This window comes from Sciurus vulgaris, assembly GCF_902686455.1.
Source record: "Sciurus vulgaris genome assembly, chromosome: 1".
In the NCBI taxonomy this organism is placed as follows: domain Eukaryota; kingdom Metazoa; phylum Chordata; class Mammalia; order Rodentia; family Sciuridae; genus Sciurus; species Sciurus vulgaris.
The window spans coordinates 195,468,257-195,591,443 of record NC_136461.1 but is presented as its reverse complement, the minus strand read 5'-3'; the positions used below and the strand labels follow the sequence as shown (position 1 = coordinate 195,591,443).

Genomic DNA, 123,187 nt, shown 5'->3' with positions numbered 1-123,187 from the left:
GCTTGTTCTCTAGACACTGAGGTTCTGATGGTAACAAGCAACTCTTTCCCCTCCCCTTAGACTAAGAAGTACATTTAATGCACCCATCCCATCTCCTCTCCTCTAGTACCAGCTGCAAGTTACATGGAGTTTCCAGCCCAGGGGGGAAGTTCACTGTCTGTTAATCCTCCTCTTCACTAAGCAAGTGGTCTATTCCATGAGGCAGCAAGGAAGGAGCAAGGGACCATGATATTTGTGACTTTGTATGCGAGGCCTTTTTCAAAGTGTCCTTGAACTCAGCAAACAAAGCTTCCTGGAAAAACCTCTCAAAACTTGAGTCCTGCTCCATTTGGCCAACAATGGATGACTGCTCCAAAACTAAGAACTCCTTGAAACTCTATCAGCTACATTACTTCTGGAGTTTGAACATGACTTTTCTATCTTTGAATATAGATACAGTTTGTTTAATTTATGATGCACATATCTGTTAAACAGAAGGCTCCAAACCCTGCTCTACGCTTGGGAAACTTTGGCGCCATCTTTAACCTACCGTGTGCCAATCACCCTGGCTGAAGGGGGTGTATATGATAGTCCATGTCCTAAGCCTAGAAGCTTTAATGTACTTTTTTTTTCAGTGAAAAATAGTTAAGTGGGTTGAATTTAAAGTGTAAGTTAGACCAAGTACATGCAAAGATGTTTATTTAAAATTGTGTGAGCTGAGTCCTTCTGTGTAAATTATTTGCACTTCTCTTGCATGATGAACTGATTTTTTTTATAGTTGTTTGTACCAGACAGTGGCATATTTTTGTAAAAATTTTTGACACTCTAATGCAATAAATGTTTTCCAACAACACACAATGGTGTGTTTTTGGTGTGTGTCAATTCCAGTTGGCTTTTTATCATAACAGATGGGTTTATCTTTTGCCTATTGAGACTTCTATTCCTTCTCCCAGAATCTTGGTACCATTGTTGTAAAGTTTCTGGGAATACATTGAAAAATAATCCTGTTGCTGAATACCAATCAGAGCCCATAATACAGCCTTGTGCTTGAATGGTATATTTCCATGCACTGTTTGTATAGTGGGATGACTTGGGAATAGTGAATTTTGAAATCAGTGTCACCAATGGACATTCATGAAACAGCTACTGTATGCTTGACCTGTCTGAAGCAGCAGGAGTAGGGTGATGAACAAGACAGAAACATCCCTGTCTTCATGGAATTTAGACTCTAGTCTGAACAACAACAACAAAAAAAAGGCAAGTAAGTAAAAATAATTTGTAATAAGTGTTATTAAGAGAGTAAACTAGGGGCTGGGGATATAGCTCAGTTGGTAGGGTGCTTGCCTCACAAGCACAAGTCCCTGGGTTCAATCCCCAGTACTGGAAAAAAAAAAAAAAAAAAAAAAGAGAGAGAGAGAGTAAACTAGGGCTCAGGTGCAAAAAAACAAGGGCAACCTGCTTAAGGCAGGCTGAGCAGGGGGATCTATCTGAGAAAATGATGCTGAAGCTGTGACCCAAGAGGTAAGGAGGCAGCCACAGAAGAATGAGAACGAGAACATTCCAGAAAAAGGGGACAGTTTGCACAAGGCTTAAACTATGGTCCTGCCACTTGTAGTGACCTCTGTCACCTTACTTAACCCCTCTGTCTCAGTCTCCTCAACTCTACAATAGTGACAGTAAGAGTCACTGTCTCGGGCTGGGGTTGTGACTCAGTGGTAGAGCGCTTGCCTAGTACATGCGAGGCTCTGGGTTCGCTCCTCAGCACCACATTAAAAAAATAAATAATACAAAGGTATTGTGTCATCTACAAAAAAAATGTTTTTTTAAAAAGAGTCACTATCTCTATGATTGGGAGATTAAGCAAACTAATATGTGTAGAGAGCCTGGAGCCAAGCACGTAATGTGAGTTCAACAAACATGAACCATCCTTTTTATTCCCCAAGCAAGAAGAGTCAAAGCATAGGGTTAGGAATGCACTCTTTTCAGCTGGCCATGATTTACTCAGGTCCCTTGCCTGTGGATGACTAACTGGAACACGCCCTAATCTTGCCACTAATTCACCATCAGAAAATGACATAAAATATACATGAGAGCAATTAGAGATAATTTTTTAAACTCCACCAGGATCACAAAAAATCTCACTATTTCATAAATATGCTGTCTTCCTTGCTCAGGCTGTCCATCTAAAATGTTCTTCCTTCAACAATTGTCTGGTTAGCACTTGTTGCTCCTTAGGGACCCTTCTTCACGGAAGTCTCCCCAGAGTAAATCTCGTCTCCCATGGCACTATCTGCTCCTGGGCGTTGTCACTGTAGTCTTATCTGTGGAGATGGCATAGTATCTAGCATAGTGTTAGAGTTGAATGAGTTAATAAACCCAAACATTCATTCATAAAACCTATGTAAGTCTTAGGACCACATACTTATCCTGAACCAGAATAAGAATCGGCATAAGGATGTACATAGACAGAATTATTTATAGCTTCTTGGTTTAAAATTCTTGTTCATTGATAAAGTAATGAATATAGAGACATAGTTTCATTAGTTTCCTTTAAATTCAACTAATAAATCTTGATATTCAATTTACAAATCTAGAACACTTTAATTCAAAATGAGAGGGACTTTTTATTACTGTTAATAAACTCAAATGGAACAAAGTCCCTCTTAAAAAATGTCTCTTTTACACACTTGATAAAAATTATTTTAAACATTTTAAAGCTGCAATTATAAATCTACTATATTTGAATTTTAAGCACTTCAATTATAAATCTAGTACATTTGCTTTTAAAATCACTTTAAATACCTGCTCAGACAAGCTTACAAATTATTGTCTTTCAGTTTAAAGTCATATGTTATACTAATTACTTATCTGAAATGGAAATCATAAGGCTACTGTGGTAGGTATGGTATTCAATGGCTCCTGAAGGATATCCATATCCCAATCCCTGAAACCTATGTTGTTACATGGCTAAGGAAAATTTTCAGATGTGATTAAGCTAAGCACCTTAAAATGGAAAGACGATTCTGGACTATCAATGTGAGTTCAACGTAATGATAAGGTCCTTAAAAGTGAAGAGGGAGGTCAAGCATGGTGGCACACACCTGTAATCCTGTAATCCTAGCAACTGGGGAGGCTGAGGCAAGAAGATCGCACGTTCAGAACCAGCCTCAGCAGCTTAGTGAGGCCCTAAGCAACTCAGGGAGACCCTGTCTCAAAACAGAAAATAAAAAGGACTGGGAATGTGGCTCAGTGGCTAAGGGCCCCTGGTTTCAATCCCTGGTACAGAAAAAAAAAAAAAAAAAAAAAAAAGAAGAAGAAGAAAAAGAGGGAGACAGAGGAAGTCAGTATGATATAGTGGGAAGGACCCTACACCATTGCTGGCTTTGAAGGAGGGGAAAGAAGACCACCAGCAAGGAATACAAGCATGGTCTACCTGGGAAAGGCACAGAAAGGGATTCTCCCTAGAGTCTGCAGAAGGGAACATAGCCCTGCTGACATCCTGACATGGACCTTTGATACCATATCAGACCCAGCCTTCTGAACTCCAAAATAATGATTTTGTGCTATTTTAAAAATGTGTAGCAATTTGTTCCAGAAGTGACAGGAAACTAACACAGCTTCTCGCAGATTTCCTAGTACACGTCCAGCAGTTCACGTAGAGAGCTTTCACCTATCAGTTCTTCCTAGTGCCCTTCCCTCCCACCCTGACAAAAAAATTTTCACTCTTCAGCTGCATGGCCCCCACCCCAAGCTGGGCAAGGCTCTGCCAGAAAATACTGGACACAACTAATTCACAGACTAATTTTCAGCTGCAAGGTTTTTTTTTGGACCCTAGATCGCAGAACTGAAAGGCTAAACAGAAATCAGCCTCTGTCCATGGTAGATGTTCTGTTCAGCTTCCTGTTTAACATAGGCCTCATTGAGGATGACACCAATCCTGCTCCTGCCCAAGAAACGTCACAGAGAAGCAGCTTTGTAGATTTTCTCCAGTGAGCTACTCATGATCTGCAGTGCCCTGGGCACTGGAGTGTGAGCTCAGCCCTGACCCTCAAGGGACTACATGGTGGGAAGTGGGGACAAGAAAATGTAGATCAGCTACAACACAAGATCCAAAGTTTCAAGTGTCCAGAGTCAGGTACAAAGTACTAGAGGAAGCCAGGCATGTTGGCACATGCCTGTAATCCCAGTGACTCAGGAGACTGAGGCAGGAGGATCACAAGTTCAAAACCAGCCTCAGCAACTTAACAAAGTCCTAAGCAACTCAGTGAAATCCTGTCTCAAAATTAAAAAAAAAAAAAAAAAAAAAAAAAAAAAAAGGGCTGGGGATGTTGCTCAATGGTTAAGTGCCCCTGAGTTCAGTCTCCAGTACCAACTAAAAAAAAAAAAAAGAAAAAAAAGAAAAAAAAGTGCTAGAGGAGTTTCAATAGGATAAACAGGAAGAACTGAGTTCATACTTCTAGAAAGGAGAGCAACATGGGATCAGACAAGCCCATAACATACTCTTCCTGAATCCCGGTAAGCAAAGTTTCTTCTTTGGAAACTGGAAGTCAGACTTACCCCCAAAGCCCACCCACTGGTGTTGACAGGTGTCCTAGGGCAGTGAGCACTCTGAAATTGGACAGATTTTCCTCCTATAGGAAACTGAAGCTCTCTATGTCCCCTGGGGTCCCAGTGCCAGAGCCTCACCTGTATTGTAGGATATTAACACAAGCCCAAACCCCCTTCCAGCAGATCTGTAACAGTCTGGGGTCAACTTGGGTAAGCCAAGGTACCCAATTGTTTGATCAAACATCAGTTCAGATGTGGCAATGAAGGAATTTTTTTAGATGATTACCATTTAAATCAGTAGACCTTGAGTAAAGCAGACCGCCCTCTAAAATGTGATTGGGCCTCATCCAATCAGTCAAAGGCCTTAAAAGACTGAGGTCCCCCAAAGAAAGAATTCTGTCCTCAGACTGCCTTTAGACTTGAAACTGTGACATTAGCTCTTCCTTGGGTCTCCAGCCTATCAGCCTACATGCATATTTTGGACTTGCCAATCCCACAATTTCGTGAGCCAATTTCTTAACATTAAGTATAAATATATATGGGGGGATGTATATGTGTATTTATGTTAAGGAATAAAGTTTTACTGTAAGGAATTTTATTCTAAGTCATAAAATACCTTAAGGAATAAAATATATAAGAGAGATACTCTCCCTGTAGAGAAATAGATACACATGTGTGTGTTTGTGTGTATGTGTGTGTGTGTGATCCCTGAAAAAGAACAAGGGCAAAGAAAGCCTAAAGGTGGCTTCAGAAGGCTGAGGGGGGAGGAGAAAACCCAGAGGGAGAGTGGAATCTAGTGGCTATAAGAGGCATGTGGCCAGTGACCACATCCTGAGAAGTCATGTGGGCAGATGCCAAAGAGCACAGCAAAAGAATCCTTCTTGACTCACATAAAAAAGTGTTTGTGTGGCTTCCCCTTCCTGCATTTTTGTTTGTTTGTTTGTTTGTTTTTGGCAGTGCTGGGGATTGAAGCCAGGGCCTTGTGCTTTGGCGGAAAGCACTGCTATCAACTGAGCTATATCCCCAGCCCTACTTCCTACATTTTTGAAATTTGTATTCAATCATTTTTATTATATTTTACCATTTAGCTTTTTTTAATTTCAAAATTATTCTGAGGAGCCGGGCTTCCTTGGGAGAGGTGGCACAGCACTGTGGTCAAGCGCACAGGCTGTGAAGTCCATGGTCACTTCCCAGCTGTGTTGAACAATGTGCTACAAACCTTAATATGCCTTTCCCCTCATCTGCAAAATGGGTATGACCAGAGGGTCTGTAGCCTGGACTTGCTATAAGGAGTAATTGAGCTGATGGGTTTTACATGACTAGATACATTCCATGTGGTCAGAGGTGCGCTTGACACAGAGTAAGCTTTATGAAAGCATTTGTTGTTATTGTTTACTAGATCCACTTTTCATTTCCTGTTTTGCCTTACCTGCTCTAGGGATGGAAAAAACCACAACCACGCAGCTTTGCTGTGTGTAAAGTATGATAATTAAATCAATGGCCCCCACAATTCAAGTCTATGCTTATTATTTAAACCAGTGGTCTCCAACCAGCTCATCAGAAGACTTTTTTTTTTTTATACCAGAAATCGAACCCAGAGGCCTTAACCACTGAGCAATATCCTCAGCCCTTTTTTAAAAAATATTTTTAAGTCGTAGATGGATACAATATATTTTTTAAAATTTTTTTATTGGCATTCACTTCAGTAACTTGAATCCACGATATAAACAGTAAATAACCAGAAAGTTACAAGTAAGCACAGATTATACATGCAAATTTCTGTTCACAAAGGTCAAATGTGCAGGTACTGAACTAGAAGCATGCATCTAGGATTATGACCAAACTTTTTAAAATGCAGAAATGTAAAAATTACCTCTTGAAAATATGAAGAGATGGTGTACACATTTCAAAAATCAAATATTGCTTATAGCAGAGATGTATGACAGTTATAGGACTCAAGTGACAAGCAGTAAATCTCAAGAAATTAATATTGGCCAAATAGAAAGGGAATATTTTTACATTTCACTGAAAATACATTGACTACTAGAATATAAAACCTAGCAGGAACTCATGGGAAAAAATGACAAAAATCTAAAGCCAATTACGTAATATCTTATTACCTAAATAATAGCATGACATTAAAAGAAAACTACACCTGCATTTGAATTACCAATTTCACATGAAGTTCTCTAAAAATGAAATGCAACCAAAATAGCTTCAAACTCCACATGAAAAGTCTGCAAGGCTCAGATTAAAATGTGCAAAGTTTCAAGATGAAAGTAATAAAAATACAATTAGTTTTGTTCCTCATTGAATGGAATCAAAAATTGACATTTCTTTGAAGCTTGGAACAACTAAATTTCATTTCTCTGAATGGTTCTGTTATCTTTTACTTAGTGGTGCAAGTTGTCTTAAAGTAGCTTATGGAGTCAGTCTCTATAAAGTACTTCTGTTGTCAATTGTCATTCTGATGAAACAAACTATTCTGCATTAACTTAATCGTATGTGTATTTTTTTTTTGCTGTAACACTTAACACATGAACATTTATTATTTTTCCACTAAAACAAAAGAGTATAATAGTTTTCTTCTATCAGTATTGTATTTTAAAACAGTTAACATTAAAAACAAAGAACCATTGTTTTCTTTGAAATTAAGCTTCTTGCACATATTAACCTCCTTCTGCCTGCATTCTTCTACCAATTTATTCAGAAATTTCTTTAATTTCTGATCATGAAGAAGGCTGCTGCAATGAGTATTCTCTGCATCTTCTTCATCTGTATAAAAGAGTGGACACAGCTTATAGTAAAACCCTGTTTTAGGCGTCACATAGTCTATGCCAACAGGAATGTTGGGCTGATGGTCCAATTCCATACTCAGCTGGGCTGTATAGCCTTCCTTGTGCTCATCACTTTGACCACCTGCATTTTCACTTGTATCTTTGTTGGGGTCATCAGCAGTCTCCGCAGATCGCAATATCTTTATTTATTTTTTTTTTTTTATGTGGTTCTAAGGATCGAACCCAGTGCCTTGCACATGCGAGGCAAGTGCTCTACCACCGAGCTACAGCCCCAGCCCTCCCCAGCCCTTTGTGGAATTTTATCATCTTACTAAGTTGCTAAGGCTGACTTTGAACTTGCAATTCTCCTACCTCAACTTCCTGAGCCACTGGGATTACCAAAAAACCTTTTTATTAGTGCATATTAATTATACAGAACAATGAGTTTCATGTGGCATATTTGTATATTCATACAACACTTTGATCATTTTCACCCCCCATTTACCCTCCCCCTCCCCTGATCTCTTTACTTTTCTCTAATATACACCCCTCTACAGAAAACATTGTTTAAACCTAAGCCAAATATGTCTCAACAACTGAAAAGCTTCAAAATTTGACCTAGATGTCATCAGGGGGAACCAACTCTTTATGTCATTATAGAACCTAAAGAGTTCTATAATATGGTTGGGAGCCAATACTGAAAAAAGGAACAAAATCTTTTCATATTTATGCTCCAAATTGAGACTTCCCAGTAAACTACTTCCAATTTATTCACCATTATTTACCTGCTGTGTGCCTTTTCTTATACTTCTCTGGCACTAGGTTTATCAAGTCAAAAAAGACAGCTCGAGTCATCAGATTTAAGGAACTCACATATTTATGGGGAGAATCAGGTATAAAAATCATTAACTAGAAAATTCTACAATCAAATATGCACAAGGTTCAGCAGAGACCCAGTAATAATTAACTTATACTGATTAGATCAACTTTTCTGTTTCGATTTCCTCATCTATAATGGAGAAAAATAGTAAGTACTCATAGAATGGTTAGGAAGATTAAATGAACTATTTTAAGTAGAAAAGCGACTAGCACAGAGAAAACTGAACATGTATTAGTGTTCAATATTGCAGTTATTCTCTTCCTTTTATATTGAAAGGCAAGGCACTGCTCTAAGCAATGTTTGATTTTCTCAACAATTCTTCCAAATAGGCTCTATTTATTATTTCCATCTTACAGAAGAGGAAATTGAGGCACAGGAAGGATAAGAGCTTGCCCAGGGACACACTGTGGAACTGGGATTCAAACTTGAGTGTCACGAGCCCAGAACCCACACTCCATGAGGAGTGGAGGAGTGGAGGCGTGAAAAGAGACCAGTCTTACTGGGTGCTTCTGGGAATGCAAAGGCTGTTTCCAAAACAGCAACTGATAAAATATTGTCCTAAAATAACCTGAAACACAGAAATCTGGCTCTGGACTTTTTTAAAACATTCACATGAATTTTTCAATCCAATTTCAAATCAAAAAAATGTAAAACTTCACCCTAGGGTTCCCAGGATGCAGAAAGAGAGCTTGCTGGCTGGGAAGACTGGGGCCCGTGCTGGTCCTCCTCCCCTGCACTCAGCTCCTACAGAAAACTATGCCCTCCCCCTCGGCCAGGTGCTGGTTTGATTTGGATGCCACACCCTCCAAAAGGCAATTTCAGGTTGTCCAAGTGGGGCCTGGGCCACCTATGCTTTCCCACAGTGTTTATGTAACAACCCACCTCCTAAACAAGAGATCCTGTAATTACAGGATTGCAGGCCTGTCACTGGAGAGGAAAAACACGGAAAATAGCTCCATCTGCCTGTGAAATCCCAGCTCTTTCTGGAAGCCCAGAAAAGCTTCTGGAAAAGGAAGCAACAGGCCATTACTTACCTGCACTGCCACTCAAAATATCCATCTTTATTAATATAACAAATCTGGCTGCCCCTGACCCAAGCATGACTCTGGCCTCATAAATGACATCACTGCATCTGGGTAGCACTTTGCTAAACTGAGAGATTCCTATGATGCTCCTCGCAAATCCCCCCCAAACATGTTATTTAATCAGGAACAACATGAGTTCAACTAGAGAAACAAAACAGAAGTGTTCATTAATCATACTATGCACAGGATGACTGATACCAAAATCTTGCATCTCTTTCATACACTGATAATCATGAGCTCACGTGTTCTGCAGGGCTGGCAGGCCCAGCTCTTAATTCCATTGCATTTCACCAGTCTAAGATGAACAGTCTTTTCCTCTTTTAATATCTTTGAATTTGGGCTGTATCTTACGATCCACAGCACCTCAGATTCAGTGAAACAGACTCACAATTGAGACACTGATAGCCCCGTTCTACCCTTAAATCCCTCCCTGAAAATCCCTCCTCCACGCACTCACACAAACACACACACTGCCTGCACTGGCAACATCAGTTTTCCTGGAAGTTTTCAAGAGGTGCTTGAACCATCTCTTCACCTCAGAGCTGAGTCCTCCAACCCACCCACTTTGCCACCCTAAAAAGAACTTTGTAAAATACTAATATACTTCCCCTGTTCATAATCATTCAATAGATCATTGTTGAATCTAAGTGATGAGTAAATGAAGATTTTTGGTACTGTTCTCTATTTGGTCAGTTTGAAATTGATCACATAAAACTTGCAATACACCAATGTCAGTGCCCCCAGACCATTAGCAACGTCCATCTTCTCAAACCCACCCACATGAATAATCCAGGATCATCACCCCATTCAAGATCCTTCAAGATCTGTAAATCCTATCTGCAAAGTCTTTTTGTCATGGAACAGGAAGAGGTGCTTAGGACAATAAGGAGATCTTGGGGAGCCATTATGATGCTTACCACAGCTCCCCGTTATTAATGGCATTAGCCTCTGTTGCTTCTCCTGACCCTGCCTACACACTTTAAAATACTCTACTTATTAATCTCTCTTCAAATTATCCAACTGGAGTCCTGGTAGCCTTCTAGGACTCTGACCCAGAGATCATCCAAGACCAGAATCTATTCTGCATTTCCAACCTCAGCTTCCCTTGGTCCCATACAAACCTTCTGATCTTGCCAGCCTCCCCTGCCAACCACAGGCCATTGTCATGGGCTTCACATCCAGATTGTCAGGAAAACAGGGCAAGAGACTCAGCATGAGGAAGGAAGCTCAGAATCACAGAAACCTGAGCCATCTCAAGGCTGTCACACAATGGGGCTTTCAGGTCAGGAGATCTCTGAGGGGAAGGAAAGCTCTGGGCAATATCTGAGTAACATGATTGATATGCAGTTACCATGCAGAGTACAGGAGCTGTGTTGGAGGATATTATGGTTTAGATAGCTCAAGTGTGACACAGTGTAAGAATTTCACAGAGGTGAAATGATTACGAGAGGTATTGTCAGGTAGTGGCTAGCAATGAGCGTGAAATGCGTGGCAAGGTCACAAGCATTCTTCAAATTACTTTAGGGTCTTCTTAAAACTACTTTTAAAGTGAATAAGAAAGCAAAGGGTGGTATTTAACCTGTAGAAAATAAACAGAAGCAAAGGAGCTAATGGAAAAATATGTCAAAAGAAGAGGATTAAAGGGACTAACTCTTGACAGGGTCACTTGAGGTTGGTGTGAAGCTAGGAATTATGGCTGTAGGTGTCTCCGTTTGTCTGGGAAGGAAGATACCTTTAGTAGCGCGGGTGCACTATGGTAACTTCTGACCAGCTACTGACCCCAATGCCCACATTAACGTGGGATTGACTTGAAGATGAAGTCCTCACCCTTCAATAAGATGACCACCATGACAATTCTCGATAGGACCAAATAAATTCAAAAACTCCACCACCCCATAGAGGAGGAGCTGAACACCTGGATCAGTGAAGGTTGCTGAAAGAGACCCCAGTTCTACTGGTAAACATCAAACAGTAATAAATTTGAAGACAGCATTGTCTCCCTTGTCATTCTCTGCTTAGAGACAGTCCACTCTTTCTCTCCTGAAAGTACTCTGCTTGGGCCTCACTTTGCTTTTACTTTACTTTCACCTCACTTTTCACTTTACTTTCACTTATAATAGAGTTCTCTTGAATGGCTTTTGATGTCTGACTTTACATTTTCTTTCATCGGAACACAAGAACAGAGGTTTGGAGTTTCAGCTCCCTGCTTTCCTGTGACAGTGTGACCTAATTAATGGATTAACTCACTGATATGGATTAACTAAGTGGTAACTGTAAGTAGGTAGGATGTGACTGAAGGAGGTAGGTCATTGGGAGTGTGCCTTTGGGGTATTTATTTTGTCCCTGGTGAGCAGAGCTCACTCCCTGCTTCCTAGTGCCATGTCCAAATCTGCTTTCCTCCACCATACCTATCCACCATGATGTTCTGCTTCACCTCCAGTCCAGAGGAGTGGCTGACCACGGACTGAATCTCTGAAACCATGAACCAAAATTAACTTTTCCTCCTCTACATTGTTTTTGTCAGCTCTTTTGGTCACAGATACAAAAAGAGTTAACTAAAACAGAGGAAAACACAGGATCAGCAAACAAAGCTTACATGATACATATGTGTTGGACCAGGCCATGGTTGAAACACCTCCTTCTCCACTTAGGGAAAGTTCTCTTGTCACCACTTCTAATAGATGGCCATCCAGGCTCCACTTTGATCCCAGCAACACTGATTTCTAATGACAAGGAGCTTATCACTTAAAAGAGTAGAGGAAAGTCTTCCTGGTGGGGCACCATCCCCCTCTCCGGGATATCTGCTCACTGGTGCAGTTCAGACCCCACAATGTAACAATTCACTTCCCCACTTTCACTCCTTAAATATGAAATGACAGCTCTGCCCTAGTCTTTTCTTTGTTGGACTAACCACACTCAATTCCTCTGACAGTTCTGTGATTATTTCTGAGTCCTTCACTGTCTCACCCCTTGCCCCTAAAAGCATTCCAGAATATCAAAATGTGGACTCCAAAAGTGGCCCAAACCGTGCAGACACAGGGCAACTCATCCCTGCCTCCTTTCATTAACATATGCAGATATGTTAACTCATAGTATTTTAATGTTTACATTAAAATGGAATTACTTATAGGGTGAAATAATAAACTACTATTGGCCCATTTTATGCTTCCTGTCAACCAAAAGGCCTGGAACTTCTGGCTTTCCCTCACGTTGAACTTTTTTAAAGCTAGATGTAGGACTTGACATTTCCATCGCTGTTCTGTTATCCTAGGATCCATCTCTTCTTGGACTCTCACAAGATTTTTTGAGATCTTGTCTGTCATCTCTCTTTCATCTTCAGATCTTTCATCTTCATCTTCAGATTTGAAAAAGCACACTTTCTATATTTTTATTTGAGTTGTCAACAGCATGTATCCAAGAGGATGAGACCAAGGAGCAAACTCCTCTTGCAAGTTTCTCTACCAGTGACACTAGAACATGGGTCTCACTAAGTTGCTCAGGGCCTTCCTAATCTGCTGAGGTTGACCTAAAACTTGTGATCCTTCCTGCCTCAGCCTCCCAAGTCACTGAGATAACAGGTGTGTGCTACCACACCTGGTTAAAGAAATTGTATTTTAAATAGTTTCTCTTTAATGTATTTTTAATAAAAAGATGAAAAAATGTTAGTACGTATTTGGATTATAATTAACTTTACCTTAAAAACAAATTTCAAGAATTATTTTACTGTTCATTGTATTTTTTTTTTCTTTTTGTATTGGGATTGAACCCAGAAGTGCTTTACCACTAAACTACATGCTCAGTCCTTTTTATTTATTTTGTAAAACTTTGAGACAGGGTCTCACTAAGTTGCTTAGGGCCTCGCTAAGTTGCTGAGACTGGCCTCAAACTCGCAATCCTCCTGCCTCAGCCTCCCCAGTCACTGGAATTACAGGCATGCACCTTGCACCTAGATGTCCATTGTATTTTATCACTTTACACTTTAGCTATCACTTGTTTCCCTTGTTTTTTTTTTTTTTTTTTTTTTTTTTTTTTGGTACTAAGGGATACTTTCCTAAAGCAACATAGGATCTGGACCTCCTGCCCCTGTCCCAAATCTATGATTTTGTAACATTATAACACTTTTATTATTACCTTGATGGTACTTAGCACAATTTGTAATGATTTAATTTGTTCTTATTTGTGTTTTATGCTTTCCCTACTGGATTATAAATGCCATGAGCAAAGAAAAGAATTTCATCTTATCTAATATTGTGTCTCTGCCACCTTTGAGAGAATCTATCAAAGCAGGCATTTATTGTAGTATTTGTTGCCTATGTTATGTAGTCCTTTCTTGACTCTAAGAAGTAATGGTGAATAAGGCCCATACTGCAGATTTCATCTCAGTGTTAGTCAATTCCCTTTACTTGCTTAGGAACTCTATAAACCGACCAACTGTAACCATCACTGTATCTTTAAACCACCACACCACAGTCATAAGAACATTGAGCACAAATCCTCACCACTATTCATTTCACTTTGATTCAGTAAATACTTAAGAACACTAAGCACTGTGAGTCTTACATCAGGATGAAGATGAGGATCATCATCTACTTAATAATGAAGAACAGCATTATCTTATTTATACAATAAATAACTGGAATTAATTGCATTGCTCACTTTGAATGATGGACTATAATTTTACTATATATATATATATATATCATCTCATTTAAACTTCACAAGATTCCTATAATTGTAGACCATATGAACCACAAACATAGGTTCTAGAATCCTATTGATCTGGGTTCAAATGCCAGTTTTGCTCCCCTTTCAAATTCCTTTGCTTCTCTGTGCCTTCACTTCTCCAGCTGGAAAATGGGAGTTATTGTGATACCCACACTTTAGGGTCATTGTGAAGATTAATGTGATGTGCTTAGCTTTCTGTGTGCCTGGCACATGGAGAGTGTCCCATGCACGTCAGTTACAGTCAGACAGCTAAGTGCACGCTTAGAATTCAGAAGAGCACAGCAACATGTTCCTGCGAGTGACTGCATTCAGCTTATGGTCCAAGCACAGTAAACTCATGTTCTCATTTCCTTTTCCACCAAAATAGCTATCTGTGCTCCCTGAAGAGGCCCTGGATGATTATAGTTCCTTAAATGCCCTGAAATTCTCAGGAGAGAAGGAATGTTTTTCTAAAGCAGGCCCAGCTTGGAGCTTGAAGACATAAGGTTAAATTCTCTGAAGCTATGACAATGTAACTCATTTCCTGTTTTTCTCAACTGTCTAGACACAGATCTCATAAGCATTAGCTGTGAGTTCCACCATCAGATTAAAAATAGAAGGTTTAAATATGAAATGCTGTGGTGGAGGAAAGATTGTAGGTTTCTACCTTTGTCCACAAAATGACTACATTGAACCAGGAATTTTTTTTTTTTTTTTTTTTTTTGTCTTCATTGTTGCTTTTTCCATTAAGCCCTAGGAAACCATATTTCAATGACAGGAACATAGCACAGTCTTTTTTTCTGAAGAATATGTCTGCCCCTTGATAAAGTTAATGCAATTTTCCCCCTAGATTTTACTAGTCACCTGAAGATAATTCATCAGCTTTCTTCAATAAGGAATGTGGTCACAGGTACCAGAAATATTTCAGGTCACTGCAGAGACCAACACTTAGCCCCAAGTATCCTATAAGGAGATAATTGTTTTTGTGTGATAGCAAATGCATGTGAACTGGACATGTTTATTTCTTCTATCATCTGCCTCATAAAGAAATTTGATAACTATTTTTTGAACATATAATTTTTCCAGAAAACATTTTTTAAAACTCTTTTAATAATATCTGAATAGTGTTACACCAATGTGGGGGATCCAATATGCTGAGTTTCCCAAAATTATTTTGTCACAAAATCCTTTTATCAGGATAAACCTATTAACACCTCCCAGTTTAGTATCTCAAGGAATATCAGTTTAGGAAATGTGAATTGATTTTTTTTTATTTCTGATTCCAGAATTATATGAAATCAGGTCTTTTCTCTTACATTCCCAGCTACCTGAATCACAACATAAAACATGAACTAAATAAGTACTATTAACTGCAATATCTTAAGTGTATCTGTTCTTACTACTGGGAGGCAAATGCTATAAATACCTGTGCACCTACCTTTTAATATTTACATATTGAAATTAATAAAGATGAGTATCTTGGTGTACACAAATATATTTCGTAATTCTGCCCACTGAGAAGCAGAGACCCTAGTGGCAATGCACATCCATTCTCCAGTAAAAAGCATGAGAGCTCCTTGGAGAACTGGTTGCTTTCAGGGTTGGGGAGAAGAAAATATAAGTCTAGGATAAAAAGTGTCAGACATTATGAAAATACCCAGAAATGATAGGGCATGTTGAAAGGATACAGGAGCCGACCTGATCAAGCTCCAGAGCTGGAACAATTTGAACAACAAAATATATAGAACAGTATTAAATATGCATAAGCCTATACACTGCTAAAACCAGTAATAAAAGGAAGAAAAATAGAATATTTGTGTGGCCTCAAAGCATTTCCCTAAGATATTGTCAGTCACAGAGAAACAGAAATTTTCAATGAGAAACTTAGCAGACACCACTCTAAAAGATCAAGGTTAATAACACCAGTAATAACATATACTGAGACTATAGGGAAAGACATGACATTATTTCTGAGGTATTCCTGCCAAAACTGCATTATTTAGATTTTATCTGAGAAAACAAACAAAACCAAATGGGAAGACATTCTCCAAAGAAACTGAACAGCCCTCTTCAGAAGTGTCAAGATCTTGAAAGACAATGAAAAACTAAATCAGAGAAGACTGGTTAGTCTCTTTCTCATAACTAAGTTCAATGTGAGATCCACAGAGTTTTGCTAAGTTGCTGAGGCTGGCTTTGAACTTGCAATCCTCCTGCCACAACTACCCCAGCTGCTGAGATTACAGGCATGGGCCACCGTGCCCAGCAATTTCCTGTTTTTGATCATTATACTGTGGTTGCAAAAGGAAATGTTAAGGGAAACTGGGTGAAGTATATATATGGGAATTCTCCATACTGTTTTTTAAATTTTTCTTAAGTCTAAAATTACTCATAATATTTTTAAAGATTTTAGTAATATATATTCACAAGCCAAAAATATATAGCTCAGTGCCACTGAATACCAATAATATTAATAATATTAGTAACAAAAGGATTATTGTTTTTTAAAAACAATATAAAAGAAGCTATCCTAAGAACTCAAATGTGTTCTTTCCTTTACTCTTTGCAATCAGAAGGCATAAAGCTAAGTAACACGAATAAAGTAACGTCCAGTAAATGACACATTGATTTTTGTTGTAACCTAGCAGAGAAGATCAAAGTAAATTACTTACTTCTTGAGAAAGACCAAAGAGTAACCTAAAATTATGGGTAATGTCGAATATCTGCGCTGCATTATTTCTGTTCCTTGCTCATTTATCTCAAACTTCAAGGTATGTCAATAATGTAGAATTCAAGAATATAAGCTAATGAATAATCTAGGTAAGCAATGTACTCCTTAACTTTCTGAAATTTTTTTCTATAAAAATCCCTCAGGGTCACACATCTTGGATTTTCCCAAGGACTTCACACATTGACCTTATTGAATACATACCACCACCAAATCAGATGCTTCATCGTCCATTTCATTTTTCAAAAAGAAAACATCAACTTTCAAGGAGACTGACTTCCCCCCCCACCCCTTCCCATCTCTCCACCTCAGCAGTTGGTAACCCCAATTGTTTCCTGCCATTGAAATGAGGGTAAACTAACATCCAAGTTATCCATGAATAAGAAAATAAGCGATGAAAGGAGAAGAGAGAAGGCAGGGGAGGGATGGGCAGCTGGCAAGAAGGAAGACAATTTGGCTAAGGGCAAGAGAATGCATGCCAACTCAGCCACTTTTTGTGATCTGGATAGGTTACTTTCTGCCCCTTTCTCCTCTACAGAAAGAGCTTCAGTAATTGTTTTAGTCAGCTTTTTCACTGCTGCAATTGAAAGACCAACAAGAACAACTATAGAGGAGGAAAGATTTATTTAGGGGCTCACGGTTTCAGAAGTCTCAATCCATAGACAGCTTGCTCCATTCCTCGGGGCTCAAGGTGAGGCAGGACAGTATGGCAGAGGGAACCAGCACACATGATGACCAGGAAGCAGACAAAGAAGCCTCCACTTGGCAGATACAAATATACCCCAGATTCACGCTCCAGTGCCCCCACCTGGCCTTCAATTACCATTCAATTAATCCCATCAGGTGATTGATTCACTGATTAAGGCTCTAGTAATCCAATCAGTTCTTCTCTGAACCTTCTTGCATTGCCTCACACCTGAGCTCTTGGGAGACACCTCACATCCAAGCCATAATAGTAACTATAGAAGAATGAATTGTGTCCCTCCCAAATTTTAAGTCTATCCAGAACCTTAGGATATTTTATTTGAAAATTGGGTTTTTGCAGATATAATTAAGGTCACAGTGGATAAGGGTAGGCCCTAAATCTAATGGTGTTCTCATAAAAAGAGAGAACACTCAGAGAAAGAGAGAGAAGGCCTTGTCAAATGGAGACAGAGATTGGAGCTATCCACCTGTAAGCCAAGGAAGCCCAGGATCACTAGGAACCAGAGTCAGGAAGCCAGGAAGAGGCAAGGAATGATTTTTCTTCAGAGCTGTCAGAGGGAGCAGGGCCTTGCTGACACCTTATTTTCAGACTTCTAGCCTCCAGAACTGAGAGAATAAATCCCTATTGTTTTGAGCATCAAGTTTATAGTAACTTGCTATGGCAGCCATAGGAAAGCAATAGGAGAAGCAATATGGAGGCAATGTGCATGAAGTGCCTGGCAGAGGGCAATGAACCTTCTATGTGTCATCTTACCTGTTCTGCTGTAGTAAGAAGGAAGGACAGGTGATGCCAGGGTTAATGGCATATTTCTTAGCTTTGGACATTTTCTAGTACTACAGACATGACAATGAAGTGCAATGCAGCATCTTATATTGGCTCATGGTGCAGAAGAAGGGCATCTGCAGAAAAACTGGTGAAATTCAAACAAAGTCTGGAGTTTAGTTAATGGCAATGTACCTATGTTAGTTTCTTGGTTCTGAAAAAAGTTCCATAATATGTTAATGTAATATAAGGAAACAAACCGGGTAAAAGATATATTGGGATTTTGTAACTTTTCTGTAAATCCAAAATATTCTGGTTTATTTAAATATATGCATATGTATATATTGGATCTATACTTAAGCAGTGAGAACTATATACAAGTTAATAGGTAGTTAACCATAAATAATTTGCTTATAAAAATGAGTAATACAAACTGGGCTTTTTATATAATTTTGATACCCCTCTTACAATACTGAAAACTTCATCATGCCAACCTGAGAGAACAGTCAATATAAAGAGACTCCCCACTCCATCAGAAAGAAATAAAACATCTCACCAAGTAACTGCAAACACCATCACTATCCTTCCACACAAATAAGGATGCTTTGAAAGTCTCTTCTGTTAATTTGGCTTGCAAAAGCAATACTAACATCTTTTTACCCTATTTTCTGGGTAAAAAGAAAATGGAGTGCTTAGATGATTGGAATGATAGAAACTTTGGCTTCAACCACAGGATGGGATGAAGCTGGGTGACCCAGAGAATAAGTCCTGCAAAGAGATGCTGCAAATGGGACAGGGACTTCATGACCCTCAGCCCTTAAGTCCTCATCTTTCTCATTCCCCAGCTGTCCAACAAGTCCATCTCATCAGGTGTTAAATTTAGCAAAGGGCAGTGGACAGAGAGGCTCAGCAAGAACAAGTTCACAAGGACCCGAGGACATGAACAGCATTTCACAGTTCCCCTTACGCCTTAGTCTATTCATGCTGCCATAACAAAATGCCATAGACTGGGTGCTGTTTCAACGACAGAAATCTATTCTCATAATTCTGAAGACGAAAGCCCAAGCAGCGGCTGGCAGAGCTCAGTTTCTGGAGAGGGCGCTCCTGCTCACTTGCAGGTGGCCGCGTTCTCGCAGCGTCTCACACAGCAGAGAGGGCAGCTCTGGTCTCCTTTTTCTTCTCATTACAGCTCTAATTCCATCCTCAGACCTCATCTAAACTTAAATTACCTTCCAAGGCTCCACCTCCAAATACCAATACGCTGGGGAACAGAGCTCTGATAAATGAATGTGGATCCACAGAGTTCATAAATGCCACTTCAAAACGCAGGATTTGGCCTACTCTCGACGCAGGAGGGAAGCCCCTGGAGCGGCCCGCAATTCACCTAGGAAATCAGACCCTCAGTGACCTGCACTCAAGGCATGGACGCCCCGAATCCCTCCGCCGCCTGCCCCGCCCACTCCGCCACCCTGAATCGGCGACCTCGAAATTCTCCTATCTGAAAAGCATAGGAAGCCGAGCCCAAGTGGACCCAACACACGCTGACAGCGTGGAGGACCTGAGCTGATCCGGCCGGACAACTTTGACCTCTTTTTTTCCTTATGTAGTTCCGGCTCCATGAGCTGGGCGGAGGGAGACAGCGCGAGCGGTGCGCAGTCCCGTTTGGAATTTTGGCGCGAGCAGGCCGCAGGGGGAAGGGAGGCCGCCGCGCGCTCTCATTGGCTGGCGGCGCCGGGCGGCCGGCCCCGCCCCGCCCGTGCCGACACCTGCCTGCGGTTTCCCGCCATCTAAGATTCAAAAGCAAGATGTGGTCAGGGAGCCCTGGGACCCAGCCTCCTTGCCTCAACAAGGAACAGCTCTGAAGTCTAAGCCAGCTCCAAAGCCCCCTTGGGGTGGGCTGAGGCCTTTGTAGTGACTGCAGCTCCATGCTTCCCTGTCTCATCCCGCTGGATTTTCCCACAGGTGTTGATCCCAAGACATTCCCCTATAAGCCTCCTTGTTAGACCCTCCAGAGAACCCGAGCTGCAGCACTCTGTGAATTCCATACATGACAATCAATCTCACACTCATTTTTTATTCCAGTTATCTACCGAATTGAGGACTGAGTCAAAGTTGAGAAAGGGAAAGTTCCACTTAACACCATATTATGTTTATAATAGGAATAATCAATGAGCCAAAAATAAATTTATTAATAAATCACAGTAAAGAGGCCTGTGGAATATTAAATAGCCAGTAAAAATTCTAAACATTTTGCAACAAAACATTCCAGAAAAATGACCATGTTCTAATATTAAGAGAATTAAATAATTCTGGACTGAGGAGAAAAAAAAGCAAAAAAAAAAAAAAAAGGACATCTTGGAGATAATTGGAGACATGTGAGTACATCCTGTATACAAGGTAATGTTGCATGGATGTTAAACTTCTTGGACATCATAATAACATTGTGGTTAGGTAGAAGAATGTCTTTGTTCTTAGTTTCAAAATCCTGCTTTAGTGTTTATGGGTGAAGACTCATGATGTCTGCAACTTGCTTTCAAATCATTCAGGAAAAAGAAAGAGGATTTTTATAATGAGCCAGCAAGAGCCAGAGAGCTGTTCTCTGCCAAGACCAGGAATACTCTTGCCCTGGTGTTCTCATTTCTGTGCTAGATGCTCCCCCTTGTGTATCCAGAGCAAGAATGCATTCATCACAAGGGATTTCAAAACTGCCTTTCACAGTGAGAAGGCAAGGCTGCAAGGCGTTTAGAGAAGGCCATCCAAGTGTCATTTTTACTATCTCCACTCCTATCCCTTAACTAATGGTGTAGTTCCTATAACCTCCATCTCCCTGGTGTCAAGACTGGAGTCTCAATTCCTATGAAGAGGGGGTGACTGGGGAAGGGCTGGGAGGGGCTTTTAGCCTTGTCTGTGGAGGAACAGGCTTTGGAATCCAGTAGCCCTAGGCTGGGTCCTACTTTGGCTGCTTGTTCCCTAGGTGACCCCTTCAAGCATCAGCCTGACTTATCTGTGAAGTGGGAACCCACCAGTAGCAAGTCAGAGGAGTCAGGAAGCCAGCCAGGTTACCGAGCAGGGGCCCAGTGGATGCAGCATTGTGAGTGGCTGGGGGAGATGGTGTGGCACCTCACTTAGAGTCTGACACACTGCGGAGATAGAAAGGCGGAGCATTTATCTACCAGCTCCCACCCATTGGCCTCTGAAGGCTCCTCCATGTTTCCAGCCTACCCAAGCCAGGGCCAAGCGAGTTGTGTCCAGGAAAGCCTTTTTCTGAGCCTCTGGTGCTTCACTTAGGTGAGGAAGGGTAAAGAGGCTGGAGAGGGGAGCTAATGGTGTAGGCCACATCCCCTGAAAGAACGGTGTTGGGGCACAAATGAGAGAGATTCTGCAAACCATTATCAGAGCGCCCAGTTGCATTCAATGCACCTGAACCCAAGAGCTGCCTATGGCGCTCCTTGATTCTTTCCTGATGTAGAGCATGCTCTTCTCTCTCTGCTTCCTCTGTGGCCTTGACTAGCACAAACTCTACCAGATCCTCAAAACAAAATCTCCCAGATCCACTCCTCCTGCAGTTTCCATTCCTCACCCCGACGCCTTTGTGTTCAGAGGCCTCTCTCAGTTGGTCCCTATTGTCCCCTCTGCCCACCCCAGCCTGCCCACTACAAATGATGCTCTGCAAAATGCTCATGTTCTCACATCTCCTAGTTGAGAACTTATGAGGACCCCTCTCTTCCTACAAGATTAAGCCTTCAATTCATGCCTAGTTCAAGGCCCTCCGGCAGGAAAGACATCACACGTGCCAAAGACAGGCTCCCTATGGCTTCCCCAGGTTCTCGTCTGCTGTCCACCCAACTCCTCACACCCAAGACCAGCATGAGAGGCTCTGCCCTCCATTTGCCTTTGGATTTGTTCTGACGTGACCAGATCTTCCTCTTGAGCTACAGTAATTTTGGAGTCAGATCCAGGTTCCAGTCATATTCCACTATGTTAAATATGCTATTTTAGGTAAGGTGCCTATGCTCGTTTCCTCATCCAAAAGAAATTAATAATTTTTAAAATAACAATAATTCCTACTTCATAAGGTTATTTTAAGGATTAATAAACAACAAGTAACTTTGAACAGTGCCTGGCATAAAATGAGTACCCCCTAGTAAATTCTAACCATCTATATGAATTCCTTCAAGGTGATATTTTAAGATTTTGTTAAAGAAGTAGAGAGACCTCTGTTGTGAAATAAGAAATAATATTGGTCTCTGTCCTCAGTTCCTGGCACAGTGCTCCTAAAACAATTGTAATTTCCTGAGCAATAAGAATGGCAGGGAAAATGTTTGTTTTAAACTTTGTTCTGTGCCCCCGTTCCTGAGACAGAGCTAAAACCCTTGAGGACAGGGGTGCAAGGAGAATCTTTTGTTCTAATATTTGGTGTTTGACCCTGGTTCCTGACACACAGCTTTAAGACCTTTGCAATTTTCTTGGCAAGAGGGGTGTCTGACACATAGCTCCTAAATTCTTGGGACTTTCCTGGGCAAAAGGAGTATCTTCTGCTCTCAGTGGATTCCTGGATGGGGGCTGATCACCAGAAAGACCAGGTCATGATAAGAAGCTTGGAACTTCCACCTGCAACCCCATATTCTCCAGAGACATGAGAGAGACTGGAAATGGAGTTCATAATGGACTGTGTCTTTGTAATGAAGCTTCAATAAAAATCCCTGGACTATGGGACCTATGGGGTCCAGAGAACTTCGAGGTTGGTGAACATATTCATGTGTACCCCAACTCCACAGACAGAAGTTTCTGGCCTTGGGACCCTTCCAGATCACCCCAAGTATCTCTTGATCTAGCTGTTCATCTATACTTTTATCATACCCCTTATTAATATAATAAGCCAATAAATAAGTGCACCCCTGAGTTCTGTGAGTCAGCCTAGCAAATTAATCAAACCCAAGAAAGGGATCACGGGAACCCCTGTGTAATGTGTACCAGCTGAATCAGATGTGTATCTGACAACCTACTGCTTATGACCTGTGTCCAAAGTAGGATATATAATCATGAAACAGAGCTCTTAACCCTTGGGATCTGACTCTAGAACATCCTGTTGGTAATGCTGGGGAAGTAACCAGTGTGTAGGAAAAAACCCCACCAAGCATCTAGCATTGAATGGAAATACTGTGCCATTAGCAGTGTTGACTATAAGAGTAGGAAAAATAGTTGGTGTTTCCTACCTCATAGAGCTGCCAAGGAAGTTTTCTGTCTCTGAATGAGCACTTGGACTTCACAAGCTTTTCTGCACCCAAATGGTAGTTCAAAGCCATGTATGGCACAGAAAGACACCCTGATATCATAGTTTCCTCAGCCCCAGATGATAAACCTGTAGGTGGTTTCCAATCTTCTATTGTTGTATACCAGGGTACAATGAATAACCTCATTTACCCATCATTTTATATATGTGCAGTATATCTGCAAGAGAAATTCCTAGACAAGGAGTTATTAAGTCACAGGGATGATCATAGGTCATTTTCACAGATAAATATCTGAATCTCCACAGAGATTGAACCAAAGAGTCTCATTTGTTTGTAAAAGTTTCCAAGAAGCCTAGAACTTTGACAGGTGGCAAAGTCATTTAAATGAAAGAGCAAGGAAGGTAGTAAAGCAAAAAATAATAAAGAATTTTTTTAGTTAAAAAATCACTTTAAATCACATTTTTTAAGAAGTATAATCATTAACTCTTTTTTTCTTCCCTGAGGCAATCATGTTCAACAATTTTGACTTTTTCCTTCACTACTTGGTAAAGAGCCCGAAGATATATTATGTTGTAGTTTAGTTACTTAAGGATTAAGATTGCTCAGAATTGATGGGAATAATTAATTCCTGCTATGCACCACACTTTCTGTGATTTAATTCACTTAAAAATGCCTGCTACTCTGGGCACAAGTGGCACATGCCTGTAATCCCAGTGGCTTGGAAGGTTGAGGAGGAGGATCATGAGTTCAGTCAGCCTCAGCAAAAGTGAGGCACTAAGCAACTCAGTGAGACCCTGTCTCTAAATAAAATTTAAAATATAAGGCTGGGGATTAGGTTCAGCAAAGTACCCCTGAGTTCATTGCCCAGTACCTGCCCCCCAATAAAAAGTCTGCTACCTTAGATATTTAAGATATGCATCCTTTAAATAAAAATCCCTGCAGTATTTAAGTTCTCTCTATATTCAAAAGCAACAAACCAAGCAGGATGATAATTTAAAAAGCATTTATCCAGAAATACAGCCAGTGTCAGATTATCAGAACCTTTGAAATGGAATGTCATGGCCTCTGACTGGCATCAGAGCTGCATGCAAGAAAACGTCATATTCCTGGAGTGTTTTAGTCAGCTTTTTCGCTACTGTGACTAAATGATCTGACCAGCACGATTATAGAGGAAGAAAGATTTGTTTGAGGGCTCATGGTTTCAGAGGTCTTAGTCCACAGAAGGCCAGCTCCATTCCTCAGGGTTCGAGGTGAGGCAGAACATCATGGAGGATGAGCATCGCAGAGGAAGCAGCTCGCATCATCAGGAAGCAGAGGGAAACTCCACTCTCCAGATACAAAATATATACCCATAGCCACGCCCCAATTCCCACCTCCTCCAGCCACACCCTACCACTTCAATTAATCCCACCAGGAATTAATTCACTGATTGGGTTAAGACTCTTTCAATCCAGTCATTTCTCCTCTGAACCTTCCTGCATTGTCTCACATGTGAGCTTTTCGGGGACACTTTCCATCCAAACCATAACATGGAGGAAGGCCATCACCTTGAGTCCTCCCGTCAAAAGGCATCAGAGTTAAAAAGATGCTCTTAAAACCCAGAGATACAAGAAAGTGAGTCTCCTGTTATTCCCCCACCAAAATTTTCCCTCAAAACCGATACCTCAATCAAGAGTACTAGCCATTTGAGGAGAAAATGGGGTAAGTTGAGCTACAGTTCCTGACTGGTATCACTAGCTATCATAATGAGCCACACTGGCATCTACTTTGGAAAGGTGCTAGAGTTTACCTCCCTGATAAAACAGTCTAATTATACTTAAAATCAACAATAGACCTAAATCTGTGCTTCATAATGTACAGTCCATTTAGGAATACCTACAGTGGACTTACATGGGGGAGGGCGGTTACGGCTGTGGGAACAGAGTTCTGGACCCTGGAGTTTGAACATATTGGTAGTCCAAGTGGCTGCCCACTGGGCCTCACTACCAAGGCTGCCCTGAAAAACCGGAGGTGTGAGATGACGCCTCTGTGCGAGTCCTTCAACCTCTTCCCCAGACGCCCTGGTGGTTATACAGTGGGCCCATGAGCCAAGTGGCCACAGTGGCAGGGATGGAGAAGCACGTGGGCTCACCTGTCCCTACCCCACGAAAGCTGACCTTGCTGCCGGCTATGCTAAAGCCTTAGGTGGAAACCAAGGCTGAGCGATGGCATCTTAATTATAAGGGATCCTTCCAACGTGGAAGAGTGGGAATTTTTCCCTTCCCTCAAATAAACACATTCTGCACATGGATTTCCTTTTCCTGATTACCAGGTTTCTGCCAGCCACTTGCAATTAACAGAATGTTGTATAATTCTGTCACCAAAGGTGACACCAACATTGCTTTTTTTTTTTTTTTTTTTTGCCTTTTTGGACACAAGGTCTTACTCCGTTGCCCAGGCTGACCTCAAACGCTTAAACTCATGGACTCAAGTGATTCTCCTGCCTCAGAATCCCTAGTAGCTGAGGCTACACACATGCACCACCACACTTGGCTCTAACATTTTTGGTTTTTTTTAAATATTTTTTTTAGTTGTCAATGGATCTTATATTTATTTATATGTGGTTCTGAATATCAAACCCAGGGCCTCACACATCCCACGCAAGTGCTCTACCACTGAGCCACAACTCCAGCCCCTCTAAAGTTGTTTTATCACAAATCTACTTATAGAAAAAATAAAAGTAGGTCAATGTGCTGCTGCCCCAGGACCCTCTGGTTTTACCACAGTCCACACAACCCAGAGCAGATCTTCTGGATGCAAATGCATAGCCTAATGGAGGCTGGAGTACACTAGTGATGCTGGGGTTCTCTCCCACAGGTTGCAGGGACGGGCCACCCAGGGATTGAGGCGAGTGCATGTCTGGGTATACCACCTATGCCTCTCTCCAAACACTTGCTTCACATCTCTGTGACTTTAAAGCAACTCTCTCTGGGCTTCAAGTAACAAGAGTGATTTCTGTTATCTGCAACTGAGGCCTGACTGATACAGTCACTGAATCAGAGGTTCTAAGGAGTTTGAACATTTGCCTTTCTTGTTTGTTTCTCTGTGCAGGGGATCAAACTGAGGGCAACACACAGGCCAGGCAGGTGCGCTACCATTAAGCTACACACGCCACCCTACCCCTGGCTCTAAACATCTGCTGATTTTTTAATTCATTCTTTTTAGTTATACATGACAGTAGAATGTATTTTTGACATATTTTATATACATGGAGTAAAACTTCCCATTCTTGTGGTTGTACATGATGTGGAGTTACACTGGTCATGTGTTCATATATGAACATAGAAAGTTATGTCTAATTCCCATCCCCTCTCCCTTCCCTTCATTCCTTTCTCTAATCCAGTGACCTTCTATTCTTCCCTCCCTGCCCACTTATTGTGTGTTAGCATCTGCATATGAGAGAAAATTCGGCCTTTGGTTTTGGGAAATTGGCTTATTTCACTTAGCAGAACATCTGTCTTTTAAATAAATTCTCCAAGAAATTTTAATCTCGCAGAATTTGAAAAACACAGATAAAGATCCTTTGCAATAACTTCAAGGAAAGTTAACTTCAGATGGATAGCCAAAGGACACTTCATGCGGGCCATTGTGAGGGTCAATGACCACTACTGCCCTATAAGAAAGAACACCTTTCTATGACCTATATTTGATTACAGAATGTGGGGGTAATCTGGGAACTGGGGGAATTGGGAACTGAGTAAAATAGATGGCAGCCAGGCCCTACAGCAGGAATGCCTGCATTCAAATCCTAGCTCTGACTCACTAGCTATGTGGCTTTGGGTACCTTACTTTACCTCACTGTGCCTCAGTATTCTACTCTGTAACATGGGGAGAATGATAGTATCCACCTTATGTTATTATTTTGAGAATTAAATAACTTTGTACATATAAAAAGATTAGAAGGACTAACAGGGACATACTGGATATACAGAATTATTTTAAACACTTTACCTTTCAGCATGTGACTAGAAAATACAAGGCTGTAATGGAGATTAAGGACTCCTATCTGATTCTTTCCATAATCTGAGTACAGGCACAAGATCTCCTGAGCATCTGGCCCCAGGTTCACAAGCAGCTCTACACCCATGAGCCTTGAGTGGGGAGTGACTCAGCTACTGTCTGTGGTTGCAGACAAGGTGTGTACCACAACAGTGAGACTGTTCACCCTTTACTCCTCAATTTGCTTCCAATATTCTTCCCAGAAATTGCTCTAAACCTCCAGGTCCCCATGGAAACCTCAGGAGAAACTGCCTATTGAGTTTAAGTGAAATTTTGCCATGACTGCTCCCTTGATAACAAATGGATGTTTTTTAGAAGCCTGGCTCCAACAGATTTCTGCTGCAGCTCATGGTCACAGTCACCTTCTTCCTGGACTGAGAGGGTAAGAGTTCATTCACCCTTGGGGCCAGGTCGTGTGATCTGCCCAAGAGGAAAGGGGAAAACACAATGTGTGTTCCTACTTTCAGCATCAGGGACAAGGCTAGGGACTTTCCACTCATGTTTGTGACCAGTGGCTGGAATGAAGTGCCTGCCAAGAGTGTCAGAGTAAAACTAACTAACTCGTATTCTTTGCTGCCTTCAGACATTATTTGTAATGTGCTTTCCCGACCAAAAGGTGGAAAGTAGAGCTTGGAGTTAAGGTTTGGAGAACTGCACAAGGAATCTGTTTGAAAAAGAACAGCATCATCTAAAGGAGGAACAGAATCTGGTCAAGGTAAAAAATTCAAAGAGCAAGAATCCAGCAGTCCTTTGCCAGCATTATCCAGAGATGCAGTGGAGCAAGACACTTGATGCTCCAGATTCCTAGCTCATGTGGTGATAGAAACTGCTCCTTTATGAAATGTTTGAGGGATATCTGTAGAGCAGCTCCTAGAACATCAGACACTGCGCTAGGCGGCAGCATTAGAGTGGAGAATAAGGCAGAAAGAACTCAATCCAGAGAAGGGAGACAGAAAACAGACTTTTAAATAAATATGCAAGATCACTGAAGTTGATACGACCGCTATGAAGGAAAGAAGGGTATGGGTGTCAACTGGAGCAGTCAGCTGCAGACAAGCAAGAAACCTGAACCTCAGGGGATGTCAGCCACAAGAAACAGGAAGAAGGGCCCAGCCAGGATAAACAGAATGTGGTCTGTTTATTTGAGGAAGGAATGAGCTCATCCTGCCCAGGAACAGGAACCTAATGGGGGAGGCAAGACAGGGAGCGGGGAATGGCCAAGGGTGGGACCCTGACAGAGGGTCCCTGAGAGAAACTTACTGGGAGCAAAGACGACATCTAACTGAGAGGACCAGACTGGATGATGAGGCCTGCAGCCCATGCTACCGTTTGCAGGGGGAAATACAGAATTTAATACATAAATTCTGTTTTAGAACATTCCTGGGAGGAGATACATAAACCGAAAAAGAGGTTGCTCCTGGGTAGGGAAATCAGAAAACTGGATGGCAAAGAGAGAAGAAGGTTTGCTTTTCACCATTTACTCTTTTATACATTTGAATTTGTACTGTGTACAGGTACCACCTATTTTTAAAGAATTAGTTAAAAATTAAACTGAGGAGCTGAGGGTATAGATCAGTGGTAGGGCACTTGCCTAGTATGCAAGAGGCCCTGGATACAATGCCTGGCACCAGAAAAATATTTAAAAACAGAAAAACCACATACACAAAAAAGTTTGCCTTTGCTACTCTTGGAACCAACCCCTCTTCAGAAAGACATAAATTTCTTAAAAGCTACAATAATGTCTTCAATCAGGAACAACCAGTTCTAATGAACTGAGAGTCATTTTATATCTCCGTGTTTGCTTCCCTATTCTGGGGTACATCAGATTTTCAGAGACTACTTGTTTTTCTTGTTTTGTCAATTCACAAATTCTATTCCCTGCTTCTCTCAAAAGCTCCTCCTTCCAGCAAACCTGTAACCCCAGAGCTCACAGGAGGATCGTGAGTTCAAAGTCAGCCTCGGCAACAGGGAGGCACTAAGCAACTCAGTGAGACCCTGTCTCTAAATAAAAGACAAAATAGGGCTGGGGATGTGGCTCAGTGGTCAAGTGCCCCTGAGTTCAATCCCCAGTGAGAAAAAACAAACCAAAAAAACCTTTTCCTTCCAGACAGTATTTAGCGCTCTCACACATCTACTATAAAAGCAAATCTGATCTCAAAAAAAAAAAAAAAAATTAAGCACAGAAAGATGTAAGTAACATTTCCTAAACCTCCTAAGAACTTCAAAGAAAAATCTTGTAAGGGAACCTACCTTTCAGTTAAATTTGACAGAAACCCAACTCACACAAGCTGAGGAAGAAAAGGGATCCACGCTACAGTTCAAAGAACGAGCAGCTCAGAAGTCAGGGCAGGCTTCAGGCACAGACTGATCCAGGGGCTAAGGCATACCCTTGGGGTTCTTGCACCATTGCTTGGTTGCTTGCTGCACTGAGGCCCTTCTTCAGCTTTCACGATGCTTACCAGCAGCCCCAAACCTCTGGGCCTCTAGCTTAGCAATCCTAGTGAAGGGAGAAATCCTCCCTGAACGGCAATACAGAAAATCCAAAGAACATTCTGATGGGTCATTCTTGCACTTGTCCGGGGGTGGGACTCAAGCCTGGCCCAGCTCAGACTATATTCTGTACCCCAGGGCCAAAAGGAACACATGAAATTGTGCAAAGAATAGTACCCAGGAGTGCTGCGTAGGAAAAAAACAACAGATGTCCACTGTCACTTCTAACAAGTCAAGATTATGATCATGGGATATTTTAATAGGTTTGAAACTATAAAATTTTGCTCTCTACAATGGGCGGAGATAATGGGTTTTCCATTTCAAGGCAACATGTCCAGGAAGTCCAAATATCTGACATTATCTGATCTGTCTATACTAAACATATTCTTGAATACCAGAGTGGAAATATGCTTATAAAATAGACCAAAACAAAACAAAGCATCCCAAAAATGTAATTTGTAAATCAGATTACAATCCTTTGGTCTCTCTGAAACTTTTTGCTCAGGATAAAGTATTTCTGTGGTGCACCCTGACAAAATTTATCTTCTTCATTTTAGTCATGAACTTTTTCAAAGGCAGGGTTTATTAAGTTGTTTATGGCCTCAATAAGTTGCCGAGGCTGGCCGTGCATTTGTGATCCTCCTGTCTCAGCCTCCAAAGTCACTGTGATAATAGGTAAGTGCTACTGCACTGGGCCATATTTAGCTCTAAATCATAAAGCAACTTAAGAAGTTCTATTTGGATTATTCTTATTAATTTCATCTACTCTCTCCCCAAATCTTCCTGATCAGCTGCACAGAGTGACATTTCCTTAAACTGATTCTTGAGTAGATGACCAGTTTTACCCTCCAGAGTGCACAGTACTCATATTGAATAAAGGTTTCCTAATAAGAAAACTCATCTAAGGACAAAAGTTTGCAAAACCTTCCATGTGAAGTTGCTGATTTTTACAGTAACACCATGAGAACACAAACAAGAACCAATACCACATGCCAGTGTAATGATAAATACCTTTTATTTGGAATTTTACAATTAAAGTCACATTTCCAAGGCATCTTCAAGAAGGCAGACATGATGAATGTGTTTTAAAGCAATGATTCTCATCTATGATTAAGACATTCTTAGATGCTTTGGAGCATCAAGAGCAACACAAAATCTTCAAAACAAAACTAGTTTTAAATCTATTTTATTTAAAACCATTTACAAATAGGCCAAATATCACTCAGCCTAAGAAAACTTCAAGCTTTTTAACAACATCATAGTCCAAAAAGACTAATACTTCCTGCTGATTCAGCTCACAGTATTATCCCTTCCCAGGCAGCAGTGCTGTCTCTAGAAATATCTTATGGGCACCTTCTACAGCATCAGAGATCCACAGAGCCGCAGACATGACCCTGCCCACAAGAAGCTTACAGTGTATCCAGAGAGACAGGAAACATCCAGAACAGACAAATGGAGCTGGCTCCAAGTCCACACCTCTGTCTTAACAAGAGTTATCACCCCATAAGTCATCATATGTTTTAGCAAATGAGCCACAGGAATAGTCTAGCAATTACATGCTGCATCGAGTTTCAACTTGACATATCAAAACAAAAGACTGCATTTTATTTTATATTTTTGTGGTGCTAGGAATTGAACCCAGGGTCTCACATATGCTAAGCACACGTTCTATCATCGAGTTATAGCCCCAGCCCAAAAAAGGTTTTATTTAGTTCACTGATATGTGTGCTCACTCATGTTTCCACTCAACTGAATCGAGAAAAATGTAACTCCCAGCCAACTGTACCATAAAGTCTGCTGTCCTAAATGAAAGAATGGCATGCCCATGTCCTAGAGTTTCTGCACAGTTCCACATCCTGATGTCAAATTCAGTAGTTACTGCTGAACCGATGTACAAACTCAGACAGTGTGTAGACAGCACCCCATCCTACTTCAGGATCCATGCTTATGAAATCATTCAAGTTCATTTTGGAGTCTAGAAAAATACATGAAAGAAATGTCTTGAAAACACAATTTTGGCTTAGCTGCAATAAAACCCAGAAGACAAAAAGCAGGAGAAATTATTCAAATGGACAGGGCTTCAAGATCACTTCTGTGGTATTCCTCCCTGCCACAGATTGGAGGACACAGACAACTAAATACTAAGTTGCAAACTAGAGGAAAAAACGATTATGATTTCACGAAATAACTATAAATGAAAACAAACTACATAGACATATGATTTTAAAGAATTATTAATTTTTTAGATGTAAGAATAGTATTGTGGTCATTTTTTTAAAGAAAGGAAACCCTTATATTTTAGAGATATATTCTAAAATAGCCAGAGTTAAAAGGATATACTTTTTAAAAATATTTTTTAGTTGTTGATGGGCTTTATTTTGTTTGTTTATATGTGGTACTGAGAATGAACCCAGTGCCTCATACATGCTAGGCAAGCACTCTGCCACTGAGCCACAACCCCAGCCCACAGGACATACTCTTTTGCTTCAGAGTAACTCAGGTGGCAGGAAGTGGCTGAGATATAAACAAATCCACCAGCCATGAGCTGTCAGGGTTGTAAGTCAGATAAACTATTGTATCTGGTTTTGTTACGTGATTTAAATTTTCCACATAAAAACCTTTTTGGACTGGGGATATAGCTCAGTGGTGGAGAGTTTTTTTCCTACCATGTGTGGGGCCCTGAGTTTGACCCCTAGCACCATGGGGGGGAAAAAAACTTTTAAAGTACGTGCAGCTTTCTGCTTCTGCCCCTGGAAGAACTGTTATAGGAACTGCACTTCTATCACAAACTACCAGAAAACTGGACAACACACGCGAAGGAACTGGACAATGGCAGCGACTGGACAATGGCAGCACATGATTGAATTTTAAGGATCAGAAACAAGTTAGGGGAGACCAGGATGCTCCAGCTCACTTCCTGGAGGGGCACACTAATGGCCTGGCAGTCTCCCTGGGTGAGAGGACAGCAGCTGACGTTCAAGAAGGCCTCCAGGAGCTAGGGGCGAGAGGCAGAGCATCAGCGAGCAGGGAGCTGCAGAGAGTCCCAGTGAGCTGCAAAGGGAACCCTCTGAGTCTTTGGGCAAGTAATGAGCTTTCATACTGGGTGAAGTACACGAGACCAGGGGGAGAAGAGCAGAAAGCAGCAGGTCTGACAACTCCCAGAATTTCCAAGGTAACAATTCACATTCCTTTGTTTCCTTACCATGGAGGAAAGGTGCTCCTTTCTTTAAAACCACTGAGTGCTAAGTGGAAAATACTGGTAGTCCTGCAGACAGACAGGTTGCCACTAAAATTTATTAAATGCATATACTTAGTCATAGCCTACATGTCAAAAATAACAAATTTTTAGTCATAAGGGTCACTCCCAAAACTACATGCAAGAAACTGAGTAAACTGCTCTTTTTTTTTTTTTGGTACAGGGGATTTGAACTCGAGTCACTTGACCACTAAGCCACATCCCCAGTCCTATTTTGTATTTTATTTAGAGACAGGGTCTCACTGAGTTGCTTAGCACCTTGCTTTTGCTGAGGCTGGCTTTGAACTTAGGATCCTCCTGTCTCAGCCTCCCAAGCTGCTGGAATTACAGGCCTGTGACACTGTGTCTGGCTAACTGCTCTTCTTAATGCATGTGTTTAGACATTCATTCATCTAGTTTGCCTTCTTTTGAATCTTTTTTTTTTTTTCTTTTTTAAACCTTCGTTATTTTTAACAAAACACCATGAATTAGCTAAAAGTAATTCATATGTATCCTAACTTCTAATATATTCTTTTGATAAATACAGTGTTTGAGGTACTAAACTCATCGCATGACAGAACATTATAATTCAGTTAAATAACTACATGAGAAACCAACACATTTACCCCATGTTCCACAGTGGATCTCTTTTGTTGGTTTTTATTTCTTTGTTGCTGTTGCTGTTGTTGTTATTGATTTGATCCTGGGGATTAAGCCCAGGGAGGCTCTAACACTGAGCTACACCCCCATCCCTTTTTTCTTTTTCACTCTGAGACAGGGTCTTGCTGAGTTACTCGGGGCCTTGCTCAGTTGCTCAGGCTGGCTTTGAACTTGCAATCCTCCTGCATCAGCCTCCCAAGTCACTGGGATTACAGGTGTGTGCCACCATGTCCAGCAAGATTCCTTTTTTTATTCAATCTTAAATTCAGGAGGCCCCTGGTAAGTTAACTATAACTAAAGCCCAAAAGACTCCTCCCTGAGAAATCCTTCCTCAAGCACTGTGCACTAACCTGCTAACTGGCCCTGCCACTCTCCAGCTGTGTGCCCTACACAAAGGGCCGAACCTCATGCTCCTCTCTCTATCCATCTAGTCAATAAGGAAAATCACACTCAGCTCATTGGGTTCTAGTGAAAATTAAATTAAACTCATACGTTAAGGGGCTGGTCAAAGCCTGGCACAAAATGGCACCTAATGAGGTGGAGTCACCTAAACCAAAAAATGGCCCACACAGGACCAGGGCTGACCAGGTGGAGTTTAGTAATTGCCTGCCAGGCTAGGCTCTTAGGTGCCCACATCTAGAAGAGAAATGAGTAGCTGCTGAAGGCACAGTGTGCCTAGACCAGACCCCAGACAGACTATGAGGTAGTCTTCTAACTTAGGAACCTGTCCAGTCCTAATGCTCAGGCTGGGAAGCAGGGAAGTATACCAATAAGCATTCCACATAATTTTTTTTTTCATACCAGGAATTGAATTCAGGGGGTGCTTAACCACTGAGCCACATCCCTAGCCGTGTTATTTTTTATTTTGAGTCGGGCCTCACTAAGTTGCTGAGGCTGGCTTTGAATTTGCGATCCTCCTTCCTCAGCCTCCTGAGCCACTTGGATTACAGTGTACGCCAGGCATTTTTTTTTTTTTTTTTTCTTTTAAATAAGAGCTTTTCACAGCCTCAAAAATCAGAGTCTGAATCTTCTTTTAAGTGTTCTCTCCCTTCAAACATGCACATATTTTTTACTTTCTTCCTCGATGAACTATTTATACAACGGCCCTGCCTTCCCGGCATCCTGAGGAGTTTTCAGAGCGCTTTCATGCAGACTGCATTAGCCATGTGCTGGGATGATCTCACCTGGATGCAGGAATGTTGTGAATGACTTCCAGCCACAAACAGTGCTTCAAATGCACATGAATGCCAGACAACCGTAATAGGAAGAGTAACCCACCATCTTCTTAGATCTCAGGAAATTATCAATTGGACTGCGGCCTAGAAGCCCACAAATGAAACAAGTACCTCACTAAACCCGGCTGGCTCTCACCTCCCTCTAACACAGGGTTCATTACAAAGTCACTGAAATGACATTTCACACTTGGGAAGGATGCACTGGGGATTGCTTTCGCCATAACAAGAAACCCTACCATGGCAAGTGCTACTTGTTCCAATGCTAAACAACACGAGGATGCAGGCCTTTGGCATCCAGTGTCCCACAGTAGCTACATCCGTTAATCTGGTAGTTTGCAAGTGCCATGGCTCCACTCCTTAAAAGCTCTCCTCTCCCAGGAGCTCTTACACCTTCCATACCTGTCCTCTGAGTCCCAACTTCCAAACCTAAGAAACACACAGAACTAGCACTTCCTCTTCCCTCCTCACCACTCAAACCCCTGGGGCAGGTGCCTGCGGCTCACCTCCAGTTTCAATACAGGGGTATGGTGGAGGAGGCTCTCTCCAGTTCCCACTGGAGTCTTTCATGTGAGAGCGGTCAGAAGCAAAGTTCTTCAGGTAGGAATCTGCACGGATCACTCTGAATTTCCTGCAAATCAATCACAGACCCTTGCGTTAGGGAGGCATCACGCTGGAAAATTCTGACTCAACTTTTATAGACTCATTTTCTAGGACATGCACAAAACTACTCATGCATTTTTTTTTTCCTGTTAGCAATATAAAGCTTTATTACCTATTAAATAATCTATGGGAAATAACTGGAACCTAAAGCTATGAAGGTACAGAAAAATACGTACCTAGTTGCCTTTATTTACTCAATTACAATTCAGGCAAAGGGCATGAGCTTCTGGTGTTGGCCTCACAATTCTCCTAATTTTGGCAGCATCAGGCAACCCCAACACCCCCCACCAAACAAGAGTATGAGATAAACCCCCAGGGTGCCCTGAAGAAAATGTCTGAGATCTCATCACAAATTTTTAAGACTGCCAACCTTTCCTATGATGGATAACCTTCAAAGCTCTAATGTTATTTTTTTTAATCTCCTGTGTAACAAGCACATCATTCTCAAGTACTGACTCAGCACCAAGGCCAAGCAAAGTAAGTGATCTTCGCAAAACAAATGCAAAAGAAAGGGAGAAAAAAAGAAAGCGAAGAACCTCTGTGCAACCACCAAGGCCTTATGTCAGACACTAATTCATCCTGAATTTCCTCACCTCCTAAACTGTGGATGAATGTCATCGTCAGACTTAAAGGCCTCTTCTACGTATGTGTCAAAGGGGCAGGGAAATGGCAAGACAGTATCGAGATCATAAATGAAGCTCTGTCCTCCACTTGACACATGAAGCAAAACAACATGGTAATCCTAGAAGTAAAAATTGCTGATGTTAACCAAGTTACTCTAGGATGACAAATTCCAAGGTCCCACTAGCAATGCACATATATCATCACAAAAATAGATGTAGGAAGAATGCAGCCTTCCTTATAACATCAAAATAAAAATAATAATAATAAAAAAGAGCAAACACAAAGCCCTGAAAACAGACTAAATGTCCACTGTCAGAGAAATGGCTAAGCAAATAAAGGAAATGATCATATATATTAAACACATACCCTTTGACCCAACAATTCCACCTCTAGGAAACTAACAGGAAAATTGTGTTAAGTAGGCAAAGGTGTATGTACCAAGAAAATCTCTAGCTTGTTGATAACAGTGAAAATTCTGAGACAGCCAAGTCCTTTGATAAAAGAATGGTTAATAAACTATGATACAGCCACATAGTAGGATACTATGCAGCTATTAAAACAAATAAGCACATTTATGTGGAAAACTGAAAAATATTCATTATCTATTATTATTAAAGCTACCATATAGTAGGGCACCTGTGCATTTGGAAGTATATACACGTGCATGTGAAGAAGAGGGAAACTCTACAAGGACACCCTCTGCTGCAGTCTGGATTTCCAATACCCCTCAAAGTCCCATATGTTAAAGGCTTAGACCCCCAGCACGGTACTACAGGGAGGTGATGGAACCTTCAGAGGTGGGGCCTAGTGGGAAGTCTTCTGGCGTTGGGGACATGCCTTTCAAGGAGACCATGGAGTCCCAGTCCTTCCTCTTTCTTTCTCCCCTCACCCATGATGTAGACAGCTTTGTTCCATCCTGCACTCCAGCCTTGGTGTGCTGCCTCACCACAGGCCCAAAAGTAACTGATCATGAACTTAAACCTCTAAAACTGAGAAGCACAACGAACCAAATTTTCTAAGTTGATTTATCTTAGGTATTTGTTACAGTGACAGAAAGCTGACTAACACCCTCCAAACTTTTGACAAAAGGAACTTCTTGACTTTCGTGTGCATAGGTAAAGGACTTTAATATCCAGTTTACACTTTTCTAATTAAAAAAAAAGAAAAAAAGTACTTTAAAAAAAGTCAGTCATGCCCTCATCTGTAGCCATTAGGGGGAAGGATAAAGTTTCTGTCATCCAGATTGGTCACAGAGTACATATATTACTTCCTACACTCTCTCCCAGACACAAGGCACTGCCAACACCAGCTAAAGGTCAAAAGGATTTCAAGTAGACTGGTGCTTTGGCCCCTCAGAAGAAAAATGCTCTTTACAGACAACAGCACATCAAAATAAATCTCAATCTAACAACATTAGTAATACCATCTTATATTCCTGCAATATTTCAGAACTTAGAAAGCACGTTCTCAAACATCATTCCATCTGAGCCCTGCAAAGCCCCTGTGAGGTGGGAAAGTTAACTGAGACTGGAAACATACCATCAGCCTGAGAGCTTCCCTTGGCTCCAGCTCCATCCTAGTAGAGCAGAAATAGCATCAGAAATGGATGCTTCCTCCCTCCACTCCTTTTATCCCTCCAGACAAATGAACAAAAAGCTGCAGCCCGTGGGGGCCCACCACTTCCTTCCGCTAGGCTTGCTCAGGGCACACATTCCCCCACTGCAGCAGCAACCTCCTCCGCCCCTCTCCACCACACAAGCTCTGGCTCAAAGGCTTTCTCCCCCAGGAATGCTCTCTTCATCTTTCCTAACCTCTGCCGGAAGTAATCTCCACCTTATCAAAAATCTCTCTCTTAACATCTTCAACTCCTGTTATGGTTTCTTCCAAGTTTATATTCCCTATTATTTGTGGGAGACTGCTGCTCTACTACAGATACAAGGGTGGAAAAATAAACCTTACCCTCAGGGGTCACTAGAGGAACGCAGGGGAATCAGAAGTGAAGGGATGCAGCACAGCACGATGAAGAGGAAGAGCAAGAGCACACGCCCCTCCATTTCCCAGCCTCAGCTTCCTCTTATAAACTGGAGATAACTGGAGTCTCTACCTCCAGTGTTAATGGGACAGGCAGTATGTCAATGCTCTTCCTTTTCAAACGCCAATAAAGAAACAGAGGAGACTGGGGCCCACCTGCCAGGACAGAATCACTCAGGTGTTGCCTGAGAGCTTTCCAGAAAGAAGACGGCATATGGAAAACCAGGAGCAACGACCACCCACAGCCCAGTCACTCAGGCCCACATTCCTACGTGGCAGGTGCTGCTGGGCTGGGGAGCAGTAGGGGAACTGTCTCATGGCGTACACGTGGAGCCACGAAACACAAACAGGCAGTAGCCTCACTCCCGGATGGGTTCAGTGCTTGCCCAGCTGCCAGGAAATAACCCGCTGGGCTGGGCACAGGGGACCCTCCTGGAAGGGGATCTGCCCCTGGAGGCGGGGCTGCCCTACCGGCTCAGCAGGGCTAACCATTTCCTCCAAGAGGACAGCACTGAGGCAAAGATAAATCTGCCAGGGTGTGGGGAGACTCCTGCAGCGGGACTGCTGCCCTGAGCTGCCATGAGATGGGATGCAAGGGGATGGGTCCACAGGTCCTTTTCCCTCAAGCCTCGGAAGACGGGGAGCAGCTGAGCAGTTCCGCAGGAGGGATGGCTTCTAGAGCAGGTGGACAGTCTGCAACAGGGGTTACGTAGCACTGCCAACAACCACTATCGCTTCCTCAGCCCCAAATACCAACTCTTTTTTTTTCTTTTTTTTTTTTCATATTGAAGACTGTGCCCAGGGTGCTTCACCACCAAACAACCTCCCCAGCCCTTTTTATTTATTTATTTTTTTATTTTTGAGACAGGGTCTCACTAAGTTACTGAGGCTGGCCTCAAACTTATGATCCTCCTGCCTCAGTCTCCCAAGTCATTAGGATTATAGGCATGTGCCACCATACCCAGTCCAACTCTTCTTAGGCCTCCTCTGCATTACCTCATTTAAGTCTTATAACCCCATTGACACTGAAGAGACAGGCTATATACTAGTCCAGGTCCCACACACTGCGACTTAAAACCCCTGCTCTTAACCACAACAGTGCTGAGTTTGCACTTTGATGTTAGTGCAACACATCACCTGCTGGCCAAGACAGGGAGTAGAAGTTCTGTGAGTCCCTGAGTTTGTGCCTGGCATATAAAAGGCACCCAATAAACCTATGTGAACTAAATGAAGACAATTTAAATGACACACCATGGTCTTCAGTAGGTATCCAGAAAGCAGGAGTTTATTATGTTGTCAATTATAAAATCCCTCTTTAACTTTTTCCTCCATCATTATTAATAAACAATTCCATTCTTCAGGAGGACAGGTTAGTGACACTCAGAGGTGTAATGGAAAGGACCCAGGTCTGAGACCCAGTTCTGCCACTGACCTTGGGCTACCTTGCCTTTCTGGGCTTTTTTCTTCATCTGAAAAATGAAGGGGCTGGAGTGGGTCTCTGTGTATAGGTGCATGCACGTGCGCTTTGTCTTTTGTTTTAGATCTATGTTTTTAAGTGGAGGTCATGTTCAACCAGGAGCCTATTAAGAACACTAAATCCTGAACCCTCTCTAGATGAACCAACCCAGAAATCTATAATTTTAACTAGTCTCCAGAGAGCTCTAATATGCAGCTACAACTACATACTGATAAAAGTTCCTTTCAGTGCTAAATGGATAAGTCTAGGAGACTACAAATATGTCTCCCACACTGGCCATTTAAAATCATGCCTGGAAGTAGTCTGAGGTTATCCATGAAAATGGTTTGCTACTCTCTTAACCCAGAAAATCCCACAAAAATCATGCAAATCAAGAGGTCAAATCTTCATGTTCACTTTATAAACACCTGTGAAACTGCCATCATAGGTGTGCATATCTGAAAAGACATGCACCTGAAAGATGTCCCTCTAAAGAAGCAAGGTGTATGATTCTAGGATTACAGTGGTGGAATGGGTAGCTGTGCTCAGGCCAAACTGGGTCTGGACACAAGGTCAGTGGCCCAAAAACAGTGCTGAATTTTTGTGCATGTGCTTAGAAATACAGAGAATTATGCTGAACTTAAGGGTTTAGAAGTAGGTTCTCTGGTCATTGAACATATCCAGGTGAAGAAAGCACCCTGATGCTTACAGAGCTCCTGGCCAGATGAACTTGTACATGTGCTTCCCCTGCCACCTGAAACAATCATTATCAGAAAGAAACCGTTCCTAAGCCAGAGGAGGAGATTGCACTAAAGAAAAAGCTATCCCAGAAGAAAACTGAAGAAACAAAAACTAATGCACTGGAATAAATTTAGTATAAAATAAATGCAGCCAGGTGCAGTGGTGCATGCCTGTAATCCCAGCAGCTCAGGAGGCTGAGACAGGAGGATTGCGAGTTCAAAGCCAGTTCAAAGCCAGCCTCAGCAAGGCACTAAGCAACTCAGTGAGACCCTGTCTTTAAATAAAATGCAAAACAGGGCTGGGGATGTGGCTCAGAGGTTGAGTGCCCCTGAGTTCAATCCCTGGTACCAAAAAATAAATAAATAAATAAATAAATAAATAAATAAATAAATAAATAAATAAATAAAATAAATCCAAATAAAGCATAAATAAATAAAATCATTCCTATAATTCCAAAATAAAAATATGCCTGTAGCATTTCTACCTTAGACCAAATAATATCTATTCTCAAAAGGTTCATTTATTAGTAATTGTCATAGCCTTTCTCTCCTGTCCCTGTCTACTCTGCTTCCCCAAAGTGTACAGACCACTCAGGGGTCACAACGAACACTGAAGACTCTCTGAGTGGCCATCTTACCCAGATCACAGGTCCATTTCCAGGTCTTGCCTGCTGTTTCCAGATAGGTATCTACAAAATATAGTACATCCTATAAGTTTCAGTTAAGCCAGTACTAGGTCATTTAAAGCAGTACATAAGTGAGAAATAAAATATTTCTAAGCAACCAAAAATCAAGGTTAAAAAAAAAAATCTTGGAAATGAAAGGCACGATAAATCAAATTTTTAAAATAAAGAAAAATCAAAGTAAAAGAATAAATTAATGAATAAGAAGTCAAACCCTTCTAAGAGGTATCCTCAACTGTGAAAGCTCATAAGAATTCAAGTTATTGTGAAGTCTTCTTTGGAGTGAAAAAGTGTCTGGACTAGGACTCAGAACACCTGGCAGAGCTTGGGCACAGTGGAGCAGGCCTGTAATCCTAGCAACTCATGAGGCTGAGGCAGGAGGATCACAAGTTCAAGGTCAGCCTCAGCAACTCAATAAGGCCCTAAGCACCTTAGCAAGATCCCATCTCAAAATTAAAAGAAAGGACTGGGGATGTTGCTCAGTGGTTAAATAACCCCAGGTACCAAAAAGAAAAAAAAAGAATGCCTGGCAGGTTCAAGTCTTGACTTCTCATTTAATTATTCACAGGACTACTAGAGTCTTTATTTCCTCTCCTCTAAAATGGAGAAAGTTGTCCAAACTTTGCTTCCATTAGGATCAAATGAAATGATGCCTGCAAGAGAGTTATAAAAAAAAATGGGTTCACATTTCTAATACTTCTTGGAGGTTTACTATGGTTCTATTTAAAACTTCAGAGACAAATCTTTACTTCAAACCTAAGAATTATGTGGCTTCCATATAAGCACTTAAAGCTCTAAATTAATACCTAAAGGGACTTAATCTGTGTATGCATGCCATCTACAAGTCCCTCACCTACAAGTAAGGAACTAAACTCTTCTAACTCAACTGTGTCTATAAGAGAAAAAAATCTCATTCAAAAACAAACTTCAAAATGTTGCTGAATTTTCCAAAGCACATCTTAGTACTTACTGAACCCATGCTACACTTAACTTCTACACTCATCCTAAATCTCATTTCTTTTCTTCACTTACTCACCAACTTACCATCTTCCTCTCATTTGATATGAAGACAGCGTAACACTCTTCCAAAGGATATTGGTTGTGGTTTTTGATGTATTCACAGAGCTTCCAAATATTTTCTTCACTGAAATAAAACAACTGGTTAATCAATATAATTATAAGTGAACACTCTGTTATTCAAATTTGAATTAAAGACTGACGGTGACAAAAAAATTCGAAGAGACTTTTAAACACCTTCTAATCCAACAACTAGCGAACATTTAAATCTCCTCTTGTACAAGCACAGTGGCCACACCTGTAATCTCAGCAACTTGGGAAACTGAGGCAGGAGATTGGCGAGTTCAAAGCCAGCCTCAGCAACTTAGCAAAACCCTAGGTAACTTGGTGAGACCAGGTCTCAAAATTTTTTAAAAATTTAAAATTTAAATAAAAAAAGGACCAGGGATGTGGCTCAGTGGTTAAGCATCTCTGGGTTTAATCCTAGTATGTATAAATGTATGTATAAAAACATTTAAAAAAAAAGTCCTCTAAAACATCACCAACAATCTGCTCTCCAATCTGCGCTGAGGTGGGACCTCTACAGACACAGGGCTCATTACCCCACAGCACTGCTTGCCTATGGAGAAAGTTTACAACCAATAAAAGGTTATGTCAAGATTGCATAAGCTTTGGGTTTAGAGACTTGAAATACAGCTAGAATTCCAACTGAGCCAGTTACAAGGTAGGAAGCATTGACCCTCTTGAGCACTCTAAGAATCTCCTTTTTTCATCTGTAAAATGCATACAATCATATCATATTGTAAATACTCAATAAATCTTAATTAACGTTGGTTCCCTGCTTGCCTTACATAAAGGGGAAGTTGGGTGTTTTGGGGAAGAAGGCTCCTAGCTGGCAAGGATCAGGAACAGTTCCATGCTATGTCCAGGAATTCTTCCAGGTGGAGTCTCTGTGAGTGGGATTCCCTGAGCCCCTCTATTTAGGAGGAGTTCTTAACTTTTAGAAAGCCCTTGCTCATACTGAACTAAAACCCATCTTCCTACACCTCTATCCTGGATCAATCAATCTTCTCTATGACAGGCCTTGATTGATCTGAAGCAGTGGCCAGAACCAACTAAACAAAGTGGTGCCCAGCGCATCAAATAAGTAACTGAACCACACTCGCAAGTAACTAAGCACTCGCAAGTAACTAAGCACACACAAGCAAACTAGCCACACTCCCAAGCATGGGCAAATGTGGTCACTGCTCAGCCTCTGAGCTCAGCCTCTTGTTAATGAACCACACAATACCTTTGCTCAAAGTGAGCTACACCCACAACTATGTATGACAAATACCATGCAGTAGCTAAAACTTTCTAAATCCAAGTTTTGAGAAGACATTTATCTTTCTGGCCGACAGAAATTTTGAAGAGTTTTCCACAAACATCTTCAAGTTTATGAAGTACAAACACTAAATTAAGTGCTTGGAGGACAGGATGATAAATTAAAGTTTACATATGATGAGAGGAGATATAAAGATCAATAAATAGCAAACAGCACAGAAAGATAAAATGATGCATACCAAAAGCTCAGAGGAGGGGGTCATCATTTGGAGGGATATGGGAAGATGGAAAAGGTACAGGTCGGCAGTTTCTCCTTGTCTGTTCCCCCGCCCTCATCCTACAGATGGGTACAGAGTTCTTAAATCCATAAGCACTATCTGTAGACTGAATTATTGTGTATTATATATTATTATGAATTATGTACTGAATACATAATTAGCTTCAATACACAGTGCCTATTAATTTTCAATCCTGTGTGAATATTACACAGAGGAAAAAAAATTTGAACATAGAGTTTATTCCTTTTTTATCATCAAGAGCAAGACTAATATGCTGAAGAATCTCATGAATCTTTTGATGCTAAAACAATGGGAATGGGCTTATATTTGGAAATGCAGGGAGCCCCACTTAGAATAGAACAGCAAAAAGGGTGATGATAATGTCCCCAAGTTGTCAGGTGGTCACTCTGATAGACAAAAGCTACCAAAGAAGCATAAGGACTGAGACCACAGGGGTTGCCCAGAATGGGCTGAGGCCAGAGAAGCCAGCTGAGTGCACATTCCTGACACAGGTGCTATGCAAATATTTGGAAAAAAAAAAAATTAAAACAGAATCAGAATACCCTAGGGGCTTGTAGCTCAGTGGCATGATGGGCAAGAACAAGGGCCCAGGTTGGTCCCCAACACTGCAAAAAAAAAAAAAAAAAAATTGCTGTGCAAACCGTACAGTCCCACACAAACACTGGTGACCACTATCATCATTAAATGGGTTTTGAAAGATAAGTAATATCTGACAGAAACTAACGGAAGAGAAGGCATTTATTTCAACTTAGAAGAACCTGCTAGAGCAGAAGTAAGGTGCACCTACTGATGTGCTCAGACAGGATAGGGCACTGTTTCCCAAGCACAAGCAATCATGTCCCAAGAGGACATTTAGCAATGTCTGGAGTCATGTCTGGTGGTCACAAATGAGAGAAGGGTGCTAACAGAATCTAGCAGGTAAAGGTCAGGGATGCTGCTACACATTCTACACAAGGGACAGCCCCACACACTAAGAATAATCATGTTCTAAATGCCAATAGAGCCAAAGCTAAGAAACTCTGCAGCAGAACTGAGAAGGCAAACTCAAATGAGTCTGGAGACATGGTGACCAGATCTTGAACCTGTTATGCTCAGGAGATGGGCTTTGTTTGTGCCTCTATCCTTTGAAATGTGATCAATGGAGCTGCCTTGGACACCTCCACTGTTCCAACTTACAAGTCTAGACCCTCTGGGGTGGAACCTTAACTTCTCTGATGATTCTCCAATACATTCAGATTTAGAACAGCTCTCAGCAGCATAAAGCCAGCAAAGGATAAAGACTGACTAGAATGGGAGAGCTAGGCAGACAGGCCTGTTAGGAAGCACATGGGAGGTCCTCATGATGCCCAGGGAAGGCTGGTCTTGAGCTGAAGGAACATAAAAGACCATCTACTCACAAGACATTTATCTCTTGCCATTCTCCCACCAGATCACTCTACCGGAATTGTATGAGTCTCCCTGCTGTTCCCAGAATACTGACTGCATGCTTCCTTCTTAGGCCTTTGTACCTGCTGTTCTCCCTGCCTGAAATGACCTTCCTCCATTATCCACAAAGCGCCCACCCTCTTTTCCACAGATCTCTGTTCAGTATCACCTGATCAGCAAAATCTTTCTTAAATATCCTAATATAAAAATAGTATTAGTCATCAACTTTTGCTTTGTCCTATTTTTCTCATAGCATTTACCACTACCCAAACACACTTCACTAGTCCTTGTCTGTTTTTCCCCATCAAAATCTAAGAACCAGGAGATGTTACCAAGGAAGTTATCAATTTGGTTCACTGCTGTTTCCCCAGTGCCTAGAATCACACATCACATACTCCAAGTGCCTAATAAACATTTATTTATTGAATGAATGAATGAAACATTGACTGTTTCTCCTAGGGGTGAGAACAGGATTTAGGAGACAGAACATAAATACAGTGCAGCAATTGAGAAGCATGAACTTCAGCATCACACAGAGGTTCCGGGCTGAGCACCACCACTTAGTAGAGGGGTGATCTTGGACAAAAGTCTTTCTATAGCAAAATGAGGATAATATAATGATAGAACCAATCTCCTAGGTATGGATGGAAGCAGTTGGCATTGGCCCTAACATGGCCAGAGTTGAACAATGTTAAACTCTTGGTGGCATTGGTTAAATGACCAGCTCAAGGAGGAATGGGTAATGGTCCTGAGGTTTCTTGCACGTTGAGGAAGAAATTATTACTTGGAAATGGGAAAGAGGAGGTGTGGGGGTGAAAAAGAGCAAGGTAGGGGTGGTGCTTCAGCTGCTGAGGCACCTAGGTAAGAGGTACAGTGTCTGGGCTCCCTTTCTTCATTCAGAAGCTGTGAGGATCAGGCAAATTACCGGCACCCCTCTGTGCTTCAGCGTTATTTAAAATGAAGATCGCAACAGTACTAACCCCTTGGGTTACAGTGGGATTCAAATGAATTAGTTTACATAACCACAGTAACAATGCTTGGCATATGGCAAGCGCAGTGCAAATACAATCATTATAATAATGACAATTCCTGGCTGTTAGCTAGGTGACCTTGGGAAAATATTTCAAACTCTGTGCCCCCATTCTCTTCCAAAATTAAAATGACTTGCACCTCAGTCTGAAACCACACAGGCTTCAGCAGAGTAACTTCCAAAGGTCTTCGGCGCGCCACCCTCACTCACGACTCCCCTTCTGCGCCCCCAACCACTGAGATCTGCTGAGCTTGTCCAACTGAAAAGCGCCAGACGGAGGTAATGCACCATCGAATCCACAGCTCCTTAACGACTCCTCAACCCACCCTACTGCCCACGCTCTGCTCAAGAGAGAGGGCTCGCGTTCCCGCTCCCACCCTCCGCAAAACAATAGAACCCTGCAGTCTAGGCCCCGCGCGCTTAAGGGGACAGGAAGGAGCCGGCGATGGTCCTCTGCGGCGCGCCCAGCCAGGCAGGCAGACCCCGGGTGCAGCGCTGCACCCCCTCACCAGTAGCAGCTGCTGTAGACACAGGCGTCCCGCGGGGGACTGGCTGGCTGGTAGAGGGCGGAGGCGGTAACGTCCCCCTCCATGGCCCCGGCCTGGGACTCACGGACAGGACCCGCCGGTCCGCAGCAGCTGGCGCCAGTAGCCGAGCGGCGGGGGCGGAACCTGGGGCGGCCCGGGTAGTTTCCGGAAGGTGGAGCCAGGGACCGGTGGGCGGGGTCGAGGCGGAATGAGCGGCTCTGAGTCCCAGAAGGGAAGCCGGGGATGGAGCTAGCGGAACTCTGAGCTGCGGAAAAGGCGATGCAATCAGGGGAGGGTGGAGCCAGGGCAAAGTGGGCGGGACCGGGGTGGGTATACTGCGCGATTTCCCAGTGGGCGGATCTTGGAATGTGGAGGGCTGCGTGGTTCCGGATGGGCAGGGCCCTGGTGCGTGGAGCCCAGGAGGGGCGTGGCCGAAGCGCGAGCTCTAGTGGGCGAAGCCGAGATGCGGAACTCCGGGCGTTTGGGGTAGGTGGAGCCCGGGCGGGTGGGTGGAGCCCGGGCGGGTGGGTGGAGCCCGGGCGGGTGGGTGGAGCCCGGGCGGGTGGGTGGAGCTCGGGCGGGTGGGTGGAGCTCGAGCGGGCCAGAAGACCGCGAGGGTTCTGGGGGGCGGGGCCGGGCCGATTGGGCGCTAAAGGCTGTAACTGCGAGGACCAGTCAGGTGGGGAGGGGCGCGGCCGCGGGCGCTGAAGCGCGGGCCCCAGGAACGCTTGGGCGTGAGTTCCTGGCGACACCTCCAACCCCGGCTGAGGTTGCCAACTGTTGAAGACAGTTGAGACGCGGAAATAAGACGCTTGCGTGTGAAAATCGAAGCGTCGGCACTCTGCGTGGAGTCTGCAGGGACCGGGAAGAGGAGGGAGGGAGGATTTAATTCCAAACATGACCGAATTGAGGGATCGCGCCCCAAATCTCACCATATTGTGAATTTTTTGAAATTCAGAGATCAGTATATATTGGCTCAGGAGGATATACTGATTCCTTGATATAATAAAAGGTGGTAAAGAGTCTGCATGGTGTCTTTTTTGTGTGTTAAGTATATAATTTGCTGGCAGTATAGAAAGACCCCAAATAGTTTAAGCAGTGTTTAGCCGGGCGCGGTGGCGCATGCCTGTAATCCCAGCGACTTGGGAGGCTGGGGCAGAGGGTCGCAAATTCGAGGCCAGCCTCAGCAACTTTAGCGAGCCCCTATCTCAAAATAGAAAATAAAACGAACCGAGGTTATAACTCAGTGGTTAAATTACCCTGGGTTCAATTACCCTGGGTTCAATCCCTGGTACAAAAAAAAAAAAAAAAAAAAAAAAGCAGAGAAGCAGTGTACATCTCTGATGAATGAAGGATGTCGAGGACTTTCACTTTACCGTTTATAGCTTCTGCATTGTCTGTACTTGCAGTAGACATAAGTAACTGATTAGGGAACTTCCCATTATAAAAACTGAAATTCTTAGGTTCATTATAGGGCACCCACGTCAGATTCTCCAACTCTTAAAGAGTTCCAAAGCTCATAAATCCTAAAGACTTTGAACATAAGTCCTTAATGTCCACTATCAATTTATTGCTTTGGCTCCTTATCCACACTTAGATTTAGGCTCTATGCTAAATAACAGGATTTCATTATATCTTCCACCTTTAAAGACGAGGTTAATTGTTCTCAGCAGAGCCGGGGAGGGATACTGCCGGTGGAAGAATCTGCCTGCTGTTTGTGGTGGGGTGGGCAGGGACGAGTTAGGGGCATGATCCTGAGTACCTTAAGTGGGTTCTGCTGCAGTCACGGGCTCATAATGTAGTTAGTCCCTCTGTGGTTTTACAGCTTCACCTGATGGGTGCTGTAGTGCAGATTAAATACAGTAATTTATGGGGGGGGGGGGGATTTAGCATAGTGCCTGGCACAACATAGGTACTGTCAAAGATAAAGTCAGACATTAGCTAAAGTAGCAAAATAGGTTTTATTCAGTAAATACTGAATTTAGGGAACAGAACTGAATTAATTCCGATTTGTGCAGAGGTGATTTAGTTGAGTAAAAGGAAGAACACGGGAGGGGGAAAGCGGCAGTTCAGTATAGTCAGAGAAGTGAAAATTACCAAGGGTGTAAATACAGGAGGCCAGCTGTGTCTGCTAACTGGCAGTTATCTAAATTAGGGTTCTATCCTCCCACAGAGACTGGGAGACAGAGGCCCTATCCTTCCTGATGATTATATTTCAAAGGAATGGCTCTCAGATCTTAAGAGATACTTTTGAATTGCAAAAAAGACAAATTGACACTTCTAAAGCCCTTTTTAATGCTCTAAGAAAAGGAGACCAGGGACCTATCATTAGGTGTTGGTGAGAACTAACAGTAAATTTTCCTGGCAGGGTTTGGCTTTCTCATACAAGCATTTTAATGGGGGGCGGGGTGGGGAGAGGAGCTGAGGTCATCCTGCGGACACAGTCTTAGGCTGCTAAAAACCTTATTAATGTGTGTTCAAGTCTCTTCCAGCAGAGGTTTGGCCAGAGTCGTCCTGTGCCGAGAATTCTCAGCAACCTGCATAATAAACTGCATAGCTTTGCAGTTATGATCATTAGCATTATGTATCTCTCTGAGCAGTGTGCCAGCATTGTGACTAGTATAAATGCTTCTTGAATTAATTGTATTTTGATACAGATGGAATTGCTGTAACAAAGAAACCCCAAAATGTAGCAACTTACAAATATTTTTCTCATGGAACAGCCTGAGCATATATATTCTAGCACTGATATCTTATCTCTAGTCTGTTACACAGGCTCCTGATATTTTATTCTAAGTCCACATGGAGCCTTGCCCTGGTCAGCATGGTTGAAGATGGCTCACCACCCCATCTGCTCCAATTGCGTTCTGGCAAGCAAAACCAGACAGAAAGGATACCTGGAAGATTTAAGGACAGAATTTGAAAGTTTATACACATCACTTCTGCTCACATTCCACTGGCCAAAAGATACTCTTAAAGTTACACCCAGATGCAAAGGAGATTAGGAAATAGGACTTTTTTCTGGGCAGTCCAGCTAACCTGCCAGTTTCTCAAGGAAGAAAGGAAATGAATTTGGAGAGAGAGCCAGCAGTCTCTGCCATATTGTACTTTCTTTTTACTTCTAAACTTTCTCTTATAAGCAGCAGTTTTTTGGGGTTTTTTTTTTTTTTTTTTTTTGTGAAAAAACAGATCACAGAAGCCAGACATGATGGCACATGCCAGCAGCTCTGGAGGCTGAGGCGAAAGGATCTGGAGTTCGAAGCCAGCCTCAGCAACTTAGCAATACACTTAGCAATTCAGCAAGACGTTGTCTCTAAAATATAAAAAAGAAAGAGCTAGGGACGTGGCTTAGTGGTTAAGTACCCCTGGGGTTCAATCCTCAGTACTAAAAAAAGAAAAAGAAAAATACATGTGATACTATAGTAGAGACTATAAAAAGGGAAAGGGGACCAGGGAGGGAGGAAAAGAAGGAAAGGGGGGTTACTGGAGAACAAAAACAATTATATGGTTATACTGTATGAATATATAACAATGAATTCCACTATTATGTATAATTATCATGCACTGCTAATAATTTTTTTTTTTAAAGGGTATGGTTTCAGAGTAGTAAGAGGTACTTAGAACCAGGTTAGGAAGAAATAAGAGATGTACTCATGGAAGATGGTAGGTATCCAATGAAATTAGGATGTTAAAGGGCAGGGATTTAAAGGAGGGACATTTGACAAAGGAAAATGTAAGAAAGGCCATAGGTATGGAAAAGAGACTCAGGAAATCTGCAGTATAAAATACTTTGAGGTTTAAAAATCAAAAGGGGCTTTTTTATTGAAAAGGTGTGTTTTCATGCTTGGTATTAAAAGCATGAAGCAAAAGAAAGAGATAATCCCATTGCTTAATACCATCTGATATGCTGTGGTCAGATTACTGAAAGAAAGAGAAATATCCAATGCCTATTTCGTTTGCGTTTTCTCTATCAAGGAAAAATGATCCTTGAGCTACAAAGAATAAGGAAAATAGCACTAAGAGGAAATTAAAGGCCAAGATAGGTGCAATGACAGAAAGCACTAAATTATCTTAAGTGGACTGAAAATCTTCAGACCTAGAGTTATATCCCAGAATATTTAAAGAGCTTTAGGTTACACCCCCAAAGCCTTCTTACAGATCTTTAAGAAAATATGATGGAGGAGATGACATGAGGTTAAATACGAACACTATCTTGAGTTGCATAAAGGGAAAAAGAGGTATTCCAGACACCCCCATACACTGATGAGCTTAATGTCTATTCCCATGACCATTAGTGACTATTTTGTTTTAAAAGGTGAGGGGCATAAATCCTTGTTGAAGTAAAGATTTTTTAAAAGAACTGATTGTTAGAAAAGGATCGTAACCAAGAGTATACCTTGCTTCCAACAAAGCACCTGGCTCCGCTATACTAGTCCTGATTCATGCCCAGTTCAAAGTCAAGGCTGTTATTAGCCCCTGTAACAGGAAGGACACTGAAATGGCTCTCAGACACAAAGGATGAGCTGCAGGGTCTCAGGGGACACTAACCAGGATCACATCGCAGCCCTTCTTTCTCCCCATCTCTCTATTTCTCAATGCTTGGCTTCATTCTGAGATCATTTTCTCACTTCTGCCTGGGGCAGCCACTGGCAGCCGTGTATTCATATTTTCCAGGCTCAGCAACCTCGGTGGAAAGAGAAAGCTTCTTTTTCCTTCTAGCAACCAAATGGAATGATTTGTGCCTTTATTTTTTACTTCTGTGCTGCTTGTACTTTTTCCATGTATAATTTTGTAATAAATGTTAAAAATAAATCACTTCTGAAGAATCAGATGTATGGACATTAATATAAATGTGTGGGGGTAGACGATTATTCACTTAATTTCCCCTGTGCTGTTGGGCATCTAGTTTGTTTTTAGTATAACAATATACTATTTTAAGTAAAGTTGTAATCAATTTTTTTGTATATGAATCTAGTTCGTACCTATGATTTTTATCTTTGGAGTGGTAGAAGTGGAATTCTTGAGGTAAGGGTTTAAACATTTTTCAGGATTCCTGATACATATTGCTTTATTGTTTTCAAGAAATGGGCCCATAGATGGACGTGGTGGCACACAGCTGTAAGCCCAGCAACTCAGGAGACTGAGGTAGGAGGATCACAAGTTCAAAGCCAGCCTCAGGAACATAGCAAGGCCCTAAGCAATTTAGCAAGACCCTGTCTCTAAATAAAATATTAAAAAGGTCTGGGGATATGGCTAAGTGATTAAGTGCCCCTAGGTTCAATCACCTGTAACCTCCCCCACAAAAAAGAAAAAGAAAAAGAAATGGACCCGTCCCTCAATGCAGAATTGAGGACTTTATTTAAAAACGATAAACAAAACTCTGAAATTCCCATTGTTATTTTAATTTGAATTTATTTTATTACCCTTTTCCCACTTTAAAGATATAATTTCCATACAAAACACAAGAGTTAAAGTAACAATGTACTATGGAAGCTGGCTGTGAGAGGGGGTGAGAGGGAACCTCACCATTGGGATGAGAAAGTTGCTGGGTTTGGAGCACAATAATAAACCTCTCTGGGCTGGGGAGATAGCTCAGTTGGTAGAGTGCCTGCCTCGCAAGCACAATGCCCTGAGTTCAATCCCCAGCACCTTAAATAAATAAATAAATAAATAAATAAAATAATAAACCTCTCTGACTTAGACTGGGGCAGAAGGAAGCAGTAGTCCATGTTTCTCTGCATGGACCAGACCGTACCTATGGTTTTAGACTCACTGCTACATACCACACTTTACATGGGAAAACTGACAAATTGAATGAAGTATATTCAAGGGAGACAGAGTAAGACCTGAAAAAACACAAAAGAGTATTTCTTCTACTAGGGCACACAGCGTGCATGCCTGTAATCTCAGTGACCAGAGCCTGAGGCAGGAGTCGTCCAAATTCAAAGACAGTAAGACTTTGACTCAAAACAAAAAATTTTAAAAATTAAAAAAAAAAAACAGGTGGGGGTGTTGCCCAGTGGTAGAGGCCTCGAGGTTCAACTCCCAGTACTGACCCCCCAAAAAGCAACTGTCTCTGTACCATCTGCTTTGTCAACACAAATAATCTAAATAATTTCCGCCCATGCATCTTTGGACCATTCCTACAAGAGGCAATAAATGTCCCAGATGGTTAGGCCAAAGTTACATCCTGAACACTAATTGCCAAATTACCAATGAAACGAAGCATATCTCCCTGCAGGATTTTCACAGAAGAAGGGTGGGTCCTGCCAAAGCCAAAAACAACTCAAAAAGAAAATCTTCCAGATAGAAAGGGTATATGTTTAAATATGAAGTAGGGGATTAGGGGTAGAGATCAGTGGTAATGTTTGCCTAGCATGTGAGGCCCTCGGTTCACTTTCCAACACCATAAAAAGTAATAAATACATAACAAACAAACAAACAAACCTGGTTTGGTGGTATATGCCAGTAAATCCCAGTTACTCAGGAAGCTGAGGCAGGAGGATTGCAAGTTCAAGGCCAACCTGCGCAATTTAGCAAGACTTTTTTCAAAAATAAACTTTAAAAAGGGCTGGGAGTGTAGCTGAGTGGTAGAGTGCTTGCCTAGCAAGCCTGGGGCCCTGGGTTCCCAGAGGAACTAAAAAACAGCAGCTGTCAACTGTGAGTCCCCTACCTCCATATAATTAATGGTCTTCCCTCTTTTGTGGGAAGTCAATGAGATTAACTATTGAATTTGACTAAGGTCACATTATAACACTCCTGAAAGAAATCCCCATCTGAATTGATTTTTATCTTGTAACTCTGCTACCTACCATTATGATCAAGTCTTAGTTCAGCCTCTCTTCCATCACGCATGAAGTGAGACCACTTGGACCTTTTTGAAGTAGTCACATGGTGTGAGCAGGAACCTGTTTCTACGGCCTCTTCTTTTCCTAAGTCAAGTCACTTCCATCTTTAATGACTAAGACTGGATAGAAAAGGGAAGAAATCTCATCATCAGAAGACTAATCCCAGACCGACTATGTTCCTTTTTCCAGGGATGCCAGATGTAAGCAATTACCACACAGTGGCTAGTTTAAAACACACACACACACACACACACACACACACACACACGCTTAAATCTTTCACAGTCCAGGAGTTCAGAAGTCAAAGTGTGGGCCAGGTTGGATCCAAGGGACAATCTGTCCTTTGCTTCTCTCCCAGCTTCTGGTGGTTGTTGGCATCTTGCAGTTTCTTGGCTCATAGACACGTCACCACACCTCTACCCATCTTCACACCACCACCTTCTCTGGTATCTCTGTGTCAATTCTCTCTCTTTTGTCTTATAAGAATAGCAGTCATTGGATTTAGGGCCTGCCCTAAAGCAGGATGATCTCATCTCAAGATACTAATTACATCTTCAAAGACCGTCTTTCTAAATCAGATCACATCACAAGTATGGGTGTTTAGATCTTGGATGTATCTTTTTTTGGGAACACAGTTCAAACCACTACACCAAACAAAGGCTGAAGCCAGCGTGATAAATCATAATGTTTATTATTGTTGGCATTCTGAAATTTCTATTTCTTTGCTTATTTTAAAAGAACCCAAATGACTGCTATAACTTCTGCAGAGGGCAATTGGATCATCTCTATCAAAATCATAAATGTATATGGTTTTGTAGTGGAAGTCCTTCTTATAACTTTTCATTGCACTGACACAAAGGAAAGTGTAAGAGTCTAAAGGGTTCAGTTCTATTAACTCTCATAGCTTGAATGCACTTGCCAAACCATAGTCCAGTTCAAGTTCCCTTCACATTTTACTACTCTAAGGACAACCAATGTTCTGATTTCTAACAACAGAAAAAAGTTTTGTCAGTTTTTCTACTTCAAGAAATTGTACATTTTCATATCTGATTTTTATTTTGCCTAATAATGTTTGTAAGATTCATCTATGTTATTGCATCTATGTTGTACATGCTTTTTGGTCTAGGCATTCCACTTCCAGAAATTTATTCAATATATATAATGTTATAGGTTTGAAATGGCATTCGGGCCAATTTATTCACAGCAGTTAGACAATAGCAAGAGAAAGGAAGCAAATGTTCATCCATTGAGGTCTAGTTAAATTATGGTATGTCCACAAAATGAACCATGATAAAAAGGGACAGTGGTCTTTCTGAACTCATATGGAAAGATTGTTAGACTTAGTTATACATGAAAAAGCCCAGTATGAAACAGGATTACAGCATGCCATCTTACATGTAAATAAGTGGGAAATGAATACACACACACACTATAGTATTATAGTGTAAATAAGTGGGAAATGAATACACACACACACTATAGTATTATAGTGTAAATAAGTGGGAAATGATACACACACACACGATTGTATGATAGTATGGATCAGAGATTTAAAAACTGTGATCTATGGGTCAAATACAGTCTACCTCATATTTTTCTAAACGAACTTCCATTGGAATACACTCATGCCTCTTGTTTCTACATTATGGGTGGCTGCTTTTACACTATGATCATAGGGCCTGAAAATTTTACCAAAAAAAAAAAAAGTTTTCCAGCCCCTACTGAGATAGTAGGTTGAATAGCAGCTCTGCAATATGGATGTAGCCCAGTGGTAGAGACTACTTTTAACTGTGAATATGATGTCATTTGGAAATAGGGTCTCCGTAGATATAATATGATGTCATCTTAGATTGAGGGTATTCCCTAAATAATCCAGTGACTGGTATCCTTACAAGAGAAAGTTGAGGAAGATTTGAGATACAAACAAGAAACACACAGGGGAAAAAAGACATATGGAGATGGAAGCAGAGATTGGAGTTATATTCCAAAAATATTCCTCGATCCCACTAATGCCACTGTTGCCAGCAGACACCAGAAGCTGAGGGAAACATAGAATGAATTTTCTCTCAGACCCCCAGAAGGAAACAACCAAGTTGATATCTTGAGAGTTGATACTTTGAGAGAACGAATTTCTGTTGTTTGAAGCCTCCAAGTTTATGGTAACTTGTTGTGATGGCCTTAGGAAACTAACATGCTTGGCATAGGCTATCTGGAAGGATATCCCAGAACCTGATTGAATTGGTTCAGGTGGGAAGGAGAACAAGACGACTGGCAAACCAACGTGTGAAGAAGACTTTATCCATATACTCTTTCGGGGTTTGGAGATCTGGCTCAGTGGCAGGGCACATGATTAGCATGTGTGAGGTCCTGTTTGATCCCCAGTACCCCCAAACTATATATTCTTTTGTAACTACTGAAATTTGAACCACATGAATATACTACTTCTTGAAAAATAAATAAAACATAAATAGAAAAGTTAATAGCATAACCCAGCCATGGGAGTCACTTCTGATTATAACAGATATCTAAAACCATCCCCACAAAGTCTGTTGTATTTTTTGTCTGCTTTTGGTCAGTTCTGATCAGCTAACCAGTTCCTTCTGCTAGTGTGGCCTTCTGAGGATGAGCTCACAAGGTCACAGGTATGTCAAGAGCACACATAGACCAAGTAAGTCACTCTGGTGAAGCATGAGCTGAATTCTTCTGTAGGCTCTAATCCAAGTACATTCCCAACTTCCACTCTGCTTGGGTTGCTGCTACCAGTCCAGTGACCATCTTCTCTCATGGAGACAATGTGGTGACCTCCTAATGTTTCACTTCACATCATTCTTGTCAACTCCCAATGGCTTAGCAAGTAGTCAGGTCCTGGTACTTTATTGCTTTCCTGCGCTGCGGTGGCTTCACACTGCAATTGTATCAAAGCTAAAGTCAAACTCTCTAATATGTTCTTCAAGGCACTGTACCTAGTGGCCTGAACCTACCTTTCTAATATCAACAGGTACTATTGTATCAGTCAACTCTGCTCGTACATTGCAGGCCTGTGAGTCACAAACCACAGTTTGGAGAAGAATCACCCAGATATGTTGAAAAACAAAAACAGAAACCCGAAGCTTACGAGTCCTACCGCAAGCCTATGAAATCACTTTTAGGAGGAGTTACCTGAATCTGTTATGCAGTGCATTTAATAAACTCTTGGAGATTCTTATGATCTCTGAAAATGTTTTAAGCTATTCTGGCCTTTCTACCCTAGGGCCTTTGCACTTGTTTTCCTATTGCTTGAAAAATTCTGTCAAAATATTTGAATGATTCCTTCTCATATTTCAGGTTATCCAAAACGTCAATATATACATCTGAGTGTGTGTATGTATGTGTGTGTGCCCAACATCCTCCTCTTGGTTTTCCTTCAGACTTATCTGGGATATCTTCTCTCTCTCTCTCTCTCTCTCTCTCTCTCTCTCTCTCTCTCTCAAATATTTAAGTATTTAAATTATTTTAAGTATTGAAACTAAATATTTCAAGTACTGAAACTATTTCTGCCAGTCATTGGATTTGTGAAATTATGGAGTTGAAAGAAGCCCTGGGTCAGGCAGGCCGCAAGGGAGGCTGACACTTGGTGCATCCAGATGACAACCCTTTAGCCATGTAGCCAGTCCTAGTATCCATCCTTTGGGCTTGGGCTGTTCTGAACAGATACTGGAGGGGCCCATGGAGGTTCAGCTTAACTAATCTTCCTTCTTAAACTTGCCGTTGATGTAAGGTACCCAGTCCAGAATGAGCTGCCAGTCAGTGGCCCTCACCAGCCCCACCACACCCACAGTGCCCCATGCTGGCTGTGAGGATCCAGTTCTCAGCCAGAGGCAGGTAGCGCGGGCCCAGGAACCAGATCAGCATTGCTGCCAGTCCGCATGCTCAGGGTCACCATGTCCCCTGGGATACCTTCTCTTATTATCTTCTTTAAAATTGCACTCTTCCCCCTCTCTCTATTTTTGTGTAACATCACTATTTAAAAAAAATATTTTTTATTTGTCAATGGACATTTGTTTATTTATATGCGGTGCTGAGAATCAAACCCAGTGCCTCACACATGCTAGACAAGTGCTCTACCACTGAGTCACAACCCCAGCCCTGCAACATCACTTTTAAGCATATATTTACTATATTGCCAGAATTAGATTCTTCCACTAGAATCTAAGTACTGTGAAAGCATTTTTTTTTTCTTTTTTGTACTGAGGATTTAACCTGGGTCTCTTTACCACAGAGCTACATCCCCAGTCCTTTTTATTTTTTATTTTGAGACAGGGTCTCAATAAGTTGCTTAGCCTGGCCTCTAACTTGCAATCCTCCTGCCTCAGTTTACCCAGTCGCTGGGATTTCAGGCATGGGCCATCGGACAGCTTGTGGGAGCATTTTTTTTTTTCCCCCTGCGGTGCTGAGGATTGAACCCAGGGCCTTTTGCTTGTGAGGTAAGCACTCTACCAACTGAGCTACATCCCCAGCCCTTGTGGGAAGCATCTTTGATCTCTTGTTCATCGTTGCATCCCCAGTGCTTAGGATAATGCCTGGCAAATAATAGATGCTCAATGAATATTTAACACGTTGAATTAATAAACTGTAGTCATCCAGATCAAAACATAGATTTTTTTTCTGTTGTAATAGGACTCCTCTCTCATTCTGATCATTCAGCATGTTATCTATTTCGAAGTTGTCAAGTAATTCTTGTCATCTTAGAGAAGCCATTTTCTGTAATTCTGTGACAGCAACCAAGGTTTATTTAGCACTTAATACGTGCAGGCATGGTGATATGGTATAATTATAATCCTTAGGCTCCTAGGTATTATTATTATTATTATAGTTATTTTCCGCATGAGGAAATCATGACCCGGAAAAGTGAATAATTTGTGACAGAGCCTGCGTCCTTAACTATTGGGCTTGACTAGCGCTTTTTTTTTTTTGTACCGGGAATTGCGCTCAGGGGCACCAGACCACGAGCCACGCCCCAGCCCTATCTTGTATTTTATGTGGAGACGGGTCTCACTGAGTTGCTTTGCCTGAGGCTGGCTTTGAACTCGCGATCCTCCTGCCTCAGCTTCCTCAGCCGCTGGGATTATAGGCGCGCGCCACCGCGCCCGGCCTTTACTGGCTCTTGAAGCTCGTTTCGTTTTCTTTCCTTTTGGTAGTTAACTTGTGCTTAAGTCAGCAGTAAAGACCTCTTAAGGCTCACAGTCGGAACCTGTCAAAGCTACTGGCTTCACTTCGCAGGGCTCCCTGACCACATCTTGCTTTTGAATCTTAGATGGCGGGAAACGGCAGGCAGGTGTCGGCAGGGGCGGGGCGGGGCCGCCCGGCGCCGCCAGCCAATGAGAGCGCGCGGCGGCCTCCCTTCCCCCTGCGGCCTGCACGCGCCAAAATTCCAAACGGGACTGTGCACCGCTCGCGCTGTCTCCCTCCGCCCAGCTCATCGAGCCGGAACTACATAAGGAAAAAATAAGTCAAACGTTGTCCGGCCCGGATCGGTTCAGGTCCTCCACGCTGTCAGCGTGCGTTGGGTCCACTTGGGCTCGGCCTCCTGTGCTTTTCAGATAGGAGAGTTTCGAGGTCGCCGTTTCAGGGTGGCGGAGTGGGCGGGGCAGGCGGCGGAGGGATTCCGGGCGCGCACGCTGCGGCCGTCGGCGCGGGGCTAGTGGCGCCAGAATTCGGAGCGCGGAAGCGCCTGAGCGGCTGCTTTTCCGAGCTCGGACCCTCTACCACAGCGACGCCTGGACCTGCAGGCAGAAACGATGGTGGTTCTCCGCAGCAGTCTGGAGCTGCACAGCCGCTCCACCGCATCGGCTACGGACTCTCTGGACCTGTCCAACGAGTTCCTTAGCCTGGAGCAGATGGGACGGAGGCGGCTCCGTTCGGCCGGCGCCGCGGAGAAATCCGCCGTCACCGCGGCCGCTACGGACGTGAGTACCGGCCCGGGTGGGACCGGCCTAGGGCGGGACCCTGGGGCCCTGGGGCCCGGCCTGAGGGGACCGCCTGCGGCCGGGCCCGGGAGGAGACGGCGTGCGCTGCGCCGGCGGGGGTGTCAGTTGGTGGGGGGAGGAGTGGGTCGAGGACGAGGGGAATGGAAGGGTTCTCGTGGGCCCGGCCGCTCGGGTGCGGGTCGGCTCGCAGCGACTGCGCTGGCTGGAAGCGGGCCGAGCAGTTGGTTACCTCCTACTTTTACGCAAGAGGAAGCCGAAGCCCGCCAGAGCTGAAGTGCAGTGTGGGGCCGAGCCGCGCTCTGGGGCTGCCCTCCCCCACCTCCCGGGCCGTCCTCCCCGGGCTTGCCCTGGGTCCGCAGCAGCCAGTGGGGAGCAACACGCATGTGCTGACTGCTTGCTGTATGCGTGCTGAACACTTTCGGGGCTCCAGGGATACACAGTGATTCAGGTCGCCGGACCTCGGTGTAGGATCCGGAGGGGTTCGGTAATAAGAGCGCAGCGAATATCAGGTTGCATAATGTGTAGGAATGATCTGTGACAGACGAAGAAACGGACTCTGAAAGGTAACCAGTAAGTGGCGGATCTAAAATTGGAACTTTGGTTCTCTGCCTCCCTCCCCTCTTTCCCTTTCTGTTACATCACGCTGCAGTTAACAGTATCTATAGGGGAGATTCGTAATGGGGTAGAGTCCTCTTGAAAGAATTGCTTCTTATAAATCTCAAGTACAAATGGGATTTTTAAAATAGAGTTAAAACAGGGAAAGAAAAATCCCATGCATCTCCCACTCGAGGTGCTGAAAGAGACGTAGGTGGAAGGGACAGCATTCACGAAAGACTGAGGAAGCAACACTAAAGTTAAGGCAGCAGGTAGCATACTGGAGTCGGAGTGAGGATAGTGTGGAAGTAGGAAATATAACATATGCGTTAGGAACTTGAAAGTCAGAAGGAAAGACTTAGGGAAGGTTTGTAGCCTGAGTGACAAAGCATAATCCTTTTTTAGTTCAGACTCAGTCTTGTACTAAGGTGTTTTTATTTTTTTAAGATCTTCTGTAAGATGACTATATGAAATTAGTATCTTTTTATGGTGCCACATATTGGTTGCCTGTCTTTCAAAGGGAATGAGTTAAAAGTTTATATTCCCTTCCCATCTCTGAAATTGTAATTCTGAATTTAGAAAACAATTTCCTGACTTTCTGTATTTGTTTCTCATTCAAGTGCAGGAATTGGCAGAGAACTGAGGAGATTCAGCATTTCTGAACTGGGAACACTTTTGCCCTGAATTTAGGTCCCTTGATCTACTAACCTATGTTCAGAAAAACTAATTATTTCAATAAATGTTTATTGAATGTTATTTTCAGGATAATGCTAGGTCCTGTGACCCTAATAATGTATTGAATTCTGGTTACTTACATAGGCTCTTCTTTTTTGGGGCAATGGGAGTACTGAGGATTGATCTTATGACAGCTACATACCCAGCCTTTTTCTTTTTTTATTTTGAAACAGGGTCTCATTGAGTTCTGAGACTGGTCTTGAACTTGTGATCCTCTTGCCTCAGCCTCCCAAGTTACTGGGATTGCAGGCATGTACCACCACACCCACCATACATACATACATAGGCTCTGAAGACAACTGTTAGTTTTAAATCTCAGTTTACCAAGCTTACTCATGATCTGTTTTCTATGCTTGTTGAATAGGGTGATTACCCACCACATGAGTAGTGTGGATTAAATGTGTTCGTATGGGAGGACATTAACTGAGCTCTTGACATATTGTTAGTTATAAGACCATAGTTGATTTTAGTCAGCAGCCACTTCATCTTTCCAGTTCCTTAGGTCAAAAACCTTAGGATCACTCTTGACTCCGCTTATATCCAATACGTTAGCAAATCTGTTTATTTTTAAAACATATTCAGTCTGACCACTTCTCAAGTTCTTATCTCTTTCCTGAATTATTAAAATAGATTTTCAACTGGCCTCTGTTTTCTGCCATTATACCTATTATGCTTCTCTTTCAACAGTCTTCTAAAAAGTCAAAATAGTTGTTCACTCCTCTGCTCAAAAACCCTCTAGTGACTCTTCATCTATGACTAAAAGTTTAAAAGTTTAGAAGCGGTCCTGCACTCCATTACCACCTTGCCTTTGTAATGACATTCACTGCCTTTTCAGCCACTGGTTTAGCTGTTCCTTGAATACCAAGGCCTTTGCCCTTGTTCTCCCTCAGTATAGAGTATACTTCGCATGTCTACACGACCCATTCTTTTACTGTTCTTTATATTTTTTTAAACTAAAAACAAACCTCCCAACTCAGTGTTTCATACGTTCCAAGAAATTGTACAAATAATAAATTGATCCTCCCAACCTTATGAGATGGGTTCTTCTTGTTTTACAGATGAGACACAGGAGACTTAAATAACTTTCTCAGTCACTTCAGTAAGTTGTAGATCTTTGATTCAGACTTGGAGTCTCTCAGGTGTTTGCTAAAATTTCATCTTTTCCATAGTGCTTATCCTAAACACCCTATTCAAAATTACAAACTACTCCCTTTGACATGACTTTTTCTGCTTTGTGCTCTAAAATCACATTCTGGCATATTCTTTAGTTTTCTATTTTTTTTAAGTATTTTTCTCTTCCCCAAATTAGAATGTAACTCCATAGGAACTTAGATTTTTACTTTTTTTGAACAGTGTATTTCTGAACCTAGAACAAAGCTTAGCATGTTGTAGATTAGTAATTGATACTTGTTTTTGATTGTCTTTGCTTGAAAGGAACTTAATCTAGCAGAGGAGACCTAACAGCAGTATACAGAGACTTTGCCATAAATGCCACATGATGATTGGGCAATGGGAACGCACTCAGCTGGATGTTGTAGGGTGGAGGATTTTTCTTTCCAGACCAGGATTTGCAGTATGGATTATACATTTTTTTAAATAACTTTTTGAGACAGAGTACTCTTACCTTTTATAAATCAAGGCACCAAATTATAATCAGGTTACTTGGTGGGCATGGGATTGGATTAAAAGAAATGGATAGTGTTGAAGGGTAATAAATTCATACTTATAAAAACTCACCAGTGTTAAAATGAAACATACTTTTGTGGTAGGAATATGTTCTAATTTGGGGGCTTTTCATCCAGAACATTTGAATGGATTATACCTTGCCTCCCCCCCCACCAAGAAGATGGACACAATACCTATTCATTTTTTATGTGGTGTTGGGGTTCAAACCCAGTGCCTCACACATGCTAGGTAAGCACTCTACCACTGAGCTACAACCCCAGCCCAGTATACCTCGTCTTTTTTAATATTAAGCATACATTTCAGAGACTTAACTCTCTGAATACCCTGCTTATATTCATGTTTCCTAGTCCCATCAGCTGTATTTTATTTGACAGAGCATTTCTTAGGAGGTTACTTTTGCAGATGGTTAAATTTATTCATACTAATTTATTAATTTGAGTTTTTCTTAGTCCAGTCTTGGAGACTGACCTTGTCTCCAAGTTCTGAAGGTACCTACAGTCACCTATTTGTTAAACTACATTCTACTTTTACATTTTGAATATGATATCACTCTGTTGAGACTTGTGTATTGTTATTGTATTGTATAGGTTCCCTGAATATTATTTTTTTGACTTTATTTTTTAAGCTTTTATTTTTATCCTACCAACCTTATGAGTTGGAACCTTTTCTGTGGTTTCTTTTTCCTCCAGAGTCAAGACTGTCTGTTGTCTATTTCTGTACTTTCACAGGTCTAAAACACTTTGATTTCTGTAAATTTAGGGTTATTTCCTATTTTGAATAGTCACTTAAAATGGATAGTAGAGGAGGGTTTTAGGTGATGATTGTACATTACTTCTGGGTTGTGTACTTATACCCTTCAGTATGTTGTTAGATAAAATAAAACATGCTGCAGCATGTAGAAGGTACTATTTTTCTTAATTGTATGTTTATTTAAAAGTCTGGGAAGGTACTTCAAATTCAGCACTAGTGTGTGTACAACATATGGTAGATTTTTAACTTGAAGCATAACAACATAGAAAAATGAAAAATATGCAGCTCATTGAAGTATGACAAAGCTTGGATAGGGAGATTTTGACATGAGACAGTGAATGGTACTTCCTGGAGTTGGGTGACATGGCAGCTTTGCATTTATGCATAAGCTAGAAAGACTCTTGACTTTAGGTTTAGAAGTCTATTTATTTAGGAAGCAGTAAAGAACTAGAATAGGGATCTGGTGCAATAGTGTTTAACATGGATTACAGTCAGCAAATGAGAGTTTGGATAACCAGTTAAAAGATTATAATGGGAATAGCTGCCACTTGGATTACAGTTGCTTTGAGCTAGGCACAGTACCCAATAGATACATGCATAACATTTGCCCTTAAAGTAACAATTATTCTCATTACAGATATGCATACTAAGGCTCAGATACAAGATTTATACATCTGTAAGTGACATGCAAAGAATCAAAGTAGGTTCTCTTCAGAATTTGGTCCTTAATGGGCCATTATAGCACTAGACCAAAACAGAAAACTAGAGTTTAATTTAAAGTGGTAGTAGTGGGATTAGAGAGAAAATGCCAAATAATACAGCATGGGGACCAAGAGTTGTTAGGATACAGAAAGGGAAGACTTATTTCCAGCCAAAGACGTGAATGGTAGCCCTTGGGAATATTAGTATCAGATTCTGAGAAGATACTAGGACTATATATCAAGAATAAAATAAATAGAAACCAGCAAAACAAAAATAATTAAGAAGTCTAAACTTCTTCTCATCTTTAAAGAGGTTGGATTTTGTAATCATTTTCTATAAATCAAGAGATTTAAAAGCAAAGCATTTAAAGAAGGGAGTGAGTAACTCCGTAGAAGCCATTTAGATAGAGAAAAAGCCATTGAATTTAACTATTGGGAGACAGTTGTGAATTCACTGTAAGAGGTGTAGAGGCAAAAACCAAATTGCTGAAGTTTGTGATACAGATCAATGGTGAGGAATTGATCCATTCTTATTTATTTATTTAGGTATAGGAGATTGAACTCAGAAGTACTTTAACCACTGAGCCCCATCCCTCGTTTTCTCCAACCTCCCCCTCCAGCCAGGGTCTCACTAAATTGTTTAGTGCCTAAATTGCTGAGGCTGTCTTTAAGCTTGCAATCCTCCTGCCTCAGCCTCAGTCTCTGGGGATTACAGGCATGCGACACCACGTCCAGCCCATTCTTATTTTTAAAGATGAAGCTAAGGAGAGATATCAACTGTATTTTGTATAATAGGAATACCATTGTGCTTTAGAATATACTGTTATTCAGGCTTTCAAGGAGCTCTAAAGTCTGGATGAAGACATTTTATGTCAGTATTGCAAATGATTTTTAAAATCCTGTTAAAGCCTCATTTGTTGAAGTTACATTTGAATTGGCCTCCCACTTTTGTTATGAATTGAAAGCTTTAACTTGATCTTGTGAAAAATAACAATATTTCTTCTATGCAGTTGTGCTGCTTCAGTGAAGTGTTTTATTCTACAAGATCATAACAGGCTTAAAATTTAACAAAATACATTTTTTTCGGTCTCTTTTTTGTACTGGGGATTGAACCCAGGGGCACTCAACTTCTGAGCCACATCCCCAGTCTGTTCTGTATTTTATTTAGAGATGGGGTCTCAGTTGCTTCGGACCTCACCGAGTTGCTGAGGCTAGCTTTGAACTTGCAATCTTCTTTGCCTCAGCCTCCTGAGCCACTGGGATTACAGGTGTGCGCCACCATCTTCTGTCTCTTAAAACTTCACTTTTGGGCTGAGAATGTAACTCAGTGGTAGAGTGCTTGCCTAGCGCGTGTGAGGTTCTAAATTCAATCCCCCATACTACCAGAAAAAAAAATGGTGATAAAGTTTTAAAACAAAGGATACTGTTCAAAAACAAACAAAAACTTCTAAAGAACTATCAGTGCTCTCAATATTTAAGTAGATTTCAACAAAAGAATAAGAGAGGACGTTACATTTTGAGGTTTAGAATTGTTTTCTCTTTGTTTTTAGGAATTTTTTTTCCTGGTAATACATGTTGTAAAGTAGAAAGTGAAAGTCACCATATCTGACCTGCAGTGTTGACTTTTTTTAACAGTTAACATTTATTTATTAAGAATTAATTTAATTAGCCATATTAAACTATGACGACTGATTTAATAACTGCTAGTTGCCCTTTAAAGATTAGATGTTCACAGTAATTCATTTAGAGGCATGTATTACATCAAAAATTGCAGATAATATGTAAAGCAATCTTGAGTTTTTAAAATTTATTTAAGTACCAGGGATTGAACCCAGGAGCACTTAACCATTGAGCTACATCCCCATTTTTTTTTCCCCCTTTGGTGCTGGGGATTTGAACCCAGGGCCTTGTGCTTATGAGGCAAGCACTCTACCAACTGAAGCTATATCCCCAGCCCCCCAAGTCTTTTTTTTGAGACAAGGTCTTGCTAACTTTCTTAGGGCCTAAGTAGCTGAAGCTGGCTTTGAACTCCCAGTCTTTCTGCCTCAGCCTCCCAAACCATTGGGATTACAGGTATGCATCACTCCTCCTGGCTTAAAATTTATTTTTAGTTGACATAGTAATTGTACATATTTATGGGGTACAGTATGACCTTTCAGTAAGTACATTACGTAGTGTAAGTATAAGATAAGGTAATGGGTATATCTATCACCTTAGATACATATCATTTCTTTTGTTGGGAACATTCGAAATCTTATTTTGAAATGTACAATTTATAGTTGTCAACCGTAGGTAGCCTACTGTGCTATCTAGGTCATTAGAAGTTATTTCTCACATTTAACTGTACTCCCACAGCCAAGTAGTATGTTAAGTAGATTCATGTAATTGACTGACAATATTGATTCATTTTAAAAGAATTTTAGAAAATATTTAATGACATGGAAAAATATTTGTATTTTTAGGAAAAAGTTATTAAACATTAGAATATTATTAATATAAAAATTGTGTAGTGCAGTGGTAGAGTGTGTGCTTAGTATGCACAAGACTTTGAGTTCCACCTCCAGCATGATTTAAAAAAAAAATGGCATGACTGTGTTTGCATAGGAAAGGAATGGTTTATTTACCAAAAGATTAACAGTGATTTTCTGTAGAAGGGTGACATTTTCATCTTGTGCATTTTTTTCATTGTTCTAATTCTAATGGGCATGTTTACTTTTTTTTTTTTTTTTTTTTTTTTTTTTTTTTTTTTGCAGTTCTGGGACTCAAACCCAGGTCTTAGCATATGCTTGTCAGGTTCTTTACCACTGAGCTATATCCTCAGCCATAAGAAATGTCTTTGAAAGTTACTGAGAGTTTAAAAGTCCCCAGGGTGTACTTTATAGTGGATGTCAAAAGCCTGTTTTGTTTTTTCTATACACTTTTGAGGAGAACCTTCTTTGCTGCCAGTGCTTTGTTTAGGGAGGATGAACTGGAGCCACTCACAATGCAAATCAATTTTTTTTTTTTTTTTTGTGGTGCTGGGGATCGAACCCAGGGCCTTGTGCTTGCAAGGCAAGCACTCTACCAACGGAGCTATCTCCCCAGCCCCAAAGATTTTTTTATATCACTTAGAAGGTAAGTCTTCCAAGTTTTTCTGGGAATTTCTCTTTTTGTAGTTCTGGAGATTGAACCTGAGGATGCTCTACTAATAAACTACATCCCCAGCCCTTTTTATTTTTTGGTACTGGGGATTGAACAAAAGGTCACTTTATCACAGAGCTATATCCCCAGCTCTTTATTTTTAGAGCTAGGGTCTGGCTAAGTTGCTTAGGGACTCATTAAGTTGCCAGCCTCAAACTTGGAATTCTCTTGCCTCAGCCTCCCAAGTCACTGGGTTTATAGGCATGTACCCATGCCCCTGGCTTTCAGGGAATCTTTTTTACCCAGTATTATTACCACTTCCTTTTCTTTTTTCCTATAGAAACAAATCTTTTTAATTATCCCCCAGAGTATGGTGACATTTATTTCTTTTCCCTTTTTTTTGGGGGGGGGGGGGTGCTGGGGATTGAATCCAGGGCCTTATGCTTACAAGGCAAGCACTCTACCGACTGAGCTATCTTCCCAGCCCCTATTTCTTACTGTAACAAAATATATATACTATAAAGTTTACCATTTTTAAGTTACAGTTCTGTAGCAATAAATACATTTAATTTTTTTTTTTCTGTAACCATCACCATTATCCACCTCTAGAACTTTTCAACTTTGTTTTTCTGCATATGACTACTCTAGGACTCTCTCATAAGAGGAATCATACAGTATTTGACTTTCTGTGACATACTATTTCAGTATCTTCAAACTTAGCATTGTAGCATGTATTAAGATTTACATTCTTAAGGTAGAATAAGTTTCCATTGTATTCACAAATTCATTGTAACAAAATATTCACATTTTGTCCATTCTTCTGGTGCTTCCACTTTTTGGATGCTGGGAATAAGTACTTTGAACATGGGTGTACAGGTATCTGAGTCTCTACTTTAACTTCTTTGGGCATATACCCAGAAGTGGTATCATATAGAAAATGGATCATATGATAGTTTTATGTTTAATTTTTTGAGATATTGACATCCCATTTTATATTCCTACCAACATACACAAGGGTCCCAATTTCTCTACATCCCCTCCAGTACTCGTTTTTTCCTCTGCCCCTCCCTCTTCTTTCTCCTTCTTTCCCCTTTTCTTCCTTCTTCCTTCCCTCTTCCTCCCACCCCTGATCATGTGTTCGTGTGTGACTGGAGATTAAACCCAGAAGCACTTTACCCCTGAGTTCCATCCCCAGTCCTATTTTTCAAAAATTTGAGACAGAATCATACAAAATTTTTGAGGGTCTAAGTTTGAGACTGGCTTCAAACTTGTGAATCTTCCACCTCAGCCTCCCAAATTTTTTCGTGTTCTCTCTCTCAGTAGCCATCCTATTGAGCGTGAGGGGGTGTTTCACTGGTTTTCATTTGCATTTCCCTAAGGACATGGAACATCTTTTCATCATCTTTTCATATTTGTTTAGCTTCCTTGGATAAGTATCTATTCAAGTCCTTTGCTCATTTTTTTAAATTGGTGCTTTGGTTTTTGTTGTTGAAATCTATGAAGTTTTTTGTTTTATTTTGTTTTGTTTTCAGTTCTGAGGATTGAACCCAGGGTACTTTACCACTGAGCCATATCCCCAGCTCTTTTTATTTTTTATTTTTAGACAGGGGCTTGCAAAGTTACTCAGGGCCTCTTTAAATTGCTGATGCTGGCCTCAAACTTGAGATTCTCCTGCCATAGCCTCCCAAGTGGTAAGAATTACAGGCATGTGCCACCATACCCCGCTAGGAGTTTTTAATATCTTCTAGTTATCAAGTCCTTATTAGATATATTGTTTGCACATATTTTCTCCTATTCTGTAGGTTACCTTTTCACTCTATTGATAGTATCCTTTGGTACATAAAAAAATTTAGTTGTGATGAAGTTGTCTCTGGTTTGGATATCATTTCTGAGAAATCATTGCCAAATCCAAAGTCATGAAGCAATTGTTTTTTAGCTTTTTATTCTTTTGTATAATTTTAAGTTACCATTTGTGCTTATTCTCACTGGTTTAAATAATTACAGAAGATGTAATTTGTTATTTTGTTTGTTCTTTTAAGTTTTATTTGAGACAGGGTCCACCTAAATTGCCCAGGTTGACCTCCTGCCTCAGCCTCCCTAACATCTGGAACTGTAGGAATTCACCACCATGTACCTGGCATTTTTGGTTACTTTTTTTTATGTTGACATTAAAAAGAAAAAATTGTTACATCAGCCTCTTACATATATCCACTGAAATCTAAAAACAATAATTATTTGATGTCATAAAATGTTTAAAAAATGGTACATGAACAAGCTCTTTTAGCAAACAAACTTAACCTTGATTCTTTTTCCCCCTTCTTTAATTTGCATTCAGTTCATTTGACCCACAGAAATCCATCTTCATATATTTTATGCTTAACAGACATTTATCAGCCAGCTTTTTGTTCTTTTAAAACAATTTGAAAATTTTACCTATTTTTCTATGTAGGCTCCAAGAAATAAAACTTCTGTGGATTAAGTTAGCATAATTATTGATAATAAATTAAAACAACAAAAACATGTTTTGATTAGAAAGGAGTAAACAAAATAAAATTTTATTAGTCTCATATGAAGTCTCCCTACGTACCCAACTAACTCATGTATTTGTTACTGAAGAAGATGGTGTTTTACTTCAGTTTCTGTGGTCTTTATAAATAAAAGCAATTACAAAACATTGTTCATATAATTATGTAGATATTAATGAAAGGAGTTTTGTTTAATAACATCACTCCGGTTTTTTTTGGCTTGATATGTCAAAAATCACTTTCCAAAAATTATTTTTGTCTCTTGGCTTTACTAGATCTCCTGTCAATTTTGTTGAAGCTTCCTAATAAAAAGCTGGGTGTAGTGGAACACACCTGTAATCCCAGCAACAAGGGAGAGGGAGGCTGATACAGGAGGATCGTAAGTTCAAAGCCAGCCTCATCAAATTAACAAAACCCTGTCTCAAAATAAAAAGGATTGGGGATGTGGCTCAGTGATTATGTCCCTAGGTTCAATTCCTGTCACCAAAAAAAGAAAAGAAAAGGAAAAAAAAAAAAAAAACTACTAAACAAGTGGAAGGATTTGCCAGGTTGCTTGTCACTCAGTCACTCAGTTTTCTTATACCTTACTTCAGTATTTTTCTTTGGCTTTATGAAGGTTTTTAATGCCTTGAGGCAGTACTGAATCTGAATGAGTAGAATTCTAAATGGGTGAATGATAGGACTTTATTTTGTAAAATGGAACAAAGACAAATGAATGGGGTACCTTGTGCCTTCTCAAACAAATTGGTTTTAAGAAAAAGTGCATAAGGAAGTTGAGAATCTGGGAAAGATTACCTTAATATATTCCATGAAAAGTCTTAGCTCTAAGGTTATAGGTAGTCATTTTAAAAATATTACAGCCTGCTATAGAAAAGCCACCTGATGTGATGTTCCAAACCTTCACTTGGGTTAGGAACATTTCATGAAGGTGTAGATATTTTTTGAAATATTCTTAAACATGTATACACTGGTAACAGTGCTAACAAATCATATGAATCATTTAATATTTTATGAACTCACATCTAATTTTCAGATAAATCCTTGTGGCATAAATATCCTTGCTTTAGCTGTGAAACAACCAATTATTCCACCCAAAACAAAATTAAATCCCCTGATAAAATTTAGCAATTAAGTAAAGCTGGGAAAGGGGTATGGGGCAGTGGTGGGAACTTCACTCTCTGGACTACATGTTATGAAATAGAACCATAAACCATGAGTTTATACATTAGTATAACATTGCTGATATTTATCAGGAAATTTTAATTTTTGTATATCAACTATTGTTCCTTGAGATGCAAAGTGATCCTACACTGACAGCAGTTGTAACTAAGTGTTAATCAGAGAAAACTCTTCAGAGTTTGAATTGGGGATTTTGCCTAAAGAAAAACTTAAATGACTTTCTTAATTTTTCTTGAAGGATGGGTCTTCGGTTAAAGAAGTTGAAACCTACCACCGGACACGTACTTTAAAGTCTTTGAGAAAAAATGCCCAGACTTCTTCGGATTCTAGTTTTGATAAGAATATGGAAATAACAGAGAAGCATGCTAATGGCAGGCATTTTACAAGGTAATACAAAATGGTTAACTGCTAATTCAAAATAGTTTTAAAGTAGTAATTAAAGATTTATGTTTAATTTTTGAAGTATATTTTCTACCAGTTTTCAGAAGTCCAGCATGATTTATTTAAAATGAAATTGCCACAAGTGAATGTTAATAAACTAAAAAATAATTATATACACAAGCAGGTTTATTTTTATTTTCTTGTTCAAAAATAGTATTTGTGATATATGAGTGAAGCTGACAAGTATTTAAAACTTTGTGATTTTAACTTGCTCATGATTTGTAGTTCTGCTTTAGTCTAAACAAAGCCTTCATTGAAAACAGTTCTATTTCTGATTACTTACTATCAAATTTTTCATCAGTTGTGAATTTCCGTGTGTGTGTTTCTAAAGCAGCCTTCATAAAGGAAGCAAAATGTTTTTTTTGTTGTTTTATTAGTCTGATGGGACTAGATGCTGTATACATATTTAAATCTTAATTCTCTCAAACCCTGAGGTGGTTGGTATAAATCCCATTTGAATCCCATCTTGAGGAATCTTGTCAGTGAATTAGGTAGTTTGGCTAATACGTTCGTGGAACTGGAGTGAGTTTGGTTTGGGGAATTTAAATCTAAGTTTAGTTTAAAACATTCATTTTTTTAAAAATGCTTTGGTGGGTTAGTATGAATGGGGGAAATGCCCCAATTACTAATATTTGTTTGACGAAATGCTTGTTTTTACATGGTCTTATAAATAATTCTTCATGATTTAGAAAACTAGAATCCTCCTGTTCTTAAATGGAATTTTCTTATTTTATATAGCATATTTTCAGATGAATGAGGTTATGCTTTTTTGAGTTTCTGAACTTTTGTTATTTTTTTCAATTATTTAATCAGCCTTATGTATTTTTAAATATGCATCATTTCATTCATTGTTTGTTTACTACTGTATTTCATGGAATCCACATTATCAGCCGTTGAAACACGCAGCATTGTTTTATAAGATGCATGCCATCAATTGTAAAACACATTTGAGTTTCAGAGATACTAAAATGGGGAGAGGGAGCTGGCATAGTGATGCACATCTATAATCTCAACAACTTAGCAAGACCATGTCTCAAAATAAAAATAATTTTAAAACGACTGGGGATGTGACTTAGTGGTTGGTTAAGTGCCCTGGGTTCAATCTTGAGTACCTAAAAGGTAAAATAAAATAGGGGGAGGGAATTATGACTTTTTTTTTTTTTTTTTTGGTGCTGGAGATTGAACCCAGGGCCTTGTGAATTCAAAGCTGGCACTCTACCAACTGAGCTATATCCCCAGCCTGGATTTATAACTTTTTATAATCCATAAAATATACTATAATGCCCTGTATTTCTGAGTCTTGAAATCTTCTATTCTTGAGGCTGATTAAGTGGTCCATAAATTCTCTTTGAGAATTTTAATTTATTTTTTATAATATCTAGAAAAATGTAAACATTCTGGATCACTGAAAGTGCCGTTGTAGAGAATTGCCATAAAATCCTAGGCCCTGCATTTGTGTTTACAGTGCATTTGGCACTAAGAAGAACTGCCTTAGATTTATGCCTCAGATTTATGAGTTAAGAGTCTGACCTTAATACATAAATGATTCTTTTGCTTCCAAGGGAAGGCCATCTGATGTGATGTCATGACATGTTATTTAAGTGAAAGTTTGGAGCACTTAGAGCAGTGGATGAATTGAGTTATCAGGATCCACAGCCATCCATAACAAACATGATACAGAATAAGCCAAAATTAGGAGAAACTGGCAGAGGAAATATCAACATGAAGTTCATATTATGTTAATATTTTATGTTAGAGGTTGGTTTTGTAGTTTTATATATGTAAAATAAGCTTTTGTTAGGCTTTTCAGAGTCATGCAAAACTATTAATGTTGGAAGTTCTCAAAAGTTTTTACCTTTAAAACAAACCATTCATTATTCAGGTTTGTGAACCAGTTCTGAGCTTCATGCTGGAAATTTATTAAGGGAATGTTTTAAATGCTTTTCGATCTGAATTTAAAGATGAATATCTTTTTAAAATTAGATTCCTTCTAAAATATGTTGAATCCTATTTATTTTTAAAACAGTTTTATTGAGGTATAATTCACATACCATAAAATTAATGATTGTAAAGTATAAAAACTGGTTTTAGTATACTGACAATAGTATGCAATTATCACTATTTAATTTCAGAACATTTCGTCACTCCAGAAGGAAATTTCATGTCCATTAGCTTCCCCTAACCCTTGCCTGTCCCTAATCCCTTGGGAAGCATGAATCTACTTTCTGTGTAGATTGACTATTCTGGTCATTTATATAAATGGGATTATACAATATGACCTTTTACATCTGACTTCTTTTACTTGGTATAGTGTTTTCATATTTGTGGTATTTATCAATATTTAATTTTTTCAGTTGCTGAATAAGATTCCATTGTGTGGATATATGCCATATTTTTGTTTATTCATTCACCAGTTGATGGGCATCAATTTATTTCCACTTTTTGGCTATTTTGAATAATGATATAAACATTGGTATACCAATTTTTGTGTAAATATAGGTTTTCAATTCTTTTGAGAATATACCTGGAAATGGGATTGCTGGGTCAAATAGTAATCCTAATATTTTGAGGAACTGCCAAATTATTTTCCAAGGCAATTGTGCCAGCAGTGTTTGAGGGTTTCAATTTCTCTATCATTGCCAGCACTAATCATAGTCTGTCTTTGGTGTTAAGCTATTCTAGGGGTTCTGATTTGCATTTTCCTGATGTCTAAATAACCTTGAGTGCTTTTTGTTTGTTGTCCATTTACATGTCTTCTGTGAAGAATTCCTATATAAAGTTCATCTGCCATCTCCCTATAGTCAAAAATCATTATTACAAATATTGTTTATTAGTTTACATGATAGTAATATCAGGATTTGTTTTAATAAGGCTTATATAAAATGAACTGTACCGTATTTTTTAAAAATTTTTTTCAGCTGACAATGATTTATTTATTTATTTATTTACTTATTTATTTATTTATTTATATGCAGTGCTGAGGATCGAACCCAAGGCCTTACACGTGCCAGTCAAGCCACAACCCTAGCTTCTGTACAGTATTTTTGAGTTCTCCTTTTGTACTTTTCCAGCTTTTTACCCTTTTTACTGTTGCCAGTATTCTATACTCTGGTTATCTATTCACTTCCTTCCTTCCTTCCTTTTCTCTCCCACTTGTTTTCTATTTGGTTCTCAAAGATCAGAGAACCAAGATGGTTAGAGAAATATAGAAAGATTTAAATAACAGTACAACGCAGATGGGATCTATATATTTCTTTGATCCTGTGTTCTTAACTAGAGTCCAGTGATTCATGGCTTTTGTCAGATTACAGGAGTTGACAAAGTCCAGCCTCTTGACTTTGTGAATAATTCATTGGAACACAGCCATGCCCATTCTTCTTATCTATGACTGCTTTCATGCTACAGTGTCAAGTAGTTGTGACACAGATCCTATGGCTCTTAAGCCTAAAATAGTAAATCTCTCAATGTAACAAAAAGTTCATCAACACCTTCAAGGATAAAAACACTTCCCTTCCCCTGTAGGCCAAGAAAAAAGGTAATATACTGCTTTAATCATTGTGTTCCCAGCATCTTATATGATATGGAGGGAGGGGCTCCTTGAGAAAAGTCCATGAGCCTAGGAATGAACTAAACCTTTGATGAATTGTCCCAAAGTATTTTGGTTTTGGTTCTTACCTGTGTTCAAGAGAGGTAAGGAATTAATGATGATTTACATTGTTATGAAAATATATGAATTGACTCATCTGGATAAGATGGTTTCATTTTATCTTAAAGTATAATATTTAGAATTCCACATACAGGGCTGGGCCTATAGCTCAGTGGTAGAGCACTTACCTTGAACGTGTGAGGCACTGGCTTTGATCCTTAGCACCACATAAAAATAAATAAATAAATAAATAAAGATATTGTGTCCATTTACAACTAGAAAATAATTTTTTTTAAATGAAATAAAATTCCACGTGTAAACTCAGCCCACTTGCAAATAGTTTGATATATAGGTTGATAAACAAATACATCCTGTCCACTTATAGAAAATTGAGCCAAAAATAGGTTAATGAGACATTGTATTTCATTTGCTCCGTGAATTTTTTTAATAAGATGAAGGATGAATACTACTTTTTTTTTTTTTGAGATTAGAAAGAGTTCATTCCAATTCAGTAGATTCTGTCAGCCAGTTTTTAGATGTGACTCAGGAGACTTGAGGCAGAATGATTCCCCAATGGGACTGTCTCTACATGTGAATGATAATAATGGATGTGGTGTAAAGATTGTAGTCAGCAGATGTTCTTAGAAGGCAGTTGATACTTCACTAAGGAACATTAGTTCTATTTATACTTAAAATTTCTCAAGGATATGGGACCAGTATATCCCCATGATATAAAACACTTCGTAGTGTTTTTGCACAGTGCATAGTTCATCTACTTAAATATTTAGGATTTTAATTCTTGTTTCAAGTAAGTTACTTTGATTTGATTAATTCTGTTTAAAAGCTAATGCATTTATCATTGAACTTAAAAACAGAATTCTTAGACACTGTTTAGCCATAACTTAAATAAGCATAGGTATTTTCAAACTATTTTTTAGAATTTTAAATATCTGAATAGTTACTCTCCAGGCAGATTTAACTTATAGTATTATAGAATATAGAATTCATAGTTACGTCAATTATTTTGAATTGTTTCATATATTTTGTTCATATAGGCAATTGGCCAGACAGCAGGCTAATAAAAAAAAAGAAGAGTGCAAAGAAGGTAAGTAATATTAATAACATTTCAGATTTTTTAAACATGTAATTAACATTTTATTTACAGGCTTATTGAGGTACATATAATAACCTGTACATAATTTAAAATATACAGTATATTAGGTTTTGCCCTAAGTGTGTGCCCACAGCCTTCACCTGAATAAGATAATGTAGTAACATGACTACCCAAAAAGTGTTTTCAGGAACCTCTTCCTTTCAGTTCCTCTCTTTATAATCCTCAATTCCACAGCAGCCATCAATCTGCTTTCTGTCACTATGGATTAGTTGTATAGAAACGGGATCATACAGCATGTATTCTTTTTTGGTTTCTTTGTGAATTTTTTTGTTTTGTTTTGGAACTGGGGATCAAACCCAGAGGTGCTTTACCACTGAGCTACATCCTAACCCTTTACAAAAATTTTTTTAAATTTTGAGGCAGGGTCTCACTAAGTTGCTAAGGGCCTTGCTAAGGTTGCTGAGGCTGGCCTTGAACCTGCAATCCTTCTGCCTTAGCCCACCCAGCCACTGGGATTATAGGACTGTATGACCATGTCTTGCTATTTGGTTCCTTTCAGCATAATTACTTTGAGTATCACCCCTCCCATGTTGTTGCTTTTTCTTACTGGGTAGTAATGCATCATGTGCATATACCACAATTTATCTCTTCATCTTTTTGATGGACTTGAGTTGTTTCCAGTTTGGGACTATTATGAACTGCTTTGAACATGTACAGGTCTTTGTATTGCATATCTTTCTTGTCTTATGAATGGAAGAACTGGATTACGTAGTTGGTGTGTGTTTTAACTTTACTTTTGTTTTCTGGTATTTTTAAGAAAGGTAAGTTTAAGATGCTATAATATGCCAGATGAAAGTTTAGCTATTCAGACCAATTAGAACAAATAAAAAAAAATTGCTATAAAAAAATAAAAGTTTAACTATTCAGTTGATTTATTTTCAATTTTTTTTAAAGTTAAAACCTTTCTATTTATTTTATGTATGTATCTATGAAGAAAAAGTGATTCCAGTTACTCGGTCATTGAGGACTAGAAACATTGTTCAAACTACAGAACACTTGCATGAAGAGAATGGTGATGTTGAAGTTCGCCGCAGTTGTAGGATTAGAAGTCGTTATAGTACTGTAAACCAGTCGGTGCTTTTTGACAAACTTATAACAAAGTAAGTGGAAATTTCTCAGGACAAGATGATGTATCTGGCAAAAACTTTATTATTAAAGAAGGATCATGAATTTTTGATCATCCTAAACATTTAATACCTTTGGTTTTTGTAAAGCATAAAGGAGAGTGGGTGTTAGAAACCTTTGTAATAACTCTATATGTATTTAACTTCTCAGAATTTTGAAAATTTTTTACACAAATCGGTGTTTTTTATTGAAATGTATTTATTAAATTTTTTAAAGCACTGCTGAAGCTGTACTTCAAAAAATGGATGACATGAAGAAGATGCGTAGACAGCGAATGAGAGAACTTGAAGACTTGGGAGTGTTTAATGAGACAGAAAAAGTAAACATTCTTTCCTTAAGGGGGTGATTTAATCTAATTTTTTAATATAGTGCGTAATCCATTTATGGTTAAATTATTAATAATTTTTCTACAACTTGTTTGATCAGTTACTTATGGTTAGAAGTCTAAGAGTTTACAGCTCTAAATATCTTCTTCATTTTAAGAAAGACTGGATGCCAAATACAGTGGCACATGCCTGTAATCCTAGTGACTCAGGAGACTGAGACAAGAGGATCACAAGTTTGAGGCCATCCTCAGCACCTTAGACCCTAAGCAACTTAGTGAGACACTGTCTCAAAATTTAAAAAAAAAAAAAAAAAAAAAGGAAAAATGATTGTGATTGTAGCTCAGTGGTGGAGCACCCCTGGGTTTAATCCCCATTACCAAAAAGAAAGGAAGATTGGAGAGTCTTGATGAATTTTTTATAAACATATATTCAATATTAATGACTTATTTAATCTTTTGCAGGGCAATCTTAATATGTACACCAGAGGAAAACAAAAAGGTATTCAAAGAACTGATGAAGAAACAACTGATAATCAAGAAGGCAGTGTGGGTTAGTTTTTTTTTGTTTTCTGGGTTTGAATTTGAGTACTTTTTATTTAATAGGAAATAGCCCTTTTATCCAGCTGACATTTATGGTAGTTCCTGAGGGTCATAAAATTGGTTGTAACTTAAAAGAAGTGGGGATAAGGGAGAACTTAAAAGGATAGTATGTTTTGTTTCAGAAAATAATTGAAAGCAGTAATTCTAAGACAGAAATGTTGGTTTGCTTGCATAATTTATTTATAGACAACACATTTTAATTTAAAGGTGATAAAAGTTTAAGTTTTGCTACTCCATTTAGAATTTAGTAGCATACTGTTTTTTTTACTGAGTGCAAACCAGTTTTCTGAAATGCATTTAAAATTTTGCTGGGGATGTTTTATCATTATCATAAGTAGATTATTTGAATTGTGCTACATGTAATTCAGTGACAGCCAGGAGGGCTAGATAGTCACATTTAAGTTTTAAAGGCAAAAGTAAGGAAGGTGATATTAAAACTTATCATTATGCTAAATTAACTTGGAAGCTTAAGTATAATTGCCTATGTTAATAAAATTTGCAAGAACATTGTAAACTTTAATTTGCTGCTTATTAGTAGTAACCTTCAAACTTTTTACTTTTTTTTTCCCCTTCCTCTGATGTTTTTTAGTTCTATAAGTTTTTACTTCATTAAAAGAAATCTTTAATGTTGCAAAAGAATTACAAGTTCTTTCTCTGAACAGTCTTGGTGTAGATAATTTTTTAAAGGGAGAGTCTTTTCTTTCCAACTCCCTGTTAAAACTCTAACATTGGTGAGTATCCTTCTGGAAGTGTTTCTTAATTATAGAATCATCTGAAGAGGGTGAAGACCAAGAAGATGATGATGATGGTGAAGATGAAGATGATGAAGAAGAAGATGATGATGAAGACGAAGAAGATGGAGAAGAAGATAATCAGAAACGATATTATCTTAGACAGAGAAAAGCAACTGTTTACTACCAGGCTCCATTGGAAAGTAAGTGTCATTCTTAGATACTTTGCAGGAGATGTGATTTGTATTAGCTTTTTCCTTACTGTCCTTTCTTTGTTTTTGTTTTCCATATTTTCATTTCGCTAAATATTCATAACTATTGTGTTAAATTGAGCTATTTTGAAATTTCGTGTCTTTTAGGTTCATAGCTTTCTTCTTGATTTAACGGTTTATATAGATAGAACTGCTTTTGATTTATGTTAACATTGCACCTCAGTACTTGTAAACATCCATGTACAGTGCTGATGATTACCTGTTATGCATTTGCATAACAATGGCTGTTTGTGGCCATTTGTTTTGGTCGGTTAGTGTCTGTGCTTATGCATATTTCAGCAGCAATCCTGCAGACATAAGACATATATTCTATAGTAGTGTATTGGTTAGTACTTCCATGGAAAACAGTACCTTTGTAAGTATTTTAATGAAGAGCAGAGTTATCTTCATTTATATTTTATGTATATATGCATATATATTTTTGAAAAATTTTTATTTCTATTTTATCTTCCCCCAGAACCTCGTCACCAGAGAAAGCCCAATATATTTTATAGTGGCCCAGCTTCTCCTGCAAGACCAAGATATAGATTATCTTCTGCAGGGCCAAGAAGTCCTTACTGTAAACGAATGAACAGGTATGGTTCTAAAATAATCAACAATAAATGATAATGTAATTGTTAGGGCAGGATTCTAGAGTCTTTGGATTGAGTGTATTAGAACAGAATTCTAGAACTGTATATTTGGAATAGTACTCTTTAGCACTCTACTTCCTAGTACCACTGACTAGTTTTTGCTTTTGCTTCCACTAATGGGAAGTGTTAATGGTCACCTTGGTAAGGTAGTTTATACCACTGTTCTGTACTTGAAAAAGAAGTTACCATTATATTCCCAGCTGTGTTAAGCATTTTATGCAGATTGTTTTATTTAATCTTCACATTTAGAGGATAGGTTTAGTCTTCACATACTATCACAGATATATTTTCACACCATGAAAATGTTCTTAGTTATATAACTTCTAGACTTCTATGATCTTTTTCTGGATGTATTTTGTTTCCCTTGCATTTTAGGAAACATTTATTTTCTTTGATTATTAAAATTATTTGTCCATTTCTTTTTCTTCTGCATTTCAATAAGTATTGCTAATCTATCATATTTAAGTCCAAAGAGGTAATTTGTGCTAATTCCTCATTCTTCTAAGTAATGAGTTTTCCTGATGCATTGGAACAATCAGGGTTATAGTAGCATTATGGTGGTACATCAGTGAGAGAGAAGACTAAAAAGGCAGGGGGAAAAAGTTGGTCTAAAAATGGTACTTTTTCCTTAATGTCATTAAGTCTCTCAAGTAAGACCTTAATCTTTGTAGATTTCAAGTATTTGAACAATTCTGGCAAGTCTGAGTAAAGGAAATTGTCTGACCATGTTTTGGTCATGGAAGATATTACCTTAGTAAGCACTGAAGATTCATCTTTTAGGAAAAATAAGAAATTAACTTGTGTCTGAGTCATTTCATTTTATTGTCAGGATCACAAGCATGTATTTTACATTTCTAGGCTTCTTTTTCCATCATCCCTTTTGCCTAACTAGGGCTCAGAAGGACGGAGGATCAGGAAGGCAAACTCAGCCTGTCAGGGTTTCTTAAGATAATTATACTTGAAAGGGAGGCTTCATTGTTGGTATTTCTGATGGACCCTGAGAATATTGTAACAGACCTCTTGTTTTAGTAGTGAAATGTAATGATCATTAGAAAAAAAGAAAGTATTGTGCTTCCTGGAATTCCCACTACCACCAAGCTTCCAGGTTAGGGTAGTCATCTTAATCACCTAACTCAAGGGGCAGGCCTTTATTTGATCCAGCAAAAGAATTGAATTGAGATTCAATTTCTTCTCACATTTTGGATGGCTTCTGAAAGTAACATTTGTTGATATACTATCTCTACAGTTAACACCTATAATGTATCTTGCAGAAAGTTTTGTTTTGTTTTGTTTTTTGTTGTTGTTAATCCATTTGGTACCTGAGGTTTAGTCTTTGCCTGTGAAAAACATTTCATGTTCTTGAGTAGTTCCTTGTTATAGGAATTTTCTTCCCCTCCAGTTGTTTAATGAATGTTTGAGTACTACCAGGTGCCAAGCAGAACAGATATAAAAATAACTAAGGCAGGGCTGGGGTTGTAGCTCAGTGGTGGAATACTTGCCTCACACATGTGAGGCACTGGGTTCTGTCCTCAGCACCACATAAAAATAAATAAAGGTATTGTGTCCATCTACAACTAAATAACTAATTTTTTTTTTTTTTTTTTTTTTTTTTTTTTTAATGACTAAGGCAGAATTCCTGCCCTTGGCTCTCATAGAATAATGGAGGAGTCTGACACATTTAAATTAAATGTCAGCATGAACTTAAGAGAGTTAAGCTGTCTTGAGTCACATGAGTTGACTTGTTGACTTTCTTAGTGGTTTTAATAACCTCTTTAAACTTATTTTTGTGTGTGTGGTAATAGATTTATTGAAATTAATTTATATATTATACAGTGTGCTGTATGTTTGAGTTGTGCATCTATCACCAGTCTGTTTTAAAATTTTTCATCACCTCCAAAAGAGCCCTAGATTCTTTAATGATCACCCTCCAGTCTCTATTCCCCCAGCCCTAAGCAACCACAAATTATTTTCTGTCTCTGATCTCTACAGTTTCACTTATTTTGTATATTTCTTATAAGTGGAATATTTTGTCACTGGTTTCTTTCACCTGGTTTAACCTTTTCAAGGTTCAACTATGTTTCACCATGTATCAATACTTCATTATTTTTTATTGCCAAATAAGATTCCATTATATAGTCATAGCATGTTTTGTTTATCCTTGTGTCAGTTGACAAATGTGTTTCACTTTGGCTATCATGTATAATGCTGCTGTAAACATTCATGTGCAAGTTTTTGTATGAACATGTTTTCACTTTGGGGGGGTATATAATTCCACTGGAGTGGAATTGCTGAGTCAAATGCTAACTATATTTAATGTTTAAGGAACTGCCAGATTGTTCTCCAAAGTGGCTGCTCCATTTTATATTCCCACAAGCAGTTTATGAGGGTTCCAAATGCTCCACATTCCATGAGCTATTGAATGTAGCCCTTTACATTTTTTTGTTTTTTAAATTTTCTTGTCAGGGTGTTGTAAAGTCTCATACCTTCTAACAATCTTAATGATGTGTAGTCATTTTGCTCATTCTTTTTACTGTAAATACTAGCTCTTTTATAGCTTAGGTACTCCTTCAGCTACTAAGGCATGAAAACAAAGCATATCTCCAAAGCAGCATTTGAACATGGCTCTTAGTATCTACAATGGTTAAGAAACCTTGCAGCACTAGAAGAATGAGAAGTTATACTCCATTTATGTATGACGTGTCAAAGTGCATTCCGTTGTCATCTAACTAGAACAAATTTAAAAAAGAAAAGAAACCTTGCAGCCATAATGCAGGATCTTCCAAGGGTCTCTAGGTATACTTGTCATAGTGGAACTTTAAGAATACTGCCTTAAAGAGGGATTCTCTTCTTTATGAGGGTTAACTTGTAGTAATTTAAGGTTTTGTTTTTTTTTTTTTTACTCTGTAGTTTTTGGAACAAATCTAGTCCCTTAGAACCACAAGGTAGCATGATAGTCAGTTGCTTCATGAGTATTCCAAAATCCTTCTTATCTCTTAAAGAACTAGAACTGAAAAGAAGTTGAAGCTCTGTTTAGATTTAAAGTGTTGGTCCAGTACTTGTCTATGCCAAGTTTTTCCTTGTTTTTTTTAAAGTGGTGGAAAAAATAAGTGGACATGGTATGTGTGTTTCACATATTTTTAACATTGAAATAATGATCTTTTGTTTGAGGGTGGGTACATGGGGATTGAACTCAGTGGCACTTGACCACTGAGCCACACCCCAGTCCTATCTATTTTGTATTTTATTTAGATTCAGGGTCTCACAGAGTTGCTTGGCACCTCACTTTTGCTGAAGCTGACTTTGAATTTGCGAGCCTCCTGCCTCGGTTTCCCAATTCAGTGGGATTACAGGCATGTGCTACTTTACCCGGCTGAAATAACAGTCTTTCTACAGTATAGAATACTCACTAAGAACCTGACCTCTACCTTATTAGTGACCTTTATCAAGTTACTTAACCTCTCTCTGCTTCTGTGTTGATCTGTAGAATGGAGACAACAGCGCCTATCTCATAGTATTATAAGAATTAAAAGAGTTAATACACAAAAAGCATTTAAAATAGTGTGGCATATATTAAGTGCTATATGGGTTTGCTATTTTTAACTGTACTTTGTTTAAAATTATTAACATTAAATGAGATAACTCATGAAGCAGGTACAGGACGGAGTCAGTAAATAAGTTTTTAATCGTCTTAAGTATGTGAATGAGTGGAAAATTATTTTCTCATTTATTTCTGAGTTTTCATGAACCCTTATGAAGACCATTGGGACAATTTGTGTTTCAGAATTCAGATTTTTTGAGTGTGTTTACAACATGCAACATATGTAGTATGTAACATTAACATCTCTAGAGCTGTCTGAGCCAGTACTGCATAGTCAAATGTGTTAATTCTATAGTAATAGAATTATAAATAATGATAGCAACTGGGCCAAATAGAGACCATAAATTGCCTGGTGCTAGTTCAGGTCATGTTTTCTGGAGCTAAGTAAAACTAGCTTACAGATTTTTTTGTTTTTTAATGGAACATTCTGGACCTGCAGTATGCAGGTAATAGATGAAAATACTTACTGTGATTGTTCTCTTGACTCAAGAAAAAGGTTCTGGACCCTAAGTCAGTATAATAATTAAAGGTTTATGCAGCCAGAATTTTTTTTCTTTTTAATTTTGAGACAGGGTCTTCCTAAATTGTTTAGGGCCTCACTAAGTTGCCCAGCCTGACCTTGAACTTGAGATCCTCCTGCCTGAGCCTCCCCAGTTGCTGGGGTTTCAGAGGTGCACAACTGTGCCTGGCTAGATTCTTTGTTTTTTTCTGAGTCTTTTGCAACTGTCCAAAGATAGAAGTGATTAAAATATATTTTGTGTATTTATAGCATTTTGCATCTTACTTGTTCTTACCAAATACTTGTTCTTGTGTTTTTATCTTTTTCTTCTACAAAACTCATGTGGATTTCGCAAATCATCTGTTTATACAGTTGTTAAAGTGATTTGAGTTTTGAATTTACAGTTGATGGTACACTATAGATAAAAGGCCATGTTATTCATTACAGCTTTTTGGTTTTTGTTTTTGGCAATATTAGGGATTAAATGCAGAACCTCCTGCATGCTAGCCAGTGCTTCATCACTGAGCTAGCTACACCTCTAGCCCTCCCAACATTTTAAACTTTTCCTCATACCCTTTTATCTACATAGAAGAAAAAAGTCTTTTCAATGTTATTTGATCTTTCAAAATTGGTGATTTCCTCCCTAATGGGAAATTATGTATAGTATATTATCAAAAATGCTTTTTCAAATTACAATTTAATATTCTTTATCTCATCTTTCTTTTTAAGAATAACTGACCATATCAAGACTAAGAAGTCACTTTGCCCAACCATCTCTTAATGAACATTTGATGGTCAGCTCTACCACAGTCTGTTTTCATTTTTTCTCCTTCTTCAGTTATCTTCAAATATTCATTCAACAAAATTTATTAATTCAGTGGTTCAGCAAATAGTTTATGATTAACCTTTTGGTTCATTAGGTATTTCTAAGCCAGTACTCTACTACTGAGCTATATTCTTAGCCCTATTAGGTATTTCGGATGTTGAAGTCCTACGCCTTTTCCCCCCTCCCTTCCCTTACATGATTTTACTTTTCCTCTTTACTTTAGGAGAAGACATGCAATCCACAGTAGTGACTCTACTTCATCTTCCTCTTCTGAAGATGAACAACACTTCGAAAGGAGAAGAAAAAGGAGCCGTAATAGAGCCATCAATAGGTGAGTACCACATTGATGACTCTTTGAACTGCCTGCTGTTTCTTTCAAGAAGTGATGAGGACATAGAATAATTTGGGTATGGGTACATCTTAACTGATTAAAAATTTATATCACAGGTTAGTGTATATAAACCAGAATACTATCTTAGAAACATCTACAGTTGAATCAAATAATAGGTTAGAACAGAGGGTTGTGATTTCTTGCTGAACTGTTAGTTAGCCCACAGTGGTACTTAGTGAACACTCACTTAGGGAATAACTTTTTTTCCATTTCAGATTTTTTTTTTTCAAAAATTTTTCACTTATATCACATTCTTATTGTGAAACTCTTAAAGAAAATTGGAAGATATATTCATTTCATAACTCTGTAGTATAATTCCACATGTATTAATCAGCTTATTTGATTTTCACACCAATTATATGAAGTTGGAAGGTCAAGGATTATTCTCATTTTACAGATGTAGGTGGATAAATGAGAATGTAGTGCTTGGACTCTAGTAATAAATACTTAGAGTAGAAAATAATACTTAACAAAATAATTGGGAGCATAATAAAGGGGCATACAAACCAACCATTCTTTGTATTTTATTTTATTATTATTATTTTCTGTTATTTTTTATTTAGAGACAGAGTCTCAATAAATTACTGAGGCTGTCTTTGAACTCGGAGTCCTCCTGCCTCAGCCTCCTGAGCTGCTGGGATTACTGGTGTGTGCCATTGCACCTGCATTCTTTGTATTCTTTATTCTTTGTAACTTACTCTACTCTCATGTTAACCTTGCCATGTCTAACGCAGTAGACACTTGTCATGTGTGGCTGAGCACTTGAAATGTGTTTTGTCTAAGTTGGGATAGGCTGCATGTCTTTGTATAAAATATATGCTTAGATTTCAAAGACTTGATAAAAAAAATAACATCTCAGTTTCTTAAAATGATTGTAGAAATGACATTTTGGATATATTAGAATAAATAAAATATATAACTAAAATTATTTGCACTTTTTTCCTTTGTTTAGTAAGAGTAACAAACTTTAAAAGTATATTTTGTGACTTGCATTTCATATCTGTTGGACAGCAATGAGTTAAATCATTCAAAAACAACTACTTGATTACTTGAGTTGTTCTTTGCTTTCACTCATGGGAACGTTACACATTTTCCAAAAAACTGACCTTTTAACTGGACGCCATGGCACATACCTGTGATCCAGCAGCTCAGGAGGATCATGAGTTCAAAACCAGCCTCAGCAACTTAGTGAGACCCTGTCTCCAAATAAAATATTAAAAAGAGCTGGTGGATGTGGCTCAGCTGTTAAACCTCTGGGTTCAATCCAAAACCACAAAAAAAAAAAAAAAACATTCTTTTAAAGTTGTGGGGAGTGGGGGGTCAGGTGGAGGACCTCATGAATATGGAAAGGATACCATTATTATAGAGGAAGGGAATGAGGGAGGGTAAAGGGAGTTGTTAGGGAGTGAAATCAGTCATGTTATATGCATGTACAAATATGCCAAAATATGAAATTCACTATTCTATATAATTAATATGTACCAATTAAAAATGAAAAGAAATACCCTTTAAAAAGCTACAGTTGAAAATTGGTTCATCTTAGATTTCAGTGTAAATTCCTTATGACATTGTTCTCTTATACAGATCTCTTGACTGTAGTTAATATTATATTGAATATTTCAAAAGAGCTAGAAAAGAGGATTTTGAATGTTCTTACCACAAATAAATGATACATGCATGAGGTGATGAATTTTCTGAATATCCCGATTTGAACATTATACAGTGTATACTCGTATCAAAACATCACACTGTACCACATGAACATGTAATCATTATGTGTCATTTAAAAATGAATTAAAGATAAGTTCCTTATGGAGTTTGAGGCTAGCAAAAATTGTCACTTGGAGTGAGTCTGATGTGCTTGACCTCTGTTCAGGAGCAGCAGTCATTTCTTTGCTTAGGCATTCTCATGTAAGTATCTTCCTTTAACATAAGCAGTCTTCAATTTTCAATGTATAAAATGATCAGGTTCTTCTAGAAAACTCATGATACTCTTGCTTGAGAGGCTTGATATGAATCCAAGTGCTGGTGGACTATGAATATTTTGCTGAGAGCTATTTTACCATAGCAGAGTTATTATAAGTCTGTAGATACAGACTGCTTTCATTTCATTCCTGGTCCTACTACTTACTAGTTGGGTGACCTTGGGCAATTTAACTATCCTTTCTATGCCTCCGTTTCTTCTAAAATGGGGGGAAATAATAACCTACCTCATTAGATTTAATGTAAAGGATTTAATGCAAGGATTTAATGTAAAGCACCTAAAACAGTATCTGGCAAATAGTAAATACCCTGTATTTTAGATCCAGCCATTGAAATGTACATTGTTACTGTCCAAATTCTCCACCGTGAATTACTTTATGGTGCTATGACCTCTTGATAACTTAGGTTTTTCATTTGGTCATATATCTTCTTCAGTAATAAAACTTTGTATATAAATGTTTCTGACTTAAGTTCCATGTGTTTAAAGAAAATGAGGAAATTGAAATACTTAAATCTGCAGATTGTTCCACTTGAAATTTTTTTTTTCTTCTTTTTTTTTAGTATGGTACTCTACCACTGAGCCACATCCTCAGCCCTTTTTATTTTTTACTTTTTGAGACAGGATCTCACTAAATTGCTGTGGCTAACCTCAGACTTGCAATCCTCCTGCCTCAGTCCCCTGAATTGCTATGATTACAGGTGTAGGTTGCTGTGCCTAGCAAATTTTTTTTTTTTTTTGATTATTAAGAAAAATGATAATAATCTAACATGGAATTTGGGGAGAAGAGAATTAATAGGTTTGTGCTTTAAAAAATCTCTTTTCACAGGTGCCTCCCACTAAATTTTCGGAAAGATGAATTAAGGGGAATTTATAAAGATCGAATGAAAATTGGAGCTAGCCTTGCTGATGTAGATCCAATGCAACTAGATTCTTCAGTGAGTACTGTATTTTGAAATATATATTCGCCTTGAACTGTAATGTTCTTTAGTGTTCTCATTTTGTTTGTAGTGCTAGGGATTGAACCAAGGTTCTCACACATGCTAGGCAAGCATTCTACATCTCCAGCCCCCATTTTTTTTTTTACCCATAGACAGGGTCTCGCTGAGTTGCTTAGGCTGACCTCAAACTTGTGATGCTTTTACCTGTCTCTTGAGTAGTTGGGATTATAGGCATGCAACTATGCCCCAGTACTGTACATTAGTTAAAGTTAAGGAAAAAAATCATTAGTTTCTTTTTTCATCAGAAACTTTAATTTTTTTTTTTTAATTGTAAACAAATGGGATACATGTTGTTTCTCTGTTTTTACATGGAGTCAAGGCATACCATTTGTGTAATCATAAATTTACATAGGGTAATGTTGTTTGATTCATTCTGTTATTTTTTTTTCCTTCCCCCCTACCCCTCTTTTCCCTCTATACAGTCCTTCCTTCCTCCATTCTTGCCCCCCTCCTTAACCCTAAGCCTAAACATAACCCTAACCCTAACGCTAACCCCTCCCACCCCCCATTATATGTCGTCATCCGCTTATCAGTGAGATCATTCGTCCTTTGGTTTTTTGAGATTGGCTTATCTCACTTAGCATGATATTCTCCAATTTCATCCATTTGCCTGCAAATGCCATAATTTTATCATTCTTTATGGTGGAGTAATATTCCATTGTATATATATATATGCCAGTTTCTTTATCCATTTATCAATTGAAGGACATCTAGGTTGGTACCACAATCTGGCTATGGTGAATTGAGCAGCAATGAACATTGATGTGGCTGTATCTCTGTAGCATGCTGATTTTAAGTCCTTTGGGTACAGGCCAAGGAATGGGATAGCTGGGTCAAATGGTGGTTCCATTCCAAGCTTTCTGAGGAATCTCCATACTGCTTTCCAGAGTGACTGCACTAATTTGCAATCCCACCAGCAATGTATGAGTGTACCTTTTTCCCCACATCCTCACCAACACCTATTGTTGCTTGTGTTCTTGATAATCACCATTCTAATTGGGGTGAGATGGAATCTTAGGGTAGTTTTGATTTGCATTTCTCTTATTACAATAGATGTTGAACATTTAGAAACTTTAATCTTTATATACTTTTTTTTTTTTTTTAATCTTTGAGTCACAAGATACTGTTACTCAGTTGACTGTGTTCAGGTAAATATAGTTTAGAAGCAGGGGTATTAGGGGTCACATTTTAATTTTGACTCTTAAGTCTAAAATTGTCACTTTTCTCTTCTACCAGGTACGATTTGATAGTGTTGGTGGCCTGTCCAAACATATTGCAGCTCTAAAGGAGATGGTGGTGTTTCCATTACTTTATCCAGAAGTCTTTGAAAAATTCAAAATTCAACCCCCAAGGTAGTTTAATTATGTTTTGCTTTTAGCCATAATCTGTTAAATGCTATTATTGCTTCGTTTAATTTTTACATCTTTACCAGTTAACTCATTTTTAAACACTGATTCCTGATTTTTTTTTTTTTTTTTTTTTTTTTTTCTTTAGATATCTTTTTTCCCTGAATCACCAAGTACGGAAACTTTGATGTATAAGTTTTTTTTTCTTTTCCTTATAAAATAATGTGCCATAAGTCAATCAGTTAAACATTGGTGCATTTTAAAGTAAATTTTATAGTTTAAGTAATTAAAAGCTGGGTGCAGTGACACACACCTCTAATTCCAGAGACTCAGGAGGCTGAAGCAGGAAGATCACTTGTTCAATGCCACCCTCAGCAACTGTCTCAAAACAAAAAGGCCTGGGGATGTAATGCACCCCTGGCTTCAGTCCCCAATACTCCCTCAAAAAAAAGACTTTAAAAAGTATTAATAATAGTGACTTCTTACAGGGTATTTTGGAAGTGCCTGGTGAAGTAATTTAGTGAATTCAAAAACAACAAACTATTCAAATTTTCTTTACATTTCTCCTTCCTTAAAACATATTTGAACATACACTCAAATTGTATGATTGAATGTAAAGGTAGGGTAATAGGATGAGCATGATGAATGAATAAAATAAATGTTTCAAATAAAGGGTTTTATTTTCAGTGTGTATATGTATTTTTATAAATCAGTAATAACTTCCAGGTTTTAAGTTGTGCTTTGTGGAATGAAACTATATTACATTTGTTTTATACCTTTTTATTCACTAATTGTGGATTCATGAACTTTGTTCCTAATTATTGTTTCAATAGTCTACTTTTTAATGTCGTAATTAAATGTTTAACATTATTTTACAGAGGTTGTTTGTTTTATGGTCCACCTGGAACTGGAAAAACTCTGGTTGCTAGAGCACTTGCCAATGAATGCAGTCAAGGGGATAAAAGAGTAGCTTTTTTCATGAGGAAAGGTGCTGATTGTCTGAGCAAATGGGTAGGGGAATCTGAAAGACAGCTACGATTGCTATTTGATCAGGTATGATATTGAAATTTGACTATAGAGACAGTTCTATAATTATGCAAATGTAAGTTTAAGGATTAGATAAATCTTTTGTTTAATCACTCTGAAGAATTACACCCAATGTATAATCTTTCTATATTATTTTCTTTTATATGTTAAGATAACACTGACCTGTAATTAATAGTTTAGCAGGTGAAAGGAATAATTGGATCTAAGTTCTTTTGGAGTTGTAGGTCTCACACCTAGTGAGAGCAATAATGTCATATTTAGAGAGACAGTAGTAGTGAGTTATGCATCAGTATGGATGTGAAGACAGTTCTGCCCTAGAGTGACTTTCAGTTTCATACTTCCTAGTGTATTGAAAGCACATTGTGAAATAATAATTTCTCCTCTGGGATATGGCTGCAAGTGTTTCTAAATCTTTTTTTTTTTAACGTGTCTGAGGTTCTTTATCTTTATTGAAGTAGATTTTTTAAATGGTGCCATCTTACCAAATAATGTTTTTCTATTCTGTTTTTCCTTCTGACATGGAGGAAGACTGTCACTGTCCTCTACTCTACCTCAATAATTAGTCTTTAATAGATATTTTTGTGTGTTTCAGTAACTACAACTTTTTGAAATCTAAGGTGTATAACCAGTGGTGTACATATTTTAAGTGTTTCCAGTTCAAAATGCAAATAAAATTAACCTGTATGTTATTATAATTTAGTCTTTCTTAAAACAGCATAGTCCTTAGAAATTGCCTTTAGATTTATAAATTAGAAATAAGTATAAATTCTGATAAACAAATTTGAATATAATGAATTAAAATGCTTTATATTAAATCTACATATTTGAGGCTTTTTATGATCACATGTGACCACCGGACCTATTTTTAGGCTTATCAGATGCGTCCATCAATTATTTTCTTTGATGAGATTGATGGTCTGGCTCCCGTACGATCAAGTAGGCAAGATCAAATTCACAGGTAAAAGTTTCTTGATGATGTTTCTGCCTTTCTTATTATATTCTGAGTTGTTTCGATGTTATATGAGAGAGAAAAAATTTAAATGATAAGGAATTTTACAGACCAATAGTTTCCCTTTTTGGTAATAAAACCCTAATACATAGTACAAAGAAAATAAACCTGTTCTGAGTGTCAGAGCGTTCTAATTATAGTGCAAAAAACATAACTACAGAATATTTAACTCATGTAAGGCACATGAAGTGAGTGAGGCTAGCCAGTGTAAGATTAGGGCTATGTTGGGAAATGTGGTTGAATGTTGAGCACAAGAGCATAACCAGTTATCTTTAGCTACAACCTAATTGGTCTGCAGAATTTGAGATTTGAGAAATAGATTTTCTTTCTTTAATTTTACATTAAAATTTTTAAACATCTTAAAATGTTGCCAACTAATTCAGATGCTTTTAAAACATTGCCTGGGCCAAACAAAATATGTCTCAGGGTATTATTACTTGTTCAAGATTCTGATACATCATTTTAAAGAAAAGAAAACTGAACCTTTCCCCCATGATTAGGTGCTATCTAAATGAACACTTTTCCTAGAGCCACTTCCCCACCTTGAATCTAAATTACTTATACTCCCAATTCATCTTTAGTTTTTCAGAGCTTCTTTTCAAATGACCTCATGCTTATTTACCCTAAAGAATATATTGACATACCTTCATATATGCCAGTATTTTACATAGGTAATATAGAAGATGAACAAGACTTAGTAATGTGATTGATAGGTAAGTTTTGACTTTCCTAACATCTAAAATATGTATTGTATTCTGATGGCCTTATATTTACTTGATGATAGACAATTTCATTTAATTGCTGAGTAGATAGAAATGTCAAGTACTACGGTAAAAATAGTTACCTGCTGAGTTCAGTCAGTTGTGCGTATCGGTAATCCCAGCTATTTGGGAGACTAAGGCAGGAGGATTGCAAGTTCAAGGACAGCGTGGGCAGAGTGACACCGTCTCAAAATTTAAAAGGGGGAGGGGACACTAGGATGTAGCTCAGTGGCATAGCCTCTGGATTAAACCCCAAGTACTGGGGGAGGGAGGTAGAATAAAGTTTTATCTATTCATGTCCTATTAGTAATCAATAAACCATTTTATACATGACACATTTCATTATCAACTGTACTATCTACATTGTGTTAATAGAAACATTTTAAAATGCTGCCATCACTTTACAATCAAGTAAATTGATTATATACTGTATTTTGGGATAATTCTAAAGAAATTAGAGGAATTTTAACAAGCAAAAATATGCCCTTTTTTTTAAGTTGTCAGTGGACCTTTATTTTATTTTATTTTATTTTATTTTATTTACTTAGAATCAAACTCTGTGCCTCACATATGCTAGGCAAGTAGTCTACCACTGAGCTACACCCCCAGCTCCAAAACTTGCTTTTAAGAGAAAATTTCTAATTTTAAGAGAAATTTAGCTATGGCATCCATATGGATGGAACTGGAAACTGTCATCCTAATGGAAATAAGCCAGACCCAAAAACCAAAGGCCAAATGTTCTCTCTGTTAGGTGGATGCTAACACACAATAAGGGGTGGAGAGAAGAATAGAAGTTTACTGGATTACATAAAGGGGAACGAAGGGAAGGAAGGGGGGATGGGAATAGAAAAGACAGAAGAATGAATCAGACATAACTTTCTTGTGTTCGTATATGAATACATGACCAGTGAAACTCCACATCATGTACAACCACAAGAATGGGATCCTAATTAGGATAAGTTATACTCCATGTATGTATAATATGTCAAAATACACTCTACTATCCTGTATATCTAAAAAGAACAAATAAATTAAAAATTTAAAAGAAAAATTTAGTATGCAAGTTTTTTTTGACTAAAGACTTAAAATCTGACAGTAAACATTTTGTTAAATTTAGCTTTTAGAATTTAATACATTAAAGATAATTAAATTGTATCCTATATCTTAGTAATGATTTTGTAGAGTAACTCAACTTAGTAATTATGTATCATTAGAAAGTAAGAGTATCAGCCTAAGAGAGAAGATATCATACAAAATAAGGAAGTTAAAACCCTAAAATTTTCATTTGAATTCAAAATGAACTCAAAACAACTTTTTCCCCCCCGATAGTGGGGTTTGAATCCAGGGCCTCTTGCATGCTAGATAAGTGCTCTACCACTGAACTGCATCCGCCGCCCTGCCCCACCCCATCACTGCTTTTTTAAAATTTTGAGACAGCGTCTTCCTAAGTTGCCCAGGCTGGCCTTTAACTGCAATCCTATTGTCTTAGCTTCCATGGTAGCTAGGGTTAGCTAGAGGTATGCACATCATGCCAGGCATAAGATGAATTTTTGTTCAATATTTTTAGTTGTAGTTGGACCCAGTACCTTTGTTTATTTTATGTGGTGCTGAGGATTGAACCCTTTGCCTCGTGCATACTGGGCAAGCACTGTACCACTGAGGTACAACCACAGCCCCAAGATAGACTTTCTTAATAAGGTAAAAAAATAACTCAACTCTGGACACTGAAGAGGCCTAGAAGCAATCATAGTCCAGTATCAATTAAGTATCTCTAAATACTAGTACTCAAGAGAAGTGGCAGATTACAGCGCTGAACCAGGAAATAACCAAGACAAGCCTGAACATTTTGTAATGCCTAAAACCAAGGAAGCAATTAAAGAATACTTAGATCATATAAGAATGACATAGGAATTAATTTTGTAGGATTTCCCATTTACCAAACATGGGACAATTTGAGTATCAGAAGTAATAACTACAATAGATCGAAACACATCAACTACAGAAAAAGCATCAATTTTTAATGATTATTTCTTTTTTAAAATTCCAGTTGATCACCCCAGAGGTTGCTGAGTCACTGACTTGTTCCTCTGAAAATTGATAGAGTGAACATTATTATAAAATAGTGGATTCAGACCTGTGGTTTTAGCTAGGTTGATTTTTTTCTTCCCTGTCCTAGGGAACAAATGTCTGGAGACATTTTTTATTGTCTTGGTTGGGGTTGATTACTAGCATCTAGTGGTTGAAGACCAAAGACACTGTTAAAAATCTTACATTGTACAGAGCAGCTCTCCATAACTAATAATTTTGTGACCCAAAATGTCAGTAGTGCTAAAGTTGAGCAGTCTTGATCTAAATAATAATTATTGACTGCTAACAGAATAAAGTAAAAAAAAAAGTCAATAGGGAAATTTATGTTGGATAGAGGAAGCTATTAACAGTTTATCTAATCCCAAATTCACTACCAATTGATCATAAATGGGAAACTGGTAGCATGTGCCTCCTACGGCAATTTGATAGGAATCACATGGAATCTTCCTATGAAATATGTTCTCACAAATAGTTTAACCTCAATCTGTTAATCTTCCAAATGTAACTATACAGTTTACAAAAAATATGAAAATCAAAGGGACAAGTTAAATGACCTCATCAGAAAGCAATTAGGCTAGTCTAGAATTTGGAAAGGAAATTCTGCAAGATAAATGACCCATTGTCTTCAACAACTAAATGTCTTAGAGGGGAAAAAAGTGGGGGGTATAATGGAAACTGTTAGGATTCGAAGGTCTAATGGTGAAATGGATGTAGATCCTGTGTTGAACAAATCAAACAGAAGATACTTAGAGGGCCTGAGGTACCTCAGTGGTAGAGTGCTTTCCTAACATTCACCAGGCCCTGGATTCTATCCCTGGCACCACAAGAAGAGAGAATTAAATGTAAGATTGGGAAAATTTAAATATTAGATGATACTAAAGAATTATTATCATTTAATTTTAGGGTAATGATATTGTGGAGTGTTTTAAGTTTTTAACTCTTGGTAATTTTTTGTTTTAGTTGTTTTATGCGACACTGGGGATCAAACTCTCAATGGGCTGTACTACTGAGCTGCATTCCCAATCATTCTTATATTTTATTTTGAGACTTATCCAGTCTGTCCTCGAACTTGGGATCCTCTTTTCTCAGCCTCCTGAGTTGCTGGAATTATAGGCATGCAGCTGGCAGATATTTTTCTTTTTAAAAGCTGTTAGGTGGATATAAGAAAGGAATACTGGTGGTTTTGTTGATGCTGGGACATGAAGACATGGAGATCATTGTATTAACATCCTATTTTTTATGTATATTCTCCTTTATTTTGGTGTCCTTTGATTTTATATGTATATATATGCATGTTTTATTTATATATATATGTTATATATATAATGGGACATTTTATAATTTTTGGATAATATTGGTCCTACATGGAACAACTAGTACTCTCAAGTTCCTTTGTTTAGACTTCATGAAATGACTTCAAGGATCCATTTGTTGTGCTCCAGAGACCATCTGTTTTCTATTAATTTCAGTTTCTTTGTGACATTTTTTATGTTTTACAGATTTTTTTTATCCATATCCATTAAAAGTAACTAGGTGCCCTGAGAAAATTTGTTAATATTCAGTGTATTAAGTCTTACCAAGAGAAGAAATATTACTGAATGATATATTGTGTGTTCATGGTATTGATACCTTCTCTCTTATTTTTAAATTTAGTTCAATTGTTTCCACTCTGCTAGCTCTTATGGATGGTTTGGACAGCAGAGGAGAAATTGTGGTCATTGGTGCTACTAACAGACTAGACTCCATAGACCCAGCTTTACGAAGACCTGGTCGCTTTGACAGAGAATTCCTTTTTAGCCTACCCGATAAAGAAGTAAGAATTTAAGTCATTCAGATTTTGACACAATATGTTGCTTTTACTGTTGACAGGTTTTGATAGAGTAAAAACATGAAGGTTCCTGAGTTTCATATCATGCATGATACTATCTTTTTTTTTTTTTTTTTTTTTTTTTTTTTTTTTTTTTTGGTATTGGGAATTGAACTCTGGGGCACATTCCCAGCCCTACTTTATATTTGTTTAGAGACAGGGAATCACTGAGTTGCTTATTAGCACCTTGCTTTTGCTGAGGCTGGCTTTGAACTCGAGAGCCTCCTGCTTCAGCCTCCTGACCTTCTAGGATTCCAGGCGTGTGCCACTGCACCCAGCTTCAAATGATATTTTAAAAGAACTCACATGGGAATAATTTTTTATTCTTTTAAGTATAACTTGCCCCCCTCCCCCAAAATTATTCTTAAATTTCTTTAAATTTAGCATCACCTTTAGGTGTTGTTTTGTTTCAGTAGCTTAATGAGCAATTGTCTTTAGTTAATTCATTAACCTTGACTTTTTCCTGAACACTATCATATAATTATAATCCTAACCAGTTATTTTAAAGCCACTGAAAGCTTTTGAGACCACGTAAGAAAATATGGGTAGAGCCGTCAGTACTCTCAAAGACAGTTCTTAATATGTACTAGAGTGAACAATACTTCAGTACTTAATTTCTCTCATTTACATTTATGATGACTATGACTTGGGCACTATATATGGAGATCTGTTTAACAAAGAAACCAATTTCCTTAAACTCTTACAAATGCATCTTCTTATTTTCACTGTTTCATATTTCTGTTTATGCCAAGTAGTGATTGCTTTAAAATTCTTGATAAATTGAAATGATTTTAACCTAATAGCACTTTATTATTATATTTGTTAATAATTAAATTGTTTTTATTCATAGGCTCGAAAAGAGATTCTAAAAATTCACACAAGGGATTGGAATCCCAAACCACTGGACATATTTCTAGAAGAATTAGCAGAAAACTGTGTTGGTAAACATTGTTTTAAGCAGTTAAAAAAAAAAAAATGTTACATTCCTTAAATGGATAGAACAAGTTGTGGTCTTGCAAAGTTATATTTTAAAAAACAAAATTGTATTTATTCCTCATCTCTTATTTGTGGCATGTTTTCATCACTAACGTCCTGAATGATACTTGATAAATGGACCTTGGGGAAGTTTGAGAGCAATTTGACAATAGTAGCTGCCCTTTACTGACCATTTACATTTTCTAGTCATTCTGTTGAACTTTATATTTAGATACATATATATGTATGTGGATATATTTTATATGTATATATAGTTTCATGTAATTTTTTACATTAATCCTATGAATTAAAAAAGTATTATCTGTATTTTAAATATGAAAAGTATTTGCGGACCATGATTCTTCAAAGATCACACAGCTAGTAAATGACAAACTAGAATTTGAACCTAGTCTGATTTTAAGATTCTTGCTCTTAACTCTTAGTTGTACTTAAGGGCATTCGTATTTCATTCAGAAGTTGATTGATTTGTTGATGGTTATTACAAACATGTTAGTCTTGTTACTCCTAAATATTTTACTGCTATATGTCTAGGCTGATTTTTAATTTTCTTTTAACCATGACCATGCTAATAGAGTTTTGGGTTTGTTTGCTTTCTTGCTTATTTGTTTATTTTTTCCTGGTTGCTTTGAATAGGATATTGTGGTGCAGATATTAAGTCAGTATGTGCTGAAGCTGCTTTATGTGCTCTACGGCGACGCTACCCACAGATTTATACTACTAGTGAGAAGCTGCAGTTGGATCTCTCTTCCATTAATATCTCAGCTAAGGATTTTGAGGTAGCTATGCAAAAGATGATACCAGCCTCCCAAAGAGCTGTGACATCACCTGGGCAGGCACTGTCTGCCATTGTGAAACCACTCCTGCAAAGTACTGTTCAAAAGATCTTAGAAGCCCTACAGAGAGTATTTCCACATGTGGACATGAGAACAAATAAAGCATTAGACTCAGGTATAGAACTTGATTGACCATTAAAAGTTAGTTTTTATAATCAATAAAGCTAATATGTTTTATACATCCCAGAAATGTTTCTTCATAAGAGTCTTTTGAAAAAAATTTGGTTAGACAGGCATGGTGGTGCACACCTGTAATCCCAGCAGCTCAGGAGGCTGAGGAAGGAGGATCGAGAGTTCAGAGCCAGCCTCATCAAAAAGTGCTAAGCAACTCTGTGAGAACCTGTCTCAAAACGAGTAGGGCTGTGGATGTGACTCAGTAGTCGAGTGCCACTGAGTTCAATCCCCAGAAACCCCACACCCCCCCTGCAAAAATTGGTTGTACGTTTAACTATTTGAAGAAAATTTACTTCACAGTTTAGCCTGTTTTAAGTTAGCAGTGCATTTTTATTTACTTCTTGTTCATTACTACATAACTATTTTAGATTCTTAAAAAGATTTCATTGAAGTTATGCTGATTTATGAACTGAAGCATTGTGTAGAGAAAATTTACTAACCTTCAGGTTTTCTGTCTTATAGATATTTCTTGTCCTCTGCTAGAAAGTGACTTGGCATACAGTGATGATGACGTTCCATCAGTGTATGAAAATGGACTTTCTCAAAAATCCTTTAATAAGGCAAAAGAAAATTTTAATTTTCTTCATTTGAATAGGTATATTTTCCTTGCAAGTTTATAATTTTGGTGTGTGAATTCCCTAAAAATAAGTGAGATTTGGTTGACAAGATAAAAGATGCTAACTTGTCTGTTTTTTTAAGTTAAAATATCAGAAGTTTTTTTGTTGCTACCTATGTCATTATACGGAAGTATTCCTAAAAATCTAGGAGTTGGTTGTTACCAGAAACCATCTGAAGCACGTTGCTATGATTGACTGGTCATATAGGGAAGACTTATGAAGGTTTATAATTGGTATATTTGGGAAAATATTTAAACTATTGTTTTTTCTAAAACACAGCTTATTAATTATTCTTTCAGAAATGCTTGTTACCAACCTATGTCTTTTCGACCAAGAATATTGATAGTGGGAGAACCAGGATTTGGGCAGGGTTCTCACTTAGCACCAGCTGTCATCCATGCTTTGGAAAAATTTACTGTATATACATTAGACATTCCTGTTCTTTTTGGAGTCAGTGCTACATCCCCTGAAGAAACATGTGCACAGGTAATTCATTGTTGCCCAAGCAAATAACTTGTAACAATAAAGCAGTCTTCCAGAGACAAAATCTAGAATTACCTCATTCTTTTTTGCTTTGTGGGGTTTTTTTAGTTTATTTCTTTCATCCTTCTGATTTCTGCCTTCAGGTTTATAATAAAATAGAATTGTGCCTGATTGCTTACGTATAGTCATTAAAGAATATAGGTTTAAATCTCAGTTCTACCATTTATTATCTGTGTAACCTTAGAACTAAGTTAACTGTTTCTGCCTTGTTTTCCCCATCTGGAGAATTAATGAAATTTTAATTAATGCTGTGAAAATAAAATAATTTCAAAGTATTGAAAGCAATGACTGCTCCTCAGTAAGTTCTTCTATTCTCCAGTTTCTGTTTTTACTATTTTTATATTTAATTTTTTAATACAAAGTATTTTCATTGTGGGGCATAATGGTACTCACACTCTGGAGACTGAGGCAGGATTGCAACTTCCAAACCTGACTTGGCAACTTAAGGAGACCCTGTCTCAGTAAAAAATAAAAAGGGTGAGGGGAGGAAACAGGGTGAGAGGAACGGAGGGGAAGGGGAAATACTAGGGACTGAATTAGAACAAATTGTATTCCATGCTTTTATAATTATGTCAAAATGAATTTGTTGTCATGTATAACTAAAAAGAATCAATAAAAAACAAAATATAGGAAATATGCATGTGGATGTGAAAAGCAAAGGGAATATAGCTCAGTAGTAGATGTGCCTGTTCTCAATCCCCAATACCAGGGTTGGGGGAGTATTTTATATTCATATTTTTTGTTTAACTTTGATTACCACAGGCGAAAAGACTAAAAGATTTCTTGAACAGTTTTCTAGTTGTTTGAAGCAATTGTTTTCTAAAAAATGAGACTATAAAACACTTAGAAACAAGGTTGTAGGATTTGGGGGATGAATCATTTTAAAAACTTGAGGAATCATTTGCCAATTCTGAGAGGTCAAATATTGTTTCAGGCTAATAGAGCTAGCATTACTAAAGTGCTGACTCTCAAACTGAATATAATTTTTCTCCTATTAGATGATTCGTGAAGCTAAGAGAACAGCACCAAGTATAGTATATGTTCCACATATTCACCTGTGGTGGGAGATTGTTGGACCAACACTCAAAGCCACATTTACCACATTACTACAGAATATTCCTTCATTTGCTCCGGTTTTACTACTTGCAACTTCTGATAAACCCCATTCTGCTCTACCAGAAGAGGTAATCTGGGGGGAAAGAATCATCCTTGAAAAGAAAGTTGGTTGTACCAAATAACAATTTGGTAAACTGTTAAATTCCAAGTGTTATAGAAGTAAGGAAAAGTTTTCTTTCTATCTGGCCTATGTGCTCATAGGATGGATTGGTGTATCTGTAAAATAAGGAAACATTATAAATTTGTTCTCTTACAAAATGGTGTTACATGATGTATAATATTCTGCTTCATTTACCTATTAGTATACCTTCTGTATTTGTAAGTCTCTTACTCCCTTCACCCTGGCCTATCCCATAGCAGGGATTAAACCTAAGGCATTGGGCATACTAAGCTAGATAAGTGCTCTACCACTGAGTTATATCCCCAGCCCCTTTTTCTCCTTTCTTAGATTTTTTTTTTTTTTTTTTTTTTTTTTAAATCTTGGTGGTACTAGAAATTGAACCCAGAGCTTCACACATGCTAGACAAGCACTCAACCACTGAGCTACATGCCTAGCCTTAGATTTTATTTTAAGATAGGGTCTTGTGGGGGTGGGGTTGTGGCTCAGTGGTAGAGCACTTGCCTGGCATGTGTGAGGCACTGGGTTCAATTCTCAGCACCACGTGTAAATAAATGAATAAAATAAAAGTTCATTATAACTAAAAACATATTTGAAGAAATGGGGGTGGGTTCTTGCTAAATCCTACAGACTGGCCTTGAACTTATGATCCTCCTGCCCTAGCCTCCTGAGTGACTGGGATTATGGGCCTGCACCACCATGCCCAACCAGTCTCTCTCCTTTTAAGAGCTGCGTGGGGGAGTGGGCACAGTGGCACACACCTGTAATCATAGCTGAGGCAGGAGGATCACAAATTCAAGGCAAACTTTGACAATTTAGCCAGGCCCTAAGCAACTTTATCTCAAAATAAAGAAATAAAAAAGACTGAGATATATCTCAGTGGTAAAAAGCACCCCTGCCTTAAATCCCCTGTCCCTCCTCTACTCCTAGAAAAGCTGCATGGCCTTTTCACTCTTGATGTACTATTGTATATTAATTAGATTCCTGTTAATATTTTGATTACTTTCTAGGGTTTTTTAAATTGAAGTTTTGAGTTCCTTGTGTTTTAATTTGTATGAGCATTACTCTTTTTTTTTTTTAGCATCGATTCCTATCTAAGTGAAAGTATGTACAACTTAAATTTTTTTACAGTATCAAATTACCCTCCAAGTATATGCCAATTGGAACACTCACATAGTGAACAAAATACTTGATTTTTCTGTCTGGAACACTCTCCTATTTGCCTGGTGTGGTCCTTTATTTTTCTCAGGTTTCTGCTTAAATATTATCCCAGACGCCTTCCTTGATCAGGCTTTCTCAATTCAAATAATAGTTTTTCCACATATTATTCACTTTTCCATTTCCCTGCTTTATTTTTATCATCATCTGCCATTAATTTTTTTTTTTTTGGTTTGGTTTGGGGTTTTTTTTTTTTTTTTTTTTTTTTTTTTTGCGGTACTGGGGATTGAACCCAGGGCCTTGGGCATATGAGACAAGCACTCTACCAACTGAGCTACATCCCCAGCCCCATTAAATTTTAATCTGCTTGACTGCCCTACTAGAAATTACAGTGCATTGTAAGTCAGGGACTTTTTTTTACCCCTATATCTACAGAGCACATAATATGTTATAGGTATCTATTTTTAAAAAAAGTAATGCTGACATTTTTTCTTTTTATATTATCTGTATTTTTAAAATGAAACTTACTGTGTTGCCCAGGCCAAACCCAAATTAGGCTCAAATGATCCTCCTGTCAGCCTCCCAGGTAGCTGGAACTATGGGTGTGTGCCACCATGCCTGGCTTGTGTTTTTTTTTTTTTTTTAATGAATGAATTTACTAAGTATTTTTTCCATGCCTTTGATAAAATTGGTTTGTGTGGTTTTTAGAACAATAGTAGGAAGATTAATTGAAATACTTATTAATTTCTTATCATCCCAAGTAGAAACCATGTACTTGTTAAACTCCTCACTCCTTCCTCCTTCTACCCCTGGTAACTTATACTTTCTGTCTTATGCTTTATTCTAGGTACCTGATGCAAGTAGAATATAAAATACAATATTTGTCTGTTTCTTCACTTAGTATAATGTTTTCAAGATTTGTCTAGGTTGTACCATGTGTCCAAATCATAAGACTGAATAATATTACATTGTATATTTTCTGTTTATCCATTTACCTGACGGTGGGCATTTAAGGTTGTCTTCACTTCTTGGTTTTGTAGATGCTGTCGTGATTATTGGTGTACAAGTATCTGTTTGAAGTTTTACTTTATTTCTTATTTCTTTTTGGGGGGGGGCGGGGGGATACATTCCTAGAAGTGGAATTGTTGGGTCATATCATAATTCTGTGTTTAACTCTTTGAGAAACTGACATACTGTTTTCCTCAGTAGTTGTACCATTTGCATTCTTACCAGCAGTCCACAAGGTTTTCAGTTTTATTCTTAATAAACAACCACTCATTCTTAGTTCTTGCTTTGGGTTGGGAAAGTAAGTAAATTGATTTCAATACACCCTTTAAAATATTATCATGTCAGTTACTGCATTAATTATAGTTTGGATTCTTGAGTTTTAAAGAAGATACTGTGTATCTTAGTTCCTAATCTGTTGCAAACATGGTTTATATATAAATTCAGTACACTTGAAAAAACTTGTTTAAAAAAATAATTTTTGTATTTAAATTTTCTCTAAAATATGTATGTTGCATTAAATGATTGGTATGTGCTTCATATTTGGTGCATACTGCATATATGTATATTCTGTATATATTATGTTTATTTTCTTTTTTAAGGTGCAAGAATTGTTTATCCATGATTATGGAGAAATTTTTAATGTCCAGTTACCAGGTAAAGAAGAACGGACTGCATTTTTTGAAGATTTAATTTTAAAACAAGCTGCTAAGCTTCCTATATCAAGAAAGAAAGCAGGTTAGAATTAATTTATAATTTTGAGAAAGTGGGAATAAAATAACAGTTAGTGGTCATTGACAGTTGTTGAATAGCACAAGTTCAAAATCTCATTCTCATGAAATTGATACATCTGCTTAAAAATCTATTCTTGCTAAAATGGACTAAACTTCTTAAGGCACACAGGGTGTTTCATAGTGTATATACCCAAACTCCTTCAAAGTTCATTTCTGGCACTGATGTTTCTCCCCACACATACCACCACCTCTTTTTGTTTTAAAACATTTGCCTTGAAACTATACACAATATATATTCCTACCTTTTCACTATTTCATTCATGCTTATTGTTAGTAATGCTTCTGTCTCATTTCTGCCTAGAGAGCTACACATCCTCTTTTATTATTATTATTATTATTATTATTATTATTATGAGGCCTTGCCTATTATACGTAGGCAAAATTAATTGTCCCATCATGCTTTTTTCATACCACTAATACAAAATTACAATAATGTAAACATTATGTCTCCTACTTCCTTAATAAATTGCCAGCTTATTTGGGGCAGACCTCTCATTTTTTTTTAATCCTGAGTCCTCACTGTTTACCTGTTTAAACTTTTGTTATATTTTCAGTATATTTCATTAGTTCAAAAGTTAACTTGTAAATATTAGAAGCTTATAGTTTTTTTATAGTTAAAATATTCTTTTTGGAAAATAGTGCATTTTTAAAGTTCATTTTAATAGCCTCTTAAGTTATTTAAAATAGAACAGAGATAATGACTTTTAGGAATTAGTATTACAGATTGCCAGTTATTCTGGAGGAGATATAGTAGAGATTATGGCAGTACTTTCATATTCCAAATTCCTAGATTCCTGACAGATGTAAGAAACATAACTCTCCAAAGCCTGGCACCACTTGCACTGAATCATTTGTCACCATCAATATTATAAAGGAATAGTAACTAAAATCTTTCATTCCTGTGAAGTTTTGCAGGCCTTGGAGGTACTCCCAGTAGCACCACCACCTGAGCCAAGACCATTGACAGCAGATGAAGTGAAACGACTTGAAGAACAAGAAGAAGATACATTTAGAGAACTGAGAATTTTCTTAAGAAACGTCACACATAGACTTGCTATTGATAAACGATTTCGAGTATTTACTAAGCCTGTTGACCCTGATGAGGTATTAGTTTGATCTTTGGATCAAATGTTTTCTACACTGTAATGCTTCATTACATAGTGTTCATTAGTCCCCTGCTACACCCTGAACTTGTCATCTCTACATGGAAACATACTAAGTTAGTGTTCTAAGCACATAGAGACTTTTTAAGAGCTATATAATACATATTCCTGCAGAGAATAGGCAATTAACATTTTTCACCCAAACCAACCATTCTGAAAACAATTTGAGAAATGTCTTAATGCCACCTTTTATCATAACCTGCATTGTTGGAATTGAACTGAAGAGTATGATCTTAAGTTAACTTTGAAGGATGAATGATGGTTGGACGAGTAAAGAGATATGGGGTGTTACTAGGGAATGTCATTGCCCAAGAATAGGCGTGAGTACAAACAGCCTTAGATAGAGTCAAAGGTCTCGCATTACTTTATTATGCTTATCTCTTATTCTCTATCCCCTGTATCACCTTGCAAAGAAAACTTGTCATATTTTTTCTGTTTAAAGTTAATTTAGTGATTTGTTTGTTTGCTTGAATTTTAGGTTCCTGATTATGTCACAGTAATAAAGCAACCAATGGACCTTTCATCTGTAATCAGTAAAATCGATCTACACAAGTATCTGACTGTGAAGGATTATTTGAGAGATATTGATCTAATCTGTAGTAATGCTTTAGAATATAATCCAGATAGAGATCCTGGAGGTGAACATTACTGAATTCTTTTTAAGAAGGTGGTATGGGGGCTGCTAAAACTTAGTAAGGGTTGTCAGGTGCTATATTTTATATATATATATATATATATTTTTTTTTTTTTTTTTTTTTTTTTCTTATACTGGGGATTGAACCCAGGGGTTTTAATCACTGAGCCACATCCCCAGCCCTTTTTATTTTTTTATTTTAAGACAGGGGCTCACTAAGTCGCTGAGACTGGCTTTGAACTTGCAGTTCTCCTGCCTTAGTCTCCTAAGCTGCTGCTATATTATAAATTTTTTACATTCACAATGCCATTTAATCCTCATCATAACTTTACCCCGTTCTACAAATGAGGAAGGTGAGATTTAGAAAAGTTAAAAAACTTTGCTCAAGGTCACACTACCAAAAAGCAGAGATAGAATTTGGGTGTTTTTTGTTTTTTTTTTTTTTGCCGTGCTGGGGCTTGGCAAGCATTTTACCAATGAACTATATCCTTAGCCCTATAGACAGAATTTAAATGCACTTAATAATTTCCTTCTATATACCCTTTAATGAGACAGCAAAATAGCCTTTTTACTTTCGGTATCAGTTTTCTTTCTCAAAGTAGAAAATCACTTTAGAATAAAACAGATTTCCAAATATCTTCTTAAAGCTATTATAATTTTTATTTGAAAAGTAGCATAGATTAATACTTATTGATAGTAATATTTTTAAAAATCTAAGTCCCATGTTTCCTTTATCCAAATGTGAATCTGTTAATACTGTAGATGTCTTTCAGACTTACAATTGGTGGTGCTCATAAATTGATTAGTAAAGGAAATTACTAAGAATTCCCTATATAATTGGAAAGCTCACTGTTTTTCCTCTCCCAGTCCTCTACCCTGCCGTCCCTAGACTTTTCTCTGTAGTTCAGAGTCCTGGAGATAAGTAGTAGGGAAAAGCAAGCAAACTGGGAAACCCCCATTTGTAGGAAGAAGTTATTCCAGAAGCAGGGGGGGCTTTTCCTTTCATTGCAGTCATGGGCTGCTGCTTTGTTTCCCCTGTGGCAATCTAAAAATTACATGAGACCAGTATTGTTCAAACTTGGTGGACATCAGAATCTCCTAGATTAATACAGATTGATGGGTCCCATTACCTAGGTTGCTGATTGTTTACGTACACATAGGATATGGGACCTAAGTGTTTGCACGTCTAATGAGTTATTAGATGATGATGATGCTAGGTCCAGAAACCATACTTTGGGAAGCACTGCCTAGACTGCCCTTTTTTTCAGGCCCAAAAGCCACATTAGAAGGCTTAGCCAATATTCTTTATAATGTTATTCTTGTCATTCATAACCTAGGAGTGAATAGTGCAGACTATTGTCCTGGGAGAGGTTTTGATCCTGTCAGTTCAAGTACCTTGTATTCTTGTGTTACCTGCCTTCTGATTCAAAACATAGTCAAGCATAAGGTGCTTATACCCTGAGCTTAGAATGTTTCCTGAGTAGAGTTGCTATTTCATTGTCTTTGTTTTTTTTCTCTGTCATGTAGTAACATCCTCTGTATCTCTGCCAAAATTCTTCCACATTCCTGGTTCACAAATGATACTGACAGTCTTCCTTCTGGTTTTGTCACCATTGTTTAGTCTTGTTATTGACTTATTTTTCTGATATTTCAAAGGGAGCTGAATAGAGCAGAGAATAAAATTTTTTAGGTTTAGGAATAAAATTTTTTAGGTTTAGTCTGCCATGTTGAATTAGATGTTAGCCAGGAGCCATGGTTCATGCCCCTCACAAAACTGAGGCAAACAGCCTCAGCAACTTAGAACCTGTCTCAAAGTAAAAAGAACTGGAGATATAGCTCAATGGTAAAATGTCCCTAGGTTTAATCACCAGTACAAAAAAAAATGTTTTTTTTAAACCCACACAAACAAACAAAAAATACCAGAAACAGACTAACACAATACTGGTAACTTTTAGGTAAAAATAAAAAGGAATTATAATGACTTCTAAGCCACAAATGTTGAGATTTTTGTTTTGCTGGGGGTTTTGTTGTTGTTGTTGTTTTGTTTTTTAATTAAAAGGGAGAACATTTAAGAATTGTATTTCACTCAATTCTCAGATCGTCTTATTAGGCATAGAGCCTGTGCTTTAAGAGATACTGCCTATGCAATCATTAAAGAAGAACTTGATGAAGACTTTGAGCAGCTTTGTGAAGAAATTCAAGAATCTAGAAAGAAAAGAGGTAGGAAAATGATTTGGCACCAGAAAAAGATGTTTCAGAATAGTATTTTGAATCCTTTTCATTAATCCTTTATGTAATTTTGAAGTCTGGAAATCTTCTGAAATTCTGCATTTGTTTATAAGGTTGTAGCTCCTCCAAGTATGCTCCATCTTACTATCACGTGATGCCAAAGCAAAATTCCACTCTTACTGGTGATAAAAGATCAGATCTAGAGCAAAATGAAAAGGTAAAGACATCCAGTATTCCTGTGGCTTGCAGCACACCTGGTAAGCACCCTCGGGTAATTTTGATTTATGAAATTGTAACCTTTATTTTCTTCTAAGGCCCTTTACTTTCTCCTTGGTTTTCTTTATCAATACAGTGAATTACATTGATTTTACTAATATTAAGGCAACTTTACATTCTTCTTTTAAATCCAGGTTTACAGTATACTACTTGGCAATCTCATTTCACCATCTCATTGTGAATTAACTTGATTTGAATCTGATTTACTATTAATCTGGGTCTATTTTCTGTTCCTTGTTCCCTCTTATTCTTGGGCTGTAACTTCACAGGACACCAACCAAAAACCTATGAGGTTTTTTGAGGCCTTCCTTCTTGACTGGCTTTTATTTAACTCCACTTTTTTGTTCATTAAGCCATATGAATGTCAGGCCCTGCTCACCTTTTTAGCCTCTCTCACAGTCATTTGCTTTCCCAGATTTTGACCTCATAATTCCTCACAGTCTTGTTAGATCTCAAGTATGTGCACATGTGTGTTTTACTGGAGCTAGAACCTTCTCTTACTATGTTGAAGGTTTGTCCATCATATGGTAATTGATTTGAAATAAAGAGTAAGCTCTTATTTTTTTAAATGACTGGCATTGGGAAAGAGGATGAGAAGGGAGTATCAGTAAGAGACCTCCACTACCAGAATGGTTTCAACAATATCTACTTTAAGCAAGTCATTATATGGAAATTGGCTCCCTTAAAGCAATCAGTACCTAGCTGTATACCCCATAGGATTACATATATTAATTCTACCAAAGACATGTATAAGAATGTTCAAAGAAGCAATACTAAGAGTAACTCAGATGCCCATCTACATGAGAATGAAAATATATGGATTATTATGTAACAGTGAGAATGATTAAATCTCAACTATTTACAACAGTACAGGTGACTCTCCCAAACTTTTAGGTAGAAATTTTAAAACACACATATATATTCATATTCAGAAATGGACAAAATCAGCCCACTGTGTTAGGATTCAAGATACTAGGGTAGGAGCTAGGACTGTGGCTCAGTGGTGGAGCGCTTGCCTAGCATGTGTGAGGCACTGGGTTCGATTCTCAGCACCATATATAAATAAAGGAGTAAAATAAAGGCCTGTCAACTTTAAAAAAAAAAAAAAAAAAAAAAAAGGTACTAGGGTGAACACCTAGGGTATTGTAACTAAAATGTGTGTAACTGGAGTGGTGATGCATATTGTGTTTCTTGATCTGAATGCTAGTTACATGAATGTCTTTTTTAAATTTTGTCGTTATCAGGATTGAACCCAAGAGCACTTAACCACTAAGGTACATCCCCAGCCCTTTTTTTTGTATTTTGAGACAGGATCTCACTAAGTTGCTTAGAGCCTTGCCAAATTGCTAAGGCTGGCTTCAAACCTGTGGTCCTCCTGCCTTGAACCACTGGGATTACAGGCATGTGCCACTGTGCCCAGCCACATGGGTTACTTCTGTTTGTGGATATTCATTGTATATTTAGGTTTTAATTACTTTATGCATGTTATATGTCAATTGGAAGCTCAAGCTAAACAAACCTATATAGCCCTTATAAAGTTTGCTTTCCTATACTTGGTCTGGTATGCATGTATCCAATTTGAAGGCAATTCTGGACTTCTTATCACCTACTTCCATCTAAAATGTAAATAATCAGATCCTCTTTTCTACATACATTTTGGTGAATATGTTGTCACTAGACAATGCTTACCCTTGGGTTTTTTTATTTTGGGTTTTTTGTTTGTTTGTTTGTTTGTTTGTTTGTTTTTAGTTTTTTGGCTGGGGGCTACTGGGAATTTAACCCAGTATTACTTAACCATGAAGCACATCCTTAGCCCTTTTTATTTTTTATTTAGAGACAGGATCTCACCAAGTTGCTTAGAGCCTCGCTAAGTTGCTGAGACTGATCTTGAACTTGGATCCTCTTGTCTCACTATGGGCACCACCATGCCCAGCTTGTCATTTTTAACTCCTACATCTTTATTGCCTCCCAACATTCAATAACTTCTAAGTCCTATGAAATCTGTTCCTTATAACCTTTCAAATTTATTCTCCATTTTCCCTTTGTCATTTCTACTATACCTCTTTTTTATCTCTTTTCTCCTGGACAATTAATTGCATTGTGATTATACTACATCTAGTCTAGACAGAACACTTAACCTCTCTGTACCCCATCTGTAAAATGGTGACAATAATGGTAGCAAACTTCATTGGATTAAAGTGAAATTTCAGTGAATTAATGTATGTAATGGGGTTCAAAGAGTTCTTGTGGCTCAGTGGAAGTGCACTTGCTTAGCATGTGTGAGGCACTGGGTTCAATCCTCAGCACCACCTATAAATAAAATTAAAGGTCTATTGACAACTAAAAAATCTATTTTTTAAAAAAGTGAATTTAAAAAAAAGAAGAGTAAGTCTGGCCTTCTGGTTTATTTTTTGTATTGCTGCCAGAATTATCTAAATTTTCTATCAGAGAGTCTTGTCATTCCCCTCCTTAAAGTTATTCAGGATTTATAAAAAGTTATTCAGAATAAAACCTAAACTCCTTAGAATGACAGGTTGCCTTAATGATTAGGCCTTGTCCACTTTTCCACCGTCATGCCATACTCTTTTTGTGGATCAATACAGAACTATTATGGTGTCTCAACTCTTCATCTGCTCACATGTCTGAGTTTGTTTTTGTTGTTGTTTTGATTTCTTAGAATTAGGAAATTTTTTAAATGCTATTTTTTATTTTTTATTTTTATTTTTTTTTAATTCTTTGAAGCTCAGTTGAAGAGAAAAATTCGCAAAAAGTCAAAGTGGTACCTAGGCACAATAACAAAGAGGAGGAAGATTTCACAGGCCAAAGATGATAACCAAAATGCTGCAGATGACAAAATTGAGAGTGATACAGAGGAAACTCAAGATACAAGTGTAGATCACAATGAGACTGGAAACACAGGAGAGTCTTCAATAGAAGAAAATGAGAAGCAGCAAAGTGCCTCTGAAAGCAAAAGAGAATTGGGAAATAATAATTCAAGTACTTACAATATTGAGAAAGAACTTGAAGACTCTAGGAATGCTACACCATGTACAGAATTGAGAAAAGATAAGATTGTTTGCAATGGAGATCCTTCTAACTCTCAGATAATAGGCATTTCTGATGAAAATGAGGGGAAAGGTAAGTCTCAATTAATAGATGTTTCACCTGAATTTCTTAAACAATTAGTTATATATCAGTTGCTTTTTTTTTGTCTTGTATAGTACGGATATTAAGCTAATTAGAAAAATGTTACCTTCACTTGCCTTTGAGCTACTAAAAATCACTTGTTATAACTGTACTTTGACATCAGACAAACCTGGATTTGAGCCTCTGGTCCACTACCTATAGGGTAGCTTGTGATGTAGAACAGCTTATTTTTTTGTTTATCTTATTGCTTATCTGCAAAATTGGGGTAGATAATTGCTGGATAGTGAGATATTTTGAGGATCAAAAATATAATCCATTTGAAGCATATAGCCCAAAGCCTGGCTATGCAGCTTTAAAATTCTATCAGGCTACCCTTTCATTTTTAATGCAGAGTGGTATAGAATAACTCTTACCCACACTCATCATTCCTCTATGTTATTGTAAAGACCAAGATTATTTATATTTATTCTGATGGTCCTACTCCCTGAATTTTCCATTTAGAATTGTCTTCATTTGAATCTTCTTGAGGCTTTGGCAGTAGATTTGTTTGATTTTGGGAAACCTAAACATTTAGTGATATAAAACCAAAGGTTGGTAAGGGTCAAAATTTATTTTGGTCAGAAACAGGAATTGACTAAGGTAATGGGATTGGGGTTTTTATAAGTGACTTAAACATACACAGAAGGTTAATACTTTTGAAGAGCTTCCTCAATATGAGTTCTAGTGTGAATAATCAAAGAAATTGTGGTTGAGGATATTTCCTCTCTAATGTGGATACTTTATTCATTTATTTGTGGTGCTGGAATCAAACCCAGGGCTTTTTCATGTGCTAGCCAAGTACTCTACCCCAAACTACATCCCCCATCCCTAATATGGGTACTTTAAATGTTAATATTTTGTTATATAATTTAATATTTTGCTTTGTTTTGTTTTTTTTTTTTTGGCGGTGCTGGGGATTTGAACCCAGGGCCTTGTGCTTGCGAGGCAAGCACTCTACCAACTGAGCTATATCCCCAACCCTTTTGTTTTCTTTTTCTAATACCTTTTTTAAAGGCCACGATTCAGAGGGAAAGGTACTTGCTTATATGTCAGGAGATCTGGGTTCTTGTCCTAGCTTTTAAAACAATTAGGTATATGGCCTTAAAAAGTCTTTTTACCTCTCTTGATCTCATTTTTCTCATTTATCAATAAGTATATTATTCTGGATCAAGGATCAGCAAACTTTTAAAGAGCAAGATACCAGTTAGTTAAATACTTTAGATCTCATGATCTCTGTCAGAACTGTTCAACCCTTCTGGGAAAATGACATTGACAGTAGGAAAAATGAACATGGCTATGGTTTAGTAAAACTTTAGTTATAGTGGCAGGTTGATTTCACCCATGAGTGGTAGTTTAAAATTCCTGTTTTAGATTATTGAGAGTCCCTCCCAGTTCTTAAATTCTCTGAGTCTTGTACCCAAGCAGAAGATAGTATATTTGCTCTACCCAATATTTATCTTAGACATTATTATGTCCGTGGATCAAATAATAGCTATTTACTTTTTCATTCTAGAAATGTGTGTCCTGCGAATGACTCGAGCTAGACGTTCCCAAGTAGAGCAACAGCAGCTCATCAGTGTTGAAAAGGCTTTGGCAATTCTCTCTCAGCCTACCCCCACTCTTGTTGTGGACCATGAGCGATTAAAAGTATGTAATACTTCCACTGTGCATAGTAATCTCCAAATGCTAGATGGTGGACTTGTAGCAAGCTGGTCTATAGGAATTGCATGAGACACTAAAACCTTTTCTTCCATTTAGCTTTGGCTCTTTTCCTCCCCAACTCCCAAATTCCCAAATTAGGAATTATATATGAGGGTTTGTGGTAGGAACCAGAGGAAAAATAGCCAAGTAATTCTGACATACTACCAAGTTATCCATTGCTGTTTCTTTTACCCTATCTGTTCCCCTCAATTGGGTTTTTATCTTCACTGCTCTAATCGAATGACACCCTCATAGCTAATATTTGCCATTGTTAAATTGAATTCTTCCTGCCTATAACATTCGATGCCATTGATAACTCTCCTTCATTTACTGTGCATCCTTAAACCATCCTTGCCTTCAGCTTCCTTATGAGCTTTCAGTTTTCCTTTACTATTTTTCCTACCTTTTTGTACTCTTGGATTAGCCATCACTTTTTTTTCCCTACCTATATTTTATTTATTTATTTTTAAGTGTGCTGAAGATCAAACCCAGTGCCTTGCACTTGCCAGGCAAGCGCTTTACCACTGAGCTACAACCTCAGCCCCTATCATCACTTTTGTAAGAGTGATCATACCTCTCAAATGCTCAACCCTGACACTCCAAAACAGTAGTCCTACCTCCACAACTAACAACTTGGATGTGTTGCAGTTGCCTTAACATAAACTGAAATAAGACCGGTTTATTGCCCTTTCCCTTCAAAAGAAAAAAACTGCATCCCAGTTCCAACTTACATGTGTTTTGTTTAGGCCACATTTCAAGTTTCAGTACATTGAGATTTTTTGTTGTATTGAACTATATGCATATATTAAAGATAAATTGTCTGTATAGATTAAATGTTTTGTACTCTAAGTACAAGTTGAATATGCTGATAATAATTAGCTCAGGAAAGCCCTTTTGAGTATAGCAAACCTACTAAGAACTTGATGTCCGTACTTATTACGGAAGGAAGCAGTGATATTCCTGGAGCACTTTCTCCAAGGAAAATCTTGTCTGTCTGAAAAATTTCTTTTAAAATGTGTGAAATTTAAAGCATTTATAAATCTCATGTTCATGAAAATAAGAATGTTGTATACTTCACTATGTCATTTGGGGTTATGGGGTATCTTATTGTTCTTACTAATCAATTTTTATAAATTTTATAACTTTGTTCTACTCAGCATATAGGTATATCATTTAAGACTGAGACTACTTCAACTTGCACTTTTTTGTTAACTTAAGCCCACCAAAAGGAAGACTGTTTGATAGTGCAATGTATCTATTAGACATGTAATAAATGATGACCTTTTATGAGACATAAACTTGCTATAGAATATTTTGCATAAAAGCATTGGTTGAAGATGACTAATGTGTTGATTTGTAGTTTTTTTGGATGCTTATCTACATCATTGCTCCCATACCTTGTTGTTATGACCCTTAAGACCTTTTCAGTTAGTTTTTACTTAATTATAATGGTGTAACCTGCTAGCGCCACACTTGAAGAATTAAAGAAATCTAGTGAGTCTACCATTTCAGTCTTGAGAAAAAGCATTAAGCAGATGGATAGCCCTTTTCACAAGAAGAACCCCCAAAGTGTTAAGGAAGTCACCATTTATATAGATTGTTTAGGTTCTCTTAATGGAATTAATTGTAATATATTTATACTGCCATAAAGCACACTGCAAAAATGTTGCCTTTTTTCCTATTAATTATTAATTTGAGGTTATTTTTAAATTTGTCTATAGAGATTGATGGTTAGAATTGAAATTGGCAACCTTAGCTGTAAATTTTAGAGTGGGAGTTACCCAGGGTAAAGGCCAGGACCATGGAATGGTGATAAGAGTTATACAGACAAATGCCAAACAGTGCTAGAGCTGCTGTGTCTCATCAAATGGCTTGATCTGACTTCTCTGAGTCTTGTATGACAACAGTTCCCAAAACCTTTAGAATTGAATATCTCGTCTCAGAATTTATCTCACATATATAAACACTTATATTTTCATTTAGACTCTTTTGAAGACCGTTGTTAAAAAAAGTCAAGAATACAATATATTGCAACTGGAAAATTTGTATGCAGTAATCAGCCAGTGTATTTATCAGCATCGCAGGGATTATGATAAAACAACACTTATTCAGGTATTGAGTCCAAACTCTTTAATGCTTTTTTGGTTATATAATACACATATAAAATGACTAATAATTCATTCAACAAATTGTAAGAATTTAACTGTTTTTAATATGTGGATAATAAAATTCTGTGTAACAATGAATTGTTTTACTTTTTAGTCCCTAACTGCATTAGTCTTTAATAAACAATTTAATATCAGTAAAACTGAAAATTCTATTTTGTTGGGGGTTTTTTTTGTTTGTTTTGGTTTTTGGTGTGTTTTTTTTTTGTTTTGTTTTTTTGTTTGTTTGGTTTTGGTTTTTGTTTTTTTGCGGTTCTGGGGATCGAACCCAGGGCCTTGTGCTTGCAAGGCAAGCACTCTACTGACTGAGCTATCTCCCCAGCTCATATTTTGTTGTATTTTAATAAAGTTATGTGGCTCCTTTTAAGATTTTTAAAGATAGACCTACTTGTCTTAATCTTATTTATAGAAGATACCAGAGTACTAATTTTTAAGAATGTTGGAAAGTTCCATCCATGAAATGTTTGTGACAGTTCTATATACTAAACTAAATTTTTATTGTCACTATCATATTACATGGATATTAATATCTCAGTGTTTATTTGGAAAATAACAGTGAACTTGCTTTTTATATTTTTTTTATATTGAAACATACTCTTTTTCTTTCCTACCCTTTATATAGAAAATGGAGCAAGAGATAGAAAACTTCAGTTGTTCCAGATCATGATGTCATCATATCATATCAAGTATTTTTTTATATTCAGTTCTTATTTAATAGACTTTTGATATGTCTGCATGTCCAGATGCAAGATGAAATCTTGCATCTTTAAGGAAAAGATAAAAATAGTTAAATATTTAACTTTCCTGATATTTATGTACATGTGTAAGATAACTGATAAATATTGGAAGTTTGTTTGAACAAAGCACTGTAATAATAGTAATAGTTGAAGTTCAGCCAACTCTTAATAAAGTTATTTTGATAACATTTTATGGCACTTAAAATAGTGACATTGAACTTTTTTGTATTAAGCACTTTTACCCTTCCTAAAAAAGTTTATTGTATCAGACAGACTGGTAATGTATTGTGTCTTTGCTTCTTGTTATATTTGTTTTCTTTTATATCTTTCCTTTCTCTGCCTTTAGCTTCCTTTGCCCAACTGTTCACTTAGCTCAACTCATTGTTTGCAAGAAAGCTGCACCACAATTCTGTACTTGAATATCAAAATTATTGTTTTTAGATAAGCATTTCGATAATTCTAATTTAGGTTAATAAAGATTTTAAATATTTTTGTTTAGTTTTATGATTATATGTATAACAAATGTATTAATAACTACCTGTTGAACTTTTTTTGATAGCATGAAGTTTTTATATTTGAAAACTTTATATAATTTCTACATTTGTGTTTAGGTTATATTCTATTCATACCTTTTATGTACAAATATATAAATATAAATTTTATATTATTGATACCAAAAATACGTTTCTTTCTTAAAACTAAAACCTTCCACCTCCGTATATGTTCTTTTTTTGGAGGGTGTGTATTCTAGTGTTAGTTTATAAAATAGCTTCTGTTAAACCCTGTTCAACAGGAGAGGGAAGAGCAATCTTCCAATGAGAGGTTCTGGGTTTTTGGTGGTGGTAGTGGTACTGAGTATTGAATCCAAGCCCTTGAGCATGCTGGGCACAAGTTCTGCCACTGAGCTATATCCCCAATCCAAGATTCTGAATTTTACTACAGTTCAAAATTGAGCTGCCTCTTGTTGACTACTTTTTGGATATTTAAAGCACTCTAAAAGTAAGTTAGCTGGGTATGGTGGCACACACCTGTAACCCCATTTACTTGAGAGACCAAGACAGGATTGAAGTTGGGGGCCAACCTGGTGAGAACCTGTATCAAAATTTAAAATTTTAAAGAAGGGTTGGAAATGCAGCTTAGTTGAGGAGGGCTCCTGAGTTCAGCCCTGGGGGTGGGGCAGAAAAAGAATCCAAAATAAACTCTAATAATTTAGACACCTGAATTAGTAGATACTGCCTTTTATAATTCATAAAGAAATGCTAATCACTGAGAATATTTAAATATTTATATATTGCTGGTTATACACATACACTCATTTTTATTGAAGTTTATTGTAAGTTACTCTTCCTGATGCATCTTTTAGTTCTAGGATTTCATTTTGTGTATATAGTTTGTATAATAAATTAAAAGGTGGAAAGTCCTTGTCAAATTTGTTTCAGTTTCTTCAGTATTTTCAAACATTAAAGATAATTCAGTACGAAACAAGAAGAAAGCTGTTCTTTCATATATTACTGTGCATAATTTAAAATACTGTTGATCTGTCCAGCATGGTGGCACATGCCTATAGTCCTAGCTACTAAGGAGACTGAGGCAGAAGGATCACTTAAGCCATTGGGTTGGAGACCAACCTGGGCAACACAGTGAGACACTGTCTCAGTCAGTCAGTAAAATGCCGTTGAAACTGGAATGTTTATATGGTGTGTGTTCCTTGCATAGACTAAAATGCTTATTGTTCTTTTCATGGCACACTGTCTACAGATTCTGAAAGTGATACCCCTACATTCCTATGTAGAGTTTGAAAACCCTGATGAAATTACAAGGTTAGGATTTTTAAATTTTTATTTATGTATTTATTTATTTGCTTAAAGGTACTGTCCATCTAGAGCATTTAAACTTGGTGCTGGGGGAGGTTGTCATCTAAATTGGAAAGGAAAAAGTGGAAATATCTGTAGTCACAAATTATATCTTAAGTATAGAACATTCTAAAGAATCCACAGAAAAAGCTGTTAAGCTGTGGATCCTATAAATAAAGTATTTTTAGGATTAAAAAAAAACAGTTATATTTGTATATATCAACAATAACAAAAGTCCAAAAAAGAAATTAAGCAATTTCATTTATATTAACACCCAAGACACCTATGCATACCCAGAAGGTGCCAGCCTATGTACACTGATTACTACAAAATTGCTGAAAGAAGACCTTAAGTAAACAGAAAGACATCCTGTATTAATGGATTAGAAGACATAATGTTTTTAACTGGCAGTCAACAGATTTAGTGTGATCTCTATCAAAATCCCTGTTGCCTTATTTGAAAAATAGGTGAGTCACTCCTAAAATTTATATGTAATTGCAGGTTACTCCAAATGGGGATGAACTTTTAAAAAAAGCTCTCTTGCTGATTTAGAAACAAAACACAAAGCTACACTCTAATCAAAGCAGTGTGGTACATGCATAATGACAAACAGAGATCCCTGGAGTAGAACTGAAAGTCCAGAAATAAGCCTATATATCAGTATTTTGACAAGAGTGCCCAAGTTCATGAATCAAGAAGGGACTGTCTCTTCAAGCAAATGGATATGCATATGAAAAAGAATGAAGCTGGATCCTCTCACTTCATACCATATTGTAAAAATTAACACAAAATGGATTAGATGAAAACAAGGGGAAATTTTCATGGACTTGGCAATGGTTTCTGATATATGGTGCAAAAAATCACTAGCTACAAAAAGAAAGATATTTGACTTGGTCAAAATTTAAAATCTTGTGCTTTAAAGTTTACAAACTGCTTTATCACAAAGGACTCTTAAAAGATGGCCCAACGGATATGAATATTTTTGCTCACTATTAACAATTTTTAAGAATAGTGGTCAAGTATTTTGAAAGATGCCCCTCTTTAAATTATTCTGATGTTTTTTCTCATAAATAGACCAAGATTATGGGATATGGGCAGGAAGATTACAGGTAAAGTGGTCATATTATGGTTGTATACTCTAATTTGATTTGGAGTTGTTGATTGACCTTAATTACTGGTTAATGACGTTTTCCCAAGATTTCTCCACTGAAAAATTACAGTACACCTTGAGCAACAGAATATTCTGTGTGTGTTATTGTGTGTGTGGTGGAGCTAAGAAACAAGAGTTTGAAATAAGCCTAATCCTACAGTGCATGCTTATAGATAGCCCCAAAGGAACGAAAAGCAAAAGGCAAAGCCAGAACACATTCCCAATTCTGAAAAGTGGGTTATGTCTTCATTTCTAGAAAATAGCATGAAAAAGGGAGTCATTTTTGCCCCATGCTAGATATTGTGGGCATAAAAATTCATTAGGTCTATTGTCATGTATAACTAATTACAACATTTTAAAAAACTCTTTAGGACATTGAGAAAAGTATTGCCAGTTGGCCTCCTGAAGTACCCATTTTTTCCACCATCGTTCTTTCTAATGATGCTCTGAGTAATGTTTTCAGCTGGAAATTTAAAATGTTCTTCCATTGCAAAAAAAATGTGGCTACATGACTAAGTGCTGGCCAATGAGGTACAAAGGGAAGTGTGCCCAACTTCTAGAAAAGCTCTTTGGAAGGGAAAGAGTGAGAGCACTTTCCACCTTCAGTGCTTCCTTTTCCCTGCTGTCTGGAGGGGAGATTTCATATATATCACACATGCACACTATAATGGCTTGGACTCCAAGAAGTCATCTTGGATTATGAGGTATTCTGAACACAAAACTCATGCTGTACTTGATGAAAACAAAAAAGACATGAGATTATGATAATTTAAGGGATTGCTGTTCAAGCCCTTAACTACATCTGAACCTCTTGAAAGAGGAGTAAACTGCCTTGTTTAAACTATTCTTGAATGGGTCTCTGTTACTGATAGTGGAATGCAATTCTTAACCAATAAAGGAATAAAAGGTACAGGATGACAAGCCCCAAATTACTATCTGTCACTCCCTTACCCCCATCATCTTCCCTTGAATCATCCTATTTTAAGTGCACTTTTCCATAATTCCCAAGTGGAACTGTAAGGTATGACACACAAGAATGTTCTAAATGATAGTGTTTACAGTCATCAAAACCTGGAACAATCCAAATGTCCATCAACAGTAAAATGTTAATAAACTGGTTTGCTTACAAAATGGAACCTTATGCAGCAGTCAAAATGAATGATCTACAATGTGCACTATTATGGAAAAAAAATTAGCAAAAAAATATTGAGAGAAAAAAGGAATTTCCAGAAAGATTTCACATGTGCTTGCCTTGCAAGCACAAGGCCCTGGGTTTGATCCCCAGCACAGCTATATCCCTGGCCCTATTTATTTTTTTTATTTTTTTCTGTTATAGAGGGTCACAGTACCTTCATTTTATTTATTTAATTTTATGTGGTGCTGAGGATCAAACCCAGTGCCTCACATGTGCTAGGCAAGTGCTCTACCACTCAGCCCCAGCCCCAGCCCCCTGGCCCTATTTTTAATTTTTTGATGGCACTCTCAATCTACTCTTAGCTTTCATGTTGTCTGGAGCTTGGCCTAGGTTCTCTTCTGTTCTCAGTTCACATACTGTTTTTCCATTGGTGTTTCTTACTCTCAAGACTTTAAGTGACATCTGTAGTCCAAATTTCTGTCTCCAAGCCATGCCCTCTTCTGAACCATGCACCAACATATCCTGATTGTCTGCTGAAACCTGCCGCCCCTATTCTTTCTGTCAATAAATGCCACAACCATTCCTCGAAATGCTGAAGCCAGAAACCTAAAGCTTCTCTCTCCCTCAACTTCCAGTCTATTGCCAAGTCCTGACTATTCTGCCTCTTAATGCCTTTCTAGTCTCTCCATTTCCTCCACCTAGCTCTCAGCCCGCTCACATGTCTAAACAACTGCAGGAACCTTCTCTTTGGTCTTTTTGCCCCAGTCCCCTCCATTCTTGACTCAGTAGCCAAAATATTTAATATTTGTGTCACCATGAGATTATAGGCTCTTTAAGGTTAGGGACTGAGCTTATTTTATAATGATAGATCCAGCACTTAGCACAATAGGTCTATAGCAGACACTAAATAAATATCAGTTGGCTTAATGACTCAGTAAATGGAGAGAAGATTAAGAGAACAATATAAACACTGGAGGAATGTGGGGCTCTGGTGAAGGGAAGCCCAAACTACAGAGAAGCAGGGTAGGATTTAGTTAATAGTATCTAGTTTTAAAATAGATACAAGGTTATCTTTATTATATTTTTAGAAGCTGCTTCCGTTAGATTTATCTCATTCTAAGGCTATAAAAGAACCAAATTTTGGTTTGGTTTCTGTGTAGTTAATTGTTTACATGTTGGGCATCCTCATGAGACTGAAACCCATCTAATTATATAGTCTAAGCTTTGCACAGTCACTTAGCAAAGTGACTGGAAGGTTGGAAGGGTTTAGTTATTTATTTTGTTTTTTACTAACTGTGGGAACAAGCACAAAATACCAAGAAATACTATAGTTATGTGTGAACAGCCACGAAGGAAGAGAGCAGTTAAATTGTTGGGTTAAGAACAAATCAATTTTATTTAGTTAAGATTCTTGGGTTGCAAGTAACAGAAAGTCTCTTACTAACGTTAGAAAAAAGGTGCATTTTTGAAAGGACATAAAGGTGCATTACCTTGTGAATGGTCAGAAAAACCAAAATTCAATGGAAGAGAACCAGGGCCACACCAAGCCCTTGGCAGGAGTTCTCAAAATAGTTGCCATTAATGTGACTCAGCAAAGCCAAATCATCCAGGCTCACTGATTTTCTGTCCTAAATTTCAAACCTCCGCTCCTCCAAAAAAGAATTGGACAGGTCCTGATGTCCACAGAGCTCTGGCCAGTAGCCAGGGTCACATAATTTGCACAATGATATGTGAATCTCACATTATAAGGAAGTGTGGGCTCAGCAGCCACGCTAGTAGGTGAACAAAACCACAATCCACCATCATGACCTCTAATGTGCATTTGAGCCAGTTCTTTGATACACATGGTGAACCCTCTCACTTTGTATGCAGTTTAATAGTGTATCTTGTTTAATCCTTACAATGCTCCAGAAGGCCTAGAAGGTAAGTTCTAGTATTATTTCCATTTTACACTTAAAGAAACCGAGGCTCAGATTGAGTCATTTACTCAATGTCACATGTAAGTGACAGAAGCAGGACTCAAACTAAGTCTATATGATTCAGAACCCATTTTGTGTGTGTGTGTGGTACTGGGGATTGAACCCAGAGCCTCATGCAAGCACTCTACCATCTAGCTACATCTCCACAGCCCTTTTATATTTTTATTTTGAGACAAAATCTTGCTAAATTGCTGAGTCTGTCCTGGAACGTACCATCCTCCTTCTTCAGCCTCTGAGGGAGATGGGGTTACAGGTGTGCACCACCACACCTGGCAAAACACAGGCTTTTAACCACACCCCTTGAACAGACATTGTAGATCCTCACTCATCTCATTGTGGCATTCAGCATTCCAGTATGAGTCAATAGCAACTTCCCGTAAGCATCTGTAACCACCACCAAGGTTGCTCGTGGTTCCACTGGAGGTAGGCTAGAGTGACGGAGTTCACACCCTATGAGTAACAGATTCCCCTTTCCTTGTTCCCTTGGTATAACTCTGGTGTGTTCTACATCATTGGTTCTCCATTGCTGTGCTTGAAGCTGTCCCCTTTGTTAGCCTCCTTCTCTTCCCTTTCTCACCCTGCCCGCCCATCCCTACAAGCGCTTCCTAGCATCACCTACCAAATAAACTACTCTCTCTCATATCTCTCAGGGTATGCTTTAAGGGGAGTCCAACCTAAGATACTCACTCCCTTTTAAAATGAAAGTAGGAAAATATAAAATGCTCCAACAATAACTGATAAACCACTGAGCCACATTCCCAGTCCTTTTTATTTTTAATTTTGAGACCAGGTCTCATTAAGTTACTTAGAGCCTTTCTAAATTGTTGTGGCTGGCTTTGAACTTGCAGTCCTCCTGCCTCAGACTCCTGAGCTACTTGGATTACAGGCATGAGCCACCTGCCCAGCTATAACTTTTATTTTTTTTTAAAGATTTCTCAGCTATTGATCCTCATAAACTGGCATTAATTTACTCAACATTTTATTTTGACAGCATAACAATGTATTTTCAAATTTTTTTCCCATTTTAAAGATTGTTTTATTTGTAGTGATGCTATGTTTTTCTTCTGTTTTTAAGAGGAGAAAGTGTTTAGGCTGTGTAATTTTAGTGCACAAAGGTTGGAAATGAAATCACTACATTTGAGCAATCCAGTCTGCCAACATCCCAGCTCTGGCTGGGAGTCAGAGAACAGCACTTAACATGCAGCGAGAGGGCTCTTGGAATACTTCTACCTTCAGAGCACATGTCGAATCAAAATGATTTAAATGTCCAAAAGATATGAGACTAAAA

General features: G+C 38.3%; 2 protein-coding genes and 1 pseudogene across 7 annotated transcripts; 1 reads left to right on the top strand and 2 right to left on the bottom strand.

Annotated features, from left to right (window-relative positions):
• Positions 1–30,926: 30,926 nt before the first annotated feature.
• NTAQ1 (N-terminal glutamine amidase 1) lies at positions 30,927–46,992 on the bottom strand. Of its 3 annotated transcripts, none has more exons than XM_079151647.1 (6): positions 46,856–46,992; positions 42,297–42,396; positions 41,208–41,258; positions 36,312–36,460; positions 35,562–35,686; positions 30,927–31,903 (listed from the first exon to the last, which is right to left on the bottom strand). In XM_079151647.1, exons 1-6 carry the CDS (start codon positions 46,936–46,938, stop codon positions 31,797–31,799), a joined length of 615 nt encoding a protein of 204 aa, XP_079007773.1. In that variant the 5' UTR covers positions 46,939–46,992; the 3' UTR covers positions 30,927–31,796. The 3 variants fall into 3 exon arrangements, with proteins under 3 accessions (XP_079007773.1, XP_079007774.1, XP_079007775.1); XM_079151648.1 differs by having other exon boundaries at positions 42,297–42,391; positions 46,856–46,886; XM_079151649.1 differs by lacking the exon at positions 46,856–46,992 and adding an exon at positions 37,882–37,918 and having other exon boundaries at positions 42,297–42,319.
• A 10,355-nt stretch (positions 46,993–57,347) lies between these two features.
• On the bottom strand, positions 57,348–57,612 carry LOC306663278 (cytochrome b-c1 complex subunit 10-like; annotated as a pseudogene). Its single transcript has one exon. The product of its transcript is annotated as a cytochrome b-c1 complex subunit 10-like (transcript).
• Positions 57,613–59,382: 1,770 nt separating this feature from the next.
• Positions 59,383–116,177, top strand: ATAD2 (ATPase family AAA domain containing 2). Of its 3 annotated transcripts, none has more exons than XM_079103072.1 (28): positions 59,383–59,666; positions 71,216–71,364; positions 76,120–76,169; positions 77,173–77,338; positions 77,580–77,682; positions 78,151–78,238; positions 79,055–79,222; positions 79,749–79,866; positions 85,070–85,177; positions 88,048–88,156; positions 89,456–89,571; positions 90,444–90,618; positions 91,482–91,570; positions 96,124–96,283; positions 97,188–97,278; positions 97,967–98,281; positions 98,803–98,935; positions 99,257–99,443; positions 100,499–100,684; positions 103,500–103,554; positions 104,599–104,795; positions 105,333–105,492; positions 107,586–107,708; positions 107,831–107,974; positions 110,736–111,131; positions 112,693–112,826; positions 114,864–114,992; positions 115,668–116,177. In XM_079103072.1, the coding sequence occupies exons 1-28, from the start codon at positions 59,499–59,501 to the stop codon at positions 115,710–115,712; spliced, it is 4,062 nt and encodes a 1,353-aa protein (XP_078959198.1). In that variant the 5' UTR covers positions 59,383–59,498; the 3' UTR covers positions 115,713–116,177. The 3 variants fall into 3 exon arrangements, with proteins under 3 accessions (XP_078959198.1, XP_078959197.1, XP_078959199.1); XM_079103071.1 differs by having other exon boundaries at positions 59,384–59,666; positions 103,500–103,635; XM_079103073.1 differs by lacking the exon at positions 59,383–59,666 and adding an exon at positions 59,934–60,250 and having other exon boundaries at positions 103,500–103,635.
• Positions 116,178–123,187: the final 7,010 nt, after the last annotated feature.

Excerpts from the sequence above, each read along its gene's own strand:
- ATAD2 (XM_079103071.1), top strand. The coding sequence starts at position 59,499 with ATGGTGGTTCTCCGCAGCAGTCTGGAGCTGCACAGCCGCTCCACCGCA. Across the intron at positions 96,284-97,187 it reads TTAGCCTACCCGATAAAGAA|GCTCGAAAAGAGATTCTAAA; the intron begins GTAAGAATTTAA and ends TTTTATTCATAG. Across the intron at positions 107,975-110,735 it reads TGTGGCTTGCAGCACACCTG|CTCAGTTGAAGAGAAAAATT; the intron begins GTAAGCACCCTC and ends AATTCTTTGAAG.
- NTAQ1 (XM_079151647.1), bottom strand. The coding sequence starts at position 46,938 with ATGGAGGGGGACGTTACCGCCTCCGCCCTCTACCAGCCAGCCAGTCCC. Across the intron at positions 42,397-46,855 it reads GTCTACAGCAGCTGCTACTG|TGAAGAAAATATTTGGAAGC; the intron begins GTGAGGGGGTGC and ends GTTTTATTTCAG. Across the intron at positions 31,904-35,561 it reads CCCCTGTATTGAAACTGGAG|ACTCCAAAATGAACTTGAAT; the intron begins GTGAGCCGCAGG and ends GTATTTTTCTAG.